At 43.8% G+C, this 144,179-nt stretch overlaps 4 protein-coding genes and 1 long non-coding RNA gene across 8 annotated transcripts; 3 read left to right on the plus strand and 2 right to left on the minus strand.

The window, feature by feature from the left end:
* The first annotated feature begins 5,990 nt into the window (after positions 1 to 5,990).
* Positions 5,991 to 19,582, plus strand: chpt1 (choline phosphotransferase 1). Its single transcript, XM_006633130.3, has 9 exons — positions 5,991 to 6,545; positions 10,233 to 10,380; positions 11,359 to 11,500; positions 13,040 to 13,124; positions 14,591 to 14,722; positions 15,294 to 15,452; positions 16,066 to 16,191; positions 17,013 to 17,108; positions 19,300 to 19,582. The coding sequence occupies exons 1-9, from the start codon at positions 6,306 to 6,308 to the stop codon at positions 19,345 to 19,347; spliced, it is 1,176 nt and encodes a 391-aa protein (XP_006633193.2). The 5' UTR covers positions 5,991 to 6,305; the 3' UTR covers positions 19,348 to 19,582.
* A 3,557-nt stretch (positions 19,583 to 23,139) lies between these two features.
* On the minus strand, positions 23,140 to 59,942 carry gnptab (N-acetylglucosamine-1-phosphate transferase subunits alpha and beta). The gene is made up of 21 exons (XM_069192806.1): positions 59,598 to 59,942; positions 55,577 to 55,662; positions 54,262 to 54,381; positions 53,622 to 53,672; positions 51,132 to 51,334; positions 49,015 to 49,079; positions 48,179 to 48,313; positions 39,308 to 39,469; positions 38,682 to 38,861; positions 37,979 to 38,149; positions 36,897 to 37,020; positions 36,230 to 36,445; positions 33,558 to 34,660; positions 32,569 to 32,768; positions 31,979 to 32,198; positions 31,080 to 31,193; positions 30,732 to 30,817; positions 29,766 to 29,864; positions 28,962 to 29,129; positions 25,869 to 25,959; positions 23,140 to 25,000 (listed from the first exon to the last, which is right to left on the minus strand). Exons 1-21 carry the CDS (start codon positions 59,754 to 59,756, stop codon positions 24,932 to 24,934), a joined length of 3,822 nt encoding a protein of 1,273 aa, XP_069048907.1. The 5' UTR covers positions 59,757 to 59,942; the 3' UTR covers positions 23,140 to 24,931.
* Positions 59,943 to 68,428: 8,486 nt separating this feature from the next.
* On the plus strand, positions 68,429 to 78,480 carry dram1 (DNA-damage regulated autophagy modulator 1). Of its 2 annotated transcripts, none has more exons than XR_001478933.2 (7): positions 68,429 to 69,190; positions 71,413 to 71,480; positions 72,412 to 72,554; positions 72,937 to 73,114; positions 76,499 to 76,557; positions 77,110 to 77,233; positions 78,244 to 78,480. XR_001478933.2 is itself a non-coding variant. In XM_015351995.2 (7 exons), exons 1-7 carry the CDS (start codon positions 69,060 to 69,062, stop codon positions 78,286 to 78,288), a joined length of 717 nt encoding a protein of 238 aa, XP_015207481.2. In that variant the 5' UTR covers positions 68,453 to 69,059; the 3' UTR covers positions 78,289 to 78,480. The 2 variants fall into 2 exon arrangements, 1 of the variants encoding a protein (XP_015207481.2); XM_015351995.2 differs by having other exon boundaries at positions 68,453 to 69,190; positions 77,141 to 77,233.
* A 20,047-nt stretch (positions 78,481 to 98,527) lies between these two features.
* On the minus strand, positions 98,528 to 107,052 carry LOC107077951 (uncharacterized). Its single transcript, XR_011190113.1, has 3 exons — positions 106,438 to 107,052; positions 104,513 to 104,620; positions 98,528 to 100,563 (listed from the first exon to the last, which is right to left on the minus strand). It is a non-coding gene; the product is annotated as an uncharacterized lncRNA (long non-coding RNA).
* On the plus strand, positions 106,126 to 138,820 carry igf1 (insulin-like growth factor 1). 3 transcript variants are annotated; one of them, XM_015351933.2, is made up of 6 exons: positions 106,126 to 106,372; positions 107,255 to 107,338; positions 109,111 to 109,267; positions 128,105 to 128,286; positions 131,434 to 131,469; positions 135,204 to 138,820. In XM_015351933.2, the coding sequence occupies exons 2-6, from the start codon at positions 107,282 to 107,284 to the stop codon at positions 135,252 to 135,254; spliced, it is 483 nt and encodes a 160-aa protein (XP_015207419.1). In that variant the 5' UTR covers positions 106,126 to 106,372; positions 107,255 to 107,281; the 3' UTR covers positions 135,255 to 138,820. The 3 variants fall into 3 exon arrangements, with proteins under 3 accessions (XP_015207419.1, XP_006633124.1, XP_015207421.2); XM_006633061.3 differs by lacking the exon at positions 131,434 to 131,469 and having other exon boundaries at positions 106,142 to 106,372; XM_015351935.2 differs by lacking the exons at positions 106,126 to 106,372; positions 107,255 to 107,338 and adding an exon at positions 108,810 to 108,907.
* Positions 138,821 to 144,179: the final 5,359 nt, after the last annotated feature.

The raw sequence follows: 144,179 nt of genomic DNA on the forward strand, positions 1-144,179 counted from the left end.
AGAGCGGAAGGGTGTTGTATTGGTGGCAGAGTGGGATTGGTGAAGGGTACATGTATGAGGAAGTCTCACCCCTCAGGATAAAGAGCAGATGGGTGTTGTATTGGTGACAGTAGTGGGATCGGTGAAGGGCCTCCAGGGCAGAGTCTCCATACTCACACCATTGTCAGGGCTCCTGTTACGAACGTGTTGTTATGAACCCTGTGCAGGTCTCTAAGAGAGCCCGATGGCTTACGACTCCGAGAAGAGTGAGGCAGCAGAGTGGCCAGTAGTTCCAGGTTAGAGGTCCGAGTCCGGGGAGAGAAGGCTGCAAGGCAAACAAATCTGAAGGAGGCGAGACAAGAGGGTAGTCGAAAGATCCGAGGCGAGATGGGTCTTCCTGTCGGTGGTCAGAGGTTTGAGGATGATGCAAGCTCAGGAGGCAATATAGATTCCTAATACTGAGCAAGGGCTAGGAGTGAAGGGACGGTTTAAATAGTGAAGGAAGAGGAGATTGAATAATGAGGATCAATTGATCCCAGCTGTGCTCGTAACAGCTCCCCAGTCCTTGTCCTGCCAGATGGTCTGCAATCTTGAACTGGACAACCAAGGGGGCTTTGGAACACTTGCAATCACTTTCAATCACAATTAGGTTAATTATGAGATGCATACATTAAAAGGGTAGGCTTCACTTTGTTTTAGAGTAATAATAATCTAAATAATCAAGCAGCTCAAATGACTCTTATTAAGTCATTTAACGGTCCGATTGTGTTGCTGAGAGCTGCAGAGGAACAACAGGAAGCCTGTCTTGCACCAGAAACAGACGTTCTGCCCTAGTGGCAGAGGATTGGCAGGAGCTGGGAAAGGTTCATCATTACCTCCACTATATAATTACTGTAAAAATGTGACCAACCTTTTGATCACTGTTGATTACTGCAGCTTCTGCTCTCCAGCCCATTTGTTTATTCAAACATAACATAGAACAGTAATATATCATTAAAAGCCCGAGGATCAGGCTGACATTTGTATTTTGTAAGCGCTTTATCACTTTTCAAAGTTAATAGGCTTATTCCTTTTAGGGAAACTACTGTAAAAAATAATGTTTAATAAAACACGATATAAAAATAACCAATAAAGGGATCTATGACCGATGAGTGTTCGCCCAATCCCACAACTAAATATGTCTGATTTGAACAATCACACCATTTCTCCATCAACAAAACTGGATACATAAGAACATTTGCTTTGCAAGAAAATAGCCCTTTTTACACTACTACAATCCATTTGTGCCTTGTTATGCTGGGGAGGCTGAAATTCAAAGACCTTGGACACATCCCCACTGAGTTATTTTCTATTAAGACTGAAAAGATTTCATTCTTAATTCTAATTCTAATGCTAATTCATGTTTCTGGATCTTCTCTCAGACATGTCTTTTGTGGATCAGAGGAAGCTGTTCATCTTAGTCATCAAGATATTAGAAATTTAGTACTCAAACAACCTTTATCAGGATCTATTCTGAATGACCTAGCGACTCTGCAATACTAATGTACTGTGTACAAAGTTATCAAAAACCTCATACAACCCGCAAACTGGTTAAGATGACAGGTTTCTCCAATCTACTGGACAGTGTGATGCATTTGGGGAATTGTTACAGGACATATATACAAACAATAAGCAGTTGCTGATTTCAGCTCCTGCAGTAATGACAATAATGCCCACTCCTTTTTCATTTTCATTTTTATATTCTCTCATTTTACTGCTGTGGATGCTACTAAAGTCACTTAGTTGGCAGCTATAATGAGAGAATGTAAAATGACGCTACTAAAAGAACCCTACTCCTACACCCTCACTCAAATCTAGTTCTGCTCCTCTTCGTCCATTTTATTAACCCCTAATTGTCCATCAATTCCTCCTATCTGGGCTTCTCCCTGTAGTCCTAGTCTGCTACAGTCTCACCTGTATTAGAAAATCCAGCTCTGGAACATAAGGGATAGATGACTACAATCCTTTCTCTAATTTACCCCTTCTTACAGAAATTCTGCAATAGGTGGCTGAAACCCACCTGCAGTTTATTTAGCAACTAATGAGCCCTTTGAACCTTTATAATATGTACTGAAACAAACCTTATTGGTGTAGTTAATGACTTACTTATGGATTCTGACTCTGGACCAATGTGTAGCTTCTGATATTGCATTTTACTGGATGTTAGAGACCTGTTGTTAGATTAGCTCCTATTTGGCTAATATTTGCACATCTTGGCTGTTTTAAATCTCACAATGACTCAGTTACTCAGACTGTTCCACAGAATTTAGTGCTCAGACCTTTAGTATTTAGCACATTAGCTATTTACCATTATTCTCATCTGATGACACACAAATTTTCTTGCAAACCTAATCAGATAATACTTTTCTTTCTGCTCTTTAAAGGTGTGTCTTATATGAAGACATGGATACAACCATTTATATAAGCTTAAGTGGCTTTAGTGTGATAAAACTGTAGTCTATGTTTATTTGCTCCTACAAACAGCTACACAAGGTATTTGACTCATGGCTGTGCTGAAACAAAACCTTTGGCTGAAGTTAGAAGTTATTTTTGTTTTTGTATTGTCATTTGATGCTCATGTCACTAATGTCATAAGGGTATATTTTTCCCCACTACTTAACTTTCCCAATTTAAGATCCCTCATTTAGGCTGATACTGAAAAAAAGATACATGCCCTTAGTTCATCCCGATGACTGTAATGCCTTATCTACTGGGGTGTTTACTAAGGGAATAAACAGGCTTTAGTATGTTCACAATTATCCAGCTTGTGTGGTAACTAAAACTATTCTGCTTCAGTGTGGAACTTCTGTCCTGTGTCAACTGGATTGGCGCACTGTTAAATTTAGAGTGGTTTTAAGGTTCTTCTGTCTGCATAAACAGGTTATTTATTTTAAGACTGGGCTCCACTCCATGGGCAAAAGAGTCTTCTCTCGTGCAGCTTCGTGATTGTGGAACTCATTGCTTAAGTCTATCAGAAACTGTGTCACTGTCAACAGTTTTTAAACTAGCTTAAGGACATACAAGTTTCACTATAGCTTTTCATGGATGATTTTGTTTTGTACATGGTCTTACTGTATATGGCCTAAAATTACTGTGTGATTTGCTTTACTGCTGTTACATGTTTGATACACGTACAATTGTTCAGAGCTTTGAGTCTTTTAAAAAGGATTTATTAAGTACAATGCATAATAATAAATAGATAAGAATAATAAATACATAAGATTAATGTAATATAGATAGTTACATAATATAGTAATACCGTATAGTTAGGATACATATTAATAAAATGATGTCCCATAAATGATGGCTAAGACAAACAAGAAAAGTAAAGATAAATGACTTGATCTGAATGTGGACTGCGAGCAGGTGGGCAGCGAAGGTGCTGTCCAAGTGTTGGCAGGTGTGTGGTTCACCCACTGGGACAGAGGAAAGGAGAACAGCAGCTTCAGGGGGTTGTTGTCCCGTGTGAGTTATAAAGCAGGGGGGCGAGGTAGGAGTGAGTAACCAGGTGAGCAAATTATTCTACACACCCACAAACCTCTGTGCAAGTTCCATCTCATTCTCAGCCTTGAACTCAGTGATACTCATCAGCCACTACACTATATTACAGAACTGTCATCACTTTGTGCCCTCAGGTTGTGCGATTTATTCTGAGTTTACAGTAAGTTCAGAGCTGAACATGTCAAACACTTTCTGAATCTGAACACCTCAGGCCCAGTCTCTCTATAGCTTCTTTCCAAAGCCCTCTGCACCAGCCCAAGATTTGCTCCACTTTCGTCCCCTTTAAAATGAAAAATCAATGCATTCAAGTCCGAAAACTATGGTTTATATGACAAATAATTGACATACTTTTATTTTCCACCTATGTTGTGCCTCTAGAAAGAACGACATCGTCATATGTTTATAATTACTTCCGGCAAACTAAGATCAAAGTCGGCTCTGGGGGAAAAAAAAAAGTAAAACCCTGTCAGTTATTTTGATTGACAGTATTTGACTAAAATACTTGACTCAGGGGAATATTTTTGTCACAAGGTAACCATAACTAAAGGCGACACTCTGTACTCTGATTTTACAGTTATATTATAGGCTATACTCTCACTGGTAAAATCTCATTTAGGACACAGTAGAGAATTTTGATCACCATATTACAAACATGATGTTGCTGCTGTGGAAACAACTGATACAACCCCGAACTCATATACTACTGCATACACTCGTGTACTCCAGTATACTACTGCATACACTCTTGTACTTCTGTATACATCTGCATAAATTTGAGTACTCCTCTATACTACTGCATACACTCGTGTACTCCAGTATACTACTGCATACACTCATGTGTACTCCAGTATACTACTACATACACTCATGTATTCCTGTACACTACTGCATACACTCATGTATTCCTGTACACTACTGCATACACTTGTGTACTCCTGTATACTACTGCATACACTCATATACTCCAGTATACTACTGCATACACTCGTGTACTCCAGTATACTACTGCATACACTCGTGTACTCCAGTATACTACTGCATACACTCATGTGTACTCCTGTATACTACTGCATACACTCGTGTACTCCAGTATACTACTCCATACACTCGTGTACTCCTGTATACTACTGCATACACTCATGTACTCCTGTATACTACTGCATACACTCATATACTCCTGTACACTACTGCATACACTCATGTACTCTTGTATACTACTAAATACACTCATATACTCCTGTACACTACTGCATACACTTGTGTACTCCTGTATACTACTGCATACACTCATGTGTACTCCAGTATACTACTGCATACACTCATGTGTACTCCAGTATACTACTGCATACACTCATGTGTACTCCAGTATACTACTGCATACACTCATGTATTCCTGTACACTACTGCATACACTTGTGTACTCCTGTATACTACTGCATACACTCATGTACTCCAGTATACTACTGCATACACTCGTGTACTCCAGTATACTACTGCATACACTCGTGTACTCCAGTATACTACTGCATACACTCATGTGTACTCCTGTATACTACTGCATACACTCGTGTACTCCTGTATACTACTGCATACACTCATGTACTCCTGTATACTACTGCATACACTCATATACTCCTGTACACTACTGCATACACTCGTGTACTCCTGTATACTACTGCATACACTCATGTGTACTCCAGTATACTACTGCATACACTCGTGTACTCCAGTATACTACTGCATACACTCATGTGTACTCCTGTATACTACTGCATACACTCTTGTACTTCTGTATACATCTGCATAAATTTGAGTACTCCTCTATACTACTCCATACACTCGTGTACTCCAGTATACTACTGCATACACTCGTGTACTCCTCTATACTACTGCATACACTCATGTAGCACTTCTTTTTAAAGTTTTTTTTTTGTGATATACTCTGATTGCTCCAGCAGTTCCAGACATTGCTATAGATTATATCTGCATGTAATATTTGCTTTAAAGAAAATAAAAAGTCCAACATATCTTCACCGTTCTTACTGACATTAAAAAAAGAGACACCTTAACCTAGCAATCACAATACAACTACCACAAATGTGATGGGTATTATTGCAGTTTTCCCATGATTTTATTACACCTAGCAATGAGTAGTTATGTTGTTGTGGCCAAGCACCGTTCAGCCTCACGGAGACTTAAGCAACAAATGATTAATTTATTATGCGCTGTTGCTGGCCTCGTGTAGTGTGTATACAGTACATGGAGAGTACTGTGTATAAATACTCTTTGAAAGCAGTAACATTTGTCGATGGCTACTCTCCGAAGTTTGCGAAGCGCTCATTCAGTATGTTGTGTCTGTAGCTTATGTTACAGATGGCCGGTCTATATCTGCAACAGTAACTTTCGCCCAGCTGCCGTGTCTGTTCGCTCCTGCGCTCAATCTGCACGGCTCAGCCTGCCACAGCTGTTTGAATTTCCCGGCTGCGCTCGATTTCCGGGCTGCCGTTTCCTGACCGAGCCAACAACAAGATAACACAACAAGGAAAGAAAAAAAAAAACTAACCCAAGACTGCGCTCTGCGAGTTCAGGCTCTGCGTTTGCGTCGTGCCGAACCACAGAGGGGGGAAAAGGATGACTTTATAAATCGGGCGCAAAAGGGTAGTAGTGGTGGTGGTGGTGGTGGAGGAGGGGGGGTTAGGAAAAGCGAGAGAGCTACAGCACCGCCCGCCAGCCCGCAGAGCAGAGCCCGGCGCCGCCGCCCGTCCAAGCCGAGCAGCGCCGCAGCCATGCCGGCCTGCCCGTGGCCGGAGCCCCTCTCGGCGCCGCAGCTGAAGCGCCTGGAGGAGCACAAGTACAGCGCGGCGGGGCGCTCGCTGTTCGAGCCGCCCTTCCAGGTCTACTGGAGCTGGCTGGTGCAGCAGGTCTCCCCGCGGGTGGCCCCCAACACCCTCACCATCGCCGGGCTGCTGGTGAACGTCGCCACCACCGTGATCCTCGTCTACTACTGCCCCACGGCCACGGAGGAGGTGAGCCCGCAAGCCGACCCCGATAACGCTTGCACCCTAACCCCCCCCCGTCGAGGGGTGCATGTGTCTCAGCTGCCGTGATGAGTCGTGTTATTTCCAGCCCTCTGGGGCAAAACGAGACTTTGAATCTCCTGACCGCAGAGCCGCAGCCAAGCCGTGTGTGTGTGTTTTTTTTTGTTTGTTTTGTTTGTAACTTTCGGGGCAACTGGTGGTGTGTGTGTGTGACTGCCTTGGTTTTTACGAAGTGCAAACGCTCGTCAGCTCATTTTATTTTTTTCCTCTCCTGTGAAACAACGCTTTCTAGCTCGGCCTGGCGAAAACCGAGGTCGTGCCCTCGCCCCGTTTCCTTGCGCTTTCTGTTGGTGGCGTTTCGGGGGTGTAACTGGAGAAGGGGGCATCCCGTGACGAGGCGTCTGCTGGGTTTAAAAGAGGCCCTTCAGTTTAGGAAGTGTTTGAATGAGAGTCCGAATATCTTCTTTCTGCAGTTGCGGGACACTGTGGGATACAAGTTAAAGGAGTGAGGACAATGTTGTTTTGTTCGTCTAAGACAGGGCCGTCGGGTTCCTGCCCGAGCAGCCAATTAAACAATTATCCTAATTATTTTCTTTAGACATTCACTGGACTTACCAGAAACGGGTCTTTTACAAAACAGACAGTTATTTAAAGGCCTCGGAGCCCGGTTAGAAGTAGGGCATAGTGCTGGCCTGCAGTTAAATCCTAAGGTGACGGAGTCTGAATGGTGCAAAAAAGAAAAAAGAAAAAGCAGAGGGCGTTTGCCTTTGGGAGTTACCCGAGTTCGTGAGCTCTGATCTAAACTGTGAGCTGCAGCCCTCCTACGCACACAGGAGCAACGTAGCAGTTCAAGGGTCTGCAGTGATAAGATGCCCAGTGTCTGTTTCTGTTCCTGTAGCTGTGGTTGCCATCGACCCTGCGATCCCAGGACAGAGACGTGACAGGATTGTACACCTGGCCTGAAACTGAACCAAAGTCACTGCTTCAAATGAGCTCTCAACCTTCAATAAATTCGTATTGCTGCTTCATTACCACGCCGATATTGTACGACACTAACGTTCCCCATTCCAGGAGTGGACTGATTTAGTGACCCTTACTGTTTCTCCTCCAGGCTCACCCTCTTCTGCCTTTTCCCTCGCTAAAAACGGGATAGAAATCCCTGTCCTGTATCCTGTCTCTTTGATCTGGTGTCAGCCCTGGCGGGTGCCCCTGTCTCTCTCCCTTCTCTCCCTCTCGGGGCTTAGCTACCTTCCTCAGTGGCCAGTGACAGGTGACCAGCACACCCACTGCAAGTGAAGGGCGTTCAAGTTGTCTCTTCCAGCCTGCAATTCCCCACCTCACCGACACCAAGACTGGGTTCCCCACAGACAGCAGTCCTCTGTGATTGAGAAAAAATGAAGCACAGTATCTCTTGGAATTTGTGTTTTTTGCGTCCCTTGTGCGCTTGCAGTTATCCATTTTGTTTTTTAAAAAACGTCGCCTCAGTCACATCGGTACTGCCTCCCACTCGTGAGGTGTTCAGCTATAAAAGGAACAGTGCACAGCTGATTCCTGCGAAAGGGAAAAATATTCTGGAGGCTCTTATTTAAAACAAATATAGGACTGTCAGGACTTACATGTTAACTCTGCGGCAATATCAGTTTAGTCAAGGTTTAGCTCTTATTTTTACATGTTCGTTTATTTCAGTGCTTATTTCAACGCAGATGAAAGGAATCCACTATAAAGCTCAAAGTATTAGTCAGGACGTGGTATTAAGGCTTTAGTAGGAGTTAAGTAGTTAATCAGGCAGGGTGTGCTTTTGCAGGTGTACTTAGTAATGAGTGTATGTGCTTTCTGTGTACGCAGGAAGCAGGTATTTGTTTTCATACTTGTAACCCAAATAATGAATGGCTGGAGAGGCAAATGAGGAGTTTTTCTTCTCCACTGTAAGGCCAAGGGAGGGGATGTTTTGGGAGTATAGGTACTCTGCTGGAACACGTGAAGGTGAAGTCCACCCTGAAGAGGCAGACACAGCTGAAGAAGGCTCAACAGCCAAGAAAGGGTTTCTTCTTTCTCTTTTTCACTGTCGAAGTAAACTTGTCCTGTTCCTCTGCGGCCAACACAGACGGACTGCGCTCCTCACTCGAACATCTATGTCGTAAGATAAGATTTTATTGTCCCCTGAGGGATTTTTTTTTATGGACACACGGCACTCATGTACATTTAAATGGAATGCAAACAAAAAAAAAAAGAAGAAAAGAAAAACATTGCATGTCATTCTATTACAAAAAATAAGAAACACATTGCACATCACTCTATTGCACATGTACAGTATACCACATAACACCATGTAACATTTATAACACATCACAAAACATATCGCACTCAAGTGGGTGGTAAGGGTCAAAATTGTGTTTATCCTTGACATTTGCATTGACAGCTTTAATGGAAAGTGGAACAAAGGAATGTTTGTATCTGTTTGACTTACATTTGGTAATGTATGTCAGATAACAGGATGTTAACTACAAAATGGCAAAATCAGAAAAAAAAACCTTTCATCATGACAAAACTGACACGGTGTGATGGCTTCTGCACATGTGGCGAGAGAAGTATCTCCTTTTAATAATGATTTTAAGCGTAGTATTGTAGTGTGGATCCTACAAAGAGCAGTGAAACAGGTTTTTCTAGCTGGGCAGTACAATGAGATCTGTGTACTGTGATAAGTGGTCCATTATAAAAGGTTTGTTACCCAGAGACTTCTCCAGTTACACTTGTTTTTCTTGTGTGGTTCAATTTTCCACTGTAGCAAGCAGATGGTGGCTTTTTAGGGACTTGTTTTCGAGTTTGTGGTTATTTACAATTTCAACTTGCGTAAGGAAATGGAGAATTTCATCAATTTCTCCACTGCCCACAGATAACAATCACTGTCAGATTGAACAGAGTGAAACGTATAATTTCCTGCTGTACTTATTTGGGAAGTTAAATTCAAGGACAAAACAGTGGCTGCTTGGCGAACAGCGAAGGAAGGTTAAGTGTCCCTATTCTAAACGGTGTAAAAAAAAATCCCTTCCTGCTGGCACTAGAAATTTCATGACCTCCTGTCCGACACAGGTGCACTTTGAAGTCAGGCTGTTTTGTACTTCGGACCTGAGAGGTAAGGTAATGAAATTCTGCCTGCGAGGGGACAGGAAGGTCTGGCACAAGTACTCAGAGTCCCAAAGAACATGGGCTTTAGAGACCTGTCCCCATTCTGCACGAGCGCTGGTGTGCTGACAGTTCTCCCTAAGGCATCGTCAGCTGCCTGTTCAGAACTTCAGAACTTTTCAACATCCATGTTCAGGAGAATGAGTGCTGGTGTCAGGCAGAGGGACAGCAGGTTCCGGAGGCATTTCTGTCAGGGCCGGGCACAGAGCCTCCCATTCCCCAATGGGACCACACACAGGGATCGAACCCTGGGCCCTGGTGCTCCCGGTGCTGTCCTCAGCCCTGCTGAGCCACATGGTCCTCCCCTTTCAGGGCGAAGCCGTGTTGAGGAGTGGCTGTTTTGTGATACCTGTGCAAACGGAAACACTTTTATTCTCCCCCAGGAATCCTGGGACTCCGGGGGTTTTGCAGGTCTTGAATGTGGGGTGGGGCCTGTCCCCCTGGGGCTCATGGGATGTTTCCTTTGTGCAGCGGTGTCTCTTGTCATTTCAGGCCCCGGGATGGATATTCCTGCTCAGCGCCTTAGGCCTTTTCGTCTACCAGTCGCTAGATGCCATCGACGGGAAACAGGCGCGGCGGACGAACAGCAGCTCGGCGCTGGGAGAGCTCTTCGACCATGGCTGTGACGCTGTCTCCACAGGTAACCTCGCTCTCGCCTTTCAGCTTCGGGAGAACTGCAGCTAGCTGTCTGCTCACAGAGCTGGCGCTGCGCCTTCACCTGAGAAAGTAAAAAAAAAAAAAGCCTCCTTCCAGGCTGCGGTCCTTTCCAGCAGAAAACGAGCGCTGTGTGTAGGTGGTGTCGGGCCCGTCTTCAGACAGCAGTTCTAGAGATGGCTAGTGCCTTATTAAAAACAGAACGGGCGTCTTGTGCATGGCTGGTTTCCGAGACAGGTCAGAGGTCACAATACTTTGTCATACCCTTCCAAGATGAATTGGATGTGAGCTGTCCCGTTTCCTATCGGAGCTTCCAGCGAGAGAATTCACATCAATTAATCAGCTCAAGCAGAATCATATGAACTTAATTACATCCTTTCTCCTGTAATACACTTGTCTGCACAAATTGCTTGAGATGGGGTTTCTGAGTTGAAAGTGTATCCCGGCAGCTCACTGCCAGAAATGGAACCCTTTCTTTCCTGGTGAATAAGGTGGGTTTGTCCTTGATATTGAAGATTGACCCAGCTCGGCCTAACATTACAGCTTCGCTGTTTGCCAAACACTGGTAAGGTACGTAATGAGCATTCGATGTCGGCGAGGTCAGTGCAGTATAATCATTGGGTAGGGCTCCTGTGCAACTTCTAGTTTTAAAATGTTCCTGGACATAGAGCTTTGAGGAAAACCTGAGTTTTTCTTGGACAACTTGATTTTTGCATTGTAGTTCAGTGGTGACATTGCAGGAAGAGCTGTACCTAATGGTAAGTTAATATGTTAAAGTATTTTAGGAGCGTAACTGCAAGATAATGGTGCATTTTGTGAGTCTAAATATGTTACATAGCTTTGACAGTAAATAAATCGGGAATCTGCTTGAAATGTTCAATGATTGTTGAATGTTTACAAGTTTAAATGATCAAAATTGCACTGCACTAAGTCTTCATTGTGTTTTTTGTGGGTTTTTTTGCAGTTTTTGTGGCGGTGGGAACATGCGTCGCAGTGGGCATCGGTGGTTACCCCAACTGGATGTTCTTCTGCGGGTTCATCGGCATGTTCATGTTCTACTGTGCCCACTGGCAGACCTACGTTTCGGGAACATTGCAGTTCGGATTGTAAGCAAGCCCTTTGTTCAGAGCGCGGGGGGTGGGGATGTTTGGTCCCTGAGGGGCGTCTCTGCTCACACTTCTGCAAACATCAGCGTGTCGAGACATTACTGGAGTCCACGCTCCACATAGAGAAGCCAGTCTGGTTTTGGTTTCACCACTTCATTGATTGAGAGCAGTGTTTCTCTTCCCCTCGATGGAATAGTGCATTGACCCTTCGCCCTGCAGCAGGGGTGGGGTCATCTAGACCCCTGTCTTGTGGCGTTAAATCAGTAAGCTGGCATAGGTGCTCCTCAGCCTAAAATAAAAATTAAAAGGCATCTGGTCAGTCACAGATGTCTCGCAAAATGACTCGGACTCTGGCAGTGATGTAACAAAGGGCAGATTATTTTTGGATGGAAGAAAATCCTCAAGTAATTAAACTTTTCTTTTGTGTGCCTGCGCCCCCTGTCCTTGGCACGGAGTGTGGAAAAACCCGGTCGAGGAGGGCGGCCTCATAGCTGGGCACGTGATTATTCTTCGTTCCGCGAGACAGGTTAGATGCTTCGAGAACGGAGAAGGCTGCCGTGGGCGATGGTCCGATGAGCCTGACAGCCGAGGAATGTCTTTGAGCGGGCTTGTAGCACACACGCACTCGGGTTAAGCCAGGCAGCCTCTGCACAAAGACACACAGTGCCCACAGCTCTGTCTGCTCCTTCAGAGCAGCTGAGTGGCATTCTGTCCGCTGAAGCGAGAGAGCTGAGCATCATCCTGCCCTGCGGAGGGCTGGCATCGCTGGTCTCGTGGTCTCACAGCGCTGACTCCAGTCCTCCTCTGTGGACTGCGTCATCAGAATTAGAAGTTGCGAAACGCACTGCCCTCTGAGCAAGCGTGATTTTTTTACCTAGTAGGCTCCGTGAAGGGTCGTGTTTGTAAGAAGAATGAGAGCCTTTTTTTGCCGACCTCACCAAGCCACCCGAGTGTACGGAGGTGTCGGAAATACGAGGTGGTTTGCAGGCTGTGTTGTCAGCAGGGTATCGGCCGTGTGTGCGGCAGGTTGCTCGTTCCGTGATCTGTCTTCCAGGAAGCGGGCGTAGACGCAGCACTGCAGGAGCTGTCCGAACAGACCTGCCTGTTTCCTGCCATGTTTCCATCTCCCAGACCTTGGTCTTGGAAACCATTTCAGCCACTGATGTCAGGTTCTGTGAGCTGTTGTTGGCACTCTTCTGCTGCTGGCCGCTGGCAGTACAGTAACAGTTAGACGTCGGGCAGCCCCACCTGAATGAGCTGAGTGGAATCCAGACTGTAATACTGCTGGTCTTTGGGTGTGGAGAGTGTAAGAACATTCTAATGACAGAGTGGTCAAAGATGGTTTTTATTGTGAGGCGCCATTGAACGTTTTGTTACCTTTTCGTTTTTACATTAACACAATTCAAGACATAATACAAGAAGGCGTACATCCACATGTAATAAAACTGTGATGCGAATACTGGACTTTCTGTGCCATAGATAATAGAGACAATATGTTATTGTATTCTCTAATCTCAAGTTTATTTTTTTTGCTTCCAGAGTTGATGTGACGGAATGCCAGACTGCTATAATCATTATGTACCTGATGTCAGCCTTTGGCGGAGTCAGTCTGTGGGAGACCCAGGTAGTGAAGTTTTAACAGTTGATCTTAACAGTTAGACGTAAGAAAATGTTCAGGGCTTGTTCTGTGCCGTAATGTACCTGAGCGTTTCCGTTCAGATTATTTTATCTTGCTGGCGGATCAAATCCATCTTAAGAGCAGCTACTTGAACTGTTGAGTATGAATTTTGGAGAATGTGAAGGCTTGTTTTCACACTGTTGATGAGTGATGACATTAAGGCCTTCTATGTCATGCTGTGAATTTTAGATTCACCTCTCCGACTTGCTTTAAACCTTCCCGAGATCTACCTTTTGAATTCAGTGTGGTGGTTAATGGCAGACTGGTTCCAAACATCCCTCAACAGACCACTATTTGTTTGAAAAGGGATTTAATTAGCAAAGCCACGAGGGCTCCACACTTAAGCTCTTCTACTTGCATCACATGATTCAGTTAACCTTTGAACTTTTTACCTTTGAGCAGAGCTGCATGTAGCAAATCAAAATGACATAGTATGTTACTGCTCACCAATACTACTTCTGTGTAAAGAAGAATGAATCATTTGGATGGATCTCTGACCCCTCTGAAACAATTTTCTGTCTGTGAAAACTAAAATTAATACACAGCACACAAAACTCCTGCACAGTCTTGCTGATTTCATTTGAAAACAGGTTACTGGGACTCTTCCTGCTTGTCATAATACAAGCTCCATGTACTAATTAATTTTTAATTTTTCAAAATTAAAATAAATACTATATTTAGAATTTTTGTTAGACAAAGAATTAAACTGAAGACTCTGCAGAATCTTCTGCTTTCAATCAATTAGAACTCTATAATCCCAAAATGCATCAGCCTCCAAAAAGGTGCAGAATTATTAATAGGAGTTTTTCAGAGAGAGAAATCCATCCATGCCTTTACATATCAAAAGATTATTCTTAAGGTTGTTTTAAAGGTTTACTTTTGTGTTGGATTCTAGTCCCGTTAATAGAATTTCTTTGAGTCAATCATAATATTATAGGAAAGCAATACATTTTTTAATTGAAATATTGAAATCCCCCGTTTCCATTCGTGTGTTAATGAACTCTGATTTTGTTGATTTTGTGATCTCCCTTTTTAAGATGTACCGTTTACTGTTAAGGGGGGGGTTTGCAGTAAGGTTCTGTACACAGTCTAAGGTGCTTCCTTTTAGGTAAATAAAACACTCTAAAGACTGTGCTCCAGTGTAAATATTTAAATAGAACTTTTGTTTCACTTTCACTCTGTGCTGCCCATGGAAGCTCGAGTAAACTGCACATGGGATTGACTCGAGGTAATTATCTTCATGGCAATGGATCTGTCATAGACATGAAGTGACTTCAAGTGGAGGTGGCTGTAACCTCGCAGGCCGTTTCATTTGACATTGGCTTCTTTCAGTGTTAAGCTGAAGCATGTTCACGGCTTCTGTAAAGCCATTGTAATGTTAATATCGGTTCACACTTTTATTTTCCTTGAAGCTTCCTGTGATAGGACTGAAACTCCAAAGCTTGCCCATACTTGGGATTGTGGGCGGGGCTCTCTATTCATGCACCAATTACTTCCGGGTCATCCTGAGTGGCGGCGTGGGCAAGAATGGCTCTACAGTTGCAGTAAGTTATGACCTGGCTTTTCTTGACTGTTGTGTGTTTCAGCAGGTATGCCTGAAACTGTGACTTGCTGTTGGTCAGCTCCATCTTTAACTCAATGCAGAATGTTGGGGATTTGTTTTGTTTGTGGCTGTGCTCTGTGATTTATATGCAGTGTAAGTGGCTATTACATGAATTGATCATTTAAGTTGTGGAATTGTTTTTAAAAATTGAGCTGGTCAACTTGCCAGTTTACTGCAAAGACTGTTGCAAGAGGAGCCCATTCACCCAACCAGTTAATATAAAATAAATGTGTTTCGTTTGTCCATAATGGAGGGATGAGAATCATTTTTGTGAAGCCAAGGTAAATTTCAACCAGCGCGTAGTAGGAGGTGTGTGGAATATTTGGGGGTTTCTTATTCTGCATTTGAACACTAAAATGCTAATTCACGGTTCAGATAGCTAATAGCAGATGTAGTTTGTTTGAATCCTAACAGATCTGAAATAGTACCTTTATTCCCTACCAAGGCAAGGAAGTTTTAAGTTTAACTGTAGTTATTTTAAATAGTACTTGACGCCTGTTTTTTTCCTACAGGACACTAGTGTTCTTTCTCCCGGGCTTCCCATAGGATTAATCCTAACACTGGCATTCATGATCTTCAAGAAATCTTCCAGCCAGGTCTTCGAACGTCATCCTTGCCTGTACATATTAACATTTGGATTGGTGATTGCGAAGATTTCCAATAAGCTCGTTGTAAGTAAGGAGTTTTAAGATGGTCGTCTCAGCCACACATCATTACAGATTGTAGAGAAACTAGTGTCTCAGTGTGATCTGCTTGATAAAAACAGATGTATTTATGAAAGATGGGAATGTTGTTGACACTTGGCCAATAATAGTGGCCTTATGGTGAAAAACGATATGTTTAAATGTTTCTTTGTAACTTAATAGTTTTAAGGTAAAACATTACTAGCAATTACCAAGTAATTAATTAATTGTGTATACAGTTCTCTGAACAATGACATGATGTGCTCCACACTTCTATATTATAACGTTAGACGCTAATGTAGTTTGTACAATTGTGCGAATGTATTTACATTTGGGCTAACTAAATTATCAAGGGAAACTTGTATTGTTTAATACACTGGTATGGAAAGACAGTGTATTCTTAGATGTTTATATTAGAACTTAAAGCATCATTTTAAAATGACAACATATAATTTTTAATGTTCAGTTTTAATTAATTAAAAGACATTACAGTATTGATGTCTCTTCTTAGATTTATTCAAAATAGTCAGCTGAAAATCAAACAGGAACTAACTTTATTTGTAATAGGAACTTCGTAAAAATTTTATCTTCATCATGCCAGGTTGCTCATATGACGAAAAGTGAGCTACATCTCCAGGATACAGCCTTTATTGGGCCAGGCCTGCTGTTCCTGAACCAGTACTTCAACAGCTTCATCGACGAGTACATTGTTCTTTGGATAGCACTGGTGAGTGGAGTACAACAGAGGGTGTACTGAGCATCAAAAGAAACAGCTCTCATCCTGTGTGTTTATAGAAGAATAAACTATGTTCGACTGACCATCAATGAAAGAAAGGAACATATGCTCTATTAAAAGAAGATTGTCTTTGTACCATGATGATAAAAAACAACTGGCCTAAGTCACCTCAGGAGGTGTCTTAAGCAGTGGAGCCAGTCCTCTTTAGTGATGACTCAGTTTTATGCAGACCTCCCTGATGGACCTAAGGTGGCACAGACAGGCAGAACAATATACTACATATTCTAATGTACAAACAATATAATAAGTAATCAGTCGGGCCAGGCGTGTCTGGCTGCTACAGAGCTGCACTTGTACTGAGTGGTGACTGGCTGCTCCTCCTGCTGACTCATCGTGACACAGCAGTCTTCCAGCAGGACAGCCACCGCCTTATTGCAGGGGCCTTGTAACAGCAGCTCTCCTGGAGGGATGAGAGTTAGGGCCACAGACTTGAGGGCCAGACTTGAGCCCTCTTAGACAGTTGTGAGACGAGCTGGGACAGCACTTAGCATCTAGAGCTCAGAGACTCAGACCAGAGAACATGCTGGTCCAGTCTTTATAAACTGGCACACAGTACCACACCACACCTGCCAAGTGCTGCAGAGCTCGTGTCACAGATGTACATGCATTCATGGTTAGTACTCATTGCTATGACAAATGTAATGCAAAAGTTCAGTTTTAAATACAGACAGACTCCCCTGTCCTATCATCTTATCTGTGAAAGCTGCTCATCGACCACTTGTTTGTATTTCTGATCTCCCCCGCTGGTGCAGGTCATCTCGGTGGCAGAGCTGACGAGGTACTGCACAGGGGTGTGCCTGCAGATAGCAGCCCACCTGCGGATACACGTCTTCAGCATCGTGCCCCAGGTCTCCCCACAGGTTCACAACCACCACGACTGACTGCTCGCCCCGAGGGAGGAGAGTAGCACCGGCGAGGTCCCCCTCGTAGCAGCAGTTCACCAAGACCCCCCAGTTGAAAATCTGATCCACCTGGATGTTAGCAGTTGTGATTAGATTACTGACTGGATGATCTCACTTACAGCTATTGCTGAATTCATAATCTAATTGGCTAAAGTAATTGGATTAACTAATTTAATTATTCTGATTCTTTCTCCACTGGATGGATATTGTTTGTATCATACTGGAAATTATGGCAACATTCCAGCTATTGGCATCATACAGATATACAGAGGTAGGACTATAACAGACACAAGCAGAGATTCAGAGCCAGGTCAAACCAAGGAGAAGGAAAGGAGTCTAAGCTGAATGGAGAGAGGAGACGGGGCTTGATATTGTGCTCTGTCAAGGTTTAGCATGTTTTCAGTCACAGGGACTCCTTACTGTTGGTGTACGCTTTTGCATTTAATACAGTCCTTCTGATGCAGAGTATACCAGTAAACGTTCTACATCAAAGGAAGGTTATCTTTTTCAGCAAGCTGAAAATAAATTAAGAAACATAAGGGTGTGTTTATAATTTTCAGTATGTAAATGTAGATAAAATTCTTTAGCTCATCTGCAAAACTTTCTCTAAGGAAAAAATATTTTTTTATCAATGTTCAGTCTCCATTTTTAAAACAAAATCGTGGCTCTAAATTAAATGGCAGTCTTCTTTAATCTTAAAATTTCAGATGCCTGTAATTGGGCACAATTGCCAAATTAGTGAAATTAAAAAAAAAAAGATGCATTGCAATGAAATAGCTTCTGGTGGAGATTTTAAAGATTTGCCTGATTTTAAAGAGCAGGATTGCAGCACGGAAGGGGACCAGGGCTCTGTTTTAATGTTCGAACCAGTGGCAGACACCTCTAGGGCCTCACTTGAAACCTTTTTTATAAAACCATTCCCGGTTCCTGCAGTGAGGAAAGTCTCATCCCCAAATGCAGGAGCAGCCTGGAGCTCAGGTGTGCCTGTCACTGGTTACATTGAAGAGGAGCTGCCATGTGGCTGTTTCACAGACCGGGACACCTCCTCCTGAAGGGCACGATGCACAAACCTGAACTGAACGAGGATCAGTTTAACAGCCTTAAGCTCCTCTTGTTTTTACTGAGCATTTCGACATAAGAAGCAGCTGAAGTGAACACTAACCTTTTTCACAATTTTTGCAAGACTATTCAGTACATTATAGTATTTATAATTACCAAAAATGTAAATAAAAGCAATATTTATTAAACGGGCAGGTTAGAACTTCATATTATTTCTGAAATTAATCATTTTTCAAATGTATAATACTTTAAAAATTTTGAAGGTTTGTGGTAATCGGTGTTTCATTCAAAAGACCAATAATGATCAAATAGTTTTATTCTGTGATACTTTGTCAGTTATAATCTGTACGTGAAAATAGTGCCTAGACTAGAACAAGTACTTTTCTTATTCTGCATCCTGGTGAGCGTTTTAAGAATTGTTACTGTTTTTTTATAGTAGGATGATCAAAGGGAGAGGAGATCACTTAAAAATGCAACTAGTGCTTTGTGAATTTTAAAGTTGGTGGAGAAATAGCTGTTTTTCTAATTAAAAATTGCACTATTGTTTTGAATAAACTGAAATTAGTGTGAGTTCAACTGTGTTCTTAAAGCAATCTTTACATTTAGCACTATATAAGAAAACGGAGGAAAACATTTTGAGATATTTGAATGGTACATAAATTATGAACCCATTTATTGTTTTAATATGTCATATCAGACCAAAAAAATCACTTGGTATTTTTCTCCACATTTCTCCCTTATAATACACCAGGAACGTACGTGACAAGCAGGAGTAAATACTTCAGCCTCCCTTCTTCATGTGCAGAAGTCCACAGTTAAAGAAGGAATTCACAGATGCAACATGACTGCATTTTATTACTTTTCTAGTATATAGTTTAGACGTGATTAAAACCAGATTTTTATTAACGGAAGTAGTAACTGTGTTTAAAAAGGTGTTGGGTGTTTCTAATTTAACTCCATAATGCTAACACTGGACATTAACATAATCTGAAAGCACATTTATACTAACATTTAACACCGTGAACGAATGGCCAGCCGTGAAAATGAATATTAACATTTTAACTATTATATCACGTAGGATGAAGGTATTTCCATTGCTGTGGCTCCTCAGAATATCACGGACTGAAGAGGTTTGTGAGCACTGTGGTGGCGGAACAGGGAAAGCCCACCTTACAATACTGAGCGCAGTGTGTGCACAGTGGCAGTTCACAGCCTTCAGCAGAGAAACCCTCCTTTGGCAAAGAGCTGAGCTGGGTGTGAAGTGGAGCATTGGTTACACTGAATTTTCTTACCTACAAAATGTTATATATTCTTTGTTTACACATTTTATTTTTGTTATAAATATATATACATGCAATGAAGCCTTTTACTTACTGTGTCCATCATGCTTTTCTTCTGCAACGCAAGACCTTTCAGTTCGGCGTTCAGGCTGGGTTCCCATCAACAATGCTTTCTGGCTTGAAAACCCAAAGCCACTCCTTGTTCATTTGGAGCTTGATGTAAAACGAAGCCCAATTTGAAAAGACCTGTTCAGTAGTTCAGTTAGGTCCTAATGAATGTGATAGAGGGAGGCTTCATCAACATGGCTGGGTAGCTTGTTCCAGCCTCCCACAACCCCTCAGCCCACCTCCTGTCTCTTAAGTTTTAAATGTGTTTCTACATATTTCCATTTGTGCCTCCGGATGATGTTTCACTGTTCAGTCTGAAGGATCTGCTGGGGGTGACTGTTGGTTAGATGTCCAATGGGCCCCTCTCCCCCTCCAATAAACAGGGCAACAGAACCAGTTCTTCAGCAGTTCGGTTAAGTGCTCATGAGTGAAGGAGCACGTAACCTGGCTTCACCCAGCTGAGGGAGTGGCAGCCCAACTGTGAGGATAAGACTCACTCTTGTGAGGAATGAGCTGAGGAGCTGCGGCGGGGGGGGAGGTGGGAGGATAACGTGAATCCCTGGCTGAGAGAGTTATACACGGGGGGGTGAGCTGAAGAGTGCGAGATTAGGATCTATCCTTACTCCCAAAGTTCTGGCAAACTTCATTAGTATAAGGTAGAACAACAGAACAATACAATAAGCAGAGGCCCACTGGAAGGAAGCAGCTGTTGTCTTAACTCAAAGACGAAACTAGAAGCAGCTTTAATTGTGCAACTAGCTTTAAAAAAACATCATTCTTTGTCCCCAGTAAAAGGGGAAGAGGCATGTGCTCAAGTCCTACAAGAGACTGAGGGGATAAAGCAATTGAAAATTAACACTACCGTTAGTGGGTCACAATTAAAAAAAAAAATCAGCTGTTCTAGACTTGCCAAAAAAGATTTTTGACTTTATTGTTGCACTCAAATTTCAGAACCAAACAAACCACCAAATTAACAGCCTGCTGACTTTATTTTTCATGAACAGGCACACGCCGAGATGTAAATAGGGCCATACCAGTCTCTTGATAAGCACATATCTACGTGCAGTAGGAAAAGGCAAAGGTCAGAAGAAATAGTCGACTAACAGGAAAGCTGTCAACAGGAACTGCTGTATTTCACAGGCAACGCTTAGACCAAACCTATGTGCGCCTGTTCATCTCTGGGGTGGGGAAGGATACTTACTTTCCCGGATGGGAAATTTGTTTGCAGGCAGTAAAAGACACGACACAATACATCTAACACAACATAAATCCATTAACAAATAAGCAACATACAGTGGACTCCGGAATTATTGGCACGCCTTGCTACAGTATGTTGACAAAAGTCAAAATAAACCACACAGCTAATGACAGATACTTAATACTCATGTTGGGGGAATACATGTCCTTTTTTTCATTTCAAGGTTCAATTGTTAACGAGTAATGCTGTTTTATCTGAAAAACATAGGTGCCAAAATTATTGGCACCCTTCAGGATCCATTCAGATACAATCAAACACATCTGAAAAAATGATGTATACTTGTTTGAGTTCAATTTTTTCTTAAGGGACTAGTGTGTACTTTAGTGATTTCCTGTTTCGCTAGGGTATAAAAATAAAGAAACGCGCAGAAACACCTTTTGTCCATCAGCATGGGGAAGGTCAAAGAACCAACATTGGTACATTGTAATAAATGACCAGAGTATGACTTGCTTATGAAATAGTTGCATACAGAAGAGGAGATAAACCTTGAAAATGGTGATCAGCAAAACACATTGTAAAAGTGACCGCAGTAAGAAAAGAATGAAGGTTTGTGCATATTTTTTAAAAGTTTCACAACATTCAAGAGGAATAAGTTACATGCTAAACAGGTAGTAAAAGGTTTAGATGACTGCTTTCATTGTGTGTACTGCAAGGTGTCAGTCACTCTTACATAATGCTCTTTTAGCAGCACAGAGACAGTTAACATGCAATGAAAACGGGATCTTTACAGACGTGAGTAATGGTGTTGAAAGAGTGAAAAGCAGAAGAAGCAGTTTCAGTTACTCTAGCTGTTGAGGTCGGTCTCCACCGAATGAATTGCAAGGTTCTGAGGTAATGGCTTTCACACTTCCCTGTTCACTCAATGTCTCAATACAGGACTTTGGTGATGCGCATTCAGCCCATGGCTGTTACCGACACAGGCACAGGGGCGGCCTCTGAGCCCCAGGACACGGTGGTGAAAAGTAGCTGTGCACACTGCAGCGTGCCCCGTTTACACACGAGGACACACGCAGGCTGATCGCACACGTCCCACGACAGTCACGCCAACCAGCTCCGGGACTTGTGTCACTGTGTCGAAACTGCATGGGGCACTTTGAGAACGTGCTTGTCCGTGGTTTGTGTTCAAGAGGCAAACCACCAATAACTTCCTTAATGGTAGATTAGCCCGAGCTCAAACACGCTAAACAATTAAAATAATAATAAGCTTAATTTTATATAGTGCCTATGAAAAGTGGCTTCTCATGTGCTTTACAGGAAGGAAGAAAAAAGCACACAATTTGAGGAGACAGCAGAATTACAGCTACAATAAGGGTTTGGAATACAGCTGGAAAGCCAAGGGGCAGACAGTACTCATTAAATAGAGAAGGTTCTTCTATTCCCAAATTAATCATCTCCTGCACAACTCAGTCTCGAGAAATACTAAATAAAAATAAACTTAAAAATTCAAACACTCCGTACACTAATCAATACACAAGCATCTTGGTTTGGTGTGTACTGAGCAAGTAGTTTAATCATTAAAAGATGTATTTCAATTAATTGAGTTGCGTTTCAATTGTTTGGTTAAATGTCTGCAGAAAAACACCTCTCCGTGGACTCTCCAGTACTGTTCTGGTTGTCTTACTTTTAACAGTCACTATAACAAGCGAACAAGCAGACTCAAGTCACACGGCCAAATTTGGAGTTTTATCATGAAAATTCAACTCGGCTCTTCAAGATGCTATGAGCACCTGGTATTAACTTACTTGAGCACATTGGGAGCTCATGTTTTACGCAGAGTAATTAGCATTGTACCTGCAAATTCAGTTTTTCACCTTACCGACACAGGCGCCTTTCAGGAGCCAGTGAGAGTTTATGCAGACATAATCACGAGCACATCAGCCAAAGTTATGGCAAACTCAATCTTCCATTTGCTACAGAAAACATTTCAGGTTTATTGTATTCGAGTCCATCTTATATGAGAGCTATGAATTTACTACTGCAGCTGTGCTGTGATGGAAATGCACTAAAGCCTTTTGAAAGGTTTCATGTACGTTTCTTATACTGTAGCTGTAGATATGACTATTTTTGTAAACAAAATATCTGAGCTGCTATAAATCATACTGTGTTACAACTGATATTTCACCAGCTTTTATCTTGTTAAAAATAAAAAATATTTTCCCTGTACCGTTTTTAGATGATTGTACAGGTTACACACATACTGTACATTACTATAATACCTGTTTTCCTACTAACTACTGGAAAACAATCTGAAAATGAAAAAAGGATGTCTGGCTTTTTGTTTGTAATTTCACAACAAAACCTTTAATTTCATAAGAGCCATTCAAGCCTTCACAACTCCGTCCTGTCCACACAGCCCCAATACTGCAACAGTGAGGCATTCCACTGCAGGTATGTTTCTTTCTAAAGGTCTCATGCATGTAAATGTTAATGAATTTTAAAAATATTTGCACAACCATGCAGAGGGGACACTTACATAAACTAACATTACCAGGACTGCTAACCCCAGTTGGTTGATAACTGTTTTCCTGTAGACTGCACTTGTGGGAAATGCATGGATATAATCAGGATACATTTTTTTTTTTTTAATGTTGTAAAATCTGTCTGATCATGACACAGAAATAGCAGGCATGTGACTAAGTACTGGATCATGAAAGTCAAAGAGCAGCGCTGTGGTCATCAGAATACAGGAATACCAGAAGGATCATCAGTGTACTAAAATAATCACAAGGACTCACTTAGTTTCATTCATTATCCAGGGAGGTTCTGAAAGATGGATTCTAGAGATTTTTTATCTAGTGTTATCAGCTAAAGGGGTGTCCAGTCCTGGTTCTGAAAAATTGGGGTGTCTGTCAGCTGTCACTTGACCAAAATCAGTTTGTTTCAGCTGTGCTCGAACCGGTTTAAAGGCTTCTCTTTCATTTATGAGAAAGTACACTGGAAATGAAAATTCACATTTATTTTTTATGATCACCCATCTCTTTCATCCAAGCAATTCCAAATCAGTTCTGCCTGGCCTATAAAATAAAATAGGATTCAAAACTTGAAGTTGCTGTAAGCTGGAAGGATAGTCCTTTTTTTTTATCAGGAAATTAACTTAAAAGAAAAGCCATTTACATCTTCAAAATGTCTCCTTAAGCCTTGTTCCATAAAGTTAACTGTACAAAAACGTACACTATGCACATTTAAGGGAAACCGTCTTGGCTGATGTGGAGGTATTGTAAAAGTCTTCAAGTACAATTTTTAAAAATCTCTTCTGTACAAAACATCGATCATAGTTCCCAACCCTACCATTTGTAGTCCTTGAGTGCTCTGCGACAAACGGACCAGCTAATACTACCGCACGTGTAGAGACCTAAACCCCCTGCCCAGATGACAATGACAGCACCCACACTGCTCCAAAGCACTTCCAGTGGGTTCGACCACTGCAGAACAGGCACTTCTTGTGTAGACGGACACGCGAGCAAAGCACGGAAACCTCTAACGCTGCCCCCCGCCTGCACGCTGAAAACACGCACACTGGACGGGATGACATCGCTGTTAACGGCTTCTAATTATGAACATGGCCATTTAACTTCATCAGCGCTGTAAACCTTCCGTCGTAGCCCAATTTACTGAAACGCGCCGAGATTAGGTTTTAAAATTGCATTCATCCAGGGAGCCCGATTTCAAAGCAGCGATTCAAAAGCCCTGCTGGCTTGAGAGAAATGGCGGGGAACAGCCTGTCCACGGACTAACCCCCCAGGGGGGCTCGAGTTTCCAGAGTTATGACCCCTTGGCAGCTCCCTGCTTTCACTCCAGCTGCCTCTGCTCAGAGCAGACCCCCCCCCTCTCGGAGCTGGATGAAATGTCAGCCATCCCAACCCACACCAGCGGAGCCGGCAGGCACTGCCAATCAAGGGAGGGAGCGTCGGAGAGTCCTCGCCGGGGGGGGTGCGAGGTGCCACAGCGAGACGCACTTCGAACCGGCAGCCCTTCAGGATGCTACTTCTCCTTGTCCGCTCTGGGGGAGCCATGTCCCGCTGGCACACCTCAGGGGGGTTGAAGGTAGACGGGACGGGCGCGCCCTACACCCGCTCAGGATTGAGATCCTTGGTCCTCCGTCTGGGCAGCAGCTTGCGCTTCAGTACGATCAGCTGGAAATGGCGAAACACTTTAGAGTTCAGATTCTCTGCCAGACTAAGCGGTAAAAACACAAGCTTCCAGAAACTAGTTTGGGGAAAAATGCATGCTCCGATTCCAGTTTATATATGATTAAAGAGCTAACTAAATCTATTAATCTGCTGCCCACCCACTATAACCTTCTTTGTAGAGCTCACCATTCTTTTCAGTATTTTGCATCGCTGGAAGTCACCAGAGTGAGTTTACAGCCCCACACCTTGGCTTGGAATACAGACTTGTAAAAAACTCAGGAAACAACCCGACCAGAGATTCACGGGTCTTTCCCAGGGCACTCTTTCAGAGATACTGCCATTAGGACTGAGTGTTTCTATTTACAAACTACACAATTAAAGGGATAATTTTAGTGGGGTCAGACTGTTCAAGACCAGAGTGGAATTGTGTCAGGACGATGGGGTTCATATTCCTGCTCTTACAAACAGTGGGATCTCCAACGATCAAGTAGTCAGGACTGTGGCTGATCCAAAGGACCTCTTGTTCACTGGTTGGTAAGTGTGAACCACGGGCAATAGTGCCATCTACTGGTCCTCCATCATCATTTACAGGAACGTTTCATGAATTCCTCTGTAATGTCAGGCCTAGGACTAATATGAACTGTTACAGCACTGTTGTATCATACAGAAAAGTTCTGTACCATACAGAAGAAATTCCTTCTTTACTGAATAAATATGAACTAACCCACTGCCATAAGTCTCTCAGTGAAGGTTACAATGGCTATATCTGGGGATCCGTGGACAGCAGAAGCTGTCTAGTGTGCCAAGCCTCACAGACTAACCAAATACCTCCTGTCTTAAAGAGCTTTTCAGTATGATAAGGGTAACTCACCTGTTCTGCAAAAAATGAGATAACTGTGAACACAACTAGGGTCACCAGAACACAGTGAGTCCAAAACTTCAGCTTATCTCTGTACACTCTCCTGGGGAGAAATGAACAAACAGGTGTCAACTTTACATCTTACAGTAGAACAATGTCGAGTCACACAGAATCGACGCAGAGTGACAGCAAACCTCCAATGTCATGCTAGTTATTACACACAAGAAAAACAAACCCATTTGCACAAATGCAGAAATGAGACATTTTAATATAAATCGGAGGGATTCACAGAACCCTACATCACAGTTCTAGCTAATTTCTTCTGAGCTATAACCACAGCAAAAGCCTTTAATTTTCAGCAGTGTGGCAGGTAACCTAGAAATTCTGTACAACTGAAAGGAGTCGTACCTAATTGCAATTCTGCTGTGATCTAAAAGACCTCTCTGAAAAAACAAAATCGGATGTTCACTGGTTTTTAGTACAGCTCTGCTTTTTGACACATTCCCCACAACATGGTGGAGCTTTTCTGATTTTCACAGTTGCTCAACTAGCTCAGTAATACTGACTGAGGTATCCCAGGATGGAGACAGAAAACACCTTGAAATTTATCAACAACAAAAAATCAGATAATGCTGAGACTATGATGACGGTAATGTAAGAGTTCAAATGCAAGAGTCTGAATTGTCAGATAATTGTAAATGTAAGATTTCTGGATTACACCTAAGAAGGCACATTTGTAACTGGTGCAAAACTGAACTGCTTCTACAGACTCAACCTCCTTGGCCGAAACAGGCAGTAACTCCACCTGCTGCCTCGGTGACCTGTGACTAGCTTTCTAGCTAACCAGGAAGCGTTTTCCCTTGAAAGGAGTCCAGCCAAACAAGTAGACTCTTCCTACAGGAATTCAATTCCATACGTGGCCCCTGTGGAACAAATTAATACAACTCCCCTACAATCCTCACCAATACAATCACCACAATGCATCGGAGGGTCATGAAACACTTGGTGAGCAAGAAAGATGCCGACAGAACAACTCCGATATGGTCACTTGCAGCCAACAACTCTGCATTGGAAAGTGCAGAACTGACAAACTTCACCGCCAGTGTAATGTGAAAATGAGCTTCCATGAGAAAGTAAGGATGCCAACAGCTATTCAGATTTTAATTAACTTCCTCCATCTTTTATCTGTCAATTTTAACATTTTATTTTAAAGGTCTGAAAAAACCTTAAAGAAGTTGAATCTCCTGTATGTCGTGACTGGTCACAGAGCCATCTAGTGGACATATTGAGAAGGACAACTCCATGGGGCCTGATGACACACATCTTCAGCAAGTCAGGATAATATCGCACACGGTTAAGACTTTAGACATGTATTATTGTTTAATGCTTCATCTTTGGGATCTTGAACTGTCCACTCAAGACTTGCACTCTTTCAGTGCCCCAGTATAGTGATGGGGACACTACACTGTAAACAGGCACCGTTCTTCGGATGAGACGTAAAACCGAGGTCCTGACTCTCTGTGGTCATTAAAAATCCCGAAGCGTTTCTCGAAAAGAGTAGGGGTGTAACCCTGGAGTCCTGGCCAAATTTCCCCCTGGCCTTTACCAATCATGGCCTCCTAATAATCCCCATCTCTGAACTGGCTTCATTACTCTGCTCTCCTCCCATCCTGGCACAGGCACACCGAGTTTATACAGCAATTTAAGGGCATTTAATACATTATCTTGAGGTCCTTTTGTGTACAACCGTGACATTGTAACCCTATATTAGAAAAAAATACTGTACTGGTTATACTTAAAGCTTGTTTGACAGGTTCCTTGGTTGATATTTTATAGCAGTAATGGATTTATTGACAAATTCTCACAAGTCTACAACAACTACTATTCAAATTGATACAACTATTATTTTCATGCTGAATAGAGTACAGCTAAGCAATAATCTCTTGGGTTGACCACCACCACAGAAAAAGGAAAGATCAAAAGAGTCTGCATTTTGACAAGCATTTACAATCAGGGCCTACATAATGCATCTTCAAATTTATTATGCTCATTGAAAATAAAAAAGTCTGGGTCTGAGACTGGGTGCTCAGTAGATCTATGTTCACATGTCACTGCTATGATGATATACTGACTATCGGACTACAACAAGGCAGATGGGAAAACGACAGCGCTCTCTCCTAAAGAACACAGCTCTTCCCACTGTTGCCTCAGATACTGGCAACAGTCCAGCACTGAGAGAAGATCCTGCCAGTTCACAGCACATATTTTATCTGCTCGGGGGTGCTGACAGGAAGGGGCATTCGTTATCCTCCTATAACAACAGTGCAGGCCTGCATGCAACTGGCCTTAATAAATCAGGAGGAGGACAGTGAGTGTACAAAGGTTTGGATAGGAAAAAGTGTCTCATCTTCTGTTCTCATTACTGCCAGAAATTCATACTGCGTCTATCAATAGAAATGAAGTGCAGGGAAACACTGACAGCATTCAATTTTCCAAGAAGGAACCCCAGTGTGTTCATATACAAAGACAAAAAAAGAAAGCAAAAGGTATCCGACTATAAATGGAGTTAAAATTACCACACACGAGAAAAGAGTACTTGCCACAGCCCTGCAGCTGTAACATCTGTGTTCCGCATTATTTAATGGAGAGGAATGCACAGAATCTACATAGAAGTGCATTTAAAACAAAGAAATGGTACTTCTTTACACAAAGAGCTGTGGGAGTGTGGAACAAGCAACCCAGTCATGCTGTTGAAGCCGTTGCCTTAGTTTCTTTCAAGAAACAGCTGAGTGAGATCCTGGGGTTAATTAGGTACTAATTATAAAGGGGAAATGGTCTCCACTCATTTGTAATGGAGTGACCAGATTTTAATGTGGATTTTGTTAACAAGCCTGTGTGTCAGCTTGGAGACGCTTTGTTTTCATTTATAACCATTGTTTTATAACAGTATATATATTATATAGCAATATAAACAGCGTGATTTCAGTTTGAAAAACAGAATAAATGGGTCTCCAAAGGTGGTGTTGCTGGCACTCACAGGCCCTGGAGTGAATGAAGATGCGTCATGTATCGGGTGCGGCCCGCGGGCCCCGTCTCGCTCCGTACCATTCGCGCAGCTCGCGCATGTGCAGGAAGCGGTTGCGGTACTCTCGCGGCAGCTCGAACTGGGAGGGGACGGGGAACATCGACTCGTAGAAGTCCCGCAGGACCGCCTTCACCGTGGGGGCGTCCTTGTGGCCGTGGTCGATGTTGTCGTTCAGGCAGACGAACTTCCTGCAAGAGCGCAATGGCGGGCCGCGTTACAGAGCAACCAGGCGCCCGGAACGGACCGGCGGCTCCACCGGAGCTTATTTCAGAGAGCAAAAGACGCTTCCTTTTCTTCTCCAGGTCTCCACACGTGAGCCTTACGGCATCACCCGCCAATTTCACTCATAAGAGTCAACAAAACGAACTGCGCTTCCAGCTCTTGCACAACGACAAGAGATCCCACTCTGGGCAAACAGACTCCACTCGGAGGTTTGGGACAGAGTACTGAAGTGCCCGCATCAGCAAGCCAGTGACATTCTCACTGAAAGAACACAAAAAGGCCCTGAAGGAACTTCTATCTATCAAGTAGGGAGCTGCGTCAGCTGCGTAGACTGCGCAGAAACAGGTAAAGGTTCATTTGATAGATGTCACACCTGAAGAAGGCTCTACAGCTGAAACATTGCGTCTCTTTTCCATTCAGCAATGGGATGAACCTTGATGTGTTCTTTTATCTACTAGGACGACGTGATGGATATATTGTAATTTAGGACTACACAAATCCTCAGTCACACCTACAATACGAGTCTCTAACCTTAGCAAGAGCCACACACTTCAGTGCTGAAGGGAAAGGGAAAAGGCAGCTGTCAAAGCCAACATCTTTACCTGGGGTTTTTCCTGATATCATCCAGCTGGCCAACCACATGCGACACATTCGTTCTCACCATTTTGAAGGCAATTTCATCTTCGCCCATGATTTCAAACCTTTTCAGTAGAAACGAGAATGCTTGTTAACACCTAGAAGTGCAGTGTGTTAAAAATACATTCTTGAAGCTGAATTGAGGCTCTCACACTTCATGAACTTAATTTAAAAAAAAATAATCAGAAAAAATAACAGACGACAAAGATAAGAAAAAGAAACAATATGAAATAACGCATAAACTGAGGAAGTATAATAACTAAAATATTGATATAAAATCAGGCTGCAACTCAGACAAGTGATCTGGTGCTGTTTCTTTCAGTACTTTAAACACACGTAACAGGATTTCCAAATGAATTGTATATCTCCCTGGAAGCCAATGCGGAGATGCCAACACAGGAGTCATAAGTGCTCTATCTTGTGCTCTAGCAAGGACCCCAGCAGCTGAATTCAGTAAGGCTGTAGCTGTAATCACTTATAAGTCCAGAAAGAAGAGCCTTATCCAATCTGGATGAAGCTAAAGCATGAGCTACATAATCTGCACTGGGAAAAGAGAGAGAAGATCTAAAGTTTGCAATATTACTTCAATAAAAAACATCTTTATTAGGCAACTCAAAAACATAAGAATAAAATAAACACCTAGTTTCTTTTATATTTCAAATTAGGTGTTAAGTCATCCACGTCTATTTGTGACATGGTTTTGATGAACACCTCCATCTTCTGAAAATTGATTAGCAGATTTCTTTACAAAATGTTTTCTTCATCTCAGCACACCTTTATGAAATACCAAAACAACAAAGATTATTCTAAATAAAGATGCAAGCCGCATGAAGAAATGCAGAACAGCTGTTAGAAAGCTCAAACTGAGCTCAATGCGAACAGATCTAGTCTTCACTATTCTATGCTCTGCCAGTGCCTTGCCAAGGACGTACTTGTATTTGTTCTGTTCTCTGTAGGCCTTGTGGATACGGTCTGTGATCGGCTTGCAGTTGATGACCAAATCTTTGGTCACGGGAGGCTGAAAAGACAAAAAAAAGACATGAAAGTAAACACTCTTGAAACAGTGCACTCGTTTAAGTCTTTTATTTAGAAAACAATGGACAGAGCAGGCCAGTTCAATAGTCCAGCAGTGCGCACAGCTTGATCCCAAGATATCTGCAATTCTTCCATTGAGCTGGACAGCCAGAAGCAAGCGATAAAATCCACCTTCTAAAGGCTTGAACAGCTCTCACTTCCTGCCGTTTGCACTGGGATGAACACTATCAGAAACAGGCTCTTACCATGCTGGGATCATAATATGCCTCTTGCGTGGGGTTGATCGTGTCGATGTGGGTGACATTCAAGGGCAGCGACTTTGAACAGTTTATCAGCGTCTGCTCCAGTCCTGTTAAATCCTGCGTAGACAGTGACGATCAGTTCAGCTCTGACAAAGATCAGACGGACAAGGCTAATGCACAGCCTGACTGACAATTTAATACTGTTACTGTGTAGATGCACAACGATATTTTACAACATGCAAAACACCTATGAGCATCAAAGGTGAGTACCGTTAGACAACAAAACAGCAAGTATTTTTCACACAAACGTCCTAAGAATTAGCCTTTAAATATCTAAACAATAAATACAGAATATTTGTGTTAAAATTTTACACTTTAATTTTTGGTTAAACTGGTAAATCATTTTGGCAAAACCTGGATACGTCCTCTAGTTCCTCCCTGTCATGCTGTCACCCTTCACATGGGGACGCTGCTCCTGAAGCACTAATCTTCTGATAACAGGACCGACCATCCATCTCTAACCACCTTCTCCAGTACAGCGTCACGGGGGCCCTGGAGCCTGTCCCGGCAAGCATCAGGCACAAGGCAGGATATGTCCTGGATGGGACGCCAGACACATACTCACACCAGGGCCACTTGTCCCAGGAGCCAATTAACCTGCCAGCATGTCTTTGGACTGCGGGAGGAAACCCATGCAAACATGGTGAGAACGAACAAACTCCCCGCAGACAGCACCCCAGGAGCTGGACCCAGGGGCCCAGCAACGCGAGGTGGCGATGTTCTCCTGGGCAGAACCGCGTACTGGCAGCTCACCCGGACCGCACTGCCTTCTCGGCTTTACCAAAACCTTCGGTCCCCTAGCCTCTCGTGCAGGGCCATCGGCGCCGGAAGGGAAGGGTCACCTGAAGGCTGAGCGGGAGCTCGTGGATCCTGGTGGCCAGCGTGCGGATCTCGCGGTCCGACAGCACCCCGGAGCTGTCCGTGTCCACTTCGTCGAAGACGCGGGAGATGTTGAGCTGCTGCACCGCGCTCATCAGGTAGTAGAAGTAGGAGAAGGCGAACTGCATGTCCTGGGAGTGCCGCACCTTGTGGGACGAAGTCTTGTCAAACTCTTTGGGAAACCTGTCGTACGCAGAGGCCTCAGCATCAGAAGAGTCGACAGCCACAGACTTTCAGCTCTCATTCACTGGCTGCACACCGAGGAGACTGACGCACAACCAGACGCAACAAGACACACAGGAGATGCAGAAACAGATTCGATGACAAAGCACTGGATCTGAATAGCAGCTGCTGGCGGGCCTATGCAAGTGCTTTTCGAGCCTAAAATAAAATTCTCTGTGATGAACTGAAAGACCTGACGTTTTTTTCTTCATTTTGGATGACTCTTTTTTAAAATCTAACCTTATTTGATAACCTAGTTAAATTCGGGCTTTAAGGGTCAGGAGATTGAGCGGACACTTTTAAAGCACAGCAAGCACCACGCTGGCCTCACATGTCCTGCAGCTCCTGCATGACGAGCCGGTCGATCGTGTGGGGCATGTGGGCGGGGACCTTCCGCGACGTGAAGCCGAACTGGCCGTTCAGGAGCCTGTTCACGTAGCGCAGGGAGTCCGCGAACGTGTCTCGCAGCTTCCTGCCGACAGCTCTCACGTCCGTTTGATAATCCAGCTCCTTCCTCAGCCTCTCTTCTTCCTGAAGAGCACAGCAGCAGGGCACTCGCAACACAGTACGAACTGAGAATTCAGCTGCCTCCCTAATTATTACAATGCAACACTAAAATATCTAATGCGAGTTTTATATTCAGCGATTCACACATTATTCTTGTGTCATTTTTTGCAGTTTTCACATTCTCAGCATAACACATGCACAGAAGGCACCAAATATACCAAGTAAAGAAAACTACAACAAGACTAAATGTCCCACAGGCAAGTTACAAATTAGCGGAGATTTCTATCTACGGGTTGGGTGCACCTTTGCATAGATAATTCTTTATTCTGCCAAGTATTGTTTTGCATGTCTGCAGTGACCATGCTTGCAGCTCTTCGGTCACAACTTCAACTGAGAACTCAATGGAGATGAGATGATACACAGGATGAAAAAGTTAATAAGGGTAATAATATACTGTAGATAAGTTTCAAAAGGCGAATAAGAACAGTACAGGCGGCTGAAAGCAGAGAAATAATTTCAAAAACCAGATCAGAGGGGCAAATCCACAGCTCAATCTATCTTAAAAACAAATGTCCTTTTCTCTATATAAAACCTATGCAAAGCAGATTTCCTTCCTCTATTAGCCCACCTATCTACTTAAAACAACTATCATAGCTGTGGGCAAAGCGGTGATTCTCACGACACGAAGTCAGTACAAGGCGAGATTTCAACAGGTCCTGAAAAAAAAACCCCAAGAGGTACCGCGACCGCCTCCGAGTTCCAGCTCTCTCTCAGCAATTGAAGACTTTGGCTACAATGAGATCGGTCACTCACTTCCAAGAGGTCCTGGAAATATTTCCTCTTCTCCCAGGGGAGGAAGCCCCTGCCGCTGACCGAGTACTGCTGGAGTCTCCGGCCCAGAGGAACCCCCCCGTGCAGCTCCCTTTCCGGGTCCCTCTCTCTGGGGCTCGCCTTCTCCATCTGCGTTTCTTCCGGATCCTTCGCCCTTGGGACACCTCCCACCAGGGAACTCAGTATCCGGGAGGGGGCCAGGTCTTGGGCTGCAGCTGGCAGAGCCTTGGCTCGAGGCCGGTTCTGATCCGCCTCACGGAGCGGCTGATCATCCATCTGAACTCGGACGGGAGGAGAGGTCAGCTGGGTCTTGCGCTCTGGAGCTGGTAGATGGGGCGGCACCTTCTCCTTCTCCGAATTTTCACCTCCAAAGTCTCTGTAAGGTCTGTGGGGATCCACACCTTCCTGGGACTTCACCTGCACTGGTTTCCCAACGTTGCTGCCATTATGACTTTGATCGCGTCCTCTGGCCCAGGCCGATACCCTAAAGGGCTCCAGGAGAGCAGCTTTGGTGAGGTTATAGCCTTTAAGAGTGAGATCTCCTTTCTCCAGCTTTTCCTCTAGCTTCTGCAGCTCACTCTGCACATCAGCAGGCAGTAAGGACGCATCCAGCACTGGCACCTCAATGGCATCCTCGGTGTCCGCCGGGGGCCTTCTGTGAATTCTAGGCCCTTGCTTGTCTGTGGGCACGTCTTCAAAAGAGACCTCTGGCTCCAGCGGGGAAGCAGTTGCTTTGACGTCCCTCCCATCATCCTTCTGAGCCTGGGTCACATTGGACTTCTGGACTTCCCGGGTGTCCACGTCCACTGTGATGGTCATTTTGAAGTCCTGGTCACCCTCGCCCTGGAAGGTGAAGTTGTACTGGATGGTGGTGGCGTTCATGCCGCCGTGCAGGAGCAGATGCATGGTCTTCCACTTGTTGGCCACGGACGTGTGACGCACGATGGGGTCGTCGCTGACGAAGGCCTCGGAGATTCTCTTGGCGATCCCCTCGAAGCTGAAGTAAGGCTTGGTCTCCCCCTGCGGAATGGAGTAGTGGGTCTTGTTCCGCAGCAGGGTTACTTTGTACAGCTGGCCGAAATGATCTGAAAGAAAAAAACACAACTACACATAACCAACCCACAACAACTCTGACAGCATCTACAGTAAGTTGTTTGTGATGTTTTAGTGACTGTAGCTAACCCAATATACAGAGCTAAAATTCCTAACATCGTCACACAATGACTATCAGAAAAGTCAAAGAACAGGATGATTTTAAATGGAAACGCTCAAGTCCACTTTCCGCAATTTATCAAAGAAGTAGTTATAGGAACTCCCTCATGCGGTAGTACAACTGCAGAAAAGCGTTCGGTAGAGCTTAGCAATGAATGTTCAAAAACAAAGCATTTCACCTAAAAAGGACACAGGTGAAATGAGTCCAACCAAGGTGTTTGGTGCTTGATCATTCAGGTCATCCTAATGAAACTGCATGTAGTTTTCACCAACATCGACACATCAGTCAATGAACTTCAACAGACAGAGTCAATCGAGCTATTCACAAGCCTGGAACAAAAAAAAAAACTCACGGAAAAGCATCTCGGGATCGTCTAACTCTAAGCGAAACATCAGAACTATTGTACATTAAGAAATCTAGAAACTGACTACAAACGTTGTCAATTGCAGAAAATTGCCCTCAATCAGCAAAGACTCCTACACGCTGTGTAAAAGATGGTGCTTCAGGATAAAGCTTGAATTGAATTGATGGTTGATAGAATGGTTGAACCTTCACACCGAAAACTCCAATATGAACGAGGGTTCAGGTGGGCTCAGAACACAATCAAACAAAAGACTTCACAGGAAATACAGCAGGAAGCCTATCCTCTAAAGAGCTGTAATTTAATGAATGCATCTCCCTTCCAGTGTCCCTCTCTTTGGAGCTTGCTTCCTCCTTTCATGTTTCTACAGGACACTTCAGCTTCGGGACACCTCTCACATCTCAGTGTTATGGGGGGAGATGGAGGGGCTTTTTGGCTGCAGCCTGCAGCCATGCCTACCCCCAAGCACAGCACTTACACAAACACCTCCAGAATATGCAGAGTTACAAGACTAACAGCAGTACCAGCAACAGCCTGGCCCTCGTCTACCGGCTCGAATCCCTATTCCACCAACAGCCAAGTGAGACACAGACACACCTTCCATGCAAGCGCTTAGCTGGCTACCCAAAATATCAAAACATCCCCAGGAATCACTCCCCACGTGCATGTGACAGCCATTTGTTTACCAAAAGATTATCCTGATAACAAAGAAGGCTTTACAATCCAGCACCAGCGGCCTCAGCTCAGACCAGCAGGGACAACCCTCTTCTTTGTACAAAACGAAATCCCGCCATTACAGTGCGCGCTGATCAACCACACCGCCGATAATATAAAAGCAAAATAATCTCAATAGCTAACTGTGTTGGGTTAAACATGAAATGTTCCTTTCAGCTTGATCCATCCGGATGTTGTTTAGAGGATCAGAAAGCAGATCATGGACAGGAGGTTTAGACCGTGATTTAAGACGTGTATGACAAAGACCTGTTTCTGTTTGAAATAAGCCAGATGTGTCACCAATACGGACAGATAAACCAACACGGTCTGAAGAAAGAAAGGAAAGAGTTCAACCTGAACACTCACCTTGCCCACAGTCGCCAACATCGAAGCCGCAGGACAGCACGTTGCAGGCCTGGTCACAAAACTTATCTGCTAGCCAGGAGTTGGCGCAGCCCTGATTGCAGTAGGAGACGCCGCCGATGCCCCCTAAGCCACCCGCAAAGTTCCAGGCCTGCCCGTGGCCGCCCGCCGCCCCCGCTCCGCCCCCTGCTGCTCCGAACCGACTGCTCCCCGTCGCCCCTGCGGAGACCACACAGCACAAACACCGATTCAGGGTGGACAAGAGGTAACGTGTCATTCAGCTGCAGGTCTAGTCCTGCTGCCTCGTGTTTGAGAACCCTAAACACATGGGCTTTGTTTCTCTCAGGATTCAGGATCTTTTTGAAAGAAGCACGAGCCTGCCAGACGGTTTTTTGTCTTCTGGCAGTTCCGTACCTGAAGCTGGCACTTTTAACAGCGCAGAGGCCTCAGCGTCAGAGGGGATGAAGGGTTCTCCTAATAATAATCGGTTAAATTCCTGCGTGCAATGAAAGCCAGGCATTCAGACACGAATAAAAGCAGAAAGATTGAGCCACCCTTATAAAGCCCATGACTCTCTGGCTTTGCCAACCGAGACTGAGGGAGAGGCACTGTGCTGTAATCCCCTCCCGATTTACTTTTATCTAAAGAGCCAGACCCGAACGCTGCATACCCAGACAGTCTCCCCCGTCCCAGTCGCAGGCAGAGTTATTGCAGGCCTTGTCACAGTATCCATCCCTGATCCAGGAGCCAGGGCAGCCCTCCGCACAGTTAGGGACAGGCCAGGTGAGGTACACCTTCAGACACAGGGGGGTTAGAGGACAGAGCCGCCGCGCTGCCGACACAAGCTCACAATGTAAGTGCTCTTCATAATAAAACAGATGCCTGCATTTCTATCACTGCAAGAACAGAAACAAACTAAACAGCCATGGTTTTCTCCTGAACCCACCCCAGCTTGAGGGAAGACATTCAACTCAAAACTGAAGAACTGTTTTCCCAACCAACAGCGTGCGTCAGGCTGTCAGGGTGGAAATGGAATGGAATTCACATTTAGACCCACGTATGCGACGACAAAAAAAAAGCAAAGCACTGCTGCCCGTCATTCATAGGATTTCAGCATCCTGGCCAAATTTCCCATCGGCTTTTATCAATCATGGCCTCCTAACAATCCCCCTCTATGAACTGGCTTCATCACTCTGCTCTCCTCCCCACTGAGAGCTGGTGTGTGGGGAGTGTACTGGTGCACTCTGCTCTCCTCCCCACTGAGAGCTGGTGTGTGGGGAGCGTACTGGTGCACTCTGCTCTCCCCACTGAGAGCTGGTGTGTGGGGAGTGTACTGGTGCACTCTGCTCTCCTCCCCACTGAGAGCTGGTGTGTGGGGAGTGTACTGGTGCACTCTGCTCTCCTCCCCACTGAGAGCTGGTGTGTGGGGAGTGTACTGGTGCACTCTGCTCTCCTCCCCACTGAGAGCTGGTGTGTGGGGAGTGTACTGGTGCACTCTGCTCTCCTCCCCACTGAGAGCTGGTGTGTGGGGAGTGGACTGGTGCACTCTGCTCTCCTCCCCACTGAGAGCTGGTGTGTGGGGAGCGTACTGGTGCATCATCCAGGTGGGGCTGCACACTGGTGGTGGTGGAGGGGATCCCCATTACCTGTAAAGCACTTTGAGTGGAGTGTGCAGAAAAGCGCTATATAAGTGTAAGGAATTATTAATTCGTATTATTATTATTTCAGCCCTCCACCCCGGGGTGCCCCTACTTTCTGTCCCTTGGAGTGACTGTAGAAGTCGTCCGGCCACACGTCCTTTCCAAACATGACGTCGTCGTTCAGGTAGACGAACTTCTGCGACAGCCCCGGGATCCGGTGGATGTGACTTTCGATAGCAGGGGAGCTGAAGGTGGGCAAGTGGCTGTCGTTGAGGAAAATCTCCTGCAGACGACAGAAGGTGAACTAAGACCCTAAGGGGTAAAATCGAAAGATGATACTAGGGAAAAAACTACAGGCAAGATGGGGAAAAAGGTGCAGGTGCCGTACAGTGCACTTTCTCGAGCTCCCCATTGCTACAATCCACTTCTGAATGCACACGACAGCAGTAGCAGACACACAAGTGGAGCTTTCTAGGTGCATCTGGGTCTCCAGCCAGACAGGTCCTGGAGAACTGAAGCAGCTCGCTTCGCTCTGGGTGAGAGCTAAGCAGGGGTGACTCGTGCACAGCGAAGGAATGTACTGTAGCTCAAGCAGTCTGCTCCCTATGAAATTAAATGAAGCTCCCCTCACTTCTTATCAGGGGCAAGCAAGCTAAAAAAAAAGATCAGTATTTATGTCCCCACAGATCTTTAATACATTACAATGCACCTTCAATGTACCACCCTGCCATGCTGCCATTAACCTGAATGTCCACCTCCACACATCAGCACTCCGGAGCTGGAGAAGGGAATCGGGCCTGGTTTGGCTACGGTACCTTATGTGTCACAATGGTCACTCTGGGATTGTCCAGGTTCAGCCAGGAGGGGATCTGCCCGTTGGTCACGATGAAGATGTGCCGGACCCAGGGGGCGTGCTTCTCCACAGACCTCAGGGAGTAGCGCAGCTCCTCGTTGTCCTCAAAGCGACTGGCTGACACGTCCTCATCTTGCTTGGACTGAGGAGGCAGAGTGGTACAGAATCACAGCCAGCCATGCGCAGCCCCCAGTGTAGATCACACATACCGATACATACTGTACTTACAGAACCAGGGTCAGTACTACTCAACTATGAATTGGCTATGAACTGATAGCTGATGTGTGGTGAGCGTTCTGGCGCACTATGGCTGCCGTCGCATCATCCAGGTGGGGCTGCACATTCTTGGTGGTGGAGGGGAGTCTCCATTACCTGTAAAGCGCTTTGAGTGGAGTATCCAGAAAAGCGCTATAGAAGTGTAACCAATTATCATCATCACCAACTGTGGAAACTACAGGCTGCGACCCACACAAGCGAGACTCTTCTGGCAGGGCACAACTTCAAGGACAGAGGGGATTGAAAGGGGACCTGAAAAGGCACTAGCAATTCTCCAGAAGTAACAAAGAAACGCAGAAGCCCGGCCGGTACCTGGCTGATGATGCTGAGATCCCAGAACAGGTATGCCAGACTGACCGTGAGCTCCTTCCCATCTACGGTCAAGTTCTTCCTGGCTTGCTGAGTCAGCTCCGAGAAATCCTTCGGACTGTTCAAATGGAGAAGGGCGATGCTGGCTTCGGAATATAGCTGTAGCTGTAAGAAACCAATAAAAAAAAAAACTCCATTGCAACTCCAGGTTGCATTCCTAAATGTGGGTTAACTACATACTACCCACAGTTCTCCCTCAACACTGCAGCTTTATTACAGAACCTCGCTCTGTATTGCGTTCAGAGTGCAGAGTGATCCCTTCAGCCTTTTAGATGAGCCTGCTGGGGTTTTCATCGCCTAATGCTGCTGAGGAATATCAGCCCTGAGAGAACAAAGCTTCTGTAAATATTTTATGTATGACCTACCTTTGCGCGAAATTCAAGGACACAGGGCTCCAAAACATGGCAATATGGAGGGGGAGTTAAAATATCGCAAGCCGAACTCAAGGCCTGTCTGGGCTCTTAATGTATGGCCGTGTGTTTTGATTGGTTTTGGGCCGCCAGAACCCCACACCAGGAATTTATTGCTTTCCGATACTGGATAGCCGGACAGACAGGCCATTCGCAAAGCCTACAGGACTGGGACTACATTTTAAGTGACAGAACACACGGGTTACCATTGTTCAGAAACGACTGAATAAAGAAAAGAAACCAGTCCAACTGGGAGCCTCACACCCGAAAAAGGCCCAACAGCTGAAACTTTGCGTTTCTTATTTCCGGGAAAAGCCCGTTGATGTAACAGGAGAACCACCAGCTGCCAAACATACGGCAAGGAAGCACCACGACCAGCCAAACAAGAAAGCCGAGGAAAGGGTTTGCTGCATCATGAAGAGACGCTTTGCTCAAAACGACATCACAGAAATCCTGCTTTTTTTTCCTCCCTCTTACCACTGCCCTTGAGGATAGCAACTCCTACACTGATGAATCTGGAAACATGGCAGCAGCCTCTCTTCATAATCGTCTAATAGCAGCACGGCCAGTTCAGAATGTGTGGTGGGATCAAGCGCTGGCATCTGAAAAGCGTGCTGTGAGCTTCACTTGCACGTCTGAGACGAGGCACAGCGCACACTCTACCGCTCCTTGAAGGAAGCGCTGCATAGTCCGTGTCGTCCAAAGGGTGCTATTTCTGTCAGCCCTGTGATGAGGGAGAGGGCTCCTGGAAAATGAGAGTGATGCCCATTCCATTTTTGAAAACGCATTCTTACCACAGCCTCTATTTTTACTGCTGAGACAATGCTTGAATTATAGCCCCCCTCATATTAATATACATTCTAAAACCACTGGCTTCAGTGCATGGAGGTCTGTCTTTGACTTTGGCAGCAGCTACGGTGGTAGACCTGGAAGCCTTCTGCTGAAGGCAAAGGAAGATTCATTCTTAAGCACCGTGCATATATATATATAAAAAAAAAATGCTTTAAAAAATTGCCCATGCATAATATAAATTATATATCTGGTTATGTGCAAACGTTTGGGCAGGTGAAACTATATGTTTCAGTGAATCTCTGAGTGAAAGCAAGTTGACAACCTCTCTGTGGTAGAGACTTCAACATAACATCTTTCTAAAAATTTTACCGTTTGCTGATTTTAACAGATTGGAAAAAAATAAATGTGACCGTGGCATTTGAAATAAATTGGGCACTCTTCTAGCTGAATCATGACTACTTCCGTGTTTTTGCCCCAAAACCTGATTGACTCGTTAGGCCTTGAATAAAGTCAAGTGAAGACAACTGCAGTGTTGAACAAATATTCTGACCCTTCTAACCTTTCGGTTCATGACTGTTGTTCTGCCTTCTTTCAACAAACATGGGCTGCTGTTAGAAGCTGTCTGAGGGCTTCAAAAAGATAATTCACTCTTACAAGCAGGGGAAGGCTATAAAAAGAACTCTAAATGCTTTCAGCTTGCAATTTCAACTGTCAGAAACATCATTAAAAAAATTGAAGTTAAAGGAAACCATTGAAGTCAAGGCAAGATCTGGAAGACCCAGAAAACTCCGACAGAACCGCTTGAAAATTGCCCAGATCTGTAAGGCAGAACCCACAGATCACTGCAAAGGACTTGCAGAAAAGTTTAGCTAAGACTGGAGTCTTGTCCACAGGTCCACAGTAATGCATTGCTTACATCATAATCTACATGGGAGAATTGTCAAAAGGAAACCTTTCGTACAACCTCATCAAAAAAACTCAACATTTGAAGTATGTAAAACAAAACCTTGATAAGCTGGAAAACTTTTTGGAACATACTGCTGTGCACTGAAACGAAAACTGAACTTTCTGACCATAACCACAGACAATAAATGTGGTGAATAACGGGTGAAGCTTAAAAAAACAAACATATTTGCCAACTGTTAAGCATGGGGGTGGATCCATTATGCTTTGGGGTTGCGTGGCAGCCAGTGGCACGGAAACATCGTGTGGGTGGAAGGAAGAACAGATTCAACTAAACATTAACACATCCTAGAAGCTAATGTCCCAGAGTCAGCGTAGAAACTGAAGCTGAAAAGAGGATGGATATTTCAGCTACACAACAATCCAAAATAGACCTCAAAATCAACCATGAAGTTCTTACAGGAACGAAACATTAGGGTTTTGCAATGGCCTTCACAGCCACCAGACTGGAATACTGCTGAAACTCCGCGGGGAGGTCTCACACATGCAGTCCCTGCAAGACGACCTAAGAATATTTCTGAGCTAGAAGAGTTCTGCAAGGAAGAGTGGGGGAAAAAAACCCAAGAGCAAGAACAGATGGACTCTTGGCTGGCTAAAATTCTGAAAAGTTTTGGAAACTGTGATTTCTAGCAAAGGAGGTGTTACTAAGTGCTGACTGACAGGGTGCCCTAACTTTTGCACATGCCATATTCACTATTTTATTATTATTATTTTAAAAGTCTCCAAAACTGTGAATAAATACTTATTATGCATTAAAATTTGCAAAAAGACGTCATTTTTAGGCTTGCATCTGAACATAGAGGTTGTGAACTTCTTTTCACTGAAACACACAGTTTGACCTGGGGCGCCTGCACTCTTGCACACAGGTGTATATAAATAGGCAGGGCAGAGGGTCCCCACGCCCCGCGGCCCCGTAGTATCTGCATGAACACAGGCGTCGTCTGCAGCAGGGCACCCAGGAGCCGGCCCACGGCTATTTCAGTCTCCACAGGTTTCCGTCAAAGTCAAACGGTGCCGCTGTCAGATACTAAATCAAAGCTGCAGCGACTCGGACTTCAGTTGAACCCAGGGGGGGTGGGCTGGGATACAGGCTAACGTCTCCCTTCACGCCGAGTGGCTCCTGCTGATGGCGACGCTGAGCGCTTTGTCACAACACAACTCCGCCGGGTCAGGACACAGAGACCACGGAGACAGAACAGGCTACCTACCAAAGAGACCCAAACACAGCGCTTGTGTCCCCGAGACAATGTAGGGAAACAATCAAAAAGGGCAAACAAAATGTACAACAAAATTATGAAAACACAAGCGCAGTTTAAAGGAGTTTATTAAAACTGAGAAATATACTATTAAGTATTTGGAATAATGTGTGCAATTTTGGCCAGGACATTACAGAAAAAATATTGCTGCCCTGGATTCAGTCCAGAGAAGAGTGGAAGAGTCCAGCTCTTAATGGACTGCACTACACTGACGGGCTGAAGACAATCTTTTTAGTCTTGACCAGAGATGACTACGACAGAACCTAATCCAATAACTCAAAATCCTCCAAAGATATTCACAGAGGCAACACAGAGACCTCTTCAGAATGAAAAGTGAAATATGAGCCAGAGGATCTAAGTTCAGACTATGAGGACGTATGTTTATAATTCTTTATCCAAAGGATTGTGGGAGTATGGAAGAAGCTACTCAGACATGTTATTGAAGCCGGTACCCAGCTTCTTTCAAGAAAAAGCTGGATGAGATCCTTATAAAGCATTAATTACCTGGTAACTACCAAACAGGCCAGGTGGTCCAAATGGCTTCTTCTTGCTCAGGACCTTTCCTATCATTCTGTTTACTGACCAAGATAAGTGCCTTCTGGAGGCTTGACAAACTGATTATAACTGTTAAACCACTGAAAAATACAGTTCAGGAAGATTCATCCAGCGTCTATAAGCAAAAACACAAGTAAAGAATTGAGCAGAGACTATCCCAGCAAGCTAGCCTAACTGAATACTTTGAAGAGCAAATTCAAAATCTGCCCAGGAGGGTCCCATGCCTGCTGTGGGGGAGATGTTTTCAGAAAGCCCAGAGGAAGCGAAGGCAGATGACAGCATGCAAAGCCAATACAATGGAGTCAACATTACAGTCAGTGCAACGCGGGCTATAAATACCGGCCCCATGGCACAGCCCTGACCCTCGCCACTTCATAGAAACAGCCAGTGAGCACCAGGAAGCAGTGAAAGAGGAGAAGCCTGGCTATTGTTCAGCGGGTGAGCCCACGCTGCCCTGCCCTGCCACTGGGGAAGGCATTTCGGCACCAAGGTCACAGATCATCCTGCAGCTCGCCCTTCATCATCGTGCACTTCGTCATTAGACACCACGACAGAAAAACACAACTGCTGCATTGCAGGGTTATTAACAGACCAGCGTCAGCCTCGAGAGAAAGGTCTATAAACTCTCCTTTATATTACTGGAAAGGTGTCTCCTAAAGATCTGGGCAATTTAACCATGATCAATTAAATAGGTGATTGGTTACATTAAGTGATTTAGAGATCATCTGGAACAAAAATCAGGAGCCCCTTAAGCTGCCTTAATTGAACACTTGTCTTGAGTAATTGACTGATAAATTACAAATAAACCTAACTTTAAAGAGGCTTATGATGCTAATAATGAGATCCTGCTCTTCAGGATTAGGGCTGAAGTCTCCTGGGGTAAGAGGGAAATGCAGTTTTAATAAACCTACAGATGTGTGATTAGCGCAGCAGCAGAGTGATTTCTGCAGACTGCACCGACCAGCTGAAACGACCTGGTATAATCTAGACTCTTGCTCAAGGAGCCAGTGATACTACAGGTGCAGACTAATACAGCGAGTGTCACTGACGTCTAGTTCAACAACGACACCGCACCGCTAGGCAGAAGCAATGGCTCTTGCCTGTACGAGATGTGTGAAGAACTGGGGAAGTACAGGTTTCCTGCTGGTCAAATCTGTTGACATCGTGAAAGGACAGCAAACCCTCCTCACACCTTTGCTTCTCGTAGCGTTTTTTTAAAACCATCATATTCACGTGACATCCCAACAGCTGACCAGACGGAGCCGGAGCTCCACAGAACAGCGCTCGAACCAGCGCCAGTCTTTCTGCCCTGCGAGCGCCACCCCCTCCTGCGGGGTTCGGCCTCGGAGGGGCGGCAGGCCGGTCACAGATCCCGCGCGCCGGATGAGCTTGGCCTCAGACTGACACCTTGTCAGAGCAGCGGACTAGCAGACCGCTAACTCCCGCGGAGACGGCGCGAGGGGGAGGGTGGGATAACCACGCCAACCTTCCTTTGTGCGGCCCTGGCAAGGGGCCACGAACAACAACTGTTCTAAAGTTAAAGAGAGCGCACCGGGCTCGGGTTTCCCTCTAATACCCTGCTATTATCACATGACAGTCCCAGGAGACAGGGCCCTAGACTCCGAGCCCGCACAGGCCTATCTGGGCCGAGGGACAAAGCTCATTGTGACTAGAGACACCAGACACTGGGCATGACTGCCATTTTATCGCAGTTGTACACCTCTGCACAGGCCTCACCCCGGGGGCTCCGCGCCCTCACCTGGGTGCTGCTCACTCTCCGTGCCAATATTCCGAATCGCCCCGAAGATCACCTGCGCGCGACACAGAACAAACTGCAGGCTGAGACTGAGGACTTGGACTGAACGAGGGCCGCGGCTCAGACAGGAATCCGGGTTTAACATGCACTTCAGCGAAACCGCCATGAAACGCAATGATGCCTTTTTGTGGCAAAAGGAACAGATTTTATCTGAGATTAAATAAATCCACTGCAAGACTTTTAAAGTCTGCTCGTGTCAACTACAAGGTGTGCACAAACACTCCTGGGGTGCCTGATAGCGACACTTATTCACTCAAATAAAATCACATTTGGGCTCAACTGCTTGACTGGTTCTTTTTCAAATTTGGGATGGGCAATCCTGAAATGCAATCTAGAGAATTGAGACTGCCAAAGAGAACCAAAGACTGTAAATCCATTCCTTTTCTCACCACGTTACCAACACAGGGTCGTGGGGCAGCTGGAGCCACCATACTGCCCAGAGGTTTTAACTGGTTTCTCAATCCCACCATTTTTATCAGAACAGAAAACCTTGAATGATAACTTTATTAGAAGGAAAAAAATAGCAAATAAAAAACACTTTCAGTTTCTACAAAGCCTATCCCTCAGCAAATCAACGTGACAGGAAATTGGATAGCAGAATTTTGTTTTTGGTCACCACTGTAGTCAAGGCTTTCCCCCATCAGTGAGACGCCTTGCGACAGTGACTCACTTATGCTCCGCGCTTTTAGTTTTTGTTGCAATCCAGCTCTGCATGACCTCACTGAGACTCCCATACAGACCTGACTGGCCTGCTACCCCCTTTTCGCAAGGCTCTTGTACAGAGGCCTGTACAGAACCTGCAGAGCTGAGGGAGGGACCTGGGGGCGAAGTCATTCCACTACACCCCCTTCAGAGGGCGCCTACATCCACTTCAAACGCTGGGGCGCCACCTAGTGACAACCTAGAGGCAATGACTGTACCAACAAGTCACGTGAATACACTTCACACTCGGATCATGTGAAACCCTTGAATTTGGTTGCTATTAAGTAAGAAGCCTACTTAATTCTTTGCTTGGGTGGGTGGCAGAGTTTATATCGGCTCTCTTCCTTTTTTTTCTTCCTCCGAGATGATTCTACGGGGAAGTACATCTGAAACCGGGAAGTGGAGACACTTCTTCACACAAGGAAGCCAATACCTTGTCCTCTTCCTTTCAAGAAGAGGCTGCAACAGATGCTTGGATCAATCAGCTACCGATAACCAGACAGGTCAGATGGCCCAGATGCCCTCCTCCTCTACCTAACCATTGGTCTGTTCGAGTATTACAGTATGAACTCCTGCAAACACACCAAGCACTGGGCTGCTGGGGAAGTGTTGTGCATTTAAGGGTGTATTCCCACAGCTCAGTTCAACACAGAGAATAAACATGACAAGAAAGATCACACTAGGCCGTTAGGGAAGCAGGGTTCCTCACTGTGCACATTGTTGAGCTCTCACTATTTCCCATCAAGGCATTCAGCGGCTGCACATTCTCCCATTAACACTCAATTCAATCTTGAGGCCTGGGACAACAAACGATATGGTAATTGAGCATCTGCAGACATAGACGTTCAATTGTGCATCCCTGTGCAGCGCAGCGCAGCACAATGGTTTGAGAGGGCACAGCAAGAGCGAGCAAGTCGAGAAGAAAGAGACATTTTGTTGAAGGAGGTACAGAACTGCATGTCTGATCTATTTGGGTCTGGCAAAGATCTGTCCGAATTCCAAGAAGTTTAAAACATCCTGGCCAGAGGCTGAAAAAATAGTAAGTGCCACTTCCACCATACAAACATGATACAAAATGTCTAAACAAATGCTTTCCGTTTTAAACAAGGTGTGCTAACATAGAAGCTTATGGCCTTGTCTTAATTGCTCTCGTTAACAAGCCACAGATAAGGGGGGGGGGGTGTGGGGGGTGCTGTTAGTGATGGACACTTCAACTTCCACCCATGACATCTCATGAAAACGTTGGCAAACAATGACAAGCGCACAGCTCTTGCCCATGGGCAAACCTCTTGGGTCCCATATGTCACAGAAACATTAAATACAAGAAATATGGACGAAAAAACAGGCAAATTATGCAAACAGAGCTTGTCAGTTCTGTTATTTACATTTCTGGGTTCACATTCAGTCTTTAAAGCTGGAATAGACATCTTGAAATTGCAGTACTTCTGCAGAGGACTAACTTGAGACGACAACTGTACTATCAAAGGCAGAAAAACTCCAATATCAAAACACTCCAGTAGGTACTTCACTAACGATACTAAACTACAGTAGCTGAACTTAATTCAAGAACTCGCTTTCAGTACAATCACCTAACTGATTACATTATGAGTCACACTGCTCATGTGACAATTTTGTGGGTTTAGGGCATTTAACCTTTAAGTGCACCTCGTAAATTTTAAGTCAACTTTGCTATTTTTCTGACGTTGAAAAAAACACCAATGTTCTCACTGGTTATTGAGGAGTGACGCTTTCATTCAAGCGTCTTAAACAGGGCTATTTAGTAAGCAACTTCCTGATTGAAAAGGTGTGGGTCAGCTCTGATTCTGGCATACTGCTGGTCAGACTTGCAGGAACACATGGACATAGGTGGCAAACTCTTATACTGCACCTTTATGGACTGAGAAACTACTTGTATCAACTATGTTCCTGTAATTCAGAACTAACAACACTGAACTTGACTGGGTTTCATCAGCAGCCCTAAAATAAGGAAGTAAAGGGCTAGACAAAGTGACTCCTTGCCCCCTGTTTTGAGCAACCAAAGTGTTTCGTACAATGGAACTCTGAAAGCTGATGAGGTGCCAACTCAAATCGATGTCTGGTTAACAATACTGCCGATTAACAGGGTGTTCAAACTAAAATAAGCAAAAGCAAAACCCTAATTCTTCAGAACAGGCCAGATCCCTCGACAGGCAAAGTCTTAAATGCTCAGACTGCCCTCATGGGGGATGACTATAGCATTTAGAATCGAACTGAAATTGGTTCATTAACACGCCCGCCGTTCTCCACCCGTTCTGCAAGGAAGGTTAGGTGCAACCCTTACCTGCTTGATCTTACTGGTGACCACCTGCGGCAGCTTGACTCTCAGCTGCTCCGTCTCCTTGAAGGAGGCAGGAAAGCCGCTGAGATACGCCAGGCTCTGCATGAGCACCAGCCCCGGTGCCTCCTTATCCGTAGTCTGGAAAGCAGGGGAGAAAGGGACATTCGAGCTGCCTTGCCTGAGGAAAAGCCTGGAAAACCTGAACCAGATTTCCGGAAATGAAACTCCACAAGCCATGTGCATCTTCATTAAATTACAGTCTATCCAGCACACGGGCTCACCCGTAAAACTTTCAAGTCTTTAAAGGTCAGTACCTACATGCCATTATTTGATATTTAACACAATGTCAGTGTATTTCATGGATATTAAGAACAATAACGTGTATGTTCAAGTTTACTTCTGCAGACAGCTGCACAGAAGTGATCAAGTTTAAATGCACTAAAGCAGAGCTCAGATCTCGTCGGCCACTTCAATCAAGACTCTTTCAACACAACCAACAGTTTCTGAGCTCTGCTGGTTCTGTCAATGAAGTCACCCAGGTTTCTTGTTTTCTGCAGCTGCCTTTCGGGCTCTTGTAATTCTGTATAGCACTAAACATCATCTTTCATTTTTTTAATTTGTCCTCCAGTGACATCTTGTCACTGTAATGAGCTTTAAGATGCTGCGCACCATGGAAAAGGACATAAACATAAGACACTATGTATTTGAAAGGAAGAAGTATTTTCTTTTTTCCCCCCAGTTTTAAACACACTGAGACAGATTAAGCTTGCAAAAGACTGAAGCTTTAAACACAGGCAGAGGTGTGTATATTTAAGTGCCTCAAGATATTTCACACGTACCAGATATGCCCTTGAGATGGAGTTCTGCAGGCCCTCGTTCAGCATCGCTGCATGAGCTTCATTTGCTGGAATACATAAACTAGAACTAGAGAAAGACAAAGCTTGGGAACTGGAAATCCACCTGTAGAAGATTAATTTAGATGCATGGTAGAACAAAAGGACAATTTAGATCTTCTAAACTTTATTTCATCTGAAACGGTAGATGCGTTTTTGTTCATTGCACCAGTTGCTCTTAAAGGAGCAAAATACAAAAGCTAATATCTCTCTAGCGTGCAGTACTGCATTGAAATTACTGATAAACACGCTGCAACCTGTAAGTTACAGCTTGTTCACAAGTAGTAATTAATGGAGAACTGGTGGGGGAGCAGGAAATACTTAGCTCTACCCTGAAGGATGTGGGTTTTCTTTAAAAAAAAAAAGACCATTAAGTTAAACTGAGCAATGTTGTACAGCCAGACCTCATATTCAAAGCTTGGTCATGATTCACATTTTAAATTTGCTTTGTTTCAGTAACCATTATTTTTCTTTCACTTTGAAGCCTGGATCGAAATCGCCCACGAGCAGCAGGGCTGACAGCAGCCTGCACAGGTTCGATGTCACAACGTGTTCGTCAGTACGGCAACAAGAGCACCTGCCGATCTCATTCCACCCCTGCGCGGGTCAGGAACTGCTGTCTCGCAAAACTCATGAGCAAGTCAAGAGCAATAAGGGTTTCAGAGGTGGGTCTGGAAATAAGGGCACACACACGTGTGAGACTCACACACGGCTTTGTGTTGCCGATGCTAGGCTAGTGTAGTAAAGGAAAGAGGTAAAATGACCTGCAGATGTGGAGCACTGTACGATGCTGAGTTCACGTCTCAGTGCTGCACAAGCCACAAGCCACTGCCCTGCCCTAGGAGTGCAGTAGAGGGACACCCGTCTCCTGACACACCTCACTGAGCACGTGTGTCACTGCCCAATCACTAACAGAACTCCTATCAACTGCCTGCATCAGTACATCCCCAAAGTACTTAATTCATCATATGGGCACCACTTTACCCATCAATGAAGTTCAACACCCACTTAGCAGACTTTCTGCCCAGTGCAGAAGAGAGAAACTGCTGCACTGAATTAAGGGAGAGCTTTAGGAGGAAGAAACCGTCGACACGTCTATGTGTATTTTGAAACAGGCTGAACAAGGCTGCACCTCCTCTAGCAAAGTTTCAGATGACACGCTCACGTGTGCCTTATCTCTGAGCCGTATCCCAGGAGTGACAGCCCTCCGATACAGTGTTTTTCCACACTGCCAGGGTCAGGAGGGAAATATCTGGAACAACTCATGTCTTCAATTCTACACCCGACCTTCAGCCTCACACCTGAAATCTGTCAGGGTTTGCAGCTGACTGAAACACAGGGCTATCAGGTGCACATTGACAGAAAGGAATGTGAGCACACAAACACAAATCTGAAGCAACCTGAAGGCTATTTCATCATCCCTGCAATTGTTTAACCACGAGACATTAAAAACTACAACAAAGAAGTATGAGAACCAGGAGCTTCTACTGCATTTGAAAACGGAGAACAGGAAGCACGCCTTTACACAAAGTGTTGTGGGAGTATGGAACAAGATACACAGCCATGGTGCCTTATTCAATCCCCTGGCTTCTTTCAAGTAACAGCTGGATGGGATCCTTGGATCAATTAGCTATTAACTACCAAATGGGCTGGAAGGGCCAAATAACTGTAATCATTTTTATGTTTTTATTGCTTCTTGGCATACGTGATTGAGGAACAACTACTGCGCACAGAATCCTCTGCGAAATCATTTTCCCTTTATTACAAAAACGCATCATCAGGAGGTCATGAAACAAGAACACAAGAACCTTTACAAATGATTTTTGGTAGCTCACTGATCCAAGGTTCTCATCCAGGTGTTGCACCGAAGAAAGCCAGGGTATCGGCTTCAACCACATGGCAGGGCAGCTCGTTCCACCCTCCCACCACCCTCTGCGTAAAGTCGTGCCTCATGCCCTGACTGGAGGGGGCTCTCCCAGCAGCGTCTTGAAGGAAGCCAGGGTATTGGCTGGGTGGGACAAAGGCGTGAAGGGTGGCAGAGAGGACAGAAAGGCGCGGGATACCTTCGCCCTGGGAGTCGAACATGAGCACCGTGACGCTGGTGGAGGGGTTCTTGGGCTTGGCCACGTGCAGGATCTGCGTGGCGGAGTGCAGGGAGGGAGAGACGGCAGCCAGGTCCTTCAGGGAGACGTTGCTGGGCAGGGCAGGGTCCAGCACCAGAATGGGCGCGTTGATACAGTGGGACAGCAGACATTCGGGCTTCTCGCTTCAGGAAAGGGAGAGGGAAGACCCATAATCACGACACACGCGGTCTCACCGTTTTAAAAACCCTGACGCCCGATCGGGCGGCGGGGCCTGGCGTGAGGTCAGGAGAGAGACGGAGAGAGAGCGCCTGTGAACCAGGGGCTTCCCCGAGAGAGGAAAACACGAACAGGACAGGACCATCGAGCGCCACCGCGATCACGGGTCCGAGAGCCCTGCGCCCCCGCGAGGGCAGGGTGGGATCAGCCCAGCCAGCTCGCTCTCGGCTCTCTGCTGCTGGGGGGGGGGACCCCCTGCAAGACAACGGGCTGGAGGAGCGTCTTCACTCCCTCGCCCCCCCCCGACAGAGGCTTGCAAGAACACGCAACGGGCTGGGTCAATTCGGGACGCTACGACAAAAAAAAAAACTGGCGAGCCCCAACAGAAAAAACTTAACAGGACTAAGAGAAGACAGCAGAACGTGTGGATTCAAAATTCCCTCTCGTGCTGCCGTGGGGACATTTGCAGCAATTTTACACGAACAAATTCCACAAAACACAGTATGGAGGCTCGTTATTGATTTGAAAGGCCACACACTGCCAGGGGTGAGAATATACTAATACAGTAACCCCATATGAAAAGGACTTGAGTGGCCAAGCTACCCATTTCACACAACTGGCACAATTATGGAGATCCGGTTGGTCACGGGTGGAAACTGAAAGGGAATTAATTTTACAGGGAGAACGGGAAACGCTTCTGTACACAAAGCGTTGTGGGTGCCTGGAACATGCTACCCACCCGTGCTGCTGAAGCCGATACTCTGGCTTCTTACTAAAACAGCTCAACCAGATCCAGATTAACTCTTAACAAGCAAATGGGTAAGATGGGTTGAAGAGCAGCAAACGAGAAGAGTACCTTGCGTCCTCAGATATTAAACCACCAAAAGTGCAAGATACCTGCCTTATGTCTTATGTCACGTCTTATGCTGTTAATATATAATATATAAACTGTTATATAAGTACAGTTTGTGAAAGCGTATTCCAAACACACTTCTTTCTACTTGTGCGATCAGTTTACGCGTAAATGTTGAAAGCTTTAAAAACACATCATCCTATTTTCAAAGGTTACAGTTAATAAACTCAGTAAAAACACCAAAAAAATCAAAACTCCTAATTAAAAAAAAATTAGAGGTCAAATATATTCTGGAAGTGCATTAAAGGGAAACTGCAATGCTATTTTTATATTTCAGGGTTAGAAAGAATCTGCACTGATGATTACTATGCAATGTGATATGTACATATATATATGTGCCTTTCACCACAATAAAATTAATTCTTACACGGTAATCTATAAAACCTCAAAATACACCACAAAATAGATGAAATTTCCAGGTATGTGCAGCACCACGTTCTGCGATTCAAAATGAGGCAACAGAACATCCGGCGAGGTGAAGCGGCCTTATGACACTGTAAACAAGCAGGCTTGTGAAGACATCGCTTTTCATCCAATAGAAATATTGATCTCGACTTCCAGATGGTTTTGCCGATAAATACTACTTGTTAACTCTGCGTGAAAATCACGTTGGAACATTTCTGCGGTGAAATATCTGTCTTAAAACCAGTCTGATAAATTAGGACTGCAGTTCCCCTTTAATCCAAGTTTAAATTTAGTGACAGTCATTTTTGACATGCAACTACTTTGCCTGTTAAAAATGAAGATAAGCTCAAATGAATGATTTGTGTGCCTCGCACAAATTGTGAGGGCTTATGGGAGGGAGGTTTTTTTGTTTATGGTTTTAAATGCTATACAAAGTCATAAACTCGTAATTGTAAAGTTTATCACCACTGGTAGATCTTGCTGTGGTTCTGAAAGATGATCGGGGGTTTCTCAAAAAAGGCAGAGGCACAACTTACAGCGGTTCATGAGAAAAGCTTTGAGGAAATCTTCAGAAATTGCTGAACTACGACAGAGGCAGTAACCAAACAAAAAAAAACCTGTGGCTTTGGGTAGTGGTCAGCACATAGACCGTTTTCATTTCTCACAGCATTGCTGAGCATATCTGAAAAAGGGCTGCTAAGAGAGATTAATTTGTCAACAACAAAATAAGCTTTTCATAAATGTAAGAGGCAATGTTATTTTGGAGGGAATCAAGGGGACATTATTATTATTAGTAGTAGTAGTAGTAGTAATATAAACAAAGAAAACTATTTGAATCTATAGAAGACTGATGGATTATTGCGCTACGGAAAAGCAGATTTCAGTTTTGACTTTTTGGATTTGCATGCACATATTTATGGAGCTCTCTATCTCACCTGGCCTTTGGCACTTCAGTTGTGTTGCTAGTATTCCTTCCAAGGTGTTCCCTGTGGACAGCAAAGAAAAAGATTGAAATCCGCCATTGAAAAATTGCTAACATATCAGTCTCCAGATTCATGAACTCTTTATATTTTCAACAATCCCTTTTGTATTTTAATTTCTGAAACATGAGGAATGACCATCATTGATCCACACAGGTGAGGTGCCACAGAATTTTCATTATCCTCCCTTTTCTTTCTGTAACTCCGTGGTCTGAACTGGTGACCCAGGTCATTCAGCCCTCAGCAGTTCAGTCAGCACATGACTAACAGCAAGCCTTGCAGTCAGCCAGAGCCTGGTGGAAGTCCAAACAATAACTACCCTTTTCAGATCTGCTTAAGATGTTATCAGCACTGCCGCAGGAGCAGTCCCACAAATGATGATAAATGCAAAACCGAGTGCAGCAGAAGCAGCACTTCCCTTCAGTCTTGTTGCACAAAACAAAGGACCTGAAGGCCAACGAGCGACATGAATCTGACTAACACTTCCCAGCCGCTTTGCCTCGGCGAGGAAGCAAGATTAGGCAGGCAAGCGAGTCGGCGCAGGAAGCACTTGGGGTTTCAGGAGTTTCGGCGGCTCCTACGGGCGCAGGCCTACCTCAGCACTCTCTGCTCCTCCTCCATCCTCTCCCTCACTGCGCCCAGCTCCCGGATCAAACTGGCGTCTGTGCCGTTCACCCAGGTGTACACCACGTCGATCGGCATCGGCAGACATAACCTGCACACAGAAACAACACCAAGCCACTGTGACCCTGTAACACACACGTACATGATTCTAGCATTCAACGTGTAAGCAAAAATGCAGGTGTAATAATCAGAATCCAACATGTTGACAGAGGAAGTGGTCTCAGGCTGCCACAGGACTGAAAATCCAGTGGTCCCTTCTGACAGCTCCAAGTACAATCCAGGGAAGCTGCCTGCTCTACCCCAGGACTTGGAAGCAGACTTGAAAGCACCAGCTCTCCACCACCACCACCACAGACACTTAAGTCCAGACACCAGCGACAACACCAGTCAGCGCCATATCACCAGCAACACAGGAAAAGGGGAGCTGGGGTTTCAATGTAGAGGTGGAACGGTAGAGCTGCATGACAGAACTGGGGACCTGGGTTCAATTACTAGGGTGCTGTCGGTGTGGAGTTTGCGTGGCTTTCCCCTGGGAGCTGCAGTTTCCTCTATCGGCTTTCTCCAAAGGCATTCTGGTAGCTCAATGGCCTTCTGGGAAAACTGGCCCTTGTGTGAGTGTGTGTCTGTCCGCCCTGCGATGGACTGGCGTCCTGTCCAGGGTGTGAGAGTGTGTGTGTGTCTGTGTGTGCCCGGTGACGGACTGGTGTCCTGTCCAGGGTGTGTGTGCCCAGTGATGGACTGGTGTCCTGTCCAGGGTGTGTGTGCCCGGTGATGGACTGGTGTCCTGTCCAGGGTGTGTGTGCCCGGTGACGGACTGGTGTCCTGTCCAGGGTGTACTCTGCCTTGTGCCTGTTGCTTGCTGGGATAGACTCCAGCTAGCTCCCTCGGGACCCTGTACTTGCAGTACTCAGTGAAAATGACTGTTTACTATGCGATGTGATATGTATATAGGACATATTGTATATTACTGCTTTAGTTACCTGGCAGTGGTGACGCTTAAGAAGTTTTCAAAAAAAAAAAAGAAAAGGAATTTTTTTAGGTGCTCTTCACGGTCTTTGGGAAAAACCTGTTGTATGTGCCTGTACTCTTCAGGGGCCTTTTTAATAAAGGTAATATAACTAGCTCATGGAGGAGAAGGACTAACATGCTGGACAAAGAGGTTACAAAATGCATGGATGGCTTCCACACACAACCGACCCCTCGGAGATCTCAGGAGTCAGGCACGAGGCAGCACCGCACTCCGCCACGTTCAGGTGCCTCCCCGACGCCGCAGGCGAGGAACTCACCGGTTCTGGAAGGACTTGCCCGCCACATTGTCTCGATACGAGTCAAACAGGACGTGATACTGGTCTCGGCTCCATTCCACAACCACCTGCGGGAAGATCGGAAGACCTCAGCACGCGCAAACCCCTCAGGGAAAAGAGCCGCCGCAGAAGATCCAGATTCACCCCCAGAACCGCATCACGATGAAAGCAAAGCCGGTTTTGAAAAAGACACACCACTCCGATTGGACAACAGAACGGAGAGCAGAGAATTGATCTTATTTTTGATTGCTCAGCTAACTGGAAAATTGTATCTGTTGGCTTTTTTTAACAACACGCAAGGAGGAATAACCCTTCATCAGCTGCTTGGACGACTGCTCTCTGCACCTCCTCCTGTCTGCGCCCTAGCGAGGGAATCGAAAAGCAGGAAGTCACAGGACTGCACTGCCTCTCACCATCTTTCTTGAAGGGCCTGGGAAGAGTGGAAAAATCCCACAATGCTTCCAGACCCACCTGCAGATTTTAGAGCTCACCACCGTGGTCTCTACTACTCTATTTCCAGCTCTTCTTGCTTCACTCACTTCCAAAAGACCAAATCTTTTGTTTATACCACTCTGCAAGGTCTCTCTAAATTAAACTAAATTAATTCTTATAGCTCACGAAGTCTTTAATAAGTAGTCACCTAGTCCAGGGATACGCGCTCTGTGGCTCTTCTAATCCACCTTGATAAACTAGCCCTTGCTACCTGCTACTTGCTTTAGGAATTTTGTTTCAGCATTAAAAAGCCAATCTGAAGGAACTCTGCACTCGGCTGTATTGTTTGGAGTGTTAACTTTTACACAACACCATAGCCTGTAATGTCTGAACCTCATTTTAAAAATAAATGCAGGAAAATACTCCAATAAACAGAAAGATGAACCAGAAAAAAAAACAAAACAAATGTACACGGCTTATTTGAACACATGGGTAATTAATACACACATGTTCTTCAACGCAAGAAGCAAATGTTCAGAAAACAAATAAGCCTGCAAAGATGTTGATGGCTCATCCCTAAAGGAATCAAGGCCGTCGCTGAAGCGTTTTCAAAAGCCCGTATAAAAATGGACGTATATTCAGGGAAAAACAAAGCCAGATGGACTAGCAGCTTGCTTGCTCGGTTCCCCTTTGCACGAACACAGCACAGTAATATTGAATGTAAGTCTAGGGCTACAAGCTGTTCAGAAGCCACAACGTGAATCCTGATGAGGTCTTAATCTGGTATTTTGGAGAGGCTGGGGAGGAAGTAAATGCAGACTCAAACACAATGGGCACACTGCAGCGGCCGGAGTGCCCAGCACAGGTACTCGCACAAGAAACCTGAGGTCCCTTTTCTCACGCTGATCTCCAGGCGCATCTCCGGCGTCGGAGAACCGTTCCACTCAGCTCTTCCTTCTTATTCTTCTGGCAAAGGTCAGCCAACTCAAAACACAGCCGGAAGAACTGGGGGTGCCGAGATCAGAAACCTCTGCCCTGCCTCTGGGTGCCAAAGGTGTAACGCACTGGGGGACATGTATCTGCCACTTTGTCCACTTTTTCCCAAAACAAAGGATGTTGCAATATAACCTGGAATGACTGAATCAATACTATTAATTTATTTACCTGAACCTTTTTATCACTTTACACTGAAGCGCACACGATTGGAGATAAGCACAAGGAGTAAACCCCTCACAGCTGCACCGCTGTTTAAGACTGCCAGAGCTCCATACACAACTCATCTCATAAACTCATTAAGCATATTCTACACATCACTAACTTAGTCTTCTAAACATGTGCAACGCCAAACGTTTCCTGCAATGTTAAGGATAAAACATGAGTGTCTTTTGAACCAATTCAATTGGAACAACCAATCGTTTTTCCTTTGTTCAGCCTAGAGTATAAACGCCGACAGGACCTCTACAGTTAAGCAACAAACCTCTTTAAGATAAATACAGCCACAAAAACACTAACACACACTCTTGTCATTTCTGTACTATGCTGTATATGTTTTGTCTTCTGCAGGTGCGGATGGGTGGTCTGCCCTTGTAGGAATCCAGTCTAGTACAGTCAGTGGCGCACACTGTGATCAACAGACCTGGCGCAGCCATCTGGAACTGGGAAAGAGGAACAGAAGGGCTCAGTCAGGGTCGGTGTGCCTGCAGGTTTGCATTGCAGCTCAGCTCTCAATGGAAATCGGGTCACTCTTAATGGGATCAATTTAACAGCTTCGCCTAGATGCTGCTGCTTAAAGACTTAGTCCTAGAAAACTGTAGATACCGACCCCCCCAGGACCTGCCCTGCTACAGACACACTGGCCCTCCAGGACCGGGACTGTACAACCCTGGATTAAGCTGCCGACTTGGAAAGGGGGGCACTGTAGCCTTCTCGTCCAGTGATATCTTCAAGGAGACACCTACTTCCTGTCTTCCTGACAGGCAGACCCCAAGTGGTGAGGACTGGGAACAAAACCTCATCCCCTCTGATCCTTAGTACAGGGGGCCCCCAGGGCTGCTGCCTGAGCCCACGGCTGTATTCTCCATTTACACATGACTGTGTGGCCAGATTTAACAGCAACTGCATCATCAAGTTTGCTGATGACGCCACAGTAATCGGTCTTATCAGCAACAATGATGAAACCACCTACAGGAGCAAGGTAGCAGAGCTGGTGGAGTGGCGCCACAACAACAACCTCACACTTAACACACTTAACAACAGCAACACACTAAACATCAGCAAAACAAAAGAGATTATAGTGGACTTCAGGAGGCACGGAGGGCATCACACCCCCATCATCATTCAGGGGGCTCCAGTCGAAACTGTCAGCACCTTCAGGTTCCTCAGCCTCCAGATCACTGAGAGGCTGAGCTGGTCAGAGACCACTGCTGCCATCCTCACTAAAGCCCTCCAGCGCCTTCACTTCACTTCCTGAGACAGTTAAGGAAGTGGGGGATGAGCAAGGCACCACTCACCAATTTTTACCGTAATACGATTGTCCTGACTGGTGGTATTACAGTGTGGTATGGTGGAGCCACAGTACAGGACAGAAAAGGCATACAGAGGGTTATGAGCTCCACGCAGACAATCACTGGGACTGAGCTATCCTCCATCGACCAGATATATCTCGACAGCTGCCACAACCGGGCTCGAGCTTTACTTTGGGACCCAATTCACCCTGGGCACGATCTGTTTTTACCCGTGGGTTCTGGTAGGAGGTATTGTAGTATCAGAACACCGATGAACAGATTCAAAAACAGTTTCTTCCTCCAAACAGCCCACATCTTAAACAGCTCAAATTAGCACCTGCACTTTAAGGTACTGCACTGTTTGCAATTTGTCCTGTCTTGGCCGCACTATAATGTCTATTGTCTAAAATAATTGTCCATGTCTGTTTGTCATTTGTGCCTATTTTCTTTCTCTAATGTTACTTCGTACAGCTGGGAGAGTAAGCACTCCAATACACTTGTTGTACATGGCAAATAAAGAAATCTTGAATCTGCTACTAGCATGCGTCTTCCAACAACATTATTTGCTATTAAACATCTGTGCAAAATATGTTACGACTTTCCATTCCTGTAACGTCAAGGCTCAAAAGCACTCGCGACGGAAGTTATTTTTCCTGGGAGAGAGAAGAGTCCGGCACAAACTCCTGCCGTGCAGAAAATGGACCGACAGCTGTCAACGTCACTGAATAAACACGTTCATCTCAGTTCCGCAAAGCACGGTTGCATCGCGGCTCCAGTCACACACAAAATAAGTGACTGTTCAGCACAGTGGCCCGCTCCGATTCTTATTACAGCCCCTCGACAAGTCAGCCACTTCTCAACCAGACAGCTCCACGGACACTGTGTCTCAAACCGCAACTGTTCCAAGCGCGGCGGGGACGCTCCTCGGAAGTTCAGCGATCGTGCTCGACCAGAGACTCAAGTTTGCAGGCGGCTTTCGGGGACGCCTCTCCCGCACGCAGCGCCGAGCCCGGGGGAGCGCAGCCAGCCGGGTTTTAAAAGCAGTTAAGGACAGCGCAGCCCCTTACCTCGCCGAACTGAAAGGCAGACACGATCATGAGGACGATACCCCCGAAGCAGAGGTACAGCCCGTAGCGGTGAGACAAACAGGTGTACGTCTGTCTCTGAAGCAGCTTGAGCAGCGAGGTGAGCACCATGGCTAGTATCAGCTTCCCATGCTCCTTCATTCATTCGCCATTTTCACAACAGCGTGACTGCTACCAGACAGACGGAAGGGGAAAACAGAAATACAGAAGAGCGCGAATGAAATATGACATCCGCAGAACACCCATCACACCCCCATCATTACCACTATATCACGCTGAACTCACTCACTCACACCCCCCCGCTCCACTTCCGTACCAGCAAATAACGTCCAGCTGGCACAGCGCTGCAACAGGGCCGTGGCTACCGTCCAGCGCCCCCTGCCGCCCCGGAGGGCTTGTACAGTATGGACAGCTTGTATAATTCAATTCAAGGGGCTTTATTAGCATGACCGATGGGTACAAGCAGTGTTGCCAAAGCAAATAAAAATTCACATGAAACAAAACAGAAAATAAAAGTTAAATAAAATCTACAGACATTTACAACAAAGACATGTCAGAAAATAGTTACATATACTGTAGACATATTGAGCATTATTGGGAGACAGACTCACTGTTCCTCAGGCTGGGACAGGAGATCACATACTGGGCTGCCAGTTCAACTGAGTCCCCTCCTCCCTCTCCCAGTAGGATTGGCACCCGTTGTGATTCTGGCAAGTGTGGGAACTCTGGGATTAGATTTCTGAATTTCGGGAAGAATGTTTCTCTAATCCCAGAGTATCTGTCACAGTGCAGTGGGAAGTGCACGTCTGTCTCTGTTTCCCCCGTTACACACTCTTCCGCAGTTACTCAACACTTACACAGCGATAACGCCGTGTAAACAGTAATCATGAATAGGACCCAGAGTTATTCATTAACTCTTGTCTACAGCGTGTGGTAATCATTTTTCTTAAGCTGATACACTAATATCTGGCACCAGTCAACGGTGTTATAAGAAAAAAAAGTAAATAATGAAAACAAAAAACGACATTTTCTTTTGGTTCTTCTTTCAGCTGCGTATATTACCCAAGCTTTTTTTTTTAATCAGAGAGGAAAAAAAAAAGTCTTCTTCCAGCCACCAGCTCGGACAGCCGAAAGTGTTAGTGTGTTAGTTGTGAATATAACATATGTTTTTTTGTACCTCAGGTGAGATGGCGAAATAGTCTCAGCAGCCTCCAGATGGCCTGGGTTCAGATTCCAGGTGGGGCAGTGTGGCTGCACTCTGGAGTCTTTGTACTTTGCTAAATTGTGCCAGTAAATGCCTGCCGTATAGTTGTGTGTCCATCTCATCGCCTCGACTAGGACCATTCAGCCTTGCCATCCAGCTGTAACTGCGTCCCCAGCTGCACAGAAAGAGCCCTTCAGCAGAGCATCACACAGGCCTCCTGGGCGCTGGCAGAGGTTCATCAGAAGCCCTCTCTTACACCACGGAAAACCAGGGACCGAGGCGGACAGATTTCACAGTGCACAACGCGCACCTGACACAGAATGGCAAAACCCCGCCAGAGCACCCCAGTGCTGTACAGCGGTAACCCCCAAAACCCAAAACGCAACGGCGTCGTAAAACCCCAAATGGACACTGTGGGCGACATGACACCCTCCAAGTCGAAGATGCAGGGGCTCCAGGCAAACGTTTGGAAGCCTGGAAGGGAGAGAGTTTGGTACCCCATGCAGTGCCTCTCCTGACATGGCTGACAACAGAAGACTGAACTGAAAGTTCACAAGTGGCTCCTTTGGCAGTACGTAGTTTTAATTGATCCAAGGATCTCATCCAGATGTTTTTTTAAAAGAAGCAGGGGTATTGGCTACAACAACGTGGCCGGGTGACTCGTTCCACCCTCCCACCACCCCTTGTGTAAAGACGTTCCTGCTGCACTTCCAAGCAGTTTCCACTTGACCACACACCACTCCTCCAGTCCTGCTGCTTTCTGTGGCAGCCTCTGTGACATCCAGCCTCAGATTATCAAGCGGTTTCTTAATGACCTCAGTTCCTTATTACATTCAGCCATATCGAGAGAAGACAGTTTCAGAGACAAGTTTCTTCCCACAAGCTGTCAGATTTCTGAACTCGACCCCTACCACTGACTCACGCTGATGTGTTTTTTTCTCACACTGCTTGTTTGACCTTTTTTAAGATGAAAGTTATTTAACTTGTTGTTGTTGTTGTTGTTGCTGCTGTTCTGTGTTTATGTTGTTGGTGTTTCCTTAACATCTTTGTAACAGGCACATGCAAATAAGCATTTCATTGCACTTGCACATATGACTCTGAACTGAGCTGAAGATCTTTGGGGAGAGATAGGAATCCCTGGAATTAAAACGACAAGTAGCTCCAAAAAGCATCACTCTGAACTAAAGTAATCCACCTCCTAAAACGTTCTTTCATTACACCTGGATAGGAAGCTGTTCTTCCCAGTAGCTCCTATCAAGACATGCGATTCGGCAGCATGGAGAGAGGGGAAAGTGTCCATGAAACTGTCCATGCAGATGTCACGGTTGTAGTCCCTCCCCCTTAACGGCGCTCTGGCTCTTTCACTTCTGAGTTGATTTTGTGCACCTGCTCCCGGTTCCTGCCTCCCTGTAAGAGCCAGACACTCACTCTGTTCTGGGCTCTGACTTGGTTCCCATACCAGGCAAGTCCCAGATCTGAGGGCCTGGTCCCGTTCCCCCCGACCCTCCACCGGATCTCACTCCAGTTTTTAATCCCGTTTTTCATCGTCTCGGATGGACTGCCCAGCTCTGGACATTTGCCTCGTTTTGGATTTCCCTTTGGACTCCCTTTTGGACAGTTTGCCTTGGATTCACCCCCAGAACACCTGCGCACCAAGGACACGCCCCCTATTTTCATTTCTGACTCCTGCATGCTTATTTCCCCCGTGTTTTCCTCACTCCTCCCGGGATTGTGTCGTCTGCATAGGGTCTGGAAAGAATGCCTTCGTTACAGCAGAACCACGACCACAAGTCTTTGACAAACTCGACAGTGGACCCAGGTGTGAAAAGTGATCAGACCTGCAGATCTGAGATCAGGTATCAGACCTGCAGATCCATTGTCAGTGATCAGACTCATAAATCTGCGATAAGGGATCAGACAGACTGTCATGGCACAATCATTAAGGACTGTAAGGCCAGTCCGCCAGTGTGTAGTCCTGTGTGTTGATAGCAAGCGGTGAAATAAAGGAAATGGTTTCATGCTCAACCTGTATGTAGGTTGTAGTCTGGAAAAATGTTTAGTCCATTTGGCTGGTACATCAAACTTCTCTGTTTTGATTTTTCTTTGGAGAGCACCACTTTGATACTTTTCTGGTAGATGTAAATCAGTATGGCAGTAGGCACTGTAGAGATGACCTGTTGCTCTTTTAAAACCACAGATTTACAGTGTCTGGCAAAATAATTCAGACCCTTTATGTGGTACCTTGAATACATTTTGAGAAATGATAAAACAATGCCCTGAGCCCATGCTTAGATGTAGAGGGGTGCACTCTCGGTGCCGCCCTGGTGTGAATGAACCAGCTGCACTGCCGGTGCCCCTCTGCCCAGCTCAGGGCAGCCAGCAGGTCCATAATAGGGTCAGAGCTGGGATAGTGATGGTCAAGGCCAAGTTCCACTGTGCTTTGACAGCAGTATATTGTTAACAGAGGGTGTCTCAAGGTTTTAGCTAGCAGCTATATCACCCTGCAACTCGCAACTGGCAGCCCACTGGAGCTCAGCAGGTGTGAGCCTGGTCAGTACCTGGATGGGAGACCTCCTAGGAAAAACTAAGGTTGCTTCTTCAAGAGGTGCTAGTGGGGTCAGTAGGGGGCGCTCACCCTGTGGTCTGTGTGGATGAGACATAAAACTGAAGTCCTGACTCTCCGTGTCATTAAAAATCCCAGGGTGTTTCACAAAAAGAGTAGGTGTGTTACCCCAGGATCCTGGCCAAATTTCCCCCTGGCCTTTACCAGTCATGGCCTCCTAATAATCCCCATCTGTGAACTGGCTTCATCACTCTGCTCTCCTCCCCACTGAGAGCTGGTGTGTGAGGAGTGTACTGGTGCATCATCCAGGTGGGGCTGCACACTGGTGGTGGTGGAGGGGATCCCCATTACCTGCAAAGCGCTTTGAGTGGAGTGTCTAGAAAAGCACTAATCATTTTAAATATAATTCATATTATTTTTCGCTTCCTTGATTGATGTTGTATTATACTATAATAAAAGGAATGGGTCCTTGAGTTCTAAGGCACGTTTCATTGAAAAGGACCTCTCCTTGCAGTTGCCATAATGTGCTTGTTTCTCTATCTCACCTCAGTCTCACTCCTCCACGTTGCCAGATGTAAAGATTGACCAAGTGGCCAGAGATTCCTGCGTCAGGCGTTTTCAGTCTGGAAACTAACAGACTGCTAGTCATGATAAGACCCTAGAACAGTGTTTATTTTCAGTTGTGTAAGATTACGGAATTCGGACAAAGACTTGAACTCCAGAGAAAGCAAATACCACTAAGAATCAAAATGTACAGTACATTGAAATCTCCAAGCATGAAAAGCTTACTATTGCTTGAGTGTAAAAATTAAAATAGATCATCAGAATCAGACCCGGCTAGGAATAAATGAACTTTAGGAGAGTTATAAATGAGCTAGTAATAGGTTTATTCCATATTGAAAAGAGAAGAAAGAAAACACAACATTCGGCCGTGGAGCCTTCTTCAGGTGTCACACCGAAACGTTTTTCTTTCTTCTCTTTTCAGCATGAAATAAACCTATTACTTGTTCCTTTGCAGCCTACGCATGCTGACACAGCTACCCACCTGAACTACTTATAAATGAGCTATTTCATCAAAGGGTAAGAAGACATGAAATAAAAAACCAGACAAGGCACAAGAACTGCATCCATGCACAGGTGATAATCAGACAATGCAGAGCACATAACTTTTCGCGTTCACGCTCAGCAATCACTTCGGTCTGAAACAAAGCGCTGTTTGTTAACGAACAGTTGTCAGGTGGCAGGTCTGAATAAGCTCGAGCACAGAGAATGCAGCTTGAAACCCCGTGCAGACAGCTGAAGTTCCAGAGGAGGAAAATCGAAACTCTGACCTAGAAAACTGGGCCTATGAACCATTCCTAAGCCACAGCACTGTCTATAACCCACCTGAAACGTAAAAGAGATGATTCAATTGTCGAGACAAATACTGATGAATCAATACTCTAGTGACATAGTGAATAAAACAAAACCCAGATACAGAAAGATAGCCAGTCTTCAGAGATACCGGGTTGAATATAGGGATACTATGGCTAGTGATAGATCCAGCAGTTTCAAATTGTCAAGAATTATAAAGGGTGTGAAACTAGTTTTCTGTCGTTAATTGGTTTCTAAGGCCTAGCTGGCCTGTCATATTATTTGCTGCTTCACCTTTGTTTCACATTTGCGTAAATCCTTTGTGCAGTTTTTCACAATTAGGCTTAATATCATCAAACACAACATTCTCTCCTCTCCTCTCGCCCCACAGCAGTGCCTCTCTGTGTCCCTGCCCTTGCTGGCTCTCCTCTTTCTCACTTCACACTGCTCATGCCTGCAGTCTTTCTGACCTGGCACCAGGCATGACACCCCCTCCCTGTGTGCGACTGACTCCTGTCTCTCAGCCCCTTGCCCCTGGGTCTTCAATACAGGGTTAATCAAAATACTGTCGACAACTTTGATGGCTTATTACAAATTAATGACATGGGTTTCATAATAACAGAGAACACAAAATGATTTCTCCACAGGTGACGCCATTGTGGATACTGTGCTACTGCAGCGCCATCTGTGGCGGAGATAACAAAACTTTAGCAGAATAATCGGCATTTCTACTTGGCGACAACATTTTGACTAACCCTGTGTAATGGCGCCCTGGGCTCCAGCACGCTTGTATCACTGCTGCAGTCAGGTCAGTGCTTCAATAACTTCACATAACCTTGATTGATCTGCATAATTCTCAGCCCACGAGCCTTTTTCTCGTGAAAGTATTAGAACATGCTGTTGCAGTGCAGCTAACAGGTCATCTCACTGTAACTAAACTTTCTGAATCCTTTCATTCTAGCTGTAGACAATTGTAAAATATTGAAACTGCTCTAATGTGGCACAGCGGGGCAGTGGTCAGTGGGTTCAAGTCCTGGGCTGCTGTCTGTGTGGAGTTTGTATGTTCTCCCTGTGTTTGTGTGGGTTTCCTTCTAGGTGATCTGGTTTCCTACCACAGTCCAAAAACAAAAACTGGAAAACCAGCCCTGGTCTGTGTGTGTCTGTGTGTAAGTGTGCCCTGTGACGGACTGGCATCCCATCCAGGCTGTACCCTGCCTTGCCCTCTTTGCCAGAATAGGCTACAGCTCTCTCACTGGATAAAGTGGTTTGACAACGGATGGATTTTGTTAACCGTGAAGTTAATAACTTAGTCAAGTCACACATAAAACTAAAATCGCTACAAAATGGCTTCCTGCCTGGAATGGTCTCTAGGACTTTGGGAAGCAATCAGTTAGCAGCTAAAAGAAAAGGCTAGTCTTTCGGTTGTGGTCTGTTTTTGTTTCCTTGCACTTTAAATAAATTGCAGTTTTTTTTTGGACCTAACATGTTTGCGTGTATCCTGGATCTTGCTATTTTAAAGGTCCCATTACAACATGCTCAATGGACTGTCACCTGTAGTGTAATCTACAGTACACTCACTCCTACAGGATATTGTGAGGGAAATGATCATGCCTCTTCCCCAAGTTGGCAAACAGAGGTAGATCTAATTCACATTGTTCCTCCCGTGTCCAAAGTTCAGCCAGCAAAGAGAGTCTCCTCTCCAGTCCGTGGGCTTGGACCCCCTACACTCGAAACACATCTCCTGGCCCTTTCTTGAAGCCAGAAACTACCACCATATTCCAGAGGTACTGCACCTGCCTTCTAGGCAACATCAAAGAAGTACTTTAACCAGATTTCCACAGCCATGGGCAATGCTATCAACGATGATGGGCCAGGGTCATCCGTCTCCAGTTTCCAACATGAAGGCACTTGGCCACAACAGCAACCTCAGTAATACTGACAAATCAATCAATCAATCAATCAATCAGTTTTTAATGTTGTATAGCACCTTTCTCTCCAGAACATTCCCATGGCATTCCTTCACCCTGCAGCCTATGTGGCTCCTAATGCCCCAGTATAGTGGCGGGGACACTAGACTGTAAAAAAAAGTGCTTCTACATATTCCACTCAAAGCTCTTTACAGGTAATGGGGATCCCCTCCACCACCACCAGTGTGCAGCCCCACCTGGATGATGCACTGGTAGCCAGAGTGAACCAGTACACTCCCCACACACCAGCTCTCAGTGGGGAGGAGAACAGAGTGAAGAAGCCAGTTCAGAGATGGGGATTATTAGGAGGTCATGACTGGTAAAGGCCAGGGTAAAATTAGGCCAGAATGCCAGGGTAACACCCCTACTCTTCTCAAGAAACACCCTGGGATTTTTAATGACCACAGAGAGTCAGGACCTCAGTTTTAAGTCTTATCGAAGGACGGCACCTTTTTACAGTACAGTGTCCCCATCACTATACGGGGGCATTAGGACCCACACAGACCGCAGGGTGAGCGCCCTGTGCTGGCCCCACTGACACCTCTTCCAGCAGCAACCTTATCTTTCCCAAGAGTCTCCCAGCCAGGTACTGGCCAGGCTCACACCTGCTGGGCTTCAGGGGGCTGCAAGGTGTGAGCTGCAGGGTGATATGGCTGCTGGCATTATCCAGCCATCCCTGGAAGGATCTGATGTCATCGGCCTCAACAACGAGGCTGGGCAGCTTGTTCCATCCACCACTTATTCCAATTCAGGGCTGCGGGGGCGCCAGAGCTTATCCCAGCAAGCAACGAGCACAATGCAGGGTAATAATAATACAATACAGGGTACCAGACACACACACACACCAGGGTCAATGTTCCCAGAATCCAATTAGCCTACCAGCATGTTTTAGGACAGGGGGACAGGAGCACCCAGCAGAAACCCATGTGAACACAGGGTGAACATACAGACTCCACACAGACAGCGCCCCAGGAATTGAACCCAGGGCCCCAGCACTGCCAGGCAACAAAGCTAACTACCAAGCCACTGTGACCCCCGGACTTAGGACATGTGGAGATTTATTCCGCAGTGTTTGAAGGGCAGCGTTTTGAGTTTATACGGGTCACGTTTTAGTGCGACGTCCGAAAGCAGCAAGTGCCCCAAAAGATCACTTTCTTGGCCACATACAATTTCTTGCATTAGGAATTTCTTTTCACATACCCCAGCTCTCTCTCCATGAGACACACAGGCACACAGAGGGGGAGAGAGAAGCTTGGGGTCAGAGTGCAGCGTCAGCCATTTATACAGCACCCCCAGAGCAGTTGGGGTTAAGGGTCTTGCTCAGGGGCCCAATGGAGTAGGATTCCTCTGCCGGCTAAGGGATATGAACCGGCAACCTTCCAGCCACAGAGTCACCGCTCCGCCCTTAGTTTAGTTAAGCACTAAACCCGCTGCTGCAGCAGATAACAGCTCACACTTTCCCAGAGTTTATATCAAGCTCATGAAACGTATCAGCACCACATGAAAGCTTTACAAAAGCTCTACGTTGTGATTTATCTTATATTTACCCATATTTGACACCTGCCACTTTTTTTTTTTCCACGCGGTACGAATCAGGTTTCTGCATGCTTTCCGCTTTCTGTCTCTCTTCACCGCTGTCTGGCGTCACAGCGGTGCTAGTTAACTAGTAACGAGTTTTAAATATATATATATAGCGGAATTACATAATTTACTGCCAGGAATCGGAGAGCGCTTCAACTTCTTTGTTCCCTTTCTGTTTTCGAGCTCAAGGGCGGGTTCGGGGGGATCCTCGTTGCCTTAGCGACTAACCGGTGAAACTTTGTGGGCGCAGTTTTATATTCGGCTGTCTCTGTAGGGAGAGTAACCCGCTGTTCAGCTTCGCCTTTTTTTTCCAGAAAAGAAAAAGAAAAAAAAAAAGCTTTAACAATAAATCTCAAGCAAACTTGAGCAAGCTGGTCTGGCCAAAAAGAAGGCGTTAATGATCAATCTTTGTCGAAGTTTGCAGAAAAAGGTGAACTTCTCCTTACGCACCGGGGCGGGGACATTGTGGAGGTTGCATCTGCCTGCTGGATTTTGCAGGGCACCGCAGTCGACAGTAATCCATCAGTGTGTGTGTGTGCACCAGGAAAGGGGGTGTCGGGGTTTTCGGGTCTGGGCGATCCGCGAGCGCAGCGCGAGGACTCGCCCCCACGGCAGCTGCCCGCCACGTGACCGCCGCGCCGTCACAGCTGGGCTCGGAGAGCGGTCGGGCTCCGGGCCGGGTCTGCCCCAAGACTGCTCCTCCGGGGCATGGCAAGAGCTCCGGCTGGGGCTGGACAGCTCTCTCCCGTGTGCTCCCGGGCTCGCCGCGATTGAAAATGCTCTGGTTTCTGGAAGGGATGTGCCTGTTGCCCACGTCCTTGGTCATCTGGTCCTCCTTTTCCTTCGTCCTCTCCTATATCGTCGCCCTGCTCCGGCGTGATGTCGACGTCGTGTTCCCGTATATAAGGTAGGTCGCCCCCGGATCGCGGCTGTGTCTCCGCACAGGTGCGGGCAGGACCCCTGCAAGCCCCACAGTTAGGTTTAGTGACAGCGTGACAAACCAGGAGGTCCTGCCGGAAGAGAAGCAACAGGTTAGTTTGTTGTGGTTTTCCGATTGACTGGGAGGGTCAACGCGTTCGCCTGCGTGGACCTCATTTTCTAAAATACCTCATTATTTTAATTCAGTGCACATCAAAGATTTTGTACTTTGTAGTCCTACCGGGCGCCGCTGGGCTCGCAACCCTTCTGATCTCGGAATATTTACGCCCACTACCTACATATAGCGAAACTATTTTAAAAAAAATGATTTAAAAAATACATTTAAAAAAAGGGTGTTTCGTAGAATCTGAACCATTATTTAAGGCGCATTATTTAAGTGCGTATAAAAGGTAGATCATTGTGTTTTAAATGGCTTTATGAGTAAAATGCCAGACAGTTTCGCTTTCCCCGAGCGGGGCTGTTGTTGATCTTGCGAGTTATTCCGGGAACATCTGCCCCAGTTAAGCGCAGATGAGGTTTACTATACACCCAGCCAACGCCGCAAATCTGTTTTTTTCAAACAGCGTAAAGTAAAAACGGCGGAGTTTTGATTGCCGATGCCGGCACGCTGTTGATCAAGCTGTGAGTTCACCTCCCTTTGCGCCCTCACACCTGTCTGTCCCGAGGTGTTACTGCGTGAAAAAAAACACTGCACCCCAAATCGAGCTCACCGTCTGCTGCCACGGCGACAATGTCCGTTAGTAAAGGAAAAAATAAATCACAGGTAAACGCAGTAGACCGAAGCATAGCCCGAGAGCACATTTGTTTTTAAAAGTTTAAAATGTTATATACTGTACTCGGCGTTTATGTGTTTGATCAAGTCTAAAATAGGACAACAACTTTTTACGATTTGCAGAGTATAGTGGACCACAGACTTATTTTATTTACATTTTTAAAACTGAGAGTTACATATTATAAATGTGCAAGTTAAACCTTCATCACTAGAAACTCATATAATTAAAAAAAAAACACGTTCACTGTATCATCTTCGCTCAGCTGCAAACGTCCCGAGCAAAAGGGAGCGAAGATGTTTTAACTGCGGCCTGAAAATCGTCCACAGCGAGAGGCTGGAATCTGAATTAGGTAAAAGTCATCATTATCAGATTCAACCCGGCTGACGCGGGTGTGCCTGTCCTGGAAACATCTCTCACGGGTCCCGGTATCACAAACTTTGGGCTCCGAAAATCTTCAGAAACCGTTTAGATAGGAACGTCTGGAAAAGATTTTCTTCTCTTCCAGTGCTACCCTGTGTCTGACCTGTCAACAAAAGGGAATCTGCAGAGAGAAGAAGACCAACAGTTTTTCCTTTTTCCCTGGGTTTTTCCCTGCATTTGTTTCGTTTCCCTGCAGTTGTTTTAGTTCTGGCGAGGCTCCAGACAAACATGGCTGCCCGCCAGTCCATTCCCTCTTCACTGCTGGTGCGTTTTTGTGTCGGAGGGATCCTTCACCTTTCCTTTCTCGCAGCCCCGTTTCAAAGATTCGTTCTCACCAAGGACCCCCGTCTTCCACAGTAGTTCTAATCTTAAGATATTAAAAGCAGAAACGGATCACCAGTAAACAACGTTGCAGGAGATAGAGGTCTACTGTGCTAAGTTTGTCCACACTGCTGTGTGCAGGTGAAAAATGTGCCCTTGTTTAGGGACCCCATTGGTCAGTTTTTAAGACCTCCAGGAGGTACCTGATTCCTGGTTCAGAAGCACTGCTGTATATGACATGACTGAAGTTATAAACTATCGCTTTGCTCCATACCTGTCAGTGAAGTCTTGGCTGATAGTACTTCATCAGCAGACCGCTGGTGGTTAGCTGAAAGCCCCTCTCTTGAAGGAGTTTGCCCGTACAGATCTGAAGGCTGATGAGACAAAAATGAATGGTGAAATATGAACGACAGAATCGGAGATTGTTGTGGTGCGGAACGCAAGTGAGAATTTTCAACCACAGTTCAGTTCATCAAGAACAAGTAGATCACAGGTTCCTTGAGAAACAAAAACAAATTCTGCTTTTAACTGAAGAATAAAATACAATGCATGCTTTTTTGTTTTAGTTGAGAAAATCTTAATTCGTATTAAGGTTTTTAATTCAAGGTCAAGTGCTGAAATAAACAGGAGTCGCTGAGTGTCTCCCTGACATTTCTTCTTTACTGCTTTGTCTTAGTGATACAGGGACGGAGCCACCTGAGAGTTGCATTTTTGGTGTGATGATAACCATCAGTGCCTTTCTGGGTAAGTACGGAGGCAGAGAATTGGTCTAGGCAAACATGTAAGAGCCATGGGGGTAGTACTATTACACTGTCTCAAAATGCTCAGACACTTGTTACTTTCCATATGAAAATGGTAGCTAAAGACTTAAGACACGCTCTCCCATGAATACGTTTTTGTCTTGCGGACGGCCAGTGCCAGACCTCCTTGCTTTGTGAACTCATGCGTGGTGTGAGCTCAGAGCCTGGATTTGAGCAGGCAATCCTGGGTAACTCTGATTGACTCAAGTGTCAGTTCGGATGAGACTGTGTCGCAAAACTAGCGTCTCGCCAAGTGGGGTTTGGGCACTCTCTAGTCGTGGGGTGTGACATCAGCTGCCTGACACGTGCTGTCCTGGCATGAGTATCTCCTGCTGGATATATACTGTAACAAAAAGAAAGAAAATAAAGCACACGTCTGTAAGACTTCCCGGATTGTAACTCTAACTTCACTCCTCCTTTAAAGTCTGAAAGAGAAAAGCTGCAACTTAAGAGGTCTTGCTTTTCTCACTGGTGGTTGCTCTCTTGCACACGTGTGCGTGTCCCTATTTCAGGCTTAACCGAAAGATGAAATCACACTTCCCTTTTTGAAGAAACCAAAAGCAGAAATGCTCTGTGCTTGAAATTAATTAACAGCAGGTGCAACACTGTTTGCTGACTCTTTATTCCAGCGTTAAGTCCTCACAATTTAAAAAACAAATTGTGCAAGAAAGGAAAGTTTGTTAAAAAATGCCTGTAACATCAGATGCCATTTTCCTGTCTGTAAAACCAGTTTTCTGTAATTAATTTAATTAAAAAATATAATTGGATGAAAATCAGTTACCATACCCCAGTTTTATCACGGTCAGGCATGAATAATCCTTTGATGTTTGCTAATCCATTAATCCCTATTTTTATTTCTTATTAACATTTTCCAGGTGTGTCCACTATGTTTACAAGGTACAAGTTTCTTGAGAAGTTAAATGAAACAGCAGATAGACTTGACCCCAGACTGAATCTGGCTGCACTTTGTGTTGGAATAATTGGGTGCTTGGGAATGTGTGTTGTGGCCACCTTTCAGGTACATAAATCGAAATGATAACATTACAGTCTCACAGCGGTACACAATACCGTAGATTCAGAATGCATTACATCTTTTGGATTACTTTAGACATGTATTCACTTTTTAGGGAAAAGATCCATTAATCTAATTTCAAAATAAAATGTCATGCAATTTGAAGTTTATATGAGCTGCATTTTGCATTAATTCATTTATTTTCTGTGTTATGCTTGCTTTGTGTGACTTCCGGATTCTTCCTTACCTTAGATTGTTACCCTCCAGGTGACAATTGAAAAGGTGCAGGACAGACAGCCTAAAGCTTGCTGCCCGTTAGCTCTGTGTCTGCCGTTCCAGTGCATGGGCAGGGTCTCACTAGTTCACTGCTCCATGTGTCTCGTTTCAGGAAACAGCCATCATGGTGGTTCATGACCTTGGTGCTCTCCTTGCCTTTGTTTCTGGGGTCATCTATATTCTCCTCCAGTCCATCATCTCCTACAAGATGCGCCCACATGGGTCTTCACTGGCCACGTGCCACACCCGCATGACAATCTCCATCATCTCCCTGATCGCTGTGTTCCCGAGTATCCTTTGTGCCGTGGCTCCGCTGGGCCACGAGCAGCTGTAACAGGCCCGTGTGTCTGGGGAGGGGCGTGGATCTGCGCGGTTCTCAGGATCCTGCAGTGCCGTAGTCAGTGCAAACGCCTGTAGCGGGAACAGTTCATTTTTTATCCGCAGTTAGTAAGCATGACCGTCCGTCTTTCGGATGAGACGTTAAACCGAGGTCCTGACTCTCAGTGGTCATTAAAGATCCCCAGGTATTTCTCGATAAGAGTAGGGAGTTATCCCGGTGTCCGGGCCAAATTTCCCCCCTCGGCCTTTACCGTGGCCTCCAAATTGTCCCCATGTATGATGGGCTTGGACTTGCCCTGCGATGGACTGGCGCCCCTTCCAGGGTGAGCCCTGCCTTGCGCTCGCTGCTTGCTGGGTAGGCTCCGGCTTCCCGTGACACCGTGTGGTATGAAGCAGTTTGGCACGACATGACAAGCATGACCGTTGTTGAAGTCAAATTGTCAGTAAAGAAATTTTAAGGAATGTGTTTCTCGGTTTGCAAAACTGTATAAGGATGTACCTAGATAAGATCATCATTGTTTCTTATCAGCCTCACATTGGCCAATAGAATTCCGTATAATTAATAATAATTCCTTACACTTGTATAGCGCTTTTCTGGACACTCCACTCAAAGTACTTTACAGGTAATGGGGATCCCCTCCTCCATCACCAGTGTGTACCCCCACCTGGATGATGTGACAGCAGCCAGAGTGCACCAGTCCACTCCCCACACACCAGCTCTCAGTGGGGAGGAGAACAGAGTGATGAAGCCAGTTCAGAGATGAGGATTTTTAGGAAGCCATGATTGGTAAATGGGAAATTGGGCCAGGACACTGAGGTAACACCCCTACTCTTTTCAAGAAATGTCCTGGGATTTTTAATGACCACGGAGAGTCAGGACCACAGTCTTAAGTCTTATCGAAGGATGGCACCTTTTTACAGTATAGTGTCCCCCTCACTGTACTGGGACATTAGGACCCACATGGATCACAGGGTGAGCGCCCCCTGCTGGCCCCACTAACATCTCTTTCAGCAGCAACCTTAGTTTTTCCCAAGAGTCTCCCATCCCGGTACTGACCAGGCTCACACCTGCTGGGCTCCAGGGGGCTGCCAGCGGTGAGCTGTGAGCTCCAGGGTGATGTGGCTGCTGACATCAATATGGCATAAATATGTACATAGAAAATATTTATGAGGTTATAGAGGAGACATCTTTGGAAACCTTTTTTTCACTTACTTTTTGCCTCTAATATTGTTCCGTCCTCCGTTTAATCACCCTGTACATTTTCTTGTAGAAGTTATAAATCCCAGGCTCACCTGCGTGCCTCAACAAGTGAAAGAGCTCACTTGAGCACAGCACAAGCTGTATAGAGATAAGATCATGGGTTCGAGCCTGGGTCATGTAAGACCACGCATTACATCCGGAAAATACTAGCAGGTGGTAGGCACTCAGGAAATTCAGATTTATGGACTGAAAATTAGTTAGAAAATAGAAAACAGAGGGTCAGATAAGGGATCAATACTCGATTTGGGATGTAATTAGTGGAGAACCACAAGGATCTGTAGTAGGACCACTGCTCTTCCTGATTTATAGCAGGGTTTTCCATTCTAGGTTAATTATTGTAACTAGTCATGTTTGCAAAAGATAATAAATTTGCAGGATTATCAAACACTGTAGAAGCAGCAACCGAAATTCAAAAGCATTTAAGATCAAACTTGGAGCTGGACAAACAGCGGGAGGACTATATTGATAGATAAGCACGCATGCAGTTAGTAAAAATGTCAAAGAAAAATCCAAAATACGAAACGCTAGAAGAGGCTGTACTCATGAGAAAGAGTGAAGTATCTGACATGACGCCATGTCATTTACATCTTCTAGAAAATGTGTGCGAGCAAACAAAGTGCTAGGATGTATACTGTTGTTAAAAGCGTAGAATTTAAACCAAGGAATGTTACGACAAAATGTCATGTTAAAATTGTTATAAAATAGTAAGCCCTCATTTGATCACCAAAATTATTTGATACTGTTTCTCTTAAATCAGTCCAAGGAAGAGCAACCAGATACAGTCTGGGGCTTTGGGAATGTCCTACACTGACAGGCTGCAGGAACTGAGCCTTTTTAGTGTTGAACAGAGAAGACTTCAAGGGTACCTGATACACGTTTGGCTAATCTAGTCCATTTGGAAGTTAATAGCTAATTGATCCCAGGATTGAAGCTAATTGAAGCCAGGGTTTTACCTTCTGCAACATGGCTGAGGATATTGTTCCATCCTCCCGCAAACCTTAATATAAATAAGTGCCTCCGGTTCACAGGTTTAAATTCACTGCCCCTTAATTTTCGTTTATTTTTGTGTTCCACTTGTGATTAAAAAAAATCCAAAGGAATTCCCATAGTATAAACCTTGGGTATTTTTATATAGATTCTTATTTAAACTAATCAAATTCACAGATGATGAAACAAACGGGGGAGTGATAAACAGAGACAGCAGTAAGGTATTTACAAATAGACATACAGATTGGGCAGGCATGTGGCAAATTACATTTAATGTCAGTTAATACGAAGTCAACCACACAGGGACATGACTATAGACATCACATGGGTGATTCAGAGCTACAAGTATCCACAGGATGTGTGTGTTTATGTAGATTCTTCAATGTTCTCATCAAGACCAAGTAGGAAAGCAATAGAAAAGACAACTGAATGTTTGGGTATGTTATTAAAAAGGTGGAATTTAAATTCAGTTCAGGGAAGTAGTGCTTCTTCTGCTGTGTATGATTAAAACCTTGTGTTGATCTTTGTTCACTACACCACAAAAAGGTTAAAACAGTCTTAAGGTGAGTTCAAAAAGGAGCAACAGCAATTAATACTGGTCACGAAGGATTGTCATATACAGACAGGTCAAGGGAGAAATCTTTCCATTACCTTCAGTTTAGAGCACAGGTGATTGAAAGTTTGGATTCAAGTGAATTGGTTCTGTTGTGGTATAGAGAGTGTTAACTGGAGGGACAACTTCAGTCACAGTAAAGCAACAAGCTCACAGGGTGACAACTGGAAGCTAAATGGGAATTTGTTGCATACTGAGACACAAAGAGTTGTGGGTGTCTGGAACAGGCTTGTATGTGTTGTTGAAGACCAATGGCTAGGCTCCTTGAAGAAACAGCAGGAGGAAAATTTACTGTAGATTCAGTCACCTACTAAACTGTCAAGATTGGCTGAATGGCCGCTAATTTGTAGCTCTTTTACCTGCTTATGGTCAATGATTAATGATTTGAAAAATTAGATTTAACAGCTTCCTGGTCTCAGCAAAATGAGTCTTTTGTTCTTCTTACTGCTTCTCCTTGACCTCTGACCTCACTAGCGATCATATGTGCTGCTTGCTTGAAAATGTCCAAGTTACACTGGGACCCGCATGACAAGGTACTGCATCTGTTCATTATCCTTGCAAATCAGATGTACAGTCAGCTCCTGTTCAAACGCCTCTTCAGAAGTAGTTGTTGATCATTGTAGTTCAGCTCTTTGAGCTGCACTGTATAAAAACATCAAGAAACTTTCTGTGTAATTATAAGCAACAAACATGATGTATTTCTTTTTGGTACTTGTTTCATATACTTCTAAGAAGCTGCTGTCAGTCTAACTACTAGTAAAAGCAAATATGCATCTCTTTCAAGCATCTTAGTCTCCTGAGCTAATGTAGAGAAATGAACAGTGTTGCGCTGTCAGAAATTGTGTGCTAGATTCCATACTTTAAAACACTTGAAAACTCCAAAAAGAACACAGTGAAAAAAATACATTTTATTGACAAATACCACGCTTTGTTTAAGTACTGGCTTACAAACTGGCTGTGCCCTGTGAATGTTTTCACATCTGGTTGGAATAAGCACGAAGAAGTGCCCTAGGCTTGTTCTCTAATCCCCCATAAAGAGACGATGTGTATGTCCACAAAGTGAATCTTGTCTTACTCTAATGCAGGCTTCCTCTGTGATCTCCTCCTGTGTTCTAGGGATATGGCTTGCATGTGACAAGTGCTGCATGTGAATGGACAGTGGCCTTTGGCTTCGTCTGTTATTTCCTGACCTACATTAGAGAGTTTCAGGTACGTGAGGTCTCTGTACTTGCACACGCACTTTCCCCTTTTCACTCTTTTCAGCTCGGTGGATTCTAGGAAAAGAGAATTGTTGAAAGTTGAGCCATAACCTTTCAATTCTTTTAACTCTGTCGAGCACTTACTGTACATGCCTCATCAGATTTGTTGTTTCCACACAAATGACATTCTGCTAAAGCAGAGCCTTACACCATGGAAGATAAAATTGCACTTTTAAAAAGAGCATTAGATTTTTCACCTTTATTTCACGCTTTACTGAAATAATTTTTCGTTTGAAAAACGTTTTGATCTTTTTGGCCAACATAGTCAACTAATGTTCATTTTTAAACCTATGTGATAAGGCGTTGAGTAAATATGGATCAATATTAGACTTTACATGTATGCAGTGTAATACCGATATTTCTCTGACACTGAAAAGCTTAAAAGGCAAACGGATAGACACGTGAAGGTGCACATAAGAAATTCTCTGTCTCTCTCATCTTTTGAAAGTAAATACAGAATGCAAATATTTTACTTCTGTGCAAAGAATAAACGTGTACATTCTCAAAATGTTTCTCTGGCACTGGAATTACTTTGTTTCCATGAATATATTTGAATCTGCTCAAAGCTGCTGGATTGATTTTCATTTCTTCAGAGGAAGAACTATGACAGAGCAGGGTACAGAGAAGAGGTTCTCATGCGGGATGGCAGCTCGGTCAATCATGACGATAAAATCACTGCATATTGTCTAGTTTTTGCAGTGGCTTTGCTTTCCTATCAAAAGTCACAACACTTTTTAGAGGCTGTGAAAAAGAATTTTGTATCGGTGAAATCAGTCTTCTGAAAGATGTGAGAGCTCTCACACATTCATTCCTTCACAAAAAAGGGAAATGTGCACTCAAATTTCTGTTTCAGATAACTGGCTGGGTATTGCAAAAACCCCCCACACAAAGGCGCAGCTCTGATGATCTATATGTATTGAAAATATTTTTTATTTAACTCTTTCTTTTCTCTCTCAACAGACGTTTACATTGAAGATGAAGATACAGATATTTGACTGTTCTTGACACTGCATTTTATTCCAGAAAAGGTTTCTTGGGCTCCAGAAAGGTTTATAGGACATAAAGGGATTCTTTTTAAAAAAGAAGGTTAAATCAGTTTTATTTTCATAGCATTTTTATTAAATTGTACATCTGTAATAATACCTTGTGCAAAAATAACATTAGAAACCTTGAAATAAAAAGGTACCATTTTATCCATGTCATTGTTATACTCTTTTTGATCAACAACATTAAGTGTGAAGTTTGGATTTTCAATGCCTTGCCAAACACCCATTACATTTTGTTGGCGGGTGTTATGCTTAGGACAGCAGTAATGATTGCCCAAGACTTCATCAGCCTTGATGCGCACTGTGCACACCCAGGTTTTAATCTGCGTGATTAGGGGTGGAATGAGGAGATTCGGAAACTCCCAGCCTGTTTTAGGCAAACTCAGGTTTAATACAGGGAGATGGATTTTATCTCGGCCAAGCATACTGTATATTCCAAGGTCCTGCTTGTCGTTTATTCATTTAGTTTGTAAAGGGTTCTCTTCTATTTCGGTAAGACAGAGCTATGACAAAACACCTAGTGAGGGAGCCAGAAAAGATGCGGAAACCGTCACCTGACATTCTCGAGAATTGAAAAAGAAACCCTTTTTTGCTGGAGATTTCGTCATGGTGTTATTACACTGTCTGGGTCCTGTTGGCCAATGCATGCTTTTGCATAGTGATGCACTTCCTGCTGCAGCCCAGACCAGCTGTACAGTCTGGTCTCCGCAGAGTGTGGCTCCGGTTGCTCAAGCCGCCTGGTCCAAGGAGCTGTTTGCGACTTTTATTCCTGCCTTCAGCTGCTGAATGTAGCAAAACAGCGCATCAGGAAGGCAGAACCTCAGAAGGACTCTCTTCACTGTTCCAGTTGCGATTTGACTGACAGACCCAATGCTGAGCCCATGAAGACGGCTCTGGGTCACAGCTGGATTCTGAACAGAGATGTGAACGCAGGCCTCTTGTTGGAAATCACCTCACCAAAAAAATTCTTAAGTTTCTTTTCTATCTTATGACTGCTCTTACATGACCTGATAAAAATCCCAAACCTTATGCAAACGAGGGTTTTTGAGGAAGTTGGTCATTGTATTTCTTTCTTTAAAACCGCTAAATCAGAAGCGCAATCGTAGAGTTTCCTTATCAAACACACACAAACCCTGTGACAGCAGAACTGCTGATAGGAATGTTCTGTGGGTGGAACCCATCTGAGAAGAGACTATGACCTGGTTATGTTTTTACCAGAAATGTGGAAAAAAAATAAATAAAAAATACACAGGCAAAGTAGTCAAGACTGAAGTTTGTCCTGGTACACTTACACCTGGGTAACTGTTTACCTGCAGCTCTTGATATAGCACGTGTAATGGCTTTTGTGTGTTAATAAGGTTACGAAACGGTGAAACATTGTAATATAACGGAAATGAAAGTAAATGTTACTCAGGATATCATAAATCCTTGGCATCAAAAGAACCAGCAGAAGAGATGTTTCAGCAGAAGAGATCTTCATTCGTACACATTACTGTTGAGCTATGATCTGAGATTTTAAGACTGATCCTCGACCACAGTCATCCCATCAGTTTGACAGTCTGTTGTTTTGCATTTGGCACAACACAAATTCACAAGGGATTGGAGCAGCAGTGAGTGTAACACTGTGAGTGAAGTTAGTCCCGCCACAGATGTCAAATAAAGATGTGTTGGATAAGTTTGCATTATGGGTTGCCCCTTAAGGTTTAATCACATTCACACTAACTCAAATAACACATGTATAGAAGTAGAAATTCAGAAGAACCCAGCCTTCATTTTCTTGAATCCATCATAGCTGAGCGAAGTCACAGACTCAAAAAAGGGGAACTTAGATATGTGGAACTAAAATGAGACGGAAGAATTCAACATTTTTTCTTTAAAGTTTTCTGAGGAAACTAATTTCCGACTCACACACTAGTCGAATTGGTAGCTTAAAGTTTACTGTGTCATTGTTGTTCAGCTTTTATTGTCACGTCATTTGCCAAACTGCTTCATACCATACGGTGTCACGGGAAGCCGGAGCCTACCCGGCAAGCAGCGAGCGCAAGGCAGGGTTCACCCTGGAGGGGGCGCCAGTCCATCGCAGGGCAAGTCCAAGCCCATCATACATGGGGAAAATTTGGAGGCCGAGGGGGGAAATTTGGCCCGGACACCAGGATAACTCCCAACTCTTCTCGAGAAAGATCCGGGGATCTTTAATGACCACTGAGTGTCAGGACCTCGGTTTAATGTCTCATCCAAAGGACAATGCCCACTATTGTATAGTATATGCCACTATACCAGGGCATTAGGATCCACACAGACCACAGGTTGGGCACCTCCTACTGGTCTCACTAACACCACTTCCAGCAGCAACCTTAGCTTTCCCAGGAGGTCTCCCACCCAGGTCCTGGCCAGGCTCAACCCTGCTGAGCTTCAGTGGGCTGCCAGCTGAGTGCTGGAGGGTGATATGGCTGCTGGCATGGCTTTTAATGTGATGCATTTTATTTACATTATTATAAACGAGTGCTGTCCTCAGTGTTGGATTCTGGGTGTCTGTTTCTGGGTCTATGTGTGCCCTGGGAAGTACTGGGGTCCCTTCTTGCACCCATTGGTTGTTGGGTGAGGCTCCGGCACCCCATTCATCTGTACTGGATGAAGCAGCTAAGAAAATGGATGGATGGAAGGAGAAATATTTTTCAGATGTGTTTTTCAGACATACTTAAATTGACAAAATCTCCTCTTTCTAAAACAAGAATGACTGTATTCCAATCTCAGAAATGCCAGGCAAAGTGTGCTCTCGCATCTCTTCCAATGAAATGTTTGGAGAGAATAGTGAAGCAACACATTACAAAGAGCACACGGGCCCTTTCTGCCCCGTTTGTCTGGTTTATACAGAGACAGCAGAGGAGAGGAAGACACAATACTCACTTTGTTAAACAACATCTATCAGCATCTTGACCAAACATTTGTAAGACTCATTGATTTTGTCAGCTGCTTTCAATGCAATATAAACACTCTTGCCATCACAGCAACTATCTAAGAACTTCAAACTAAACAGTAACATGACAAGGTGGGTTCTAGTCTTCACAGGTGTGAACAGGTCAAAGTGGAGAAATGGTTATCCGATATACAGTACACTTCAAATGGGCTGTGTCCCACTTAGAGTACATTTTCTACACTAACAATTGTAAAAAGGAACACACAGTCAGACATCTTATTACGTTTGCTGATGACACAGCCCTGGTCAGCTTATTAAAAGACCCAGAAAATCATCATGGGCCCATTCTAAACAATTTTACTAAATCAGTCCTCTTTGATGTTAAAAAGAACAAATGATTGATTTTAGGATAAATGCAACATCCCTCCAACCTATAGAGTAATTAACAGTTAGACTGTGAATATGGTCAATGACTACAAGTACGTGGGACAGTTTACTGTATACTGTATAAAAGGCCAAAAGATTTATTTTTCTTAGGAAACTCAGCTTTTTTTCCTACTGTTCTAGAAATTATTTGCTGAAAGTGTTTTAAACATACCGTCTCACTATTAGTTTGGTAACATCAGTACCATTAATTGTAATAGGATGGAAAAATTAGTGAAGATAAACATCCAAATCACTAGGGCAAATAAATAAACCTCAATGTACTCTACAAACAGAGGGCTCTGAAGAGGCCAGGAGTATTATGGAATGTCTTTCACCCTCTCCACTGTGAAATGACACTACACTCATCTGCACCCAGTGCAAAACTAACAGGCTCCTTTCTAACATAAACCTGTCATGATCATCATCCCTCCTCTCAAGGGTGCTCCATCTCTTTCCTATTTTAGTTGTCTATGTGCACCTGCCCTCTGTTTGTCCCTCATTATTTAAGCCTGGTGCTCCCACTATTCCTGGCTCAGCTTTGGAAGACAGACACCCAGAAGCATCGGCTTCACCGTCTGAGTCCGGGGCTCGGAGTGCCTGGCCTCGTTACCCTGGTTTTATCTTCCTGGTTTCCTGTCCCTGTTCCGGATTTTAAGTGTTTGTTTAGTCTTGGTTGGATCCCCCAGTTTTGGACTTTGGACTGCCGCCCGGATTCCCCCTTTTGGACTTTCCTGAACTTGTTTGCCATCGCTGCGCCCCCCGAGCACCGGATCACTGTAGTCACGCCCCCCTGTCTGTCAACCCGTCTTGATCCTCATCGTCTTTTCCCTGTTGTCTTTCATCAGTTACATCCGGATTATACCATCTGCATAGGCTCCAAAACTACCCTCCCCTTACAGGACCTTTCATTCCATCTTATCTCCTGAAACACTGCTGTACTGTCTTCTTTGTCGGTGATGTCTGTCTGTTTTGTTGTATTGTTGTGTTGGATTCTGACATATGACAAATTTCCCCCAGAGGTAAATTTAGATACTAATAGCTTGAAAGAGTTGGTAATAAGGCTTCAAATAGAGATACTAGCAGCTAATCTCAATATATGTAACCACCTTGAAACGTCTGCTCAGGTGACTTCAGAGTCTGGGCATATTAGCGTTTTGCTGCATAGAAAGTTTAATCACATTCACACTAACTCTATTAAGAAGCTATTAATGGTATTCATAAAAGAGGTTCAGGAGGAAAGTTAGATCCTAATCTTGCAAACTTCTGCTTGCCTACATTACATAAGTCCCACACCAAGATCTTCCCTTTGTGTATCTCTCTCGCATTTCAGCATATGCTATGGTCAGAAATGAAGACAACACTCTTACACACAGAGTTGCTAAAACATTTCAGTGCTCACTGCAGTCAGAGACAGATGGCTCTATCTCTGCTGCTCGCCTGGTTCCAGTTCCATCCTCTCCAAGGCTTGCTGCCTTTCCTCGTACAGTCGGATTGAGAGATCAACCACCATCCGTCGCCTACAAACTAGGACAGAATAAGCTTCCTCGCCAGCTCAAACATTCAGCTCCACAGCCTCAGCCTCTCTGCAGAAAAACAACCAGCACCCTTCACCAGCCACGCTTTCTCCAAGGCATGCCAGAGCTCTTCCAGCTCAGCTCACCTCTCCCCGGGGCTCTGGAACAACTGTGGCTGCTTCCGCTCTCTCCTTCTCCTAAATCTCCGCTACCCCCCTCACCCCTCCTCTGAAATCTCCCATTGCTGTCCCCCCCAACACCTCCTCCCCCTTTTCTGGTCGAGTGCCCCACCCCCCAGGCGCACGACACCAGCCTATGTTCGTCGTCTTGTCTCTTCCTCCTTTCCCCAGTCCTTCTTTCCTCAATCACACAGGAGCCCCTCAGCCACTTCCCCACTCGGCCCTGCAGGGGCTGCACTGGCTCCAGACTCCTCAGCGGTTTAACAACTATACCACCCCTGGCACCCTGTGGTCTTGGCAGCTAAGGAGGGGTTACCCACCTCTCTTCTCCCCTCCCCCCCAAAGCTGATGTCCAATTGGTACGAGTCTGGCCCTCAACTGCACCCCACTCCTGGAGGGGACACCTAGTTGCACAGAAGGGGGGTGAACACTGGGCCAGGACCCCCAGAGGTTTATATTCTCCCACTGGGAGTTCTTGTTTTATAGTTTTGCACATGTTGCAATTGCAAAATATACGGAAGTGCATTGATATCTGAGACCAGGTTCTTCTTTGTACAAAGGGTTGTGGGAGTACCCAGCCATGTTGTTGAATCTGTTACTCTGGCTCCTTTCGGCAACATGAGAGGACAGCTGTGAAATGGGCTTCTTATTTTCTTAAGCTTGGTAAATAAAGAAAAGGTCCAATAGAAATGTCTCCCCAGTTCATTACACTGGATGGGAAAATATATATCCTGTCCTTTAGAGAGATACTGTAGGAAAACCTCAGATTTAGTGCTATATGGTGGGACTTTGTATGTTCTACCTGTGCTCACATGGGTTTCCTCCAGGTACTCCGGTTTCCAAAAACAGGTCCAAAACATGTCCATGTTCATGTCCAAAAGCGTGCTGGAAGGTTAATTGGGTTCTGGGCAAGTCGGCCCTGGTGTGTGCGCGTGTTGGTGTCTGGTGTGTCCTGAGATAGACTGGCATCCTGTCCGGGATGTACCCTGCCTAGTGCCCGTTGCTTGTCAGGATAGGCTCCAGCTCACCCGTGACCCTGAACTAGAAGACATTGCCAACAGAAGATGTAGGAAATGGATGGATGGTACAGATGGTGAACAAATGAGACCCTTCCCTGTTCCAAATAATGCATCACTAACTAATTTAGACATTTCCTTAGCCCGGTGGATGGCACAAACTGGAAATTATGCTTTCCATAAATATAAGTCAATAACCCCTTGCATCTTTACAAGTCTTAGAGTTCATCTGTTCAATGCTGGAGGTTCAGTAGCCTAGTTTGTAAAAGAGCTGCCTCCTCGCCGTTACGAATCTTCTCCTGGCTTCTGATGAATTCTTAAGAACGATCCAGTCACTGTTAAATACTAATACACTTGCTTGGCCATCTAGGTTTTTGGAATTGTCAGTGCCTAGATGACAATAGAAGATAAAGGACAGCTGAGCTTGACACAGTATATCCATTTTGTGTTCATTTAAAGAACTGACCATTGCGAGATGTAAAATTTTGGTACACCGACTCATGGTAATACTGTATATTAAATATTTCTAATCATGCTGATCCTGTGAGAGAATTCTTAATTCTTACTTATTAAACCTGATAAAATGAAACTCATAATGGGGATGAATATGCATCAGCAAAGCATTGTTAACAAGCTTTGTTTACCAGACCATGTATTTTCATATAAGGATTCTTTAAATGTTTTCTTCTCCACTTTGTTAAGAAATTGGTACTTCTGGTGGTCATGAAACCTGGCCAATGCATCATCCATACGCATCAAAAGGTGGTCTTGTAGCCAGGTACTCAATGGCAAAGTGGGCAGAATAATAATAATAATAATAATTGCTTACACTTATATAGTGCTTTTCTGGACACTCCACTCAAAGCTCTTTATAGGTAATGGGGACCCCCTCCACCACCAGTGTGGAGCCCCACCTGGATAATGTGACAGCAGCCAGAGTGAACCAGTACACTCCCCACACACCAGCTCTCAGTGTGGATGAGATTGATGAAGCCGATTTAGAGATGGGGATTATTAGGAGGCCATGATTGGTAAAGGCCAGGGTAACACCCCTACTCTTTTCAAGAAACATCCTGGGATTATTAATGACCACAGAGAGTCAGACCCTCGTTTTTACATCTCATCCAAAAGACAGCGCTTGTTTTACAGTATACAGTAGTGTCCCTGTTGCTATACTGGGGCATTAGCACCCACACAGACCGCAGGGTGAGCGCCCCCTACTGGTCCCACCAACACCTCTTCCAGCAGCAACCTGAGCTTTCCCAGGAGTCTCCCATCCAGGTACTGACCAGGCTCACACCTGCTTAGCTTCAGTGGGCTGCTAGCTGTGAGCTGCGAGCTGCAGGGTGATACCAGCTGCGAGGGACTTAATGTCCCCATATAGTGATACCTTTGTGCTTTTATATATATTAATACTGTAAAAATGGCACCATCCTTTGGATAAGCCAAGGCCCTGTCACTCTCATTACCTGTAAAACACTTTGAGTGGAGTGTCCACAAAAGTGCTACTGTATATACAGGAAGTGTAAGGTTATTTACTACAGCTCGTGCAACTATACCTTCCCCACCAGAAGCATTAGGTCACAGCTATGGAGTCTGAGCTCAGAACTCCTGCACTAGAGCTGTGCAGTCCCCTCAGCCCAAGAGGATCCAGGGCTTTCAGGGACATCTGGTGGTCAGCTGCAGCTTGTGCAACATGCGGAGCATCCTCAAACAACCACAACACCCTAACCCCCCCCTGGGGCAACTGCAACAGTATCCTGATCCTGAAAGGGGAAGTCGGTACACTGGAGAGTCCACACAAAGAGACCGATGAACTGACAAGACCAACATTTAAGGACACTGTTGGAGAAACAACCTGGAGAAAAGTACTGAGAGGAGCCGGGCCCCACTCCATGCCCAGGACAAATCCACCCCACTCCAGCACCAGCAATCAGAAGACATGAGAGATCGAGGCCAGAGCACCTCCATCACTGACTGGAAAACGTAATTCTCCCATTTTCCAGAACACCATGGAGATTTGCACCAGAGGCCATGAGATGACAACAACCACCATTAGCGCTCTCCCTGGAGAGGACATGGTCTACAGACTCGAGAGGAGGCACGCAACAAGCCAGCTGTTGTTGTCCATGAGTTTACAAATGACTGTGGCAGATCCCCCTTAAATGCCAGCGTACAAGGGGGAACCTGCACCCCCCTTTTCCTTGAGAGTTTAGTTTCAGACAGACCAACCGTCACGTGAATAAACCTACCCAACCCAACTTCAGTCTGTTTGCATGCCTAACTCCTTTGTGAAGGAAGTAGCAGTGGAATTATCCTCCGACTTGGTCGATCCTGTTCTGGCAAGTCCTCTCTTCACCTCTTTCTTACCGGCGGGCAACAACATCACACATTATAATAAACTTTATTTGATAAAACGCCTTTAAAGGTGGCTTCTCAAAGCGCTTTACAGAAAAAAAACCCCAGGAACAACAAATAAAAATAAACAAAAAAAGCACCATTTCAGTAAGAGGGGTGAGCCTGTTTAGTCGAGGAAAGCAGATGTGAATTCATTTTTCGAGCCTTGACACAATTCACAGCAGAGTCTAACAGATTTTAAATCGTCAGGCATTTTCTTGACGGCAAAGGTCTCGCGGTGGATGTTTCAATGCGTCCATTAATTTCTGGACCAACCTCTCTAATTCGTGCAGCTACACCGCTGTGTCGGCTTGTCATCGCTCTAGCACCGTCTGTACAAACTCAGACGCATTTCATCCAGTCGAGGCCATTCTCTTCGATAAATTCATTCTGAAGCTGAAATATGTGCGCTCCTGTAGTTCCTGTGGGTAGCGGCTTACAGAACAGAAAGTCCTCATGGGACATACCCTCAAACTCGTATCTAACGTAAACGAGTGAATTGGCCAAATCGACTGCAGACTCATCTAATTGCAGTGAAAAGCATCTGCTCATCTTAACGCGCTCGATCAGCGTACTTTTGATATCATCCGCCATTTAAATAATTCTGTGAGTGACTGTCTTTCAGAGGGGGCAGCAGGTCGAGCTGTTTAGCAGTTTTTTTTCTCCACACATAATACGTGTCAGCTCTTTTGCCAACGGTAAATAAGGTTCTTCAAAAATAGTGTGGGGCTTACCTGCTTTAGCAATCCGCAAGCTCGCATTTTTTCCCCGTTTCCGTTTCAGGAGTCTGTCTCAGAAGTTAAAATAAGTTTTTATTTCATGCGCATGGGAGCGAAACACAGAGACGCTCGGTATATTTTTCTCAAATTAACCTAGAACAGTTCTTGAATATTTTTCTGTTATCTATCACACTTTCCTGTGCTCAGAAGATTACCAGCGTTCGTAGCACGTATTTCTATGCTTACAATATTGGCATTGGCCCAAAATCACGCATATTCCCCTACCTCCACACATTCCTATAGAGTGGTATAGAATTACATTATAGCTCTGTGTCCACTCAATACGACACGTATTAAAATAGAAAATATGAAAACCCGTCCCGATTTTTCAGAGCACACAACAAAGATCCAGGGTCAAATAACGTACCAGCTGGCGGCGCTCCGCGTACCACAGTTTGAGAACCACTGCTGTAATCGGTAAGAATCTCAACCTAAGATAAAGTCTCTCACTGTTCGTAAGACTGCGGCGGGTCCGTCCCAAACTCGAGCAGATGACCTCTGTCTGCTCTCTTAATCTTTAAACCGGGGAAGCGGCTTCCGAACAGGTGCAGCCAATGATAACCTACATGTCCACGATAGCCTTGTGAAAATGCAGGTATTTTCTGGCTCTGGAGTGTCTCCACACCGCCCTCTGGTGGCTCAACGCTGTTTACACACGCCAGGCCTGCCTGCTCTGTTACAACGACATTGCTATAAACAGCACACTTTCCATCCAGAACAAAATCAAACGGAACAGGAACGGGGCTACATCAGTTGTTGCTTCAGGAATCCTACCAGCATCAGGCAAAGGCAAACAAACACATGGATAAGGACAAGATGTGCAGGAAAGGGCTGCAGGTTTCTGCGCCACCAGAAACTTTTCCATGGCAAAGGGACATCTGTACAGACAGGACAGAGAACACAAGACCAAGGGAGAGCCAAAGGGAAAAGCAAAACAAACCATTGGGTAAATAAGTGGTGATACCAGAACGCTTGGAGATTCGGAAAGAAACAGACTACCACACCAGCAGGCCATTGTAATCCTACTGGAATCACAGAAGCCTGATGGAGATCCATGAATACATTCTGTTCTGAAGAGATAGGAAAGACAGCTGGGGGTAGCTCTATATACAGTATCAAAAGGTGTATTCAGGGTCAGGAACTTCACACTGACTGCCTTCTCGTTCAATATCCTCTTTTACCAGCAGGTCAGTGGAGTCGCCATGGGCACAGATGGGATTGGACCCAGCTATGCCAATATTCTTGTCGGCTGGGTAGAAGAACGCTTCTTCGCTTCCTACACTGGCTATGTCCCCAACCACATGCTCTAATGACCAGCTAGAGCACTTCCTGCATCACTTCACTAACTTCCACCATCTCTCAAGTAAACAGTTGACATCTCTTCCAACTACTCTTCCGTTTCTGGACATAAACCTATCCATTTACCATCCCCGGCTCTCTACTTCTATTACAAACCCACAGCTTCACGCATCTATCTCCTGTGCAGCTGCTTTCACCCCACACATCCTGAAAACTCTCTCCCCTTTTCACAGTTCCTCAGGCTCTGACGACATGGCCTTCCATGACCCGGCCCTCAAACTCAAATTGCACTCTGTTTTGATTGGCAGAGGATACCCAACACCTACTATTGACAAGGCCCTGTCCTGAGCCAAAAACAGCCCTCAGATCCTGAACTCAAATAGGAGCTCCCTGACTCACAACTGCATGCCATCGGTGCTTCCCTACCACCCTCACACCCTTTCTATTCGCAGGATCCTTAATGACAACTTCCTCATCGTACAGGACGATCCTCCACTGATATCCTGTTTTCTGACCACCCCATCATCTGCATATCCTCCCTTGACAGCCCACAGCAATCAGCCACAACAGGCACTTTCCCCTGCAACAGAACACACTGCGAAAGTAAAAACATACTGTAAATCATCAATGCAAAATAATAAACAATGAGCTGTAAGAGGTTGCTTATGAAAAAGACTTGGGTATTTCTGTTCATATACTGTATATAGGATTTACATCTTCCAGATAATGTGGAAAAGCTATTATAAAAGTTAACAAAATACTAGTACATATCATTATAAACATAGAATTTTCCAGGGATGTCATGTTAAAACCATCTAACACATTACTATGGCCTAATTTTAGAATATTCTGTACCATTTCGGTCACTATGTTATAGAAAAGATACTGCTGCTCAGGAATCCACCCAGAGATGAACAGACAGATACTGTACATGCTGGGACTGAAGGGACTGTGCTACACTGACAGGCTGAGAGAACTGAACTTTTCCAGTCTTGAACAGGGACGACTATGAGGAGACCTGATACAAATAAGTCCCTGACAGGAGCGTGCCGTGACAGTCCAGCAGAAACGGTATGGAAGTGACCTTTTTAAGCCCAAACAACACCCATGTGTATTAAGCTATTTTTGCAGATCTAGTGCTATTACTGAAGTAAGAAGTGGGCTTTGGAACTTTCAGAAAGTGGGTTTATTACTGAAGAGACGTCTGCTGAGTTACACCAGCAGTATCACACATGTAAATTAAACTCACAGCCTTACAATTCCTAATCTCCAGCCACTTCTATCTTTCAGTCATGCTACTGTCCTTGCTAGGAAAAGGAATGCATATTATCATGACACCATTTAAAAGAACCCACTTGAATGCCAAGAGCCAGGATATTATATATGTATATTCATTGAGTTGTTCAAAGTAGGACCGTGCCTTGGTAATCTGAAATAGGGGTGTGGGCCGCTTTTTCTAGGCATTGAGCGTCTGTTGTATCACAAATTCAGAAAAGATTTCCTGCTGGTGGGCAACAGCCGCTGGTGAGCACTGAGGCGTAGAGCAGTCTCACAATTCGGCTAATCACTCATGCGGGTCTGCTTTATAACTTCTTGTTTCAGGGCAAAACCCGTGTCCACACTTTCTTTTTGTAAACGTTTAAACAATAAAACCTCAGCAAAGAAACAACACAGCAGCAAGGAGGACTCGCAATATCAGTATTATGAGTATAATAGCTGAATCCGTTATATTGTTGCTTGCAAAGCGGGTACAATTTTCATTGTAGCAAAAATATTTTAATGCCTACTGCCAATCTGCTCAAGTTGCTATGACAATGAGGCAATGTAATCTTTTCTCTTTATCGTCGCGGTTCCGATGGTCTGCAAAGTCTACAGTTTCCGTGCGGTCGATGATCTCCGAAGAAATGCTGTTTCTATGTTATAACCACAAGATGGCAATAGAAAGTTGTTAATGTTTCCGAGAACCGCTATTGATTGTTCAGGCAGATATCCGATGATTCATAATTCTGAGAAAATCTCCTTCTTTCTTCTTCATTCTAAATCCCTATAAAGAAGTTATTATGCCCGCTGGAAAATTTTCCGTGCACGTAGGATTATCCGGCGGTGGTTCACCTTGATTAAGTTCTAGCGCAGCTGTTGGACTTGAATTTTCTTCCAGCGCCCTTATTTAAAGACTGGAACATGGGGAGAGCACACTGGAATTGTGCTAACAGAGAAAATCTACCGGAAAATCGGTAGCAGGTTATAATTATGGACGGTGGTTTGTTAACACTGGCCAAGAAACACACAGCGCTGTCCCCTTTCCTCGCTGTATGTACTGTATTAGGTATGTATTTCTAAGCACAGCAACATTTCACACCGTACAACACACAGGCTTTTACTAGAGCCACGTAACTGTTGCTTAATACAACATTTTAAAAATTGACTGAAACATAAGTGTAGATATCTAAGAAGAACCTTTCAAGGGCATCGTGTCCTTCAAGAGTATGCAGTCTCTGAGAATTAAGGGAGCTGATGTTAATCGGGTCTGACAGTTTAAGGAGGGCGGCACCTTCCTGTCTCTTAATTACGTATTCTGCGTATATCAAGTTAAAGTTACTAGCTCCGGACACCTGTTCTGCCCTTTCTGGTTATTTTTCATATTCCATCTGTCCATCCAGCCATTTTTTGAATACTTTATCCAATACGCCCTGGCCTAGACGCCAGCCCATCGTGGGACACACACAGACACACACACAGACACGCACACTCGCTCGCACCTGGGCCACGTTTTCCTAGAAGCCAATGAACCTCCCAGCACGTCTTTCGGCTGTGGGTGGAGACTGAAGCGAACACAGGGAGAGCATGCAAACGTGCAAACGTGCATCTTCACCCAAATCAGGGTCACAGGGGAGACGGACCCTATCCCAGCAAGCAGTGGGCACAAGGCAGGGTACACCCTGGACAGGATGCCTGTCCATCACAGGGCACACACAGACACAGACACAGATCCTGGACAGGACTCCAGTCCATCCCAGGACACACGCAGACACACACACACACACACACACACACACACACACACACACACACACTCACAATGGCCTCTTTTCCCAGAAGCCAGTCAACCCCCCAGCCTGCCTCTGTACTGTGAGAGGAAACCAGAGCACCTTTAGGAAAGCCATGTGAACACAGTGAGAACATCCCAAGCTCCACACAGACAGCACCCAGCCCAGAACTGAGCCCGGGGCTCCAGCGCAGCAGCAAAGCTGACCAGTGCACCCCTGTGCCACCCTGTACAATGATCCATTGTATTTAGTTTTGCCTGTTAGGACAAAGTTAAATTTACAATGTCAGCCTGGATAATCGCCATGTACAGTATACAGCAGGCAAAGGAATAGGAAAAACAGGTATTCCAGGCTGAAAGGAAAATGAAAGAGATGCCATGTTTCAGCTGAGGAGCCTTCTTCAGGCGTGTGTGGCTCCAGAAGGCTCCATGGCAGGGAATAAACCTTTACTGGTTCCTTTTCAGCCTATGCCTGCTGATGTACAGTAGCTCCCTTCTCGGATTTATACTGCATAGCATACAGTATGTCTGGGTGAAGGTGTCCACTCCAGATTTAAAGCCGTGTCGCTCAGGTGAGGCATCCTGAGCTCCAAGCAATACACCACACTGCTCAGGGAACGTACTATGCAGGGAAGCAGAAAAACAGCCTTCTCTTTAGATCGTCCCATCTTTCGTGGAACTAAGGAACTAAAATTCATTCCCATAATAGATAGTCACCATTTTTAAACTGGAATTCTCAACAATGTGGTAGTTTCATTACTTCTTCATTAACTGTTTATCCATTAAGGTATCCAGAAAACATTAGTTATTACATTAGCACGGTGTATCTAGTACATTAGTGCAGCACGTTTACACTGTACTAGTACTGTAAGCAAGAACGCTACAGGAGTTTCACCTTGCAGTCTGTTCTCCTTCAGTCTCATAAGCTAAGCAAGGCCTGGTCTGGCCTAAACTTTAATACAGGCCGTAATGGGAGACCACTATGGAAAAGCAGGGTGCTGCTGTAAGCTGTAGACCAGTAGGTGGTGCTGTCCTCCCTCTGGACTGGGATTTTTGACCAGTGTGGTGACCAGGGACAATAAGCTCTAGGGGGAGCTGTCCTCCCTCTGGACTGGGATTTCTGACCAGTGCGGTGACCAGGGACAATGAGCTGGACGAGGTGCTGTCCTTCAGATGAGATGTAGAGCCAAGGTCTAAACTTCTTGATCTTTGAAAGATTCCTGTTTCAAGGCACTGTTTGTAAGATTAGGGGTGATAACCTTGCTGTTCTGTATTCCTCCAGGCTTAAAAGAGTGCTACAAAGCCACAGACAAACATTTGATTTGTAAGTTTTGACATCATCTTTAATTTTATCTGTTTTACTGTACTTCAAGATAAATTCTTAGTTTAGTTCCTCTGAAAAACACCAAAAAAGGTAGAGGCATTGAAACAAATGATGAAATTCACACAACATATAATCCAACAACATTATGTCATTACAAAGCAGTATTATTCTTATCAAACCAAAAGGATTCTCAGCAGGTCTGACATTAATGAGAACTGCTAGTAACCGATCCCAATTATATAACTTAATCACAGCTAATTGGACAAGGAACAATTTTAAAATATTATTTTACAATCTGTTTAGGTTTTTGTGGTATTATTGTCCTTGCTTTTACAATCCATTTGCAAATTATGAAATAAAGACATATCTAACTCCAGAGAGTAACTCTCTAACCCAAATTAAGACTAAACAAGAGCCTGAGGCACCTACCCTGTACATACATTATCTCCTGTAAGAGAATTCTGTTCCATTCCTAACACTTGGATGTTTCTGGTAGACAGTCCTGGAGAGACAGAGAGTGCACCTACTGTATGGAGAAAGCAGCGAGCCTGAACTTCAGAACCCCTCAGTCTGAAACAGTTCCAAGCAAAGGTTATATTGAATCTAAAAATCAAAACAAACCAAATCAAATCCTGTTCAAAAATGTTCTGAACAGATTGCTTTTTAAATGAACAACAAATTGATTTATATAAGCCACTAATTGCTTCAGTGTGTCTTGGAAGGCTTTCCTTTGATCAGTGCTTGGCAGCCAAACACTTAGGATATTATCAAAGCCAACTTAAGAACATAAGAAACTTTTATGATGAGAACAGAGGCAGTTCAGCCCATCAGAACTCACAATTTTGTTACATACTGAGCGATTCTGAACATCAAGCAGAGGCCCAGAGAAACCCACAGTTTTGCTCTCGTTCTTGTTAATGTTCGTGCTGTATGGCTGGTCGACGAAAGCTGCCTTGAAGGAGACCTACAGTATCTGGCTCAACAAATCAAATGGTGCTAATGAGATTCGTAAAGAAACAGCTTGAGGCCTCTCCGACGAGGAGTGGCAGGTGTCTCCGGGGAGAGAAGAACACTGCCTAATCCCTTCTCTTCCAAGGCGCGGAGGCCAGGTAGGAACCACATGCTAGCGCTGATCAGCGGTGTGTCCTGAAAGCTCTGGAGGGCTCAGTAGGTGAGAATAAGAACCTTGAAGGGGATGTTAAACTTTACTAGTAGCCACTAGAGAGCAAACCGGTGGGAAGAAATGTGTTTATGCTGCTTACCAGCAGATGGAATTCCGGCTTCTGCTTCCTGCTGCCTTTGGAGCTTGTTCCTACGGCGTGATGAAGGTCAAAGGGGTCAAACCCAAGCTGTTTACATATCAAGAGTCAAGAACATGATGGGTAGACACATTACTTGTAGGAGATGAGACAGACTTCTGGCCCATTTGGTAGTGAGTAGCTAACTGATCCCAGAACCCTTAGGATAAAGATCTGCTTCCTGTTCCTGGTTTTACACTCACTTACACACAGTTCCCACATGTACCCTCTGCTTCCTGTCCATCCTGAGGAAGTCAGCTGGGTGTATCTTGTCAATATCCTTGTGGATTTTGATTATTTGTCTTCTGGACACTCATGGTGTTCCCTATTCAAGGCTAAAAGGTTCAGTTCCTTCAACCTGTCCTGGTAGAGGATATTGGGACAGTTGAGTTACGTTTTACAACATAACTCACCAAACTCAAAGCTGCCTTTCAGATATTGCAGAACCTTTTTATGGTATTAGAGAAGAAAAAGAGATCAGGAAGAGACTGGGAACTGTAGGGTGGGTCAGTGTCCAGTGAAGACTGCAGTAAAACAAAGGCTATGTGCAGGAAAAAAAGATTGAAGAAACACAGCAACACACTGCACCACTCTGCTCTCCTCAAGGGAACAAACTGAACACCCTAATAGCTGCTGTTGATTGAAAATTTCATTGGCTACACAGTGCATTGTCTCCTTTACTTACATGAGGTGACTCCTGCCAATGTGTTGCTGAAGCACAAGTAGAGTATGTTAATAATTATTTCAAAATCAAAACAGCAACTTATACTTTGTTATTTAAGAGAGAGCCTTAGCTTTTACAGTTGAATGCTCTTGGCAGCCTCTTTAATTCTACCTGACACTGTTACATGTGCTTGCAATATTTTCAGACCTTTTTTTCTCTTTGCGTTTCGTTAGTGCAAGTACATTTTTCTTTCTAAGAGATGTCATGATCTCATCCTGTAAAACCTCTTTAGAAGCTTGCAACATAATAACTCAGTCCGAGGAAATGGTAGGGCTTGCGTTTTGTTTTGTTGCAGGACACGCAGCACGTAACACTCTGAGCCCTCATGGCAGTATCCTATTGGAGGAAACTGAGAATCAGCAGCCCTGCTGCTAATGAGTTGTGTGTTGTGTCACATCATCGTGCGCCTTAAAGTTTCCTGGTTCAGTATGGTCAAATTAAAAAAACATCAATGGCTACTGAGCTGCAAAGAGACTGTTACTTTGCGGAGGGAGCATCAGAAACATTAGATGGATGTTACTCATCCAGCTCTGCTACAGCTAAGGCTACAGTGCTAAAAGCTAATAAGTCACCTGAGTCGTATTTCAGTTCCTGGAGGAAACCAACTGATCACACGCACCAGGTGAAGAGACTGTTCAGCTTGAAGTCCGGGAAGTCCAGTTTCTTACTCCTTGCTCAAATGAGAAAGTCTGGAAGAAGATCTGACCGAGACGTGGAGTGGGAATTATCATGTCAGAAGACACGGCAAGCAGATTTGTGGATGACAGCGCTTAACAGGAATGAACCAATTCCATTCTGAATCAATGTTCCTATAAGGTTTGTTGCTCACAAACATAATTTACCGAACTCAAGCTGCCTTTCAGATATTGCAGACTTAGTGAAGGTTTTATCTTACATTGTGGCTGATGAAGGAAATGCAGTCATGCTTTGTTAAGCCATGCTATTTATGGAAAACAGTTGCATTGCAAACTTCATTTATAGTGTTTCATCTTTGCTTGCTGTTTCCATGTAATGCAATAAATTCAAAATCCTAATTTGGATAGAACAGCAAACTCTTTCACATTATATAAACCCACTTAATATCTTCTCAGTAAAACTGCTTCGTAGCTCTGTAGTATCAACAGACATATGGTAGCCCTGTCTATTCTAATTAGACATTTTCAAAAAGAAACACCCCATTCGGGCTCAGTTCACATGTGATTGTTATTCTAAGCAAACTAAAATATTTCTCATTCACTGTCAAGATCATATTAATATCGGAGAAAAAACATGTTTTTGAACTCAGTTTAATTACGGAGCCATCTGTTAAATTAAGGAGTCCAGTAAACTTTTATATTAAACACAAACATTTGAAACTGTTAATATCCAACAGATTTCATGTGTTGAGACTAATCTTTGTTTAATGTTGGAATTTGGTTTTAATGATCAATAAGAGCCCAAGACTTTCCTCCTCCCTTCTAGAAAGCAGCCTGACCCACAAGTATAAAACAAAAACTTTTTCTTCTGTACGGGCAGACAAACAATATATTTAAAAAAAGTCAATGCAAAGCAAAAAAACACAAAGGTTATCACTATGCTAACTCATATTGCACCTGATGCAGTTTAACATTGTTTAATTGCTGAAGTTCCAAAACAATCCTGTAAGTCTGCTGTGCAAGATGCTGATCTTTGCTTGACTGAACAAAAAAGAGCTTGACAGAAAAACACACAGAGAGACGTTTCCAACCAGGTTGAGTCAGGTTCTGTCATAAAAATTCAATCCATGCTTTTGCCTTCCTCAGATCTTTTCTCACTGCAAGTAGCCAGCCCTAGAGCTCCTGTCAGCCTGCCTGCTCCCAGTCCTGCACAGCCAGCAGGATCGTCCACACTGGGACATGACTGGGAGCCCAGCACACGGCACCCTCAGGAGATCTGCATGAATGGATATTCTAACACTTACAACAGCAATAAGGAATTTTAATAAATCTGCTACTAGTTTTCAATGAGTTCAGTTAACGCGTTCCCCCATCAAGCTACCTCATTAAACAGGAGTGTCATCTGAATGCTTGTTATTGCTCAGTGTTGTTTTTCTTTCATTACAGAAACAAAGGATGAGGGAGAGTAAAGCCATTCACAGTATTCTTACTGAACTTGCAGATTCCTACTAAAACTGATTTCAAAACCAGTTCAACAAAACGTCCAGACAAGGAAGAGTTAAAGAACTTCGAAAGCCAGAGAAGTCCTCAAGTGAACTCGCCAGGCCGTTTTCAACTGATCCGTCTGTAAACTCTGCATTGTCCCCTGGCTTCAGATCTTTTTTAACTTGAGCAAGTCCAGAACTCCATTGTAAAAGACGGCTTATCTATTTCACGGACACGGGCTGACAGATACCTTGATTTAACACACCCCTGCATTTCCTTTTCAGAATGTACGTTTGGGGTTCTGACCAGAGACAGGAAACTGTCAACACCCCTGTTTTTTAAAGACTTTCCAAAGTAAAAACAACCCTTTTCCTGGTCATCAGGTTCAACCAGGAATTTCTCCGGGCTCGGATGATGTTTCAAAAGAGCAAAAACAACAAAGGAGAAGGACAGAGGGGAAAGCTGCAGTATTTGAAAGTTAAAGGGCTGAATGACCGGATGTTATTCTTCAGAATTCCAAGTGTTTCTTTTTGCTTTGTTTAGCGTTTTCAGAAATCACTATCAGAAATAGTGAGTTATTTTCACGCAGGTAGGAGCAACAACAATTTGAAATGAAGAAAAACAACATGAGGACTGAAGCATGACAAAATGGTTCATAGCCACTGCTCATCTAACTTATCCAGATATAAGATGCAGACTGTATTTTTCCTGGTAAGACTAAATAATTAGTGAGATATATATCTACTTGACAATTGTGCCCAGAGCATTCTGACATGAAGCCCAGTCAGAATGACGGATAAGATGCTTAAAAGTAGTTACACCCCATGAGCAAGACAATGCACTGTATGCAACTGGACGCTTTATTTTTTCTAAGACTTTGAAACCAGTTACGGAAATTCACCCTAACAATTAGGTCATGGTGACAGAAAGGGCGTTTGTTTAGCTTTGCACTTTCCTGTCCTTAATTGATCTGGAGGTATTGTACCACTTTGAGGAGGCGTCTGGAAAAGCACAGCCATTTATAACCACATGTCTGCGCCTGACTCATTGTGCTCATTAACTCATATCGGTGACTGAAAAGAGCCTTCATCGGCTCTCCAGAGACGAAATGACAGGACTTTTCCCAAAATGAAGAAAATGCTAATTTTACACGGCTAGATGCTGTGGGTTAAAGATAAGATAAGATCACTTTATTGGCCACATACAATTTCTTGCATTAGGAATTTGTCTTTTCACACACCCCAGCTTGCTCTCCATGAGACACACAGGCAGGGAGAGAGAAGCTTGGGGTCAGAGCGCAGGGTCAGACATTCATACAGCGCCCCCAGAGCAGCTGGGGTGAAGGGTCTTGCTCAGGGGCCCAACGGAATAGGATTCCTCTGCCGGCCAAGGGATATAAACTGTCAACCTTCCAGCCACAGGCGCAGATCCTGAGCCACAGAGCCACTGCCCCGCCCAAGATAGCAGCTAGGTGAAAGGAGGTGATCAGTCTTGCTGAAATCATTTTAAAAAACCAAACAGCTACCAAAGGCCGTAGATCTCATCTATTCAGCTACAAGGTCGGGTCCACCCAGGGGTCCGAGCGGGAGACTTTGCCAGTGTGAGGCCTGTAGAGGTTCACTCCACGCAGAAAAGCAGAGGGAAGAAAAACAGAAAACTGAGTTAGGCTCCAGGGCTGAAATGTCATGTTTTTTTTTTCTTTCTGCTTTCCAGCATGACATTAACCCCTACTTCCTACTAGTATAAGACTTCTTTGAACATTTGTTCAAACATACATACTGTATACCATGTACGTAGAAAAAGTTATTTTTATATAGGTCTCATCTGTAAGATGAAAAACATATACATAAGTTACTATACTTGAGCTCTTTTCTGAATGAAAGCTACGAGCTTATATTTATATTTAAGTCAAATCTGTTAGCATATGGGCTACATTTCAAATGTCTTTTTTATTTCAACTTTCATGTTAGAATGATTCATGCTAAAACATTTTCTTTTAAATTGCGTGTTTTCTAATGTAAGAAGAAGATTAACAATGTTGTTAATGGTCCATTTTGGGGCCTGACAGCATTAAGAGTACATGCCCTACAGTCCATTGAGTGACTGCAAATTGTGCTCCATCTCCTTATGTTATTCATTTCTGTTCACAGTATCATTCTAAAGCAAAATCACCTGATCTGTCAGTTTCCAAAGTGCCTTCACACGCAACTTCCTCATATCGTTGGCTAAAAATGCACTTTACTTATTCCAACATAGTGCTTGGAAAATAAAAGCTCTTTCAAAGATATGATTTCTGGGCTAAAGAAATGAAAGGTCATATTTTTTGTGGCTGACTGACATTTACAAATGTTGTTGAAGCCGATACACTGGTTTCTTTGAAGAAACGGTTGGATGGGATCCTCAGATCTATTAACCACTAACGACCAAGTGGGCCGAGTGGCCTCCTCTTGCATGGTCCTATGTTGATGCCGCCAGTAATACAGGTTTTCTGAAAACATTTGGTGTTAATATTATATACTAAAAAGTCAGAATATAACAGCAAAGCAAAAGCAAGACCTGACATTAGAAAAGGCATGCATTTGTTTGTTTGTTTTTTTGTTAAAGTCAACAAAATGTTCTGAAACCATCTGTATGCCTGCAGACGCTATACAGTACCATGTGGTATCCTCTTAATGCGTATCTGGCAGTCCGTTCTGTAAAAACCCCAACAGCACTGGATGTTCCTGTGGATGTATAGACCTTTTCTAGGTAAACCGTGTAACCAAGGTCCCTGCTTGTAAGTAAAAAACATTTATGAAGGAACAATTATTTATAATGACCCTTAATTGTAGCTACAAGAAAAAGCTACATTTACTTACTGAAAAGGATTAGAAGATGAAACTGGATAAAATAAAACACGTTTAGATAAAATAACGACTAATTACTAAAATAGTAAACTTACCCAACACTGATTTTTCTGACTTCTTCAACAGCAAATGTTTTTTTTCTTCCATTCCTCACATTTCATGCTCTGACACGCCAGTTTATGTATGTGTTGGGGACGTTTGTTTCAGTACCTCCACCCTTCTTGACCCTTTTCTGTTCGTACTGTATATTGTTCCCGGGCTGCTGCAGTAGCTGCGTGTGCTCTGAGAGATGTCATTGAGTTTCTGTACCAGGAGTGTGGAGTTCAAGCCCAGTGATAAGATGCTGACACTGTTCAAAGCACAAAAGAGCATTACAAATGAGAACACGCTATTAGGCTTGTCTAGCTCATTTGGTAGTTTTCAGCTAATTGATCACTCTGTGGTTTCGTGAGAGAAGCCAGGGTATCAGCTTCAACAACAGGGCTGGGGAGCTTGTTCCAGGCTCCCACAACCCCTTCTGGAGAGAGGTGCCTCCTCTTCTCAGCTTTAAATTCTCTTCCCCTTAGTTGCCATCTGTGTGCCCCAGTTGTTGTTTCACTGTTGATTCTAAAGACGTTCATAGGCTTTTCTCTGTCAGTGTCTTGGAGGACTTTGAAAACGTGGATCAAGTCCTGTTGTGTTCTTCTCTGTTCAAGATTAAAAGAGTTCAGTTCCTTCTCCCTGTCAGTGCAGGACACTCCCTTCAGACCCAGAATGTATCTTGTTGCTCCTCTCTGGAGAGATTCTACAACAGCAATATATTTTTTGTAACACGGCGATTCAATTTCTATACTGTAAATGAGATTTTTACTTGTGCATTGCACAGCTTTAACATAGTGTTCCTTGATTTTGAATTCTACGCTTTTAACTACAGCATATATCCCAACGTTGTTTTTGCCTTTTGAATTTTTCTCCACATTGTATCCAAGATCTCAATTACATGTTGACATGAAGTCTTTTTCATAAGCAGCTTCTACAAGATCGCTGTTTCTTATTTCGTATAAATTATTTTTACTTTTGCTACCTGTATGTAATACCCTCCACTTTTATACATTAAACATTGTTTGCCATGTGTTCGTCTAGTCATGAATTGTATCCCAATGTTTTTCAATTACCTTTGCTTCTACTTCAGGGGTAATACCCTTATTTTTGTATCACCAGAATTGTTCAGACTACTGTATAGACTAGTTTACTAGCTGTACCAGAGTCTAGATCAGTGATATCACATTAAATTAAGAAGAGCAGAGATCCTAATGTGATCCCTGTGGTACACCACTAATTACAGCATTTTCTGCTGGTCTGGTTTTAGAATAAAAGATTCAGCAACTTAAATCCTGTATATGTCCTTGAACAGTATATGACAATGCACATGAAATGTTGTGGGTTAGTTGTGGGTTGACTGAGTTTGCTACCAAGATGTCCTGATTTTGCATGCCTTTTCACATAGCTGGCTGAGACTCTAATGCTCTGGGCTGTGACAAAGCAAAACTCACAGGCTCTGATTAGATCAGCATTGATCACTTATTACAGCAGGTCCTCTGACTCGCACATCAGATAAAAGTCCTCTCATTTTTAGCTCACGTTATTCGGAGCAGATGCCTCTGTACATTAGAAATACAGCAGACAGCTTGGCAATTTTACCAGGAACATTCTGTATTAGAGCAACTATTAAATTGCAAAACCTCAAATGAGGTTTGGCTTTTCTGTTTCTAAGAAGCTAAAGGCGATATGGGTTCTGTGACTAGCTGGCACTAGGGTTACCAATGTGAGGTTTTACCAAGAGCTTAAGTTATGAGCCCTTCCATTGAAAAGAGTTAGATTTATATTTTCCAGGTACAATATAAATAAATGAACAAGAAAGCAAAAAGTACAACTGGGGGGACTAATCCAGTACATTACATTACAATACAGTTTAATATTGATAAGATGCAACAATAAGGCAAATGCCTTCTATAAATAAATGTATTTTTAGATGAAAGGTAACTCAATATAAAGAAAATATTAAAGAATCAAGATGGGAGCTACAAATCATTTGCAGAAAGCTGAAGTGTTACTTACATAAATAATAAAAGCAAGGTTATATTCCAACTATAGAAATAAACTGGACAAGAAAGTACAAAAACGTCCCAGTCCAAACAGTCTAAAACACTGACAGCTGTTTACTGTCCAGCTACAATCATTGGAAATTACTACAGTGTGTGACTGCTTCCATATTTAAACTGCGTCACCTTACTTTGCAAGTATTAAGGACAACAAATGATTTGATACTGAATTTTGACTTGTACTTTTATGAACACCATTCCACTCATATCATTTCTGAGTCTTTTGATAGCCAAAGACCCAGGTTGTCGAAATGCACTTATTGGTGAATTCATTCTGCTCTACCAGTGACAATCTTATTGAAGAGTATTAAGTGTCTGTTCTGAGTATTCCAGTCCCCCCTGGAGGAAACATCAATATGGCTAAACTGGCATGTGTTAGGGTTTGGGTTACACTGCTGGAGGGAGGAGACGTCAAGCCATCTTTTTTCTCCTTCCACAGATGCTTGCCACACTTTTCATAGCTCTGGAAATGGTTTCATTACACCTCCAGTGGGACAACTTGATCTGCTTTCTGTTCCTCTTCCATTGGTGAGCACATGGCACCACAGCAGCCAATGCATCTCCCACTCTTGAGCTGACAGCGGTTCTCAATCACCACATGTCAGACAAACTGGGTGCGCAATCGCTCTCCTCTTTGTTTAGGGATGCTCATGTTTTCATGGTTGCAGAATAAAAATGTATTTCAATGCACTGAACTTGCTAATTGTCACGATCGTAAGTCCCTCCTCTTAAGGGCGCTCCGGCTCTTTCCCGTTTTCGTTGATTTCGTGCACCTGACTCCTATTACAGCCCCTCCCTTTTTAAACCAGACGCTCCTACCACTCCGGGCTCAGCTTTGGAAGATGGACACCTGGAAGCCCGCCTACCAGCGGGTCCAGGAGAGACCCGACGTCCTGCCCACCTGGGTCTGGGCCTTGGAGCGCCTGGCCCTGGCCCTGCACCAGATCCCGCTCCGGTTTTTAACTTTTGTCTTGTCTGTCGTGGATGGATTAGCCGGTTCTGGACTCTTGCTCACCCTGGATTTCTCTTTGGACTCCCTTTGGGCTTGTTCACTTGGACCACACACCCCCCGAGCACCAGTGCACCATTGACACTCCCCCCTGTTGGTCTACCAGCCCAGTTTCTCGTTGTCTCCTCCCCGTGTCTGTTTCACTCCCTTCTGGATTCTGCCGTCTGCACAGGGTCCTGATTAATGCTTCGTGACACTAATGCTTGGTGTGTTAGCCACTGCTTTCTGAAAATACACATATAGAGAGAAAGTTTCTCACTTGTCAGAGATGCTGGTCCAGAGACCTCAGTGAGTTTCCCTTCAAGGTATCGTGACAAAACACTGCTGGGCACCAAGGCATTCAGAAACAAATGGGACGACAGGAACTTTACAACATCCTCCTGGAAAATGCTGTCATCTCATGAACCCCAACAGACGACGACTAAAGAGCTTCTTTGACTGAGGTCTTCAGTCTTGGAAATGGCAAACAAGGTTGGTTCCAGCAGTCATTTCACACGAAGGTCTAAGCAGTAAAACGCAAGGTCACATGCAAGATCACAATAAACAAAAAAAGTGTATTATGCTATATGTGCTGGAAGGCATTAAATGCAAAACAAATGCTATCGGCTGCCATAGGGTACTATTCATAATACAGTGACTATATAGTGTAGTCAGTGCTTGAGTCAAGGCTTGGGAAAAATCAGGCCACTGCTGTTAATGGACATGCTACAACAGTAGGCTGGGCTTTTCCTCCTGGGCCATAATTTCCAAATCAGTGCCTTGGTATGATGTCATATATGAGGTTCCATTAAACCACAGGTGGCCAACTTTGGTAGCTTAATTCCAATCCCTTCCAAATCCGTGTTCAAGCTGATTCTTAATTACTGATGCCATCAACAGGATCTGTGTCAATTAGGCAACTAACGATCAGTCCAGTCCTAACGATATTGGGAGGTTCAAAGGCCTGTAATGGCAGGGAATCCCTTTGTCAAGGTTGAACCTTTCTGGGTCAAACCAAAGTCCTGACTGCTTTGTCATCAACGATACCTTGGCCCTGTTCGCAGGAGTGTTAACCTCAGTTTCCTAGCTAAACTACATTTTGACTCTTTTAATCTGGCCTGCCTATGTTTGCCCCTTAATTCAGCTGAGGATGGAATATTTCACTTCACCTGATGTGTGGTGGAGTAGGTCTGGTCTGAGCTGGTCTGAGCTGGTAGAATCGGCACTTCTCTGGAAGATCAAGTGGGAACTTTCCAATATGTAAAGGGCATTGGGATCTATTGGAATAGAAAGCTTGATGATGATGCACCTTCTCTCCTTCTTGGCTGAAGACGGCATGCTAGAAGAGTCATTGCCCAAGCTGTGATACATTGTCAGATTCAGTCTTTACAACAGCGTTTACTGTCGTTTAAAAAGTGTACTGAATTGTATCAGTGAAGGAATGATACTCTTTACCAAGGAGGGCAGGATCCTCCTGAAACAATATGTATTCTGGAGAGTTATGAAGACAAAAACTGCCATTGAAATCTAGAAATGGCATTTTCTGAAGTTGTATCTGCGACTTCTAAAAGTGTGTAAGAAAATGATTAGACGTGTTTTCTGGAGTATTTTCAAATGTATGTTAAAGAAGAAATTACAATATAAAATTTATGACGAATGGTACAGACTGAGGTCATGATTTAGATAGACGTTAACCTTGGTGTTACGGATTGCTGGTAAGTGACATTAATCATCGTGAAAGAACTGCGTTTGATCACGAAGCTGATCTGCTATTTGCGTGTTCCAGGCTGAATCAAGATTGACAGATAAGCCAGAGGAATAAGACATTCTTTATAAAGTCTATCCCTCTCTTTGAAGTTAAGGAAGGGCAGCATGAACTGTGCCTGGCTTTTCAAGAGGAAACGGAGGGTGTGCAGATTCTTTCAGAAGTGCCTTCTTAAGGAAAACGATTTGATAAATGCAAACTAAACAGGCCAGCAAATGCTCATCGCTCTTTACAACACTGGGCACTTCGGCAGATCAACTTTATTGAAGGCATCAAACACTAACCAGCCCCTTAGCGAAAGAATTTGGAAAGGGGCTGGTGCAGAACACAAACCTTCCCCTGAAAATGATGTAGGAGGACTTTGAACAACCGAAGTCCTCAAAATTAAAAATCGAACGACTCTAAAAAAAAAACACGCATTATTAATATTTGGTGGATAATGTAAATAATACGATGCTTTCCTGAAAGAAAAAAATGATTTTTCTGATTATCATTGTGTCCTCGTTTAGGTTCACCTCCGAACATGAAGTTAAAATGTATCACATATTAATCTTTCGTGTTTTCGTGTGCTTGCTCTTAATAATTCTGCTAAACCTAACACATAATCGTTAGTGTGCAATTTGATCCTCAAACGTGATTGTTCTGGGCCACGGGCCACGTTATAAATTAATGGGTAATTATAGCTTCTAATGAAGAGCTCTTGGGGGTAGTAAGTAGATTTCTGTCGGTCTAAACTGGGGACTCCGGTAATACCCTGTAGGCAGACACGAGCACATACTGTACCTTAGCCACGTTGTGAATTACTGACTAAGGTTAGAAGAGTTCATCACAGGTAATCTCACAGCTCCCTCGAACCGAGCTGCTGTTTGTCGTTAAAACACGGTAAAACCCAATTCACAAATCAAAAATGTGCGGCGTGTTTTCAGATTTCGTGCCGCCTCTTTAGCCTTCCTCGGGTTTCTCCGCTTGTCACAGAGAGGGATAATTTACTGACGTTTCGCCCAACACAAAGCCGCGTTTATGAAGGAAACTCAGCCGTTTCTTCTGGCTCCCGGAGTCGTACTGTAGGTGCATGACGTACCGAGGGCTGACAAGGGGAGTGAAGTATAAGCCTGTTGGGAAGGCACAGTCTCTGACTGACCTGTACAAAAAGGGGGCTGCGCACAAAAGCCACAGACGGAGAAACACCCGAGCGCTTTCTCCAGCTGTCCCGACCCAGGTCATATTGACCTGTACTGAAAAGCCCCGGTGTAATGTAGTCCATGTAAGTCGATGGCGAGAAAACATTTTATCGTACCAGCGACGCGAAGGAGGGATGCAAGCACTCACTTGATTATCGTAGTGGTTCGCTGTGTAATTTTTGGTTGCATTTCTCGTTTCAGTCCTACTCGATCATTTCCTGAAGCCTATCCAAATAAGGCAGGAACCTACTGTCGCAGAATTAGCGTGCTGAACCTATACTGTACATCACTCGAAACAGACATTTTCTTTAAAACAACTTGATGGATTCAGTCAGTTATACAAAGGGCTTCAGAAGGGCGTTCGCTTTATTTATACGCCTGGCTGTCGTATTCTGAGCAGTTTGTCTTTAGGATGCCTTTTAAAAAACGCCGTTTGACAGCCCACGCCAATAGCGTCGTGGAAACTAAACTCCTTGCCGTGGTTGTTTTTGTCTGCTGTTGTACATGGTGCTGTCATTCAGCCGCCTCGACATTGTCGCAATGTTATTAGCGTTGGTTATCGCGCTAATTGCCGCCGTATTGATCAAGGAAGGCGGCCCGAGAAGTGTGCACTTGATCCCGAGCTCGCGGAGATCGGGCTTGACGCGATGAAATCTCTATCCCATCTTAGAGAAGTGCAGTGACGTTATTTGTAGAAGTGCCCAAAAGTCCTTAATGAATAACTTTGCGAGGGGAGAAAGCAAATGTTCCCCCAGCTGTTTCCTGTCGAAAATGTCTGTGTAATGTAGATAAATGTGAGGATTTTCTCTAAATCCGTCTCCTGTTCGCTAAATCTCACTTCACAAAAATCAGATCAGAGCCTGCGCACTGGAACAAAGTCTGAAAATTGAAATGTGACATTGTCTACATCTCATCCTCTTTCTCGCTGGATTTTTTTAATGACTTCAAACAAATTCATTTTGCAGGGCTTCGCAGTTTAGAAACCCGTGGGGATGTCTAACAGACATACAACAGAGTTCTTTCAGTGGCAATTGTGTGATGTCTTCAAGGTAACTTGCTAATTTTATTTTTTCCTTTAAATATTCACCTTCTGCTTTCACTCTGCACTTTGTTGTGTTATTTTAAACCAATCTGTTTAGCCACGTTTTGTGACTGAAAAGGGCTAACTGCCTCTGCTAGGAAAATCGTTAAACCCAAATGAATTGCATCTTATAAGTTTAGCTCTGGGGAAGTATTTTATGATATCTTATTTACATTTTATGTCAGCCTTTAAACATATATTAAAATTTTTAAAAAAACTTTTGATTTACACCGTAATTTTGAAATGTGTTAGTATGTGCCTGTTTCAATATGCATAAATATACTGTACTGTATATGATAACGTTTATGTTATATTTTAATCGATCTGTATATAGCGCCTTTTATTTAATTTTGTATGAATGGGGAGATCTATAAGTGCTCGTTCTTTGCACAAGTCAGCGTTTTTTTTAATGTTTGGAGAAGCATTAACCCTAATTAAAAATCATTCAAGCCGCATGTATTTGAATTTGAATCTTTCAAATCAACTTATGCTGACTCTGCAGAAGTAAAAAAAGAGAGGATAAATAAACTTTTGAGCGAAAAGGGAAACGCTTTTCCTCATTCTGTGGTTACACAAAGCTTGAGAGTGGTTTAAAACTGCAATTTATAACATTATGATGTAGGATCTAGTGCAAATTCTCTTTATTATGTAAATTTGGCCTGCAGCGGGTCGCTGGCTCGGGCGGCTAGGTCTGGCCGCTCTGCAGTTTTCCATCTCATTGTAACTCCAATTTAAGCTCGCAGGAGCTCGGCTCAGCACGCACGTTATGAGCGAGCGGTTTGGTGCTGCTGGCGCCGCCTGTCTTCCAGCTTCCCCGCGTCTCTCTGGTGTTTTCTCCGGTGTGTTGTTTTTTCTTTCGCTGGCGTGTTTCGCCGAGAACACCTGAGGTACCAGAGAGCTCCGGAGAGGGAAGCGGAACGCGACTGGCAGATTCTGTGCAGATTGATGTCCGTGTCGTTAAATTAGCAGGGAACAGCTCAGATGGCCGCGTCTGGCTTTAATGTGCACCTGCTATAGGCTCTATGCTACCGACTCGTAGTTTAGCCTGCTTGGAGCTGATGTGCCCACATGTTAAGGCTAGGTAAGGTGAATGGGAACCTTTTTTTGTTTTGTTTTGTTTTGTTTTACGTTTGCCGAACGATGTCCTGCAGGGTGATTAAGGGAGCTAATTTAAAGGATTTTTGTCACGACTTGCTGACCAAAAGAGATAGGGTCATCATAACCGTATCCCAGAGAGATGCTTCATCTCAGACATGAAATCTCGCCCTCTGGCGTGTCTGAGCAGCCAGCCGTCGAGGAGTAACAGTGGGAATTAAGTCACGTTTTCCCTCGCCCTGGGTGGGTCGCTGCGCCGTCGTCACTCAATTGGTCTTTAACGCGGCCGCGTCATGCGCTACAAGGCACGGTAGTTCGCGTCGCTGGGTCAGTGAGAGGGAATGTGCACTCTGAATGCACATGTGTGGAAAAGAAATGCCTCTCCATGTTTCCTCACTCTAAAAATGACGTATCCCTGTATGTGAACCATGCCGCACCTACAGTATGTGATCTTCAGAATTTTCCGAGTGTAACCAGCGTCTGTCTCTCGTCTGTCTCTGTGTTCAATCGCGTGGTTATTGCACCGACACCACGAATCAAACCACTGACAAGAGAAGCTCAGACTAAATGCCTCTAAAGTTCCTCTCTGCAAAGCGTCTGTCACGTTTTACTTAAAGAGCTATCTTCCTTTCTTGTTGGTTGCAGTTTGAGATGTACACTTTATCCTGTGCCCATATACTCTACTTCATCCTGTGTGTTCTGTGCCTGACTCGGACAGCTGCTGCAGTGCCAGAGACTTTGTGTGGCGCTGAACTTGTGGACACTCTGCAATTTGTGTGCGGAGAGAGAGGCTTTTACTTCAGTAAGTGCGCTTTTTACTTATTTATGGATATAATGCTTTCCTCCTGTCCTAATGGGTTACTTAATAAATAAAAAAAACCACCCATTTGCTCTTTTTTATTTAAGATTGCATAAGTAATAAGACTAACCGTAAGAAACTGTATTAGATATGACTACATCTTTGTTTAGTATTATAAAACATATTTTACAGCTTGTACTGTTCTGAAATTGCATTGTTGTACTTAACAAGGTTAGGCAATTTGAAAAATGCACCAGAAATAGGTTTTCCATTGTAAAAGTAATGTAATGTAGTGTCTTTCATGATGTATCCTGGCATTATCAGGATTTGCTTTCTGATTTGCATTTAACAGCTTTGAAATGATCATCATTTTGAAATGATCTGTGGCGTATTTAGTAGAAACAGGTCTTCAGCAGATGTACAGTATCGCTGGATAAGTGCTATGAACTTTAGTTGCCTGTTGTTTTCCTTCCAGAGTAAACCCAGTGTCAAGGTGAACAATCATTGTTTCAAAAAAGAAAACATACCTACGGGTACATACTCTACACTCAGTCCTGGCCTTTCATTTTCAGCCATTAAAACTGTGTTGTGCAAGACTAATACTTAATGTCCACCATCCTCCTCAATGTCTGCTCAAAGCCGTGTGGCAAGGTGAAGACTATCTCGTTTGCTTTTGTTTCATCCTCCTCCAGTGCTACCACACCCCCTGTAGGCCAGGTCCGTCATTCAAGAACACAAGCGCACTAGGAAGGTCAGGTGGCCATGCAGACCACCAAGCTTTGGTAGTTAGCCGCTGAATCATCCAGTAATTTCCCCCAAGCCTTTTCTTGAAAGAATCCAGGATGCTCATTAGTTTGTTCCATACTCCCACAAACTATATACTGTATGATTGGAAAATGGGTCTAGACTGTCTTCATTGTAACAAGTAATAGGTTTATTCCATGCTGAAAAAAAAGAAGAATGAAAACACAACGTTTCGGCCTTGAAGCCTTCTTCAGGTGTCACACCTGAAGAAGGCTCCATGGCTGAAACGTTGTGTTTTCTTTCTTCTTTTTTTTCAGCACGGAATAAACCTATTACTTGTTCCTTTGCAGCCTACGCCTGCTGACGCAGCTCCCCACCATGTCTTTATTGTAGTTCCTTTGTTGTTGTTTTTTTCTGCCAAATTATTCAAAGCCTCTAGAGAACATAAGACGGTCAACAGACACTTTCTGGAAACAGAACACATGAATGATTATAAATGAGAGGAGGCTCTTCCACACATCCAAGCTGTTTGTTAGTTAGGGGTCCATTGATTTGAAGATCTCATCCAGCTGTTTCTCAAAAGAAGCCTTAACATGCAGTGCATAAGTGAAAATTATTTGCATCTGATTTCTGTATTAATTACTCAGGCTACTCTCTTAGCATGTGGCAGATGATTTGATAAATGCTTTAAAGTTGCAATAACCAGCCAGATATTTGAACCGACATTCAATATGCAATATTCCGGGTTTCAATATCAGGTTAAAAAAGAGATTCTTAGCAGCTGATTACACAAACATTTAGACTTCAATGGTGACATATACAAATGTTTATATTTATACCAAAGCTGCCAGTGCCATCCTATTTTTGAAGGTCTATATTTTTCTGTATTTTAACAAGTTTTTTTCTTGCACTGGATAAGACAATAGGCACAGAAAGGGGTTTTTGGCTGGAGTCTCGCTCATTCTTGGCAATATGGCTGCTTCTGCTTTTCACTGAACCTTAAATACCAAGAAAAACCCTTGACTGAGCCAGACACTGCTGGCGTTTGAGTTGCATGTTCCTGTGTATTTGCCTTGACACAATTCTTTGCAGTTCAGCATTTGATTAGCTTTGGCAGACCCAGAGACAAGAAAAGACCACACAAATGTGGATTTGAAAAGTCTGGTATTATAGCCTCAGGGCATTGATGCCTGCTATCAGATACACGGTTCATCCATTTCAGGTTCCCAGGCATGAAAAAGCCTGTGATTTAAGAGGACTTTAATGTTCACAAGTGAATAAGGCGCATCTTTTAGAACAAAACTGCGTTCTAAAACATACAGTATGAAGAAAGCTGAGCATTTTGGTAGTGCTTGTGAAAATTGTGAGTCTTTTTCCTTTTTTCAGTCAGAGTTTTTACAGAATTAAGTGTAAATTTAACTGAAGCTGTGCAGCCTTTCACTTCAACCTCAGTGACTTCTCAAGAGCCCTATGCAAATCCATGAAGACATCTTCGAAAGTCTGGGTACAAGCGTGTGACAATGGATCAAGAGTCACACCATGGCCCTGTCACTACCCCGGATCTGAGAAGAGGTTTCTTGCAGAATCCCAGTCTGACAACAACAGACACCCCCCAGGATTTCTAGCAACATGCCTCTTAAGGATTTTGAATACCTGAATCAGGTGCCCTCGTAATGTTCTCTGTTCGAGGCTAAGAAGATTTAATTTCTCCAGCCTGTCAGGGTAGGACAGGCAGCCCTGGGATGTGTACTAGATTCCAGAGCTGCAATTTTAGGATTTGTGTAACAGACCAGTAAAGCCTCATTTGTAATACTGTGTACCATTTTGGACAATACAGTATAGAAAAGTTATCGCTGCTCTTGAACCCTACCAGCCAAGTGCAAATATCAGTGTTCACAGTTCAATGCCAAAGGCCTGTCAGCAGCCCAGCTGCCCAGTGCCTTATGGGAGTTCTTGCCACACAACACTCCTTGACATAACTTCCGTTCAAGAGACACAAGTTGAAACTGCAGAATTGAATAGCTGACTGCCAACACACTGAGGGCTTTGACCTGTTAGGCTTTGCTTCCTGTGGAAAGCGCGGCAGCCATGCCTCCTATGAGCAGTCCATCATCGCTGATGCCGTCTCCCTGTCATCAGCGTCATCGATGTTCTGTGACACCGTACGGCTCAGCTGTTTCAGTGAATATAAGCCAGCCTCCACATGGCTGTCTTAGTCTTGCGGATGACAGGCGCTGACTGGGGACATGTAGCCCCAGACAGTGATGGAGAAGAGCTTCTAGAGTTGGCTTCTCAACAGGATATCTCCCTGATGCACAACCCCAGTCTTCCCGATGCACAACCCCAGTCTTCCCGATGCACAATCCCAGTCTTCCCGATGCACAATCCCAGCCAGCCAGGAATATTCCATTCATCAGGACGCGGTTGGAGTTACTCACCTGACCTGTGCTGGATCAGTCTCACCAGACCTGTGCTGGATCAGTTCTTAAGTGGCCACAGTGCCCAATTCTAGATGAGTTTCTGCTTGTGAACATTTGGCTGCCGCTTTCTAGCCATCAACAGCCCAAGGAAGATACACATCTGACTGGCTTAAGAACAGCATCCAGAGTGTATCTGAAGAAGGGGTGTACAGTCCAATCAGCGTTGTGGTGCTCTTGATAAAGCCACTTGCACAGCATGACTCACCACTCTCACCCCTTCTACATCTCATGCCTTGATGCACACAGCACATCACTCCTAAAAGAGTGGAATGTGAAAGATCAGCCAATCTTGATGCGGTCAATCCATCTCATTGAGTCACTTAATGCTGCACATCATATAAAATGGAAGGAAACAGCAGAATAGCTCATTTTCTCTCTATCTAGCTGGATGTGCTGGAGTCTGATTCATGACTTCGAAGTAGCGTGGAGACCTGCACAAAGGCTAACCGTTTACGTTGTGTAAGCACGTGGCTGTCTTTCTGGAAAAGAGTACACACCACACCATGGGAATGAAAGAAAGGAGACGTGTTTCCAACAGTTTAACACGTTTGCAGAAAGCCAAAATCTTTGAACACAAATTGTCTTTCATTTGGTCAAGATTTCTGACTGGTTTCTGTACAAGGCCTAAACAAGTCTGTCTCTACTGAAATATTGACTCAGTGCTGAACACATCCTCTGTTCTAAATCAGACTGGTGATCAAGGGACCGGGAGTCCACCGTTTAAGCTCCCATTGATCGCCACCCATGTTTACTTGTTCTTGTTATCACTTTTGTTTCCTATTTTATTTATCCGTGATACATCCAAGGTTGTGCAGATATGGAAATCATCTGATTCTTCACCCCAGATATTCCCGAATAAAGAGAAAACCAAGGAGATTGGATTTTCCTCATCTAGCTCTGCTGTTGCAGCATTCTAAGCAATTGCAGGCTGTGGTGCATTCACAAATTGCTGAAAAACAAGCATACAGTATATAAGGAATAAGAACTCATGGCCATTGAATTTACAGAAACTGATATTACAAGAATAAACATAACTAGGAGTGGATGATGTGGACAAATAGAAATTTCATTAAAACATTTCTTCAGCAAGACTGAAGCAAGATAGGTCATCCATCATGAACAGAGACAACATTGCCAACATCACAGAAATCACAAAAGCATTGCTCCCTTTTGACGTCACAGAAATGAAGCGAGTCTTGAGTGGCCTACAATATGTAGAGGCAGTGGGCTATGGGCTGGCTACATCTCGCTCAAGTTTGCAAAAATATCTTGGTCCTAGTGTTTGTGTTCATTGCAAAAGTAGTAATCTGTCTGGACACATTTTAGAAGACATGCTTAATGGACAAAGCCATTACCATTCCCAAATCTGGTAAAAACATAACCACAATGACATAGAACTGCTGATGGATTTCACTACTTATTGTGTGTTATATGATTTGTGAGTGCCTAATAACTACAACTCATACTCCCAAAAGTGAGAGCATTCTTTGTGTCAACCAAACTGAATTCTGAAAGGTCATAGCACATGCGGCCAAGGACTTTAACATCTACATTGCAAATGGGTACTATTAAAACATCAAGACAGGCATAGTTATAATAGGCATTACAACCTCCTTCTGCAGAGTATACCATACTGGCCTACTTCTAAAGCTGTCAAAAGTACTTCCAGCCGAGCTTTGTAACCGACAAAGGGAAGGGGGTAAGTGCATGCAGGGCACAGATCAATGGATGTCCACATGGTTCAATGCAGGCCACATCTCTACCGCAAATCAGTTCCTTGTGGCAAAACCCCTACCTTCAACCTGCGGAATTTATACTGTAGCCTACAAGGACAAGAATAGAGCCAGCCTCCACCACTGCAAGCATTAACCCTACAGTGTGGTGAAAAAGTAAGTACAGCCACTTAAGATTTTATAGTTTAAAATATTTAGACATATTTGACCTTCACCCAATAAGTCCTAATAGTAGAGAAAACTAATCTTATTTGACAACACACAAAAATTCTACTTTGTCATTACATATTTTAGAAATCGCCCATTATTCAGTATCTTTGTATGAAAAGAAAGTGCACCCTTGATTTGATCACTTGTGGCACCCCAACAACTTGAATTAAACATTTCCTTTAAGAGTTGATCCTTCTCTCATATTGCCTGGGAGAAGTCCTGATGTTTGAGGGCTCTCTTGTATGCACAACTCTCTTCAGGTCTCTCCACAGCATCACTATGGGGCTTAGGTCTGGACTATGACTTGGCCATTCCAAAATCCCGATTTATATATTTTTGTGCCATTCTGTTGAAGATTTGCTTGTGTTTTTTGGATCATCATCCTGTTGAATGTTCTGCTTTCAGTTCAGCTTCAGCTGTCAGACAGACAAATGGTCTACCATTTTCCTCAAGAACACGCTAATATAGTGTGGAGTTCATGATAGACTCAATGATATTAAAGCATCCAGATCCTGAGACAGCAAAGTAGGTCCCAAACCATCACCCCACCACCATGCTTGATGGTTGATATGAGGCAGTGTTTGGTTTTCTCTAAACATGACGTTTTGCATTATGGCCACATTTTTGCATTTAAGTCCACTTTAAACTCATCTGCTCAGAGCACATTGTTCCAGATATATTTCCATCAAGTGCTGTTTTGCACATGTTCTTCTTGGAGAGCTGGGGTTTACTCCTGTCTATCCTTCCATGAAAGCCATTCGTATTCAGTCTTTTCCTGGTGGTGGAGTCATGAACTCTGACACTTACCATAGCAAGAGAGGCCTGTAGATCCCTGGATGTGTCTTTGGGGTTCTTGGAGACTTCTAGGAGCATCACACGGTCACATCTTGGAGAGAGCCTGGTAGGATGGCCACTCCTGGGGAGATTGGTAACAGTCAACAGTTCCCACCGTGTTTTTACTGTGGAATGATGGACTTCATATTGTTTGGAAATGGCTTTGTATCCCTTCCCAGATTAATCAGCAACAATTCTTTCTCTAAAACAATGTCACAAATTTCCTTTGATCTGGATACAATGTGTTACCACAAACCAGAGTGCTTAAGACCAAACTGACAATGTTTTCTGTTTTGATATAGAGATGATTTGCACGTCTTAGTGCACCTGATTCTACATACCCTCTTTACTGAGATGGTGCACTTACTTTGTCACATAAAGATATCGAATGCTAACTGTTTTTTTTAAAAAAGAATGACAAAGTAGACTTTTTGTGTGTTATTTGTGACATGAGGTTATTTTAATCTACTGTTAGGATGTGGTGAGGACTAAGCGAAGGTCAAATATGTCTAAATGTGTTAAACCAATCAATCTTAAGGAGGTGTACTTACAGTACTTTTTCACCCCACTGTATATCCACATGTTCAGAGAGACACAATGCTGCGCATCCAGGAGGAATATCTTCTGGTTTGGGGTATTTGCATTCACTGAATAAAAAATAAGTATGTCTTAGATTGCTCACTTAAGTGTGCTGTTCACAGGGATACAGTATGAGAACTGAACACTGTTTATTGAGTTTTTTATTCGCAGTATATTTACTGCAGCATGACCTGCTTGGCTGAGGTCCAGCCCTCTGGCCACAGGACGAGGAGGCTGGGAGCCCCTGCAGAGAGAGGAGTGACCAAGGGGCAGCTGCACAGGGGGAGGAGGGGTGGAGGAGGGACACCGGAGACAAATACAAAGGAGAGAAGTGGCTGATTTATAGTATTCATAATTGTTTTTAAATGGAGGAAATGACATCAGTAATGAAATTAGGATGTAGGTCAAATGAGGCCGATTGAACTTGTCTATGGCCATTCTTCCTGATCAGACTCCATTTGAAATTGCCGTTCCCCCTAATGTGACATGAAGATTGCTTATGGATCCTAGGTGATCCTAGGTGTTATTTTAGAAGTCCCCTCATTCCTTTAAATATTCTGAAGAGACTAAGTAGTGTATCAGTGTGGATGTTCCTCGCTTTTGTTTTCGGTCCAGTGTTAGTTCATTCACTGGTCGGTCTGTGGGCTAATGCTTTGGCAGTAGGGCATTCTATCAGAACCGCGTGTGCTCAAGGGGGCAGCAGCAGAGCCCTGTTTGGATTTGAACCCACAGCCTTTCACCTTCAAGCTCAGCACCCTATCCAATACACCAACCTTGGCCAAGCCTTCCAGGTGACAGGCCTACAGCCATATGAGCATCACAGGAGACGAATACGTCAGTTCAGCTTGCATATCATTGTAAAAGCTGCTTTGCTTAGATTTTATAAATTCAGATTTCATTACCTTGACACGAATTTGAAATAGTACACAGTGGAAAAAATGTTTTATTGAAACGAAATGTGGTTTTACCCAGCCCAAACCATAGTCAGTTTTTCCAATTATTAGTATGAACTAGAAATCTTATTATGTCTTGTTAAATGTTAAAATAGACTGAATCATCTAAAAGTGACGGCTCCAGTTATAATTATTAAAGGCAATCAAATTTTTGGTTAATTTTTTTTTTCTCGGAAACCAAGTTAAAAGTCAAACTAATTATATGCAACTCAGATGCTAAAGTAAGAGGTTGCAGGGATGTTGTTATTCCCTGAGATTGATTAGGGAAACATATATGATTTATCTTCAACCAAAATTAATATACAGTAGTACCTTAACTGAAAATGAGACAATTCTAACATTTTGGAGGTATTCTGAATTGAATTTAGTTTGCTGAATTAAACTAATTTCAGTTTCATACTATTTTCCTTATGAACTTTCATTAAGATGAACTGTTGGTAAGCTAATGAACCTCTAAAGGAATATTCCAAATGATTAAAGCTTCTCCTTTTTTATTTGAGGCTGTTCTAAAGCCAGGGGTGATTTTTCTCCCCTGTCACTTAGAAAGGTCAAAATATATGAAATGTAATTTTCTTATTGCCATTTCTATTTGGGAGCTTTCAGATAGCAAATGTTTAGCCCTGTACTGCGGGGAGATCTCGTCAAAAACATCCTTCTAATTCATAAGCATCTGAAATAAACAACAGTTTGTTGAAACCAAATCCTGTATTATAACAAACGTGAAGTGGTGTTTTACAAAATGGTCTGGATGAAAAATGATGTTAAATCACTGGACTGCTCTGAGTAATTTGGGTCAAAGGCTTTGGAATGGCTTATGGGGACATGATGTTTACTCTTAAAAAAAGTATTGTTGCCACCTGTTCCCATATCCCCATTAATTAATCCAAGGAATGCTGTTTGTGCTTTTCAGAGTTTGAATAACCCTGAAATTATTTTGCAGGTGGTACTTATTTTTACATATACTGTACATAGTATAGGTACATAGGTTTGCATGTCTCAAATATCAGGATTTTCTGTGGGCTACATACTCACCATTGTCCCAGTCAATGGTTCCTGTGCACACTTTACTCAACAGAAGCAAACAAGGCAGCCTGTTATCCTGAGTGCTTTGTAATCAAGTCAGGTGAGCGCCTCTGACCTCTTGTGTCCAAGCTTTAGTATCATATTGTAATACTCCACAACTGTTTTTTGAAGCTTGTTAGTTTCAAAATATAATGGGAATAAAGAAATATATAGGGCCTCTTTATAAATAAATTAATGCATGGCTAGATCTGGGAGAAAGGCTTAAACTAAGAATGCATGTCCACTGCATGGGATACCCCGAAATAAGTATCCCCCGATACTTAAGTAAAGGTTTGCTGCCTATGCATGCTGACGCAGCTTCCTACTTGAACTACCAAGTAGCCTTGTGTTTGATCATCGGTAGTTTCCAAACGACTGATCATCTGTGTCTCTCTAATGGATACAGACCATCACATCACATCCAATAAACGCTTCCCCAGTCCTGGGACGCGCTGAGCGCAAGACAGGATACACCGTGGACGGGATGCCAGTCCATCCCTGTTTAATGAATATTCATGTATGGAAAATAAAAGAGTTATTCCTGATAGAATAAACGAACAAATTCTAGTATGCCAGAGCTAGCGCAGGGCAGAGGGCTGCAGCAGGGCAGAAGAAACTTGTGCGGTGACCAGATTTTCATGTTTGCTTTACTTGGAGCACTGTATGTGTTCCTTAGCAATTCACATTTCCTTTGGCATTCTACAGATTTTTATTGCTGTTTTTCAATTCTTTGGGGTGACAAAAGGAGCTCCTTGAGCAAAGGACTTTTGCAGGTTTGCTTTTTAATGTGTAACATATAACGAGGCGTTAAAGCAGCTGATAGCATGCTAATATTAACAATGCTTCATCTCTGTGTGTATGGGTGGGTCATAAAGAAACCAATCACTTATAACTGCAACAGACTCACACAATGTTATTTCCTGGGAAACGGCAATAGTTTTTTGTAGCAGGTGCACTGGCATTTTATTGAAAAGACTTGGTTCTCGTAGAGCCTGGATAAGCATGTGTCTGGTCTCTGGGCTCTGAGCCCTAGATGCCATATGTCATCCCAGCTCATTCCAGGGCTGTGGAGTGGCCCGGAAGTCCGGAAAGGAGGGTCATGTGTAACCGAACTGTCACCTTGCCATTGCCCAAGAAAGCTGTTGTTACACGAACAGCACAAGGACATAATTTGTCCCGCTGGGATATTGTCAGGTCGGGATGAATCCTCAGGAAGGGCAGTAACAGTCCCAGGGCTTGGATTGTCTAGTAGCTGTGTAGTCAGGTGGCCATCAATCACAGCAAAGTGTCGATCTATAGTGACTAGACACTTCTGCCCAGACCATTACACTTGGGCCTTCCCCTTGACTGGTACATTAGCATGCTTTTCTGCACAGCCTCTCCAAACACACTGACATCCATTAGGGTGGTCTGTCCAAAACCATGTGCTCCAAACAAAGCTTGGCGGCACAACTGTCAGGTCCACCTGAGGTGATGTAATCCAGCCTCCCACATACCAGCGGCTGAAGGCTGTATCCACCAGGCTTGATGAGCAGCAGGTTAACTGGTCGTTTCATCACCTGTGCAATCAAGTCTCTAAGTGATGCACGTGCAAGTGAGAGCCACTTGTGCAAGCCACTTGAGTGTGAATGAATCAAACATTACATTAAAAACATTAAATCGATATACAATATCCACACATTTTAGTTTTCAAGCACCACACATACATAGAGAGTTACCACCTGGAGGGGATGCCAGGCCATCATCCACCCAGGATGTTTTTAGACTGTGGGAAGAAACCAGAGCACCCAGAGGAAACCATGTGAACACAGTGGGAACATACAAGCCCCATGCAGATCTAACCTCACGAATTGAACCCAGAGCCCCCGTGCTGCGAGTAAGCAATGATGACCACTGCACCACCGTGCTGCTCACCGTATCCTTCCCCTACATTGATTTCTAAATCATTTCAAAGAGGCTTTGTATTTTTCCATGTTTCCCTAACTTGAGAAGAAGCTTTGGAGATTTTTAATAAAGGAAAGAGTGAAATCAGACTTTCAGCAAGTTTGCACATTCTTCACTTTCCAGATATTTGCAGAGTCTGGTCTCTCTTTTAAAGCCCAGCTCGAAAGTTGGCCTGTCTGCTGTATTGTGTGTGTTTATTGGGAAATTGGTTGTGACAGAATTGAATTTTGTTAAATTGTTAGCTGTCCTGTTCTTATCACGACTGTCTGTTGATGTTGAATGATTCCTGTTAAAGGGTATAAGGAGCCTAGTTTGGCTATAAACACTTTCTTGTACCAACAAGAAAAAGGTTGCTTTCAGGTCTCCAGAATTTTCACAGCCTCCATAGAGCTGTAAACTCCTTGACACTCAGCGGGCTTTATATTGTGCCAATTCCAGAACCTACGTTTTATTAATCACGATGTGCTTGCAAAAGCTGTATGCTAGCTGCGGTACTCCAAAAGAGGAAACTCTCTGTTTATCAAGTACAGTATCTGTGACAAGGATTGCCGAGCATTATTGCACTGATAATGTACCTGCATCGTCCCAGACCTTTCCAGAAAGGACTTTTTTCAAAGAATGAATAATAATAACCTGTAAACCTTCCGCCTGGGAGTTATTGGCAGAGCCTGTAGGTTTTCCAGTGCTGTGCTCTGTCCCAGGCTTGTAAATTCTGCCGTGTTGGCAAGGTGAGTTCCTGCTGAGGATCGCATGGGTCCCTCAGAATAGCTGGAATTATTTCCCATTTCTGTGGTGCAGTGACTCACGGAGGATGCTAGCCCCGGACTGGGACGCATTTCTTTCCAGACCCCCTCCCATGGCAGTGCTCTCCTGCAGCACCAACGCCATCCCTTCCCATTCTCCCTTCCCGTTAAACTGGCCGTTTCCACTCGCGCCTCCTGGACGGTCCCACACAAAAGCACTTTCCACAGGCCCCTTGGTGTCCCCCACTAATTCATACCACTTGTGCAGGAAAGGCCCCACAACCTTAGATGGCTCATAAGGATTCCCTGGAAATATATAGCAGTCTTGACTTTGTTTGAAGGAAATGCTGAAGAGTAGGTTCGCTCTAATCCCAGAAATGGCTTGACAGTGCATGAGCTGACACCCTAGGAATGGGGGCAGAGATCTAATTAACCCATTTTTTCTCCTCCCCGACTGAAGCAGGCAAATTGAATGAAACTTGTCGCTCTCTGCGGGCTGTCCCAGTTTTCCTACTATTTCAAATGGATTCTGCAGCCATTCAATGGAAAGAATACTGTACTGGAATGAAAACTGGAAACCAAAGCCGCCATCAGCGAGCTGCTTTGGAATCTTATTTTGTACACGGATGCCTGCCAGTTGTATTAAAGTATTTTTCCAAGTTTGTTTACAAAAGCTCACAGACACAAACCTTTGTTTACGGGGATCAGAAGCAATAATCCTTCCTAATACACCGGTTTTAAATCTGTTTCAGGCGATTAGTTTCTCAGCTCCAGCTGTTTGTTCGGCAGAGTTTCAGGTTATTTTGAGAAACAGCGGATGTTAATTTGTGGGGCTTTACTCATAGGCGTGGAAAACAAGCCAAGAAATCTGCCCACATCACAGAAAACTGGCTAGCGACAAGCTGTCTAATTGCATAATCATAAACTCTGGCTCAAACATATGCTTTTGAGTACACTAATGTTTTTTTCTACACTCAGCCTGCTTTGTTTGGACAATGAGAACAATAGTTAAACCTGTTTTTAATATTTAGCTGTATTGTCTTTAGTCCTCTGCAGGGCCTTCTCTGCATTCATGGCAGAAGTGTGGATGGATGGCTGGGTTTTAAAATAACCCAAATTATTCAATTATGTTGAACAATTATAGAAGGCATTGAATTACACAATTCACATTTTTGCAAAAACATAGAAGCAACCACCCAACTCTGTAAATACATAAATCAAATATGTTATTCAAATACAGCGTCTAAAATGTAAAACCTATTCTGTAAAGACTTGTTTTTTCTCTGCATCTGCAGATGCGTGGGTAAGCGCTTACAGTAGATGTGTACATGCCTTCTCCCTAGTGGGAACAGTGCACGTGCTCCCCACAGGGACAGTGAAAGATTGTTGTCTAGTGCTCGCCTCTAGTGACAGGTACCCCACAGTTTATCCCAGGGATGAAAGGTGGCTTTATCCAAAACCTTAACACAGTTTAAAATGGTTCTCCCAAGAACAAAATAAAATGAATACGCTACACAACATCAAGTACTCAGGCTGCTCAAAGAACAGCCTGAGGAGGCTTTATAATCTTCAGGGCAGAGTGTCGCTGTGCTTTCCTGGAAAACTGAAAGGCACAAACACAGTGGTCCCTGTAATTACTTAGTGCAGGAAAGGGCTTGTGGTCAGGGGCTGCGTCTTTCTCAGAGTTAGGTCCCCTTCTGCATCCAAACCCAAATTGTCGCGACCAGGCAAGTGGATACCAGAAGTTAATGCTCTCTGTCAGTGCTGGCAGCATTTCTAGCCAAGTGCTATTAACTCTGAAAGGGAAAGGCATTTCCTCCTTGTAAATGCCATATTAAATTATTATTATTTAATTTGGTAACAGGGAAAGCCTATTGAGCTGTATAGCTCATTTTCAAAAGTGTCCCGGGCGAATGGGAGTTGTAAATGGAGATGGTGCTTTTATAAGTCACTCAGGAGGGATGTGTGTGTGTGTGTGCGTGTATTTGGAGGTGGGGAGCTAGGGTGACCAAAGTTCACATCGACTCGGATGCTGAACACTATCTCTTAGATACTGTAGCAGGTTGAGGAGGTTTGGAGGACCAGTGACCTCCCAAAATCTGCAGGGGTCCATTCTTCTAAATCCTGATGCAGAATTGCTAGCTGCTAAAATGAGGATTTTTTGTTAAGCTCTTAAACCATTAACCATGAGGTTTGGGGATCCCCATAAACATAGGTTCATTTCTGATTTATTCCCACTTTGTTCTTAATTCGTACATTGATGAAAATTTCAGTGGAGATGGAAATGAACAAATTTCAGGCTTGAATGAGCTGTCTCTTTCCTTCTGTTTTTTACTTTTCTTGAGAATGTGCCTTTGGTTCGGGCTGCTGTTCTGGAATTAAGGAGAGCAACAACTGGCTTAGCAATTTCCCAGCTCTTGTTGGCCAGCTGTTTAGGGATTGCTCTGTTTTACAACAGGGCATCATTTTCAAGTAGTCAGAAACACATTACACAGAACAGCGACTCCAAGTACCCTCTGAATGGGCCTGGCCTGTGCTCAGCTGAGTCTTCTGAGTTCATTAAATTCATGTTTCAGCCTTTGGGGTGTTTTGGCATTCATCTCTGTTATCAGTTGGACGTAGGCTGAGATTGTTTGTCTAAAATTAGCTGTGTTTCGTGTTGTATTGGAAATGGTGGCAGAGAATCGGAAAGACTGAGTGGTTTTGAGAGAGAGAGCTACCCATATGTTTTCAAGCCAATGAGCTTGACAAGTTGAGAAGTTTGGGATCTTCTGTGTTGTACATGTTATCTTACCTAACAGCATTGTATATTTATGTTAAATAGCCAGCCTGCATATTTCTGTCTACAAAAATGCAAATGCCTTTAAATATCAATTAAAACTGTACAGATTGAACTTAATATTACAGATGTGAGTGTGATCCTTGAGTCCTTGAGACCAACTGTGTGCAATTCAAAAGGTGATCTATAATGATCCTTATCATTGTACCATTTGTTTGCCTCTAGTTTTAGCAAAATGTGAAGACTTTGTTGTCCAGTGTAGTGGGCGTTGGACATTACATGGATGAGGTTAGGAGTATATGGTATCTCATATGTTTGTTTTCTTTATGGCAGCCCATATTATATCTGGACAGTTAGCAATTAGCAATTAGCTATCATCTATTAGCTATTTATCTTTTTATCCTTCTGCTATTTACTTAAGCTAATATCTAATGAGTCCATATGCACACACCAATACACATTAGAACAAAAGTGTGTTCAAGTAGGGAGCTGCATCAGCAGGCGTAGGCTGCAAAGGAACAAGTAAAGGTTTATTTATTCCCTGCTGAAAAGAGAAGAAAAGAAACACAATGTTTCGGCTGTGGAGCCTCACACCTGAAGAAGGCTCCACAGCCAAAACGTTGTGTTTCTTTTCTTCTCTTTTCTGCACGGCATAAACCTTTACTTGTTCCTTTGCAGTGTTTGAAAATGTTATGTTCCAACGGAGTGATCTATTCATGTAGGAACAGCCCAGCACATGGATTCCTAGATTCCTAGATGTAAAGTAGTCGCAGACCAGTGCTGTGCTGTGGCTGATTTACTGTAAGTGACCTCTCTGGGGGGGATGATTGCTGATGCCCGTACATCTGCTGTACTGCTGGAGGCATCAGCTCGGCTAGCAGAACAGTCAGTTTACATTACCTTCAGGGCAGTGATTGGCAGCTTAAAAGCCAACAACAGGAAGTGAAATATAGCCGATGAGAATCCAAGTAACCGCTGTGCACATCTCGTGCAGAACTATTGCACATAGACCAACTGTGGTGGACTGAGTGGTCCCAATTGTCCATAGACTTCTATTAACATCTAGTACATCTGATGACACAAATGCAGTTATAATACTCCTGGCAGTAGACCAACCCAATGTTGGGAATATTCTCTCACATATTTGTTAGGTACAGAAACACTGTGGGTAATCTGAATAATATGACAAAGAACCTTTCTAGGTAACTGTTAGAATGATGACATATTATGTGTTAATATAAATATAAATGAGGTGTTTTACCCCTATATAAAATAGCACCAAGTTCATAAAACTGAATTTGTACTTTGAACTTTGTGAGGACATTTCTGCAGTGTAAACTGGATATAGAAAGTGCTCAGTACATCATAATGCAGTATACTGTCAATCGAAGACTATGAAATTTTAATGAGAGAGACGATGGAAGTGGAGACAAAAAACTGTTGTTTTGGAGGAGCTGTGTTTGGAGCTTTCTCTGTTAATATTGATTCTGTCTCACGTGGGAATGGATTCATGTTGGGCAGAACTTGTTCCCGAGACCTCATGAGAACTGTTTCTAGACGAGGAGAGATCACCTTATTCAGGCTATAATGAAGCAGCTGACTCATTTGAAACTTTTTCAGTTGTTTTTTATTGCAACCAAGAAGCTGTGGCGGTGAGTTTTTGTTTGACAGCAGCAACCGAGAGACTGCGTTTACTAACTTTAGCACTTTATTAATCTGGAGATATAGGACGTATTTCCTATACCTACTGGGGCTGAAGGTGGCCCTCATTCCTCTAGGAGCTTATTAAAAGGAAAGGAGTCAGGCCTTTCCCTGCTGGACAGGCTAGTGGATAATGAATAGGAATTCTGAAAAGTAAAACATGATATTTTCAGCATCGGGCGACTGTGACGTCCTTCACTGGAGAGTAACTGCCAAAAAGGGTCCGCACAGTGCAATGTGATATCCTGTAAATTTTACTCTAAAGAAATGTGTGTCATTAACGCCATCCATATATCACAGAGTCAGCCAAGGGGCTGGATGTGAGCACAGGGCAGTTATTGTGTAGCTTTGAGTCAATGGATGAGATCCATTTTGAGCAAATGTACAGTCTTTTAGCCAAGCTGATACTCACTTTCTTGCTCACAGCACATTTTACTGGTCTCCAGCACAGCTGTGAAAGCCAAATTTATTCGTAACAAATGTATGAACTTCTAAAAATAGGTGTATTCAGTAGGGGCGTACAGGGCTTAATTAAGTCGCCCACAGGCTCTTGTTTATCGCACTCTTCTCCGTATCGCCCCTGGTGGATACCCCCCTTGGGTGAAAGGCTGTTTCATGTGGCCACACGCTTCAGCCCTTAGTGGTTGCTGTGTTCTGTATGGAGCAAGCAGTGACGTCCACCAGGCTCAGCTGTCAATAGGAAGGGGTGCCGAGAGTTTGTAAAATGTCCAGCCTAAGGCAGTATCAACTATCAAGACACATGTAGCTTTATTTTGCTAACATCAGCAACTGAATGGAGTGATTCTGTAGAAGCCGGTGTTCAACAGAGTTCATGCAGAATCCCACCTCAAGCAAAGGGGATTTCAGCTCACAAATTCACAGTTTTGTTGATGTCTTTCAATTGTTTCTTTTGAAAAAGTGTATGTTTAACCCTGTTGCTCTGGCCCCACATGAGAGTTAAATTCTGAATTATGTTTGGTCCACCTGGGTATTAGTGCTTCACAATAGGCGAATAACTCACTGGTTCAGTTCCTGTCCCAGTCCTAGCAACATCCTTACTCAACATGATTGTCTCATGTTGTAACCCAGGAGGTTAACAGCCTGGCTGTATTGTCACTGAAGTTGAAGTGTGACTAATTTCCTGCTACTGCAGCAGTGATCACGAGGCAGTGAACCCTTGGAGGCTTCAGTATTACAAAGTCAACATTCCTTATCATTTCAAAAGTTAACTTAACCTGTTTACTGCCATCTACATGTGAGGGTAACAGGGAAACTACAAATCACATAAAGGCAGTAGAGAGGATGTACTGTATATTTTTAGGGGACTGCTGAAGTTCTTAGGGCACAATAGTGTTGACGTTTACTCATGTTCTAAAGAAATGCACAACAGAAAACAGGGTTCTGATCAAAAAGGCAAGTTTTGAAATTAGAAACTGAGTCAGCAAATAAAAGCTGAGTATTTCACATCTGTCAGTCTGATTTAAGGCTTTGGCAGGAACTACAGTTTAATTGAGAATAATATAAAATGGGACATGAGGCTTTTAAGAATTTTTAAAATTTGCTTTTGAAAACTGTTTAAAAATACAGTAGCTAAAGGGCAAAATGGTTTCTTGCTCTTGTGTCATACCTTGAAAATAGTTCTCTTTATGCAATTGAATTCACCATTGAGCTACAAACATTGCAAATTTCCAGTTACAGATATAAATCTACTAAAAGGAGAATAATAGTAATTTGAAGAAGTGTAGTGAATAGTGTTTCTATTTTTAATTAGCTGAAGCCTGTACTCAAGGTGATATATGAATTTCCTTAAAAACCTGACAGGATATAGAAATACAGAACACAGAATAACATTGGCAACAATAGCAGTGTGGAGTCGTGGCAGGTATGATCTCAGGCCTGGAGGTTGCCAGGTTCAACTCCTATACCTAACAAAGTCCTCACCGAATAAAAGGGTCTCCAAGTTGCAGCTTTTTGCATTTGACCTCCCTAGAGCAGTAAAGGAACAAGTAATAGGTGTATTCCGTACTGAAAAAAAAGAAGAAAGAAAACAACGTTTCGACCATGGAGCCCTCTTCAGATGTCAGGTGTGAGTCACAGCCAAAACGTTGTGTTTTCTTTCAGCATGGAATAAACCTATTACTTGTTCCTTTGAAGCCTATGCATGCTGCCACAGCTACCCACCTGAACTACTATTCCCTAAAGCTGGGTTATCATCTTGAAGCCTGATCTCACCAGGTCTCAGCCGCTAAACAAGCTTTAAATACTGAAGGGAGAGGGCCGTGGTTGGATAATTGGTTCGGGAGTGAGAATTTGTGGAATCTGGTGCATGTGGGAATGTGATGGGTTCAATTAGGATTGAGATTGTGAAACAGTGGGTTTGGGAATGTAACGGCGTTTGGGTGGGAGAGTGTGGGGCGTGACAGCTAAGGGATGAGATGTCAAACCAAGTTTCTGACTCTTTGGCTATTGCAGATTTTCAAAAGAGAAGATGTCCAGGTTTAATTCCACTCTGGGCTCGTACACTCGGTCTTCCTCAGGTTTCCCTTTAGTTTGACGCATCCCTCCCCCTGCCCTGCAGTGCAGTGGGGCTGCTGTGTGTCAGCCTGGTGTGGGCTGTGCTTCAGAGGCAGGTGCAGTGGCGTAATGCTCTTAGGGATGAAAAACCCTCTGTCTGAAGTATGTTAGCATCCAATATCAAAACAGCCCAAGGTACGACACGTGTTGTCAATTGCAACACGTAATTTACAGCGGTAAAATCAAATGCAAAGATGCCATCACAGTCTCAACAAGGAATATTACAGATATTTTTTTACAATACTTAGTTTTGGCCAGGGGTGTTTTTAAGAACCTGAGACAATTACAAATGATATAAGGCCCTCTGGGGCATAAACACACCCAGGATCTAGCCGGTGTTCTAGGTTGAACGTGTGAGGGAAGGTTGGAGAACCACGGATAGCTTTAGGATGTCAAAGTGTTTGCTTGCTGTTCTCAGCGTAAAGAGAGGGCGTTTGCACTAGTGGCTGTGAAAGTGTACGAATCTGTGTCTCTCTCTCTCTCCCTCCTCCCCGCCCCCCACAGACAAGCCCACCGGCTACGGCTCCAACACGAGGCGCCCCCACAATCGCGGCATCGTGGACGAGTGCTGCTTCCAGAGCTGTGAGCTGTGGAGGCTGGAGATGTACTGTGCGCCGGTCAAGCCCGGCAAGTCGGCCCGGTCCGTACGAGCTCAGCGCCACACGGACGTGCCCAAGACGCAGAAGGTAGGTCCAGCTTCAGCAGCCACCCGGGTGCCCGCGGGCGGACTGGGATTGGCTCCCAGCTGAAGCCGCAATGGCTCGCTGTCGTTGAAGAGCAGCGCGTTGGTTTTCAAGTCCATGTCTGCTCGTAGATGGAGCCAGTATTTGTCATCCTCATTACAATACACCACTTTTAATAGCAAGAAAACACTTGAATCTAATGTTTTCAAATACGTTATGACTGTATACAACCAGAGCGATGAAAACTCATGTTTCTTATGTGGATTGCTTATGTGAGCAATGACTCAAAACCCAGACTCCTGTCGAGGAGACCAAGCACTAACTGGGGCCAGGCAACGTGCCGTGCTTAAGTCAAACCCTGTCAGGTCTTCTGAAATGAGCTTGAAAGGGACTTTTTCCATTAGACACTGGTCATTGGTCGACCAGGAGGTGTCCCTCTGACTTTCAGACTGGAAAGTCTTTCGACAGGGCACCGTGTGGTAGAAGGTGTTGTCTCTCACATGAGATTATAGACCATGGCCTTGTCAGAAATCTGTATGATGAAGATCTTACAGCCAGTCTTGACAGAAAACCCCGGCAAGGTCATCGCAAATTCCAGTTTCCAGTTCAGACCAGTCTGCATTTCCCCTTCAGTGAATATTAAAGAAAAAGAATTGAAGAATCAAGAACTGACCCCAACCTTCAAGCCCCTGCTTCATGACTCTGACCTGGTCAGTTGAAAGGTCTCTTATCTCAGTGAGGATTAAAGTCCATTTCCTTTCCCACTCTCACCCCCAAGTATTCCTAGACAGGCAAACCCTGAAGAAAGGTTAACATTAAAGTCCTGTTGGGTCAATTTACACCCTTAAAAACATACTATGCTAAAATGAATGAATAATGCATTGAATTTGAAAACTCAGCTGATACAGAAAATGAAGGACAATATATATGGAGTTTAAGTGTCCTTTGAATCAGTGGTGTTTAGTTATGGAGGACCTCTGTCTTCTGTTTTTGCCCAGCTGAGTTCTTAATTTTAGGCAAATTTATTTCAGTATTGTATTTGAGACATGTTTCTGAAATTTGTTTTTACACTTTTAAAAAGACCTGTGGCAGTTTGTGAGTTTCAAATCTTTCCCCTTTCAGGTCTCCTGCCTGAAATATAATCAGTCGGACCTTGGCAGTACATAAAGACTCTCACTGTGGGAATAGTTGATACAGTGTCTTTCCCACCTGTGTCTGTTAATGTTAGTGTTTAGACAGAAATAAGGGAGAAAATTCTTAATTAACAAGATGAGAAGAACCACATAAAGTTCTGTGTGCTGAAGAATAACACTAGTGAAGTTGGTTATTTATTAAACCAAGGACTGAGTGCAAGAACAGGTAAATAAGTCAAAGTAGATAGCAGATCAATTATAACATCAATTAACACAATGATAAATAACTCATTTGGAATTAAAACCAAAAACATGGGCTGTCTCAGGAACTAGATGTTATTAACACATTGAAAACCTGTCAGGAATAATGGCAGGAAGGACATGTGTTTCAGAGCAATTTCTTGCTTCTTCCACTCTAAAGTTTTTCTTCTTCTTTTTCTAAAGATTTTAGCAACTGTAGGAGGTTTGGTGTATGAAGCAGACTTGTAAAAGGTTCTGTGTTTAAGGCTGTGTCAAGCACTCTATAAAGAAATATTTATCTGCTCAGCTTAAAGCCACGTCTGTCTCCTGAGTCTGGCTGCTGTGCTGTCACAGTGAGCATTCCTGGTGCTGAGGCTGTGATCTTGGGAGTTGGGAGTGTTTTCCTGTTATTATTGTTTTTGCACAAGGCCAAACAAGACACCAATCTGGATGAGACCTTATTTCCTGGCTCTCCTTTGCCAGGAAACAACCAGTCCAAGTGTTCCAGTGCCTCGTTGAAACTTTAGTTTTCTCAGCCATGTGGCTTTGCTAAGCACAATACATGCCTTTCTGGGAGGCTGGACAATTGTCCATGTGCCAGGTGCCTGGTGTCATACACAACATGCCTGTCCATGTGCCAGGTGCCTGGTGTCATACCCAACATGCCTGTCCATGTCCCAGGTGCCTGGTGTCATACCCAACATGCCTGTCCATGTGCCAGGTGCCTGGTGTCATACCCAACATGCCTGTCCATGTGCCAGGTGCCTGGTGTCATACCCATCAGGCCTGTCCATGTGCCAGGTGCCTGGTGTCATACCCAACATGCCTGTCCACGTGCCAGGTGCCTGGTGTCACACCCAACATGCCTGTCCATGTGCCAGGTGCCTGGTGTCACACCCAACAGGCCTGTGTATGAGTCAGGTGCCTGGTGTCATACCCAACAGGCCTGTGTATGAGTCAGGTGCCTGGTGTCATACCCATCAGGCCTGTCCATGTGCCAGGTGCCTGGTGTCACACCCAACATGCCTGTCCATGTGCCAGGTGCCTGGTGTCATACCCATCAGGCCTGTCCATGTGCCATGCAGTCTCAAGGCTTCTGTGTTTTGCTGAGACACCTCTGAACCTTTAGCCTGTAGGGTTCTGCTCCTCCTGTGTCCATATGCTGATTTCTGCTGCTTTTTGTTGAGTTGTCACACTTGGAACAACCCATAGGTGGATCGTACCATAGCTGTGTCATTAGTTAGGAAACCCCAAAAATAACACAATAGCTAAGTTACACAGACTATTTCGTCTGGGCAATGGATCTCCCATTGGGCCTTGTTCATCAGTAGATTTGTTTCTTAGCCCTCAAGGCCTGCAGAGGTCAGGAAAAGGTCCAAAATATCTTGTGGTGCCAGTAGACCATGAGTTTGATCCATTTACCCTGTTGGTGTTTAGAAAATATTGTGTTTTTGTAAGCTTTTAAGGCCATTCTTCAATACCCATTTGCTATTTTAGACTTCTTTAATTAAGCCGCATGCAACCAAATTGATTACATTAATCAAATCAAGTTATTTATTGTATATCATTCAGGTGTTAACTGGCAGAATTTCAGCCCTTAACCACAAATTGAAATACACTGTGAACTATTCAAGAAATGGTTGATTAGAAATATGGGGGTAGATCTGTTCCTTAATGATTTTGTATATTGAAAAGTTTTTTTTTTCTCGTCTTTCTATGAGTGCCACAACTTTAAAATTATCACATGCAAATGCTGTCATTTTGTATTTCGTTACAGAAAAATGTATCTGGTAATAGTCACCCATCTTGCAAGGTATGTCTTTTTCCAGGCAGATGCAAGTAGAAACCTAATGCACGGAGTCTGGCATGCTGTGATGTGGTGTTGAAGCATGCATAGTATGCTGGAGAGGTCTTTATTGATATTCAACAGCATGCTTGCATGGGTTTGCATGTGATTTCAGCAACACAGGTGAAAAAACAAGCATTAGAAAACAATATTGCATTTTTAGTTTTTATTTTGCCTAAAACCTGCAGAAATCGAATTATTTTGTAGTAAAGGTTACCCTTGAGTAATTCCTCTACAACTGAATAACCAAATGTGAATTGCTAATTGTTAAGCTCAGCTCAATGCCTCAACCCTAGCACTTGTGTACATGGGAGGTGTGCATTTTCATCTATCATTTTTCACTGTGTGATCTACAGCGCTCTTCAGAGAGCTATCATCAGTTGCAGGCATTAGACTTCTCACTTTCAGAGGAGTCTGGCCAGTCACTGTTGTGGAGGAAGCTAAGGATATAATAACAAACTACAGGCCTACATAACCTTAGTGGCACTCAGCCAATTGTGTCACTACCTGGGGAATCCTGGTCACAAACTGGACCCTATGATTCAATTAGTACCTCTGCTGGTTTGGCCAATGAGAAGTCCTGAGATCCTTTGCTAATTTCATATCTTGTCTTTTTTCACATGATAGTCGATATTTTGAATTATGTCTGGTCATTGCTCTTCATGTTATACTGTCTTGGGTAGGTGTGTGTATGTTCTAGAGTTTGTAAGCATCTCGCCAAGACTATGTGTTATTACTACTGCTCATGAGGTTAGCTGGTCATTTCTGAATCTACAAGACCATGCTTTCAAAAAACTGCAAATTGGCAGTTCTCATCCACTCAGCTTTCTGTGCCGAGTTCATCGTAGCCCCATGTGGATTGAATAAAACCCATTAATCAAGACAACAGTCCTCTTGGTAGTCTTATATAAAGCCTAAAGGAAAGTGTAGGAAGGCAGCCTCAAGCATGCTTACATCTTCACTATAATGGTAAAAGCTTGCTTCTGTTAAAACATGACAGTTAACACAGTGTTTCAGGAAAAGTATGAGCTCAGAGGTTCTGTCTTGAATTCCCACCTGTATGGCGTGCTCTTAAGAAAAGTGATCTTGCTTTTTCCTGGACAGTTTGGAAAAGTGAAATCTATTAATGGAACTGCAGTGCTTGTCATTGCAAGTTAACAGACTTGAAAGCTGATGGCTGTTACTGTAGACTTCCATGTATGCTGAGCATCAAAAGAAATTTATCACTACGTTTATGTTGGTATGACCACAGAAATATAAATTATAATAATAATAACTAATAATTGCTTACACTTATACAGCACTTTTCTGGACACTCCACTCAACGCTCTGTACTGAAAATGGGGACTCCCCACCACCACCAGTGTGCAGCATCCACCAATATTTGTATATTGATTAAAATGTTTTCAGGCACTTAATCCCCTAATAAGTCAGAGCACTGCCTCGACACAGGCGTTTAACCTATTCTGTGTCAAGCGTGGTCAAATTCAAAATGGAAAAATTCAGGAGAAAAACGAATGCCCTGCTTATCAAGAGAACAGCATCTTTGTGCCATCGGACTATAGGAGGCCAGACTAAGTGACCACAGCTGGGCTCGCTGGCAGTGGAGACCAGTCCTCTTTAGCGATGATTTATGGTTTTGCTTCGGGACTGATGGATGTCTGTGAACATTGTGCAGGTGGGCAGAATGATGCCAGCTGTTGTGAACAACAGACCTGTAGGATAATCTGGACTGGAGTCTCTAGTTGCTCCACTCCACTTGTAGTGACTGTTGGCGATCACCCTGCATGCTGTCACGTTGATCAAGTCCTGGGATCTGACTTCCGGGCAGGACAGCACTCGTGTAACAGTGCTCTTCCTGTGGGTGAGGATGTTGTAACAGTTCTGCTTTGAATGCCCTATTTAGCAGAACTCCACCCCATTGGACAGCTGTGGGATGAGTCACAATAGTGTGCAACATCTAGGGCTCAAACACCAGTGCACAGACTCATATATCCCATATAGCAGCACCTGCAGACTGGTGCCAAACCAGATGTACAGGTCGTAGTGCCTCAAACAGTGTCCACACATCCCACTATCCTGTGACATGTTTGCTTTCAGAGTTGATGTCATATTGATGACAAATGTTAATGCTCTGTTGGTTCAATAAACTCTCACTTTGCCTGTTACTGATAATTTACTGCTAAAAACTGTGAATATGTTGCAGTTAAACATGATATGTGTCTTTTAATGCTCATTGTGTGTTAGCCTATATGAAGATTTTAAACTTTTCACAGTGGAAGTGTGCAGCAGTTAATCAGTAGCAGAGCCTGTGAGCAGGGGGTAAGAGGGGGTAAGAGCTTGTACTAATAACCAGAAGTGTACAGGTTCAAGTCCTAGGTGGGGCACTAGGTTTCAGTAACATGTCCTGCTGAATAAATTAATACAAATGTAAATCACTATAGAAAAACAAAACACTTTATTTAGGCTTTTATTGAGATCCCCTGTGTGAGGCTGTAATGCTGTAGCTGACCTGTCTGAAAGTCACCTATCACAACTTGAATAAAAGTCAGGTTACTGCCACACTCTCCCTGCCAGATCTTCCTTGTAAACAGATCTCAGGCTCAGAGGGACTCAGACCATTGAAGAGAAGACTACACAGTAATCTGAAATATCTGCTGAATAATGTGCACAAAGTTTGGCACAAATGTACAATAAGTATGGATATTAAAGTTCAATATAGGATAGGGGTCAATGAAGTCTGGAAGAACATCCATTTCACTAAAAATTCTGTATTTTTCTGGGTTAAATGTGAATCATTTTTTAAATGTTAAATCTTTCAGCATTAAATCTTTTAATCAAACTGAGTTTTGACGTATGAAGTGGAGAAGTTAAAGCCACTCTATAAGGAAATATTTATCCACTCAGCTTAAAGCCACGTCTGTCTGTCTCCTGAGACTAGCTGTAGAGCTGTCACAGTGAGTGTTTCTGGCACTAAGGCTGCAATCTTTCCCCCGATGTCCAAAGGCCATCGCCCTGGTGGCATTTTGGAGTGTTTTCCTGTTATTATTGTTTTTGCACAAGGCCAAACAAGACGCCAGTCTGGTTGGGACATTGTCTCCTGGTTCTCTCATGCCAGGACTCAGCAGAGGCAGTCAGCCCAAGCATGTGACCAAGTGCAGGTCTCCACATCACTTCTAACAGGCTCACCAGCAGGATATATCATTGTCCATCATGACTGACATAAAAGTGATATTCCAGATTAAGGTCTACACAATATCAGATTCATGTCGTATATTCACAAGACAATGCAGCATTATGCCTGAAAAGTTATTCCTGCTTTTTCCTCATATTTCATTTCTGTAATCTTTTTTATTTTCTTCTAGCTGACCAGACAAAAGGACACATCAGAATTCCTTCTGCTGCTGCAGAAGTCATTAGTGACATCATCAGTAGCCTTTTAAGTTTTTAAGGCATTTTGGCAAGTTAATCATTTTAGATATCTGTCTGAACACATATGAACAGAGGAAGGTTTTTTTTGGCGGGTTTAGGAATATATTACAGCGTGTTAAAGAAAACGAGTAACCGCAATGCTTAAGTGCTGTCCGTCGGCGAAGAAGAAACCTTTCAGGCCATGGTTCTTCTTGTGACCCAGATTATTGTAATCCTGTGCGATTAGAGGACGGAAAGCAATTACATTCAGTCTGTCTTTTTTATTTTAGGAGGTGCATTTGAAGAACTCAAGCCGAGGCAACAGGAACTACCGGATGTAGAAGAGCAAAGCCCAGGAGCATGACAAGGAATGGGAGAACGAGGGGTGTGGTCATACATTGGTCATGCCATGCGTACTGTATGTCATAGAAAGGAGGAGCATACGCGCCCTACGAACACAGCAGGCCAATGTAGCTCCTGGGAACTGAGCGCCAGTTATCGGTCTGCGTTTCCTGCACTTTCCCCCTGCCTCCCTGTGTCCCAGATATATTTCAGTTCCGGTTGTGTTCTGGCACACTGACGTGACTGGTGTTGGATAAGCTACGGTTGCTGCAGGTCTGAGCTGGGCGTGACAACCCAGTGTCTTTACTCTTTTGTGTTTGGATCTGGAAAGCTGTTGGGCAGTGGGCCCTAGACTGTCCTGTTGAGCAACAGTCCTAGAATAAAACTTGCTCTATGTATTTCTGGCTTCTCAAAGGTTATATAATGGACATCCCGCAGCAGGTTTCTTTTTATGCAAGAATACAGGGAGGAATAGGGGGTTTACAATGCCAAGCTGTTTATCACATTAGACAGTGACTGGAGACAGCCCCTTCAGAGGGCTATCGAGCAACCTTTGCTTTACACAATGAAAATGTATTTCTCTGTTTAAAAAAAAACGTGGTAGTAACACGGCTTTATGAATTCATCCCCAGATTGTTTCTGAGAATACCAAGTGTATCACAAAATGTAACAAGATGTCAAATGTGTTGAAGGCACATTTAGATGCTTTTGTCATGCAGTGGATATATACAGACATGACTGGTAAACTGACTTCATGTGAGGACCACAGCCTATCTAGAACTGTAATTGAATTTTAACATCCAGCCAGGGGTTCATGGGTTTGTAATAAGCTTAAACTCTGAGCAGCTGAATGCTATGTTTCTTAAATAATGTGAATGAACAAACAATGTGTTGGCACCACCTATGCATCAAACAACCACAGAGTTTTAGGTAAACTTAAGATGTCACACCAGTTATTTTGCTGGCGAAGGAGTTTTCCTTCGAGACAATTTACTGTAACCTCTCATGCTGTACCACAGTCCAAAAGAGTCCATGGACTGTGTTGAAACAAGAGGGGATATGTGAAAACAGAAACAGAATGTCAAGAAAATTGTTTGTGGCCTGTATTACCCCTGCTCTAAAGTTGCTTCCGCACTTTGAAGAAAACTGGGTGCATAATTTCCCCCCAAGTGCTGGAAAAGAACCCTTTAATTTAAATGTCAGATGTGCACTGCGAAAATGTGAAAGAGTGCGTTTCTTCTTGGGTCTCTGCTCACTAGGGCCAGCGGACACCAGAACATTACAGCTGTCTCCCATACTTGCTGTGTACTCGTTGTAGAGATCAAAACCATTTTCCACACCTTTCAATAAAAGACCCAGAAAACTAACCTTATCCCACCAGCAGCATTTAACCCCAATATTGACGACTTACAGGCACACCATTTTGCAGGTAGAAACTGGCTGCATTTCATAGGACGAGACTTCAAAACAAAAGGATTAAAGTTAGCGCTCCAGCACAATGTTGAAGAACGAGGTTTTTACTGTGCCCAGCGGGAGCCAGTCGATTAATGATTGAGTAAACCTGGCCTGCCTCCTTTATTTTGTGCATTTATGGAGGAATCAGTGCTCTTTTAGGTATTTCATCCTAAAAAAACAGGCTTTTCCTGGAAAAATATACAAGGCCATCCCACGTATCCTATCATAAAGCATGTATCATTCTGGAAAATGCCAGTGGACAATGTTTTTGCTAATTTCAAAATGCCTGTTCTTTGAACCACAGCTTTGGCTATCGGCTATAGTTTCCAAGTATTGTAGTGTTTGCGCAATCCTCAACATTGATAACAGTTTACCTTTCCCACTTTGGGTCGCACACCACAATGACCATGAGCGAAGCCGTTACTGCAGGCACAAAGTCTCCTCTCCGAAAACATCTCACACCCAGAGTAGCTCTGAAGGCCAGGGGTCAGTGAAACCTGAGCGTGTCGAGGAGAACAGTTGCCAAGCGGTGAAGGTTTTCACAAAAGTGTTCCCAACACATGTAATGTTCGGTAACCTCACACAGACCTTTTCCTTCAGGTAATAAATGCTTTTTGTATCTGTGTATAATCAATCATATTCCATATATGTTATTTTATGCATTGTTCTACTATCATTGTACATGTATAGCAAACCATATTAAGAAATCTTATCCACTGTATAATGGTGCTATTTTGTAGTTTGTTACTTGCAAGGGTTGACTAAACCAGTAAAAAGCAAAACTAACAAGATAGAAGTCTTCCCTTTTGCACAGGCTTATGGCCACAGTTTTTAATAGTTTTTTTATTATTATTATTTGTAAGCTATTTCAATGAGTTAGGAGTGTAAATGAGCAAAAGTATTTGTGTGAAATCTGTGAATGCATGGAAAAAACGTCTCTTGATGTGATCCCAAGTTTCTATTTTTTCTACTGTTTTTTAATTATTCAGTATTAATCCCGATGCCAAATGACTTGATCAAAAGCACTGTGAAACTGTAACCTTCCATTATTGCTAAGGTGTTGAAATTCAGTGTTATCCTGTTTGCCTGTCCTAAAATGTGTACTGCATTATTCATCGATGATGATGTTTCAGCCAGGGCTTTACACTCATGTATGCTGTGCGCAGTATTGAAGTACCGTATTTTAGGAATGACAAGCTCAATATTTCTCAACCTTTCCAGCCATGCTTATTTGCTTATGTAAATACATTTGTGTTCATTTTATCTACGTTCCCAGAATAAAATCATCCCACCTCAGCATCAAATAGCAACCGTACAGTTCTGCCATGAGGTTGGAATTAAGTTAAAACCAAAGAGCGTATTACATTCCAAAATAACAAGGATTAAAAAAAATAGATTGTTAGAAATACTTCACTGCTAGTGTTATCTGTGCTTCCCAAGAGCTCCTCTAATGCAAACAACCTGTCAGCTCTGTATATTAGTGATACATTTGCAAAAGAAGTCCCATTTGCAAAGACAAGCCGGATTCAGATGTGGCCTAGAATCCTCTCATCAGATGCTCTAAAACAAATATGAAAACTCATTGCCCTGTGTCTTTATATTGCTGTGTTTGGCTGATGCCTTTTCCCAAAGTGACTTACAGCTGTGCCTGTTTACACTGCTGGGTATTTTCCTGGAGCTGTTCCAGTGAAGAACCTTGTTCAAGGGTGCAGCAGCAGTGTCTCACCTGGGATTTGAACCAGCAACCTTCTACAAACCCAACCACTGCTTCTCTAAGTTATGTAACATACTACAAACATTATTCATATTTTTCAGCGCCAAGCACATAACTGTCACATGAAGAGGTCCAGTCTCGTACTTCTTCATTTTCGCTAAGCCTTGCAGATGGCTGAATGCTGGAAGAAGAATGGACATGGTTACTGGGATACGTGGTGCCATTGACATGGTTACTGGGATACGTGGTACCATTGACGTGGTTACTGGGATACAGTACCTCCTCTAAGGGGAAATGCCCAAACAGGAAAGTACTTCTCATTTATTGACAGATACCATTTAAGAAATCAATGTAAATCTGTCCAGAAAAATAAATAAAAATTGTCCATTCGTCTGATTTATTTTCCTGTCTCTGTAACAAAACAGCACATGACTCCTGGGGAATATCCTCCATAACTACACATATATAAAACATATAGATGTAGCGGAGTTAGTTCGGACACGGTGACGTCATCGCCCTCCCTGCGCGTAGCAGGGACCTCAGCTGCCTGGGCTGGGGGGGAGGTCTCCTTTAGCTCATAGGGCTGGTTCCCTGCTGCGTTGCGCCGGAGACCCGGGTTCGCACCCCAGGTGTTGTGGGATGAAACGGCGGGCTGGAGGGCATGAGCCCGCGCTGAGCCACGACGGTCACATAGACAGTTAAGTCTTTAGCATGCCTACCCGACATATGGGGATCCAGAGGCCATAGTTCATCCAGCTGATTGTAGCAATGTTATTGTGACACTTTGCAAAAGTGCTCTCAGGCAGGGTAAGGAGCAGTAGTCAAAGTCACTAACTATCTTCTAATAGCTTCTGATTCTGGTTCTCTCTCTCTATCCTCATTCTTCTTGATCTCAATGCTACTTTCGACACTGTTGACCATGACATCTTACTTTCTCGTCTTGAGACTGTGGAGTTTCCGACACTGCTCTCAAATGGTTCTAGTCTTATCTCACTGATCGCTGTCACTTTGTCTCTCTTGGCGGATTTAGGTCTGAAATTGGTCTCGTTAAGTCTGGTGTTCCTCAGGGTTCAATACTGGGTCCCCTACTTTTCAGCATTACATGTTTCCACTTGGTCAACTTTTAAGATCACATAGCCTCAACTATTATTTCTATGCTGATGATACTCAAATATACATCCATGCCAAACCTAACACTGATGTGGCTGTCTCTATTCTATCTAATTGTATCTCTGACCTGGATGACTCAAAATTTCCATAATCTTAACTGTGACAAGACTGAAGTCATACTTATTGGCACCCCCCATCAACTTTGTAAAGCCAATCCTATAACCCTATCTGTAGATGGTTCTGTACTTGAGCTTCAGTCTAAATTGAAAAACCTTGGAGTGATATTCGATTCTGGCTTAACATTCGATTCGTGCAGCATATTGTTAAAACATCTTTCTTTCACCTCAGACATATCTCTAGACTACACCCTATGTTATCACTAACTGTGGCTGAAAAGCTGATCAACACATTTGTCTTCTCCCAAATTGACTACTGTAATGCTCTATTCGCTGGGGTATCTAAATCCACATTGAACAAACTCCAGTATGTACAAAATTCAGCAGCCAGAATCCTGACCAGTCCTAGTGCAAGTGATCACATTACTCCTATCCTGGCGTCCTTGCACTGGCGTCCTGTCATGTTTCTATTGGACTTCAAAATCCTCATGCTCACCTATAAGGCTCTGCATGGCTTGGCACCTCAGTACCTGACTGAGCTATTATCCATCTCACACCTTCATCCCTCTAATTCTGGTCTCCTAACTGTCCCCCAAGCCCGTCTACACTCTGTGGGCGAAGGGGCCTTCTCCTGTTATGCCCCAGAGCTCTGGAACTCTCTGCCCAAGGATATAAGAGAGTCACCTTTCCTAAACTCCTTCAAATGCGGACTCAAAACCTTAGTACCACCATCTACTGTCTCCTCTGCATATTCTCATCATGTTTATCCTATGTATTTTTTATTGTTTATTTTTAATGTTGTTGCTGTTGTCATTCTGTAAAGTGCTTTGAAAATCCACTATTAAAGGCGCTATATAAAATAAAGTTTTTTATTATTATTATTAGCACTGATACTAATATCACTAATCACTGCATGAGCTGATATATTAGCCAGACCCATCTCAGCCAGATGGGTGGAGTCCGGTTGCTGAAGATTTTCATATTGTGCGCCATGTGTGTGTTTTCCATGAAGTACTCGTTCATACAAAAGGGTGACAAAACAAAACCACTAATTATACACCAAGATATCTCTTTAGCATTACATGCAAGGATATGGAAAGAATCATTTAAACTTAATGTAAAAATCATCAATATGGAAATAAGATAAGACAATAGATGATATGGATTTCGGCAAGTTCGATCTTTTTAAGAGAGTTCCTTAAGGAAGAGGTGCACACATTGTATACATTATGATGGGGTTTTTTTTTTCCCCAAAAGAATCTTGATAAAGCTCCTTATAAAAGATGCTCAAATTACAAGTGGTAGGTATTCAGGGAAATGTGTTTGAATTAAGACAAAACAGAGAATACATATAAGGGGTAAATATTCAAATTGTGGAGGTTGGAATTAGGGGAGTAGCACAGGGATCTGTATTACCTCTATACTGTAGTACCACAGGGCCACTCCTATATCATTAATCAAAATCCTGGTTAGTAATCTTGTCACGGCTACAGACAATACTAAAAAGGTAGGTTAGCAAACATTGTAGAAGCGGCAAATGAAAAACAAAACGATTTACTTTGAAGACAAGGGGAATACCTGATTGTAACGAACAGTTCTTTCCGGACCCTATGCGGACGACACAATCCGAAGAAGTGGGGAAACACTAGGAAAACGTCATGCAGGAATACGGGGCTGAAAACAGGGGGGCGTGTCCAAAGTGCGCTGGTGCACGGGGGAGGTGTGGCCGAGGCAAACAATCCAAAAACACAAGAATAAGTCCATAGCCAGGTGATCCATCCAAACTAGGAATTAAAACCATGAACCGGGTCGGAACCGGCGGACAGGGGACGGGGACGGGGACGGGGATTCAAACCTTAACGGGACCAGGCGCTTCCAGGTCCCGGACTCGCACGGTGTGGAAACCAGATGCAGAGCCAGGATGAACGTCAGCGCCTGGCTTTTAAGGTGGGCTGGGAAAAGGGGTCAGGTGCACAGAATTAAGTCTAAAGTGAAAGGGCTGGAGCACCCTTAAGGAGGGGGGACTATAATCGTGACACTGATACTGATGCAGATGTATGTGCAGAGTATCATGTGCAGGTAGCAAAAACATTTCGTGCTTTGAAAAAGTATTCAGACTCTTACTATGCTCTCCTCTTTCGTAAAATCAGAAAGTTATACATCCACATTTTGATTAACTTAAGATTTTATTCAAACCCTGATTGATCAAAGACTTGAAAGGAATACAGTACAGTAAGTACCAGCAAACATTAAAAAGAAAAACTAAAATATGATTGCAGAAATATTTAGACCTATGATCTCAATATTCAGTGAAAGCGCCTTTGGCAGCAATTACAGCTGCAAGTGTTTTTTGGTTACTCAAAGACATTCGAGTTCTCATTCCTAAACCACTCCAGTGTAGCTTTGGTCTCGTTTTTTGGGTCATTGTCCTGATGAGGGGTGAATTTTTGTCCCACTTTTGGGTCTGAAGCAGTTTTCCTCTAAGATTTGCTCCATCTATGCTCCCATCAGTCTTGACAAGCTTCCCAGTCCCTATTGATGAAGAAGTATAACATAATCTGCCACCACTATACATATGTTGACTGAGTGACGCACTAGGTTGGGTTCAGTAATTTAATTAGATCCTAATGAATGCAATAAAGGGACTAAATACTTGAGAGTACAGTATTAAACCTGACTCACCTAGCAGAGGGAACGGCAGCCCAGCCGTGAGGATAAGGCTGCCCAGACTTGCTCACTATTGCGAGGAATGAGCTGGGGAGCTGCTGCAAGAGTATAGAATGGGAGGTGAGAGGAATACAATTTAAATGTAGGTGAGCAAAAGCGTGCAAGATTAGGGTCTAACCTTCTTCCTGAACTTGTAAATTCGATTTTATAGAAGTAAATTGAGACCAAAAAGTTCTAACATTGTCTTGCTGACCATAAAATTTAGATTCCTTGAAACTAATATGAGATATTTTTGAGATATGAGATTTTTTGTTTTCTGTCCAGCCTCTCAGTTTTGTGGAACAGCCTAATATAGGCAGTGTCTGAGTGTCTTTCATTTCTTAATGGTTGAGGTCACCATATTCAAAGAGATATTAAGGGCCATTTAAAAATGTGTTACGCCCTTCTCCTGATCTACACCTTTCTACAACTTTATTACTGGATTGTATTGAAAGCTCCTTGGTCTTCATGGTGGTATCTTTACTTAAAATCATTATGAAATCACGTGAACCACTTTTATTGTACACAAACAGTGACCCTAACTGTGTGGCTTGTTAAGGTAATTGTGCGTGCTTCAATTAATCTAGGTTGGGCACAGCAAAAGGTTCTTATGCAATCATGACTTTTCCATTTTTCTTTCATATTATTTATCCATTTTTTCTTTCTTGTTTTGCCATGGGAGTGTGCAGTTGGTTTTGTTTAATACATATGTGAAGTAGTAAGATGTAAGTAAGATTAGTACTTCAAAGTGTCATGGCTGTAAGCTTTAAATCAACATAATGTGCAATCTGAATACAGGATTTTGCAAGGCACTGTGAGCTGTAAATACAAAATGTTGACATAATGTATAAAATTCACATTTTCTAGGCAATGCAGGTAAGTAAGAAAAAATGTAAACAGTGTTACGATAAAAATCTGAGAATTTAAATCAAGGGCTATTATGTTAAAATTGTGCAACACACTAGTATGACTTCAATTAGAATATTGTATACAATTTTGGTCACAGCTTCAAAGAAAAGATTCCTCTGGAATCAGTACAGGGAAGAGCAAAACAGATACATTCTGGGACTTAAGTGATTGTACTACACTGGCAGGCTGAAGAAATGGTGTTGGACAGAGAAGACCACAAGAGGACCTGATACAAGCATTCATAACCCAAACCCAGTCTCAAAGGCTCTGACAAAGTGAACCCTGTGGACATTAGTATCAGTGGCGTCAGAAACTCTAGTGGACTGGAGTACAGAGTATGTACTGCACGTGTAAGTGTGTATGAAGCTGAGGACAGGAGATATTTGTTTACCCATAGGGTTGTGAGAGCCTGGAAACTGCAACACTGAAGCTGATATTCAGTCTTCTTTCGAGCAAGAGCTGGATTCGATTCTCAGATCAATTATTTTGAATCTATTAAAATGCTACCTTTTTGTGACTACACACAGTTAACCACCTACAACTGTAGATAATCATACTCAAAATGTGCTTTGCCCTTATCTTATCCTGTGTTTTTGGCCAATTGTTATCAATTGCAGTGGGCAAACGTTCGTGTTTCCTGCCACATTTTAAACTCAGTGATCTCCTTACTCTTGCATTAGAGTCAACATTTGGGAAACACCCTGAAGAGTAGTTAATAAGCCACCATCATCTAATTGGCATGTTCTAGGTTCTTGGCACTATGCGGTTTGCTGCCATTCACTGATCTGTTGAAATCTTCCACTTTGCTCAAAGGGCAAACAAAATGTTTGTTTCACAGTGCACTAAGGAAGACATTATTGTCCCGTAAGGAAAGTGGAACAGGGAGCCAGGATCTGCAGTTAGTGCTCATGGCT

This window comes from Lepisosteus oculatus, chromosome 7 (genome assembly GCF_040954835.1).
Source record: "Lepisosteus oculatus isolate fLepOcu1 chromosome 7, fLepOcu1.hap2, whole genome shotgun sequence".
In the NCBI taxonomy this organism is placed as follows: domain Eukaryota; kingdom Metazoa; phylum Chordata; class Actinopteri; order Semionotiformes; family Lepisosteidae; genus Lepisosteus; species Lepisosteus oculatus.

What these genes read in the sequence shown, in the direction of transcription:
- dram1 (XM_015351995.2), top strand. Translation starts at nt 69,060, where the DNA reads ATGCTCTGGTTTCTGGAAGGGATGTGCCTGTTGCCCACGTCCTTGGTC. An exon ending in GTGTTGTGGCCACCTTTCAG is followed by an intron (nt 72,555 to 72,936) that starts GTACATAAATCG and finishes GTCTCGTTTCAG; the next exon opens with GAAACAGCCATCATGGTGGT. An exon ending in ACTGGGACCCGCATGACAAG is followed by an intron (nt 76,558 to 77,140) that starts GTACTGCATCTG and finishes CCTGTGTTCTAG; the next exon opens with GGATATGGCTTGCATGTGAC.
- gnptab (XM_069192806.1), bottom strand. Translation starts at nt 59,756, where the DNA reads ATGAAGGAGCATGGGAAGCTGATACTAGCCATGGTGCTCACCTCGCTG. An exon ending in GAGGAGCAGAGAGTGCTGAG is followed by an intron (nt 53,673 to 54,261) that starts GTAGGCCTGCGC and finishes TGCTGTCCACAG; the next exon opens with GGAACACCTTGGAAGGAATA. An exon ending in TGACCATTGTGACACATAAG is followed by an intron (nt 38,150 to 38,681) that starts GTACCGTAGCCA and finishes TGTCGTCTGCAG; the next exon opens with GAGATTTTCCTCAACGACAG.
- igf1 (XM_015351933.2), top strand. Translation starts at nt 107,282, where the DNA reads ATGTCTAACAGACATACAACAGAGTTCTTTCAGTGGCAATTGTGTGAT. An exon ending in AGAGAGAGGCTTTTACTTCA is followed by an intron (nt 109,268 to 128,104) that starts GTAAGTGCGCTT and finishes CGCCCCCCACAG; the next exon opens with ACAAGCCCACCGGCTACGGC. An exon ending in ATAGTCACCCATCTTGCAAG is followed by an intron (nt 131,470 to 135,203) that starts GTATGTCTTTTT and finishes TTTTTATTTTAG; the next exon opens with GAGGTGCATTTGAAGAACTC.
- chpt1 (XM_006633130.3), top strand. Translation starts at nt 6,306, where the DNA reads ATGCCGGCCTGCCCGTGGCCGGAGCCCCTCTCGGCGCCGCAGCTGAAG. An exon ending in CTGTGACGCTGTCTCCACAG is followed by an intron (nt 10,381 to 11,358) that starts GTAACCTCGCTC and finishes GTTTTTTTGCAG; the next exon opens with TTTTTGTGGCGGTGGGAACA. An exon ending in TCTTCAGCATCGTGCCCCAG is followed by an intron (nt 17,109 to 19,299) that starts GTCTCCCCACAG and finishes TATATCACGTAG; the next exon opens with GATGAAGGTATTTCCATTGC.